Raw genomic sequence first — 144,179 nt, forward strand, 5'->3', positions numbered from 1 at the left:
GATATTCAAAAGCATTTTTCACCATCAAAGCAAATAAGAAACATGAATATTTGCCATCCAAGGTTGAGGTAATCGTTCTGTATTTGCTAACCTTAGGAGGAGGAACGGGTAGAACTTAAACAAAAAGCACTGCATAAATGTGAGTAGTTAGCCAGGCAGCCAGAAAGACAGACAGACACTCACCAGGCCGTTGTACTCTCTCAGGTGGGTGGTCTTCCAGGAGTCCCACTGTGCGTCCAGTGACATCTCATTCAGAGGATGGGCTAGGACTGAGCCCAAGAGCAACAGCACACAACCACACAGCAGCATTCTGGGAAAAGACATAAGGGCTGCTTTCGTCATTGATGTATAATACATATGACATTGATAAAGAAAATTAGATAATTGCATTATATTTCTACATTTACATATTGCGGCAGCACCTAATTGTCTAGACCAGGGGTTCTTAAACTTTTTCAGCCTGGGACCCAAATGAGAAATTCTGTGTTTTCCTGGGACCCAAGCTTAGGAAAATATGCAACTATACATAAATATTGGTACATTTCATTGAAATTATGCCTAAAACAAATGCAATATAGACAAAAACAAATATCAATGGAATTAAATATCAATATATATTCATGTTTATTTTCCTCCATTAAAAACACTCTTACATATCTGTCTAGGTTGGAACTGTTGCTGCTAAAATACAATAAGTAATTTGAATTCTAACTGGAATAAACTGATTGATCACATCACACAGATGAATAATAGAACACACACACACACACACAGGCTCAGTTTTTGATAGTGCAACCCTAAGTAACAGTACAGATGAAAAATAATCTGGCCTACTGTACATTTTACTGTAGAAATCGTACAATACATATTTTTATTCTCAACTGGAATAAACCGATTGATCACATCACACAGATATAGACCGGAAAACACACACACACAGTCCTAATGAGAGCATGTCTTGACAGTGTAACACTGAGGTCATGCTCAGCCTTGAAACTGTTTCTGTACTTGTTTTTGAAGTATGTCACAGTTGAGAACCCTGACTGACATAGGTATGTGGTGCCAAACTGGACCAGAACATCTACTGCTTTCTCAGTCAGGCAGGAGACCGCTTCCTGTTGTAGATGAACAACGCATAACTGTGAGTGTGTTTGCCTCAAAAAGCATCTAGTTTCAATCAGTTTGTTCCAGTTAAGAATACAAATTATTATTGTATTTTAACAGCAACAGTTCCAACCTAGACTAGTTTTCAACAATCATTTCTACAGTAAGATGTACATTAGGCCTGATCATTTTTCATCTTCATCTGCACTGCTACTAGGGTTGCACTATCAGTAGCTAGCTTGCTTTGGCTAATGTTAGCTATTAGCTGTGTACAAGTCCAGGGGATTGTTTGAAAGAGAAACTCACATCTACTACTATGATATACCTGTTATAAAATGACAACAATGCCTTGCTAGCTGACTTACTTTTCCACTGTCGAATCACTGTTTCCTGAATCATTCTGTCCTGTTCTGAAAGAACTCCCTGGGTTTACCATCATGCTGTGGATGTTTGGTCAGGACGTGTCGTTTTATTAATTTGTTCGTTATGAGAGACTCATTACTAAGCGCTTCCACACACAAAACACATTGTGGGCGTTCCTCGTTATAAATTTGTATGAAAGAGAGAGAAACTCATCGCTGTATATGCGTTTCATGACAATTGAGCTCGGTCAGAACTTGTGGCTGGCATGACTCCATTTGATGATAGCGGTGAATGATGGCGAGTGGGAATGACAAATCAGTGGCTGACAGCGCATCATCTGCTGCTGAACGACAGCGCTGCATCGTGTGTGTCGCGAAGTGATCTTCAAGAAAACTGCAGAAAAAAATACCCAGTAATCCACGAAGCACACGCAGATGCACTTGGCCAAATCAATTCCAGTAATTAATGAAATAATTATAAATATACTCTGACACGTCGCGACCCACTATTAACAGGTCCGCGACCCACTTCGGGTCACGACCCATACTTTAAGAAAGGCTGGTCTAGGAAATCCCAAAGATGGACACTAATTACAGTACAAATACAGAAATGGATGTTGACTTTAATACTGACAACATAACATCCATAAGAGAGCTGAAGTACATTGAGTTTCAGTTCATATTTTTCTGGCTCCGCCTCATTATTAAGTGGTTAAGTAATTAAGTAACATAACAAAAGACAGTACCTCTATGTTTTATGGAAATTCCTCAGATCATTCATAGGGAACTTCATGTTACTGTATAAACCTTTGCCGCACAGTAATAATGCTAGCAATTTATGGTTTACTCAATGTCTAATATTCCAATTGTTTCATGGTGCTATAAATTATTGTAGGCTATACAGGCTATAAAGGTTTCATAATTAACTTGAGAACAGTTTCATTTCTATGATAACTGTTTGGCTACACCATGACCAAAGTGCATTCTTTGTTGCAAACAGCATATATTAAGTACACTTATAATCACATCACAGCTCTATAAAAAACGAATCCTACTATTTGTCAAAACGCAGTGTTTATCAAAGTTATTTGGAATTAACTCCTTCGATTTGGTAAATTGTTTTATGGAAACATAAAATCCCAAGTGAAACTGAAAGTTCTAATGAACACAGTTCAACAAAATGACAGTGTAAAAAATCATGTAGGTATAAAGACAACATCAAAAGTTTGCCGATTTAAGAAATAAAAAAAAAAATGTGAAGTTGGCAAATTCTACCTTGGTTGTAGACTTGGAGAGAAGGTGTCGGATGAATTCCTTTGACCAGTTGTTTCCCTGCGATGAAGTAGGTCGCCGTGTGAGTAGTTATATAGTCTGGAGTTTGAGGAAGTGCGACGGGAGTTTAGGAGGGGGAAAAGTTTCAGTAAAGGGGAATTACATCTGGAATCGCTCATCTAAAGGGGCCAGCCAGATGATGTCAGGTGTCAAATTACAGGAGCGTCTCTAACTTCAAAGTCAATATTTAACATTGCAATAGGCCTTTATTCATTGTGCACATTCATCTCAGTCGCATTTGTTTATAACAAGCGTATGACGATTATTTGAATTAAAAGATGTAGGCAAGCAGTATCCTCTTACTGTTTATTTAGAAGATTCAGAAAATAAAGAAAAGGAATGATTGTATATCAAACAACTAAATATTTGTATAATATTTCTTATTTCAGAATGAGCCTACGTTGTAAATTACTCAATGGAGTAATGCAAAATAATTCTAGGCATGCTGTAAATCAGAGGTAAAATTGAATGTGGTGAGTGGGGTGGTGTTGTCTGGTGGTGGTGGGGGGGGGAGAGATATGCCATTTGGATAACTTTGGACCTTCACTTTGGATAGCTGAAACAAAGTAGAATTTTTCCATGTGACTCAAGTCAGGGTTACTTATAATACATACAAAAGTTTCACAGTGGCCTCTCTATATAGAATATTAAATACTGTCTGTGGCAAATCCCAACAATTCTATGCTATGGTCCCCCCTTCTGCATATAATCACGATTCCTCTGTTTTTGGAGTGGGTACTTCCCTGTGTTAGTCAACCCCCTATGGTCCTGAGCCAATGTGTCAGGACTGTGTATATATGAAGACTGTCTCATGATGTTTAGGTACATGGAGTCAGACATGACTCTACATGCTTAAATCACCCCTTAAAAAAGAATGCATCTCGTGACATACACTCAACAATGATAACAACCCACTAAGCTGCATGTTGATTACTCACACTTTTTTCATGTAAAATGGGGCCCTATTCAACCCAAACTATTCTTCCTGTGCTGAATTCATGTTTGAGTGGATTTTCTGTCACGACTTCCGCCGAAGTTGGTCCCTCTCCTTGTTCGGGCGGCGTTCAAAGTCACCGACCTTCTAGCCATCGCTGATCCACTTTTCATTTTCCATTGGTTTTGTCTTGTCTTCCATCACACCTGGTTCCAATTCCATCAATTACATGTTGTGTATTTAACCCTCTGTCCCCCCCCCCCCCCCATGTCCTTGTCCATAATTGTTTCTTGTAGTGCTTGTGTATGGTATGCTGGTATTACCGGGTTTTGTTTGACCCATTTATTGTAGTGTTCTGTTGACGGTGGTTTATGGATATTAAACGACACCGTTGTAAATCAGTTTTCGCTCGCTCTCCTGCGTCTGACTTCTCTGCCGCCAGTACGCACCTCACTACATTTCCTAATGTTTTTGCATCTCAAGAACATGCTTCTTGGTCTTATCCACCAAATCTATTTACCATTTTTGATAAGACATTATCATTATTTCAACATAAAACACTAGATAACAGAATAAAGATGTTTAGTTCTCTCTGTTTCAAAAGTAGAAGTGTAATGTTTAAGGTCAAACCATGTGGAGTCTCGAGTATGAGAGTCATTCATGTGCAAGGGAGCTAGTCTGGCACTCATCAATGACCATTTGTAATCTGTCTGATCTCTGGCATAGACTGGGGCACCTGGAGCATATGCACATGGCCCTCCAGAGCTCACTGGCCAGCAGAATGAGACTTAAGCTCCTTTAAGACTCTTTCAGGTACTGTTTGATTGGGCCAGCCACTCTAGATAATGAGACCAAGACTGTCTCCATTGATCAACCAGCAGTTCCCCTCAGACCGAGAACATGTCATGGCGATGTGGGGATGTGTATGTGCTTGCATGTGTGTGTGTGTGTGTGTGCGTGCGCGTGCGCATGTTGGTGTGTTTGTGGAGTGGGTGGCGTTGGTCTTTTACTCAGTATTTTCTGATTTACCATGTTAATGTGACAGCGTCAATACTTGAATTAACTGGAATTCCAATGGAGTGTTCATTTTGAACGAAGACCTGCCCAGTTTATATCGAAATTGCTAAGCAAACAAATTAGATGTGAGAAATATAGCATTCTTTCTAACAAAGATATCTACATACAGTGGGGCAAAAAAGTATTTAGTCAGTCACCAACAGTGCAAGTTCTCCCACTTAAAAAGATGAGAGGACTGTAGTTATCATAGGTACACTTCAACTATGACAGACAAATGAGAGAAGAAAAATCCAGAAAATCACATTGTAGGATTTTAAATTAATTTATTTGCAAATTATGGTGGAAAATAAGTATTTGGTCAATGACAAAAGTTTCTCAATACTATGTTATATACCCCTTGTTGGCAATAACAGAGGTCAAATGTTTTCTGTAAGTCTTCACAAGGTTTTCACACACTGTTGCTGGTATTTTGGTCCATTCCTGCATGCAGATCTCCTCTAGAGCAGTGATGTTGTCAACACCCTTTCAACTCCCTCCAAAGATTTTCTATGGGGTTGAGATCTGGAGACTGGCTAGGCCACTCCAGGACCTTGAAATGCTTCTTACGAAGCCACTCCTTCGTTGCCCGGGCGATGTGTTTGGGATCATTGTCATGCTGAAAGACCCAGCCAAGTTTCATCTTCAATGCCCTTGCTGATGGAAGGAGGTTTTCACTCAAAATCTCACGATACATGGCCCCATTCATTCTTTCCTTTACACGGATCAGTTGTCCTGGTCCCTTTGCAGAAAAACAGCCCCAAAGCATGATGTTTCCACCCCCATGATTCACAGTAGGTATGGTGTTCTTTGGATGCAACTCAGCATTCTTTATCCTCCAAACACGACTAGTTGTGTTTTTACCAAAAAGTTATATTTTGGTTTCATCTGACCATATGACATTCTCCCAATCTTCTTCTGGATCATCCAAATGCTCTCTAGCAAACTTCAGACGGGCCTGGATATGTACTGGCTTAAGCAGGGGGACACGTCTGGCACTGCAGGATTTGAGTCCCTGGCAGCGTAGTGTGTTACTGATGGTAGGCTTTGTTACTTTGGGCCCAGCTCTCTGCAGGTCATTCACTAGGTCCCCCCGTGTGGTCCTGGGATTTTTGCTCACTGTTCTTGTGATCATTTTGACCCCTCGGGGTGAGATCTTGCATGGAGCCCCAGATCGAGGGAGATTATCAGTGGTCTTGTATGTCTTCCATTTCCTAATAATTGCTCCCACAGTTGATTTCTTCAAACCAAGCTGCTTACCTATTGCAGATTCAGTCTTCCCAGCCTGGTGCAGGTCTACAATTTTGTTTCTGGTGTCCTTTGACAGCTCTTTGGTCTTGGCCATAGTGGAGTTTGGAGTGTGACTGTTTTAGGTTGTGGACAGGTGTCTTTATACTGATAACAAGTTCAAAGAGGTGCCATTAATACAGGTAACGAGTGGAGGACAGAGGAGCCTCGAAGAAGTTACAAGTCTGTGAGAGCCAGAAATCTTGCTTGTTTGTAGGTGACCAAATATTTATTGTCCACCATAATTTGCAAATAAATTAATTAAAAATCCTACAATGTGATTTTCTGGATTTTTTTTCTCATTTTGTCTGTACCTATGATGAAAATTACAGGCCTCTCTTATCTTTTTAAGTGGGAGAACTTGCACTGTTGGTGGCTGACTAAATACTTTTTTGTTCCACTGTATATACACATATACAGTACCAGTCACACCTACTCAGTTTGAACACACCTACTCTATTCTCTTTCTTTTTACTATTTTCTACATTGTAGAATAGTGAATACATCAAAATTATGAACTAACACATATGGAATCATGTAGTAACCAAAAAAGTGGTGTTGAACAAATCAATATATTTTATATTTGAGATTCTTCAAAGTAGCCACCCTTTGTCTTGATGACAGCTTTGCACACTCGTGGCAGCCTCTCCAACATTATCCAGGTAGACTCAGGAATTCCTCAGGGCAGCTGTCTAGGCCACTTACTTTTTTCAACCTTTACTAACAACATGCTACTGGCTTTGAGTAAAGCCAGTGTGTCTATGTATGCAGATTACTCAACACTATACACGTCAGCTACTACAGCGACTGAAATGACGGCATTACTTAACAAAGAGCTGCAGTTAGTTTCAGAAAGGGAGGCAAGGAATAAGTTAGTCCTAAATATTTCTAAAACTAAAAGCATTGTATTTTGGGACAAATCATTCACTAAACCCTAAACCTCAAACTAAATCTTGCAATGAATAATGTGGAAATTAAGCAAGTTGAGATGACTAAACTGTGTGGAGTAACCATAGATTGTAAACTCATATTGATACAATAGTAGCTAAGATGGGGAGAAGCCTGTCCATAATAAAGTGCAGCTCTGCCTTAAAATGTCTTTGGGACAGGGGGGCAGTATTGAGTAGCTTGGATAAAAAGGTGCCCAGAATAAACTGCCTGCTACTCAGTTCTAAAAGTTAGAATATGCATATAATTAGTAGATTTGGATAGAAAACACTCTGAAGTTTCAAAAACTGATTGAATGATGTCTGTGAGTATAACAGAACTCATATGGCAGGCAAAAACCTGAGAAAAAATCCAACCAGGAAGTGGGAAATCTGAGGTTTGTAGGTTCTCACTCTTTGCCCATCCAAGAAAGTGGAAATGGGGTCAAGTTGCACTTCCTACGGCTTCCACTAGATGTCAGTCTTTAGAACTTAGTTTGATGCTTATACTGTGAAGTGGGGCCGAATGAGAGGGGAATGAGTCAGAGGTCTGGCAGAGAGACAAACTGATGATGCGCGGTCATGAGAGAGTTAACTCCGGTTCCATTGCTTTTCTACAGACAAAGCAATTCTCTGGTTGGAACATTATTGAAGATATATGTTTAAAACATCCTAAAGATTGATTCTATACTTCATTTGACTTGTTTATACAAACTGTAATGGAAGTTTTTGGACTTTTCGTCCAACCTTTCGGCTGGACACGCGCATTTGGATTTGTTTACCAAACGCCATATCAAAAGAAGGTATTTGGACATAAATGATGGATTTTATGGAACAAATCAAAGATTTATTGTGGAACGGGGATTCCTTGGAGTGCATTCTGTTGAAGATCCTCAAAGGTAAGTGAATATTTATAATGCTATTTCTGACTTAGTTGACTCCACAACATGGCGGGTATCTGTTTGGCTTGCTTGGGCTCTGAGCGCTGTACTCTGATTATTGCATGGAGTGCTTTTTTGGTAAATCTTTTTTGAAATCTGACACAGCGGTTGCATTAAGGAGAAGTTTATCTAAAGTTCCATGCATAACACTTGTATTTTCATCAATATTTATGATGAGTGTTTCTGTAAATTGATGTGGCTCTCAGCAAACTCACCGGATGTTTTGGAAGCTAAACATTACTGAACGTAACACAATGTAAACTGAGATTTTTGGATATAAATATGAACTTTATCGAACAAAACATACATGTATTGTGTAATATTAAGTCCTATGAGTGTCATCTGATGAAGATCAAAGGTTAGTGATTAATTTAATCTCTATTTATGCTTTTGTGACTCCTCTCTTTAGCTGGACAAATGGCTGTGCTTTTCTGTGACCATATATTGACCTAACAATCGTTTGGTGTGCTTTCGTCGTAAAGCCTTTTTGAAATCTGGTGTATTGCATCTGTGATTTAATGAAAGTTTACATTTTATTGTAATTTATTTGAATTTGGCGCTCTGCATTTTCACTGGATGTTGGCCATGCGGGACGCTAGCGTCCCACATATCCCAGAGAGGTTAATTAACAACACTTTCAACAAGGTCCTACAGGTCCTAGTTTGTCGCACCTGGACTACTGTTCAGTTGTGTGTTCAGGTGCCACAAAGATAAAATTGCAATCGGCTCAGAACAGGGCAGCAAGGCTGGCCCTTAGATGTACACAGACAGCTAACATTAATAATTTGGATGTCAATCTCCCCTGGCTCAAAGTGGAGGAGAGATTGACTTCATCACTACTTGCATTTGTGAGAGGTATTGACATGTTGAATGCACCGAGTTGTCGGTTTGAACTACTGGCACACAGCTCGGACACCCATGCATACCCCACAAAACATGCCACCAGAGGTCTCTTCACAGTCCCCAAGTCCAGAACAGACTATGGGAGGCGCACAGTATCACAGAGCCATGTTACATGGAATTCTATTCCACAACAAGTAATTGATGCAAGCAATATAATCAGATTTACAAAACAGATAAAAAAATACACCTTATGGAACAGCGGGGACTGTGGAGACACAAACACAGGCACAGACACATGCATACACACACACAATAACATACGCACTGTACACACACGTACATATGGATTTTGTGTTGTAGATATGTGGTAATAGAGTAGTGGCCCGAGGGCACACACTTAATGTGTTGTGAAATCTGTTGTGAATGTATTGTAATGTTTAAAAATGGTATGTAACAGCCTAAAATTTGCTGGACCCCAGGAAGAGTACCTGCTGCCTTGGCAGCAGGTAATGGGGATCCATAATAAATACAAATACAAACTCAGCTGAGGAAGGAATTTTTCATAATTTTAACTTGACTAATCACACAAATGCGAGGTGTCTTCAAAAGGGGGCAGGAAATGTCTGGGACCAGGGATGTTGTTTCAATGTGGAAATTTGTAGGCAAGTTCCATTTTGACTATGTTAGCCCACACAGCTGAGTATGAGCTTTCATGCCATGTTTAGGACCTCATATTGTAGCTTACCCCAACTGATGTATAAAACTGTCTTAAAACAATCTACTTTGGTTTAGATACAAGCATCATGAAACCTATAACACAATACATCTATTTGACTTTGTGTGTCACGGTCGTCCTCCTCTTCATCTGAAAAGGAGAGGCGAGATGGATCGGAGGACCAAAATGCGGCATGGTATGTGTTCATCATTTATTTTAATACAGAAAACACTGAAACCCTATACAAAAACAATAAACGAACTAACAACCGTGAAGCTAATGCAAACTGCGCTAAAACAAGCAATCAACATAGACAATCACCCACAAACAAACAGTGCAACCCAGGCTACCTAAGTATGATTCTCAATCAGAGACAACTAATGACACCTGCCTCTGATTGAGAACCATACTAGGCCGAAACATAGAATTCCCCAAAGCATAGAAAAACAAACATAGACTGCCCACTCCAACTCACGCCCTGACCATACTAAATAATGACAAAACAAAGGAAATAAAGGTCAGAACGTGACATTGTGAAAATCATTTTTTTGGACCTACCAATTTTTCCATGTTGTCTCTTCCTTCACAGATTCCATGAAAAGATGACATATTCCCAAATATTTGCTTACATGATTCACTTTGTGTATGGTATCCTAGCAACAAGGTGTGGCTCAACTAACCCTTTGGCATGACTTACTCCACTCTCACCTACAGTTCCTTAAATGGTATGGTCATTGTGTTACTAGAGAGCTTTCTGTTCTGTCCAAAATCCTGGTACCGTTACATTAAACAGATTTCATGTTCTATTTACTTGAATTTACGTGCAATATTCAGTGAGACCTGAGAGAGCTGTTGGAGAGGAGGCCACATCTGTTTCCTGTTTCTGTGCATACCATTGAGCCCACCACAAAACTGGAAACAGATCACCTCCCAGGATCCTCTGCTCTGATCATATGACCAATCCCGTGACTGAGTCATGGGATGGGATCTCCAGCTTGACTAAGCTGGTCTGGTACTATAATAATAAGTAATCTGACATCATTGTGTTGTTCTATAAAATCAACAAAGTGATCATAAACAACCATATATAGAGCAAGTTTATATATACACTCATCATAAGACCCCTCCTATACCATATTTTGTAACAGAATTTACAGCAATTCCACAGTAGAAGCTTTGGAATTTACAACCAACCCATATATTTTGTTAGGAGAATTATACATATTTGTTGTTTATTCCCTGTCCAGTATCAGTATGTGGAGTAACATTCATTCAGATTTTTTCCAATCTACTGAAATATGTGTATGCGTGGGTTTGAATTCAGATGTGAAATGTGTGCACTTGTCACTGACCAATTCAGACAAATGCATTTAAACTGGAGGGTTTCAAAATATGTTTGACAGATTCAAGTATAGTCTATATTTCATTCAATTCTAGTACATTTCTTTTTAAATTGAATGTTTATAATATTCTGTATTGTCTCTTAATGTAATGAATCCATGAGAAACCAGGAGGGTAGGCAGGATTGCTTGATTTGAATGTCCCGCAACTCTGGAACATCCAGATGTGTTGAAAATAACCACTTGTACCATTATAGCTGGGCATTCTTTCACCATTTGAAAGGGTTAGAGAATCAGACTAGATAATGAATAACTGCAGTTTTGTAGATTGTTCATTCAGGTGGAGCATGGGGTTGCAGGTTCCCACATGGGTTACATGTACCAATAGGCCTACTGTATGTGTTGACTTGAAGTCACTCTAGATAATAGCATCTGGTGAATGCCTGAGCCTGTCCTGAATAAGTCAATCAGTGTTCAGAGAATTAGAAACACATTGTACTACAACAAAGATTTGAGGCTCTGGATGAGAAATCTATCATTGCTTAGAATGCATCAAACCACATTTTGATCTTAGTGCTGGTAGACCTTAGTACAGTGCCTTGCGAAAGTATTCGGCCCCCTTGAACTTTGCGACCTTTTGCCACATGTCAGGCTTCAAACAAAGATATAAAACTGTATTTTTTTTGTGAAGAATCAACAACAAGTGGGACACAATCATGAAGTGGAACGACATTTATTGGATATTTCAAACTTTAACAAATCAAAAACTGAAAAATTGGGCGTGCAAAATTATTCAGCCCCTTTACTTTCAGTGCAGCAAACTCTCCAGAAGTTCAGTGAGGATCTCTGAATGATCCAATGTTGACCTAAATGACTAATGATGATAAATACAATCCACCTGTGTGTAATCAAGTCTCCGTATAAATGCACCTGCACTGTGATAGTCTCAGAGGTCCGTCAAAAGCGCAGAGAGCATCATGAACAACAAGGAACACACCAGGCAGGTCCGAGATACTGTTGTGAAGAAGTTTAAAGCCGGATTTGGATACAAAAATATTTCCCAAGCTTTAAACATCCCAAGGAGCACTGTGCAAGCGATAATATTGAAATGGAAGGAGTATCAGACCACTGCAAATCTACCAAGACCTGGCCGTCCCTCTAAACTTTCAGCTCATACAAGGAGAAGACTGATCAGAGATGCAGCCAAGAGGCCCATGATCACTCTGGATGAACTGCAGAGATCTACAGCTGAGGTGGGAGACTCTGTCCATAGGACAATTTTTTTTTGCACAAATCTGGCCTTTATGGAAGAGTGGCAAGAAGAAAGCCATTTCTTAAAGATATCCATAAAAAGTGTCGTTTAAAGTTTGCCACAAGCCACCTGGGAGACACACCAAACATGTGGAAGAAGGTGCTCTGGTCAGATGAAACCAAAATTGAACTTTTTGGCAACAATGCAAAACGTTATGTTTGGCGTAAAAGCAACACAGCTGAACACATCGTCCCCACTGTCAAACATGGTGGTGGCAGCATCATGGTTTGGGCCTGCTTTTCTTCAGCAGGGACAGGGAAAATGGTTAAAATTAATGGGAAGATGGATGGAGCCAAATACAGGACCATTCTGGAAGAAAACCTGATGGAGTCTGCAAAAGACCTGAGACTGGGACGGAGATTTGTCTTCCAACAAGACAATGATCCAAAACAAAGCAAAATCTACAATGGAATGGTTCAAAAATAAACATATCCAGGTGTTAGAATGGCCAAGTCAAAGTCCAGACCTGAATCCAATCGAGAATCTGTGGAAAGAACTGAAAACTGCTGTTCACAAATGCTCTCCATCCAACCTCACTGAGCTCGAGCTGTTTTGTAAGGAGGAATGGGAAAAATGTCAGTCTCTCGATGTGCAAAACGGATAGAGACATACCCCAAGCGACTTACAGCTGTAATCGCAGCAAAAGATTGCGCTACAAAGTATTAACTTAAGGGGGCTGAATAATTTTGCACGCCCAATTTTTCAGTTTTTGATTTGTTAAAAAAGTTTGAAATATCCAATAAATGTCGTTCCACTTCTTGATTGTGTCCCACTTGTTGTTGATTCTTCAAAAAAATACAGTTTTATATCTTTATGTTTGAAGCCTGAAATGTGGCAAAAGGTCACAAAGTTCAAGGGGGCCGAATACTTTCGCAAGGCACTGTATGTACTGAAATACCATCAGTGACATTGGCACAAAATCCACGTGACAGTTGTTAGTTTTGGGGTAACTAGTTCAACCGTAAGGCTTGGAATGTAATGTCACTTAGGGGCTTCCTCCTTTGGCTTTCCACATGAGGAGGAATGTCGCTGCAATGTATAATTTCGTGCGTTCTTTTGCGCTGATCTTAATTATATTTATTTTTTACATATTGTTTGAAATATAATTTCCTATGACCGGAAAGAGCTTCTTGGACATCAGAACAGCGATAACTAACCTTGATTTGGAGGTGGATTTCTACTCCAATGAGTCGGAGGCGCTGGACACACTGCTCAGCCTGGACCAGGCCCTAATCCTCGACACTCTGAAAAGAAAGAGACTTGATAAAGAGGCCGACGTGCAGGCACCCTGATGAAACTATGGCGGCAAGTAAATAAACCGCTTCTACCCTCTGTTCTAGTGGCGAATGCACAATCACGGGAGAACAAACTGGACGAGCGCTGTTCGAGACTATCTTATCAATGGGACCTGAAGAACTGTAATATTCTATGCTTCTCGGAGTTGTGACTGAAGTACATGAATAATATACATCTAGCTGTTTTTCTATGCATCAGAAGGACACAATTTCAGTGTCGGGTAAGCTCAAAGGGTGTGTGTCTCTTTGTTAACAACAGCTGGTCCGCGATCTCTAATATTAAGAAAGTCTTAAAGTTCGGCTCGCCTGAGTTAGAATACTTCACGATAAGCTCTCAACCATACTATTTACCAAAATAGTTTTTATCTATATTATTTGTGGCTATGCTAGCACTAAGACCACACTCAACGAACTGTATAGGGCCATAAGCAAACAAGAAAATGCTCATCCAGAGGCGTCGCTCCTAGTGGCAAGTGATTTTAATGCAGGAAAACTGAAATCTGTTTTACCTCATTTCTACCAGCATGTCACCTGTGCAACTAGAGGTGAAAAAACTCTGGATCACCTTTACTCCACACACAGAGACGCCCTCCATTTGGCAAATCTGACCATAACTCTATCCTCCTGATTCCCGCTTATTACAAGCAAAAACTCTAACAGGAAGTACCAGTGATGTGCTCAATATGGAAGTGGTCCAATGAAGCGGATGTTAAGCTACAGGACTGTGTCGCTAGCACAGACTGGAATATGTTCTGGGATTCAACCGAGGGCATTGAGGATTTTACCACATCAGTCACCGGCTTCATTAATAAGTTTGTTGACGAAGTTGTCCCACAAGTGACCGTACAATGGATTACAGACAACATCCACACTGAGCTAAAGGCTAGAGCTGCTGCTGGACGCATGTAAGAAATCCTGAAGAACCATCAAACAGGCAAAGCATCAATACAGGACTCGAATCCTACTACACCGGCTCTGATGCTCGGCGGATGTGGCAGGGTTTGCAAACTATCATGGATTACAAAGGGAAAACCAGCCGCGAGATGCCCAGTGAGATGTACCTATCAGACAAGCTAAATGCATTCGAGGCTAGCAACACTGAACCATGCGTGAGAGCTCCAGCTGTTCTGGACGACTGTGTGATCACGCTCTCCATAGCCAATGTGAGTAAGACCTTTAAACAAGTTAACATTCAGGCCGCAGGAACAGATGGATTACCAGGACACGTACTCAGAGCATGCGCTGACCAGCTGGCAAGTGTCTTCACTGACATTTTTAACCTCTCCCTGACCCACTGTAATACCTACAGTTGAAGTCGGAAGTTACATACAGTTAGGTTGGAGTCATTAAAACTCATTTTACAACCACTCCACAAATCTCTTATTATCAAATTATAGGTTTGCCAAGTCGGTTAGGACATCTACTTTGTGCATGACACAAGTCATTTTTCCAACAATTGTTTACAGACAGATTATTTCACTTATAATTCACTGTATCACAATTCCAGCGGGTCAGAAGTTTACATACACTAAGTTGACTGTGACTTTAAACAGCTTGGAAAATTCCAGAAAATTATGTCATGCTTTAGAAGCTTCTGATAGGCTAATTGACATCATTTGAGTCAATTGGAGATGTACCTGTGGATGTATTTCAAGGCCTACCTTCAAACTCAGTGCGTCTTTGCTTGACATCATGGGAAAATCAAAAGAAATCAGCCAAGACCTCAGAAAAAGAATTGTAGACCTCCACAAGTCTGGTTCATCCTTGGGAGAAATTTCCAAACGCCTGAAGGTACCGTGTTCATCTGTACAAACAATAGTACGCAAGCTTAAACACAATGTGTAACGGCTTTCTACGGCTGAAGGAGAGTCGGACCAAAATGCGGTATGTAGATTGCGATCCATGTTTATTAAACTGAAGCAACACGAATCTCAATACAAACACTCCAAAACAATAAACGTAACGAAAACCGAAACAGCCTAATACTCGTGCACATAAACACGGACATCAGGACACTAAGGACAATCACCCACAAAACACTCAAAGAATATGGCTGCCTAAATATGGTTCCCAATCAGAGACAACGATAAACACCTGCCTCTGATTGAGAACCACTTCAGACAGCCATAGACTTAACTAGAACACCCCACTAAGCTACAATCCCAATACCAACACACCACATACAAAAACCCATGCCACACCCTGGCCTGACCAAATAAATGAAGATAAACACAAAATACTTCGACCAGGGGTGTGACACAATGGGACCATGCAGCCGTCATACCGCTCAGGAAGGAGATGTGTTCTGTCTCCTAGAGACGAGTGTACTTTGGTGCGAAAAGTGAAAATCAATTCCAGAACAACAGCAAAGGACCTTGTGAAGATGCTGGAGGAAACATGTACAAAAGTATCTATATCCACAGTAAAATGTGTCCTATATCAACATAACGTGAAAGGCCGCTTAGCAAGGATGAAGCCACCGCTCCAAAACTGCCATAAAAAAGCCATACTATGGTTTGCAACTGCACATGGGGACAAAGATCATACTTTTTGGAGAAATTTCATCTGGTCTGATGAAACAAAAATATAACTGTTTGGCCACAATGACCATTGTTATGTTTGGAGGAAAAAGGGGGAGACTTGTAAGCTGAAGAACACTTTGCTTTGCTGCAGGAGGGACTGATGCACTTCACAAAATAGATAGCATCATGAGGGAGGAAAATTACGTGGATATATTGAAGCAACATCTCAAGACATCAGTCAGGAAGTTAAAGCTTGGTCGTAAATGGGTCTTCTAAATGGACAATGACCCCAAGCATACTTCCAAAGTTGTGGCAAAATGGCTTAAGGACAACAAAGTCAAGGTATTGGAGTGACCATCACAAAGCCCTGACCTCAATCCTATAGAACATTTGTGGGCGTAACTGAATAACTGTGTGCGAGCAAGGAGGCCTACAAACCTGACTCAGTTACACCAGCTCTGCCAGGAGGAATGGGCCAAAATTCACTCAGGACAACAACCTCTACCTCAACGTCAGCAAGACATTGGAGATAATCGTGGACTAGAGGAAACGGAGGGCTGAGCACGCCCCCAATCATATCGACGGGGCTGGGTGGAGCCGGTTGAGAACTTCATGTTTCTCGGTGTCCACATCACTAAGGATCTATCATGGTCCAAACACACCATCACAGTTGGGAAGAGGGCATGACAATGCTTCTTCCCCCTCAGGAGGCTGAAAAGATTTGGCATGGGCTCTCAGATCCTCAAAAAGTTATATAGCTGCACCATTGAGAGCATCTTGACTGGATGCAAGGTATGGAAAATGCTTGGCTTCCAACTGCAAGGCGCTATAGAGGGTAGTGTTCTGGGGCCGAGCTCCCTGCCATCCAGGACCTCTATACCAGGCGATGTCAGATGAAGGCCCTAAAAATTGTCAAAGACTCCAGCCACCCAAGTCATAGATTGTTCTCTTTGCTACCACACAGCAAGCAGTACTGTTGCACCAAGTCTGGAGCCAACAGGACTCTGAACCGCTTCTACCCCTAAGCCATAAGGCTGCTAAATATTTAGTTAAATAGTTAACCAAATAGCAATCCTGACTTTGTTCATTCACCCCTTTTTGTACTCATTACATACGCTGCTGCTACTGTTTACTATCTGTCACTTTATTCCTAGTTATATGTACATATTTACCTCAATTACCTGGTACCCCTGCACATTGACTCGGTACTGGTACCCCTTGCATATAGCAAAGTTATTGCTACTCATTGTGTATACAGTTTATTATTATGTGTTTTACTACTCTATTATTTCTCTATTTTCTTTCTCTCTGCATTGTTGAAAAGGGCCCGTCAGTAAACATTTCACTGTTAGTTCACACCTGTTGTTTACAAAGCATGAGACAAATACAATTTGATTTGATTTGACATGTGCAGATGTGGAAATTATCACAGGGTACTATCATATCTGGCAATGAAACAAAGCCATTCATGATTCCTAATAACTAATGATATTAACTGGGATCATTGTGCAGGCGTCTGTTATTTTTGTTGACGTGCACATGTTCCCTTTACTGTTTATGGGATTAAAGTTCATGCAGAGCAGAAATGGCTAACCTCCACATCACACAGACAGAATGAAAAGCCAATTACAATGCCACAGACTGCAAGCTCATTCACTATTTTATTTAAAAATTGGTAGATCTCATCTGCCCCGTGCTGCTCCATCTCCAAGTTTGCTCTTTAGGGATTAGTAGTCCGAGACAAAATGTAGTTAAAGTGGTTACGTGCCTCATGCTTCGGCCTCCAAAGCATATTTTTAGACCAGGGTCAAACACTCACTGTGCAGAAGAGAAAATGAAATGAGCTGGGAGACTGTAGCTAAGTGATGTTCACTTTATAGCGGTGCCAATATTTTAAAGAATACTTGAGCACTCTGCATTATGGGCCTGTTCATTAGTGGAGCCAAGCAGAGCCACAAGAGACAGCAGCTGAGGCCTCACTGTGGGATTAAAAGCTGATAGGTCTATTTGGAGTTCCATGCTTTGATCCACAGAATAGTATTAGGATGACCTTTGACATCATATGAAATTCCATGCACCACAGTTACTAATGTGTGTGTGTGTGTGTGTGTGTGTATGTGTGTGTTTGTTTACTTGGTTAGTTGGTTGGTTTGGTCTATTATAGACTTTAAACTCAAATCTCAAATTTAAATGGTGGTCAAACTGTCATAACAGAGAAAAGCAATTTTCACAAATTCCCAGTATCCCAGAATCTATTATCCGCATCAACCAAGCAGCATTACCAACACATGATTCTGTTTTGCAAAAACATTTAACGAAGTCATCACAACAATGTTTTACTAATTACATGTTTGTCTGAGATTAGCATTTACATGTAATTAATTTATTGAGTCTTGCTTTGGAGCAGGGAGTGTGCTTTGTTTTTGTTTTCCCCTTGTTTTCATTATATAAAAACATTTAAGGATGGATCAGAGCCACCCAAAACAAATAATCCCAATGTAATCTTCTTGGTTACAAAACGAAGTGCTGGCCGCTAACCAAGCAGAGCCTGTTAGCAGGTCTTTGACCAGCTGTCTGTGGCAGCCGCTACAAAAAGTAAAAACCCTCAAGAAAGAGCTCATCCTTAATTTCAGGCTCCTTCCTACGCAGAGAAAAACACAACGATTATTCATATTGTACAGATTATGATCCTTTATGGTATCATTCTGATGAAACACAACATTATCTTTCTGTTATTCTGTACATGTTTTGTTTTTTGGCTCGAAATATTTATCTACATTAATCAACAATGTTGATCTAAATATTTTGACAATGATGCAAATCATTCCTCATCATGTTTTCTCAGATTTCGTTCAGGTCTGATATATGTGAAATGGAGTATGTGACACTAATGTAGTCCACTAGATTGTTTTGTTGTACTACTGTAATTCAGATTAAAGTAAGTGAACTCCATTCGGTGGTAAAGGTGAACCTGGTTAATTATAGAGAACCGGCTCCATCTCCCTTTGTTCATTTTAGACATTCTCCCCCCAGTGGCCAAACGTAATTAAGGTCCTTTGGGCTTTGCCAAGAGTGCCACTGTCCTCCCAAATCACTAATGGATGGCGCACCAGTTTCAGATACAGAGAAATAAAAGGCTACTCACGATCATTACAGCAAATGTAACATACTGGTCATTAAAATGAATTAAATGACTATCAGCTACATTATGTTGGCAAAGCAACCAATGCCAACTAATGCACCTCAGTGAACAACACTGTCACAGAATGTCATGTGGAGAGTGTGGGACTCCTGTGCAATCAATACATAATGTATCTCTAATGCATTTTTTTTTACATCAATCCAGGCAGGCAGGTCACCCATGATACAAGTCAGTATTCTAGTATTCTGCTGTCCATCCATGTCCGAGGATGTCAGGAGATGACCTGGAAACCAGCCACTAGGGGCAACAGTGAGCAATGTCACCTTCAAGCATCTGCCTCTAATTCCAAAAGTTGAATGTTTGAATCCAGTGATAGAAAGTAGTTTTCTATATATATTTTTTAAGCCTATCCCAAACCTTAACCCTTACCTTAACAATTGAGAGTTAATGCCTAACCTTAAACATTACCTTAAAAATTTGGAGTTGATGCATAAACTTAACCTTAAACACTTTGACATTTTCCCTTGTGAGGCAGTCTCTCCAAATGAACATGGCCATGAGTGTTGTTAAACGCAATAACCTTCTGCACCTGCCTCAGTTTCAGGGGCACTTTTCCTCTAGCTCCTCATCAGGAACATACCGTCTGGCAGATGCTCCATGTTATGCTCCATAGAGAGGAATCGCAAGTCTGCCCTGCTCCAATCAGAGAACACCAGGTAAACTGATGAGGATTAATTAAAATGGAACTGAGGTTGAGCCCAAATCTACCATTTACTAGTGGGAGCCAAGGCCCAACATCTACCCCATCTGGCTTCTTTCTGCGAAGCAGTCACAGTGTTAGATTAAAACAAAACCCAGAGTAGTTTGCCCGAATCCCATTGATGGGGAGTTGGATTGACTTGTAAAGCTCACAGGGCATTGTCAGGTTGGCCACACTTGAATATGGTGGCGAAATCCCTGTGCTAGACAGAATTCTTCTTGAACATAAATCTCTTGTATAACCTAAAAGGAATGCTCAATTTCAGTTTAGAATCAAACATACCAATATGTTTGTGTGCCAATTAAAATATCAAATAATGTTTTGTGAGGATTAGTGTGGCAAATCCACGAATGATTGCATGCATGTGTATGCACACTTTGAGGCATGGGCTCTCCAACTGAACCCTGAAGGGGATGAATTTAGTCTGTGATTGCCCTATAGTTTTTTATTTCTATATATGTATTTATTTTCTATACAGCTGGTGTCTTGCCTATGGTAGCCTACAATGAACTCGTTCTTACACACTTGGTCGTTGCACTATGTCCTCATGGACAAGGGTTCCATTCATGTAGTTGACTGGTTCGTTGATGTACATCAATAGGCTACTTTCCTCCAGTTCGCTTGAGGTAATTCTGATATTTTTCTGTGGGATGCAATTGCGACTCGAGCAAGAGCGTCACTACCACGCAGAAGAGCACAAGCAGGGCAAGAAGGCGGGCTTTCGATAGCGTCAGAAGAGAATAAAGTAGTCGACCTAAATTATTTTCCGTAGCGTAATTATCCTACCCCAGAGGGTGGTGCAGTAGTCAGAATAAATTAATGAAGGAGGACAAATTAAATTGTGTAAGGTCTCAAGGCATATGTTTTAAATTCTTGTAAAACATGATAAATCAACCAGCAACCGACACGAAAAGCTTAGGCGAGAAGGAACCCGAACGTTTGGAGTTGTGCGTAAAATATGGACATGTTTTACTATCAACGTTTTATTGAAGTCATTAGCTGGTGAGTTTTCGATCATTGTATACAAATTTCAGTGTACATTTTAAATTGTGTAACCCCAATTGATTTTGCAATTGTGTTTTTATATCAGACATTTCATAGGCTACTGATTTACCAATCTGCATTGTTGGCTACTTGTCAATAATATGAACCAAGCACCTGTGGGCAGCAATATTTTGTACAGGAGCGGACTTGTGTTGTCGCCCTTTGGCGTCTATTGATTTATGGGTCAGCCTAATTCAGACCCCATGTAATAGTTTTTATGGTCAACGTGGGCTTCTGGACAGAGATCAGCTCAAACGAGTTCTTGACATGGCTTTCGACTTTAATCCCACAATAAGTGCCAAAATGGTGACTGTGATTTCCATTTTATTCCTTTGACTCAACATTTGAACAGGTCCACAACCTAATATGGAAGTAACAAAAACACAAACGTAATATTAATAAATATACAAAAATACAGTACCTGGGTTGGCTAGGCTATATTGTCAAAGAAGCAAAGTCTAGACACCTGGATTTATCTTCCAATGTAAGTATGCAGAATGCAAAGTTTTTCCGGTCGTGACAATATATTGGTATATATATTTAAAGCAATCCTGATTGAGCCTGGTAAATGTTCTTATCATTTAGAATACGTTGGATGAGCCAATTATATAAATATCCATTAAAACGTATAATTAGATAATTAGACGTTTATGATAGATTTTCACCTTCATAATTGATTTTTATCTGCAGCCTGATAAATTAAAATTAAAATTTCAATTATAATTCATCAAGGGAGAGAGAAAGATACAATAATGTTATCCAGTTTGTAGATTTTTTTTGTACGTTTTTTTTCCCCAGCCAGAGAGAAGGCGCTTATCACAGAAGAAGGAGAATATCACAACAATGAAGTGCGACTGGCAAAGCAGAGTGCCAAAGAGTACCTTTTGGTGACTGGCCAAATAGGCACTTTAATCAGGAGGTGCTTTATGCACAGGAAGTATTTCAGTATCCTTGTTAGGGAAATGATTTATCCTGACTTTTAATTATCAACCTGACCTGATCTGGGTCAAGCAAGAAAATATTTTTCATCAGTGCCTTCTTTGTTTTGCTTGGTCGTCATTACTGAAATGTAAATGGACTTGTTCTTAATTTCAAAGTTATGTGAGGTAGGGCTGTTTATACAGTCCCAACAGTCCAGGGATGAGAATATATTTCGACAGGTTGCTCAGCTGCAGCTTTTAGCTTCATCTGCAGTCCTTAATAGCAGGCTTAGTTAAAAGCATTGGGGCAAGGTCACGCGGTAACGGAGTCACACTCCCACTATAAAAACGGCCATATCTTTTTAATATGTGTCATGGAGCCATATGGGAGTCTTTAAATGCATACAATTAAGATGTATTATTTCGTTTCTGGGCAGGTGTGACTCCATCAAGCACTAATCTATTTTTTTGCATTAAATATATATTTGAACAATTACTTGTTAGTATTGCACTAACTAGTATGGCACTAAAAAAATGATATATACACACACACACACACAATTGTTAAAGATACAATATGTAACATTTTGGGTGACCTGACCAAATTCACATAGAAGTGCAGGTTATAGATCTATCATTCACAATGAAAGCAAGTCTAAGAAGCGGTAGATCTGTTCTATATGTGTTTCCCATTCATTAAATTTAGTTTTTGTGTCTTTTACTTTCGGTTTTGTATACCAGCTTCAAACAGCTGAAAATACAATATTTTTGGTTACTGAAAAGATATCTCACAGAGGTTTAGATGGTACAGTAATTCTCTATATATTACTTGCTTTCTCACATAAACTAAAATAAGGCAAACTATTAAAATTTTAGCAACCAGGAAATGGCAGAACGATTTCTGCATATTGCACCTTTAAGATCTGGCCCCAATTATTTAAAAAAAAATATGCCCATTTTTGTAGTGGGAGTGTGACCCCTCTACCGCATGACCTTGCCCTTTGAACCTGGAAGAATGCGCCACAGATCCTTGCACACTTTCATCCATTCTGCTCCAATTTGACTCTTACAGTCCAGGGGATTAACATCAAGGCAATTCCACTGTAAAATAATGTTGGTGAGATGATATTTCACTTTAATAGTATGCCAAACATAAAACATTGATTTCAAGGTTAAACAAACCACACTACTCGATGCACAAAGACTACTTTCATCAATTTCCACAGAACATTTTACAAAAATACTTTTACTCGAAGAACAGTACAGATGTAAAGTTTGGTAACAAAATGACAGTGAAATCTCCATCAGTGTTTTATGTGACCACGTTGTCCAAAAACGACTCTGAATTAAGATTCAAAGATGTCTGCAGAAATAATGGGTGTCAGCTATGATATACTATATCTACAAAAGTATCTAGACACCCCTTAAAATTTGTGGATTCGGCTATTTCAGCCATACCCGTTGCTGACAGGTGTATATAATAGAGCACACAGCCATTCAATCTCCATATACAAACATTGGCAGTAGAATGGCCTTACTGAGGCGCTCAGTGACTTTCAACGTGGCACCGTCATAGGATGCCACCTTCGAAACAAGTCAGTTTGTTTCTGACCTGCTAGAGCTACCTCAGTCTACTGTAAGTGCTTGTTTTGGGAAGTGGAAACGTCTAGGAGCAACAACGGCTCAGCCGCAAAGTGGTAGGCCACACAAGCTCTAGGAACGGGACCACCGAGTGCTGAAGTGCGTAGCGTGTAAAAATTGCCTGTCCTCGGTTGCAAAACCCACAACCGATTTCCAAACTGCCTCTGGAAGCAAAGTTAGCACAATAACTGTTTGTCAGGAGCTTCATGAAATGTGTTTCTATGGGCGAGCAGCCACACACAAGCCTAAGATCACCATGCGCAATGCCAAGCGTTGCCTGGAGTGGTGTAAAGCTTACCGCCATTGGAATCTGGAGCAGTGGAAACGCGTTCTCTGGAGTGATGAATCACGCTTCACCATCTGTCAGTCCGACAGATGAATCTGGGTTTGGCGGATGCCAGGAGTACTCTACCTGTCCCAATGCATAATTCTAACGGGTGGAGTTGGAATAATGGTCTGGGGCTATTTTTAGTGTTTCAGGCTAGGCCCCGTAGTTCTAGTGAAGATAAATCTTAACGCTGCAGCATACAATGACATTCTAGATGATTCTGTGCTTCCAACTTTGTGGCAACAGTTTGGGGAAGGCCCTCTCCTGTTTCAGCATCACAATGCCACTGTGCACAAAGCGCGGTCCGTACAGAAATGGTTTGTCGAGATCGGTGTGGAAGAACTTGACTGGCCTGCACAGAGCCCTGACCTCAACCCCACCGAACACCATTGGCATGAATTGGAACACAGACTGCGAGCCAGGCCTAATCGGCCAACATCAGTGCCCAAACTCATTAATGCTCTTGTGGCAGAATGGAAGCAAGTCCCTGAAGCAGTGTTCCAACATCTAGTGGAAAGCCTTCCCAGAAGAGTGGAGGCTGTTATAGCAGCAAAGGTGGGACCAACTCCATATTAATGCCCATGATTTTGAAATGAGATGTTTGACGAGCAGGTGTCCACATACTTTTGGTCATGTAGTGTATGACACCTTGAGTTTGAAAAAAATATATACATATTTTGGTTATTGAATTACAGTGAAGTGGATTAACACACGGTAACAGAATGATGGTAACAGAATGACATCGTGTGTCCTTGATCTGTACTGTAGACAGGTTAACTGACATCACAAAAACAATGCAAACGCTTTACTGGGGCAGAAGGCGGTGTGTTGTTGTGATTCTGGATGACCAGATAGCTAGCAGCAATGATAAGAAGCTGCCATGTGGGGAGTCGTTTCAGCTACTTTTATGTTGTTCTTGATACCATGTCTTGTTTTAAGGTGTTTTGACTAATTTCCTGTCAATGCTAATATGGCAAATATGTGCTAGCTAGCTAATCAACAACTGTAACGATGTATTTGAAGGACAAGTTCTCATTCTGCAAATGTATTTCTTTTCAATAAACATTGGAGATGAAATATATACTAAACAAAAATATAAACACAACATGCAACAATTTCAAAGAATTTAAGGATATCAGTAAATTGAAATAAATATATTAAGCCCTAATCTAACATGACTGGGAATACAGATATGCATCTGTTGGTCACAGATACCTTAAAAAAAAGATAGGGGTGTGGATCAGAAAACCAGTCCGTATCTGGTGTGACCCCCATTTGCCTCATGCAGAGCGACATCTCCGTCACATAGAGTTGATCAGGCTGTTGATTGTGGCCTGTTGTTCCACTCCTCTTCAATGGCTGTGCGAAGTTGCTGGCTATTGGTGGAAACTAGAACACGCTGTTGTACATGTCAATCCAGAGCATCCCACACATGCTTAATGGGTGACATGTCTGCTGAGTATGCAGGCCATGGAATAACTGGGACATTTTCAGCTTCCAGGAATTGTGTAGAGATCCTTGCGACAGTACATTATCATGCTGAAACATTAGGTGATGTCTGCGGATGAATGGCATGACAATTGGCCTCAGGGTTGAAATTGCCACTGATAAAATGCAATCGTTTTTGTTGTCCATAGCTTATGCCTGCCCATACCATAACCCCACTCCCACCATGGGGTACTCTGTTCACAATGTTGACATCAGAAAACTGCTCGCCCACACGACGCCATACACGTTGTCTGCGCTTGTGAGGCTGGTTGGACGTACTGCCAAATTCTCAAAAATTATGTTGGAGGCGGCTTTTGGTAGAGAAATTAACATTAAATTATCTTGCAACAGCTCTGGTGAATATTCCTGCAGTCAGCATGCCATTTGCAAAACCTGAGACATCTGTGACATCGTGTTGTTACAAAACTGCACATTTTAAAGTGGCCTTTTATTGTCCCGAGCACAAGGTGCACCTGTGCTGTAGACAATGCTGTTTAATTAGCTTCTTGATTTGCCACACCTGTCAGGTGAATGGATTATCATGGCAAAGGAGAAATGCTCACTAACAGGGATGTAAACAAATTTGTGCACAACATTTCAGAGAAATAAGCTTTTTGTACATATGAAACATTTCTGGGATCTTATATTTCAAATCAAATTTGACTTGTCACATGCGCCCCGAATACAACCGGTGTAGACCTTACTGTGAAATGCTTACTTACAAGCCCTTAACCGACAATGCCGTTCAAGAATTACAGTTAAAAAAAATTTTACCAAAAAATCTAAAATCTAATCAATCAAAAAGTAACATAAGAAATGTACATAACAATAACGAGGCTATATACAGGGGGTACAAAGTCAATGTGTGTGGGGTACAAGGTTAGTCCAGGTAATTTGTAAAGTGACTATGCATAGATAATAAACAATGAGTAGCAGCAGTGTATAAACAATGTCAACTTGTGAAACACGTTGCATTGATATTTTGGTTCAGTGTAGTTTACATGCTGTCAACAATCTAAGCCAACCCCCGTCTGTTTTGCCCCATAGTTGTGCACGTGCCAGTTTTGATTCTAAACAACCAACCATTCTATACAGAATTGCATAATTATGGATGATGTTTACTGAATAGGTACGCAAATTTAGAACATTTTTGTTATTCTACACTGGCTATTATTACCCCCAGTTGGTAAGGGTAGTCAACAACACGTCTGCCACGCTGATCCTCAACACTGGGGCCCCCCATGGGTGTGTACTTAGACCCCTCCTGTACTCCCTGTTCACCCACAACTGTATGGCCAAACACGACTCCAACACCATCATTAAGTTTGCTGATGACACAACAGTAGTAGGCCTGATCACCGACAACAATGAGACAGCCTATAGGGAGGTCAGAGAACTGGCAGTGTGGTGCCAGGACAACAACCTCTCCCTCAATGTGAGAAAGACAAAGGAGCTAATCGTGGACTACAGGAAAAGGCGGGCCGAACAGGCCCCCATTAACATCGATGGGGCTGTAGTGGAGAAGGTTGAGAGGTTCAAGTTCCTTGGTGTCCACATCACCAACGAACCATCATAGTCCAAACACACCAAGACAGTCGTGAAGAGGGCACGACAACACATTTTCCCCCTCAGGAGACTGAAAAGATTTGGCATGGGTCCCCAGATCCTCAAAAAGTTCTACAGCTGCACCATCGAGAGCATCCTGACCGGTTGCATCACTGCCTGGTATGGCAACTGCTCGGCATCTGACCGTAAGGCGCTACAGAGGGTAGTGCATACGGTCCAGGACATCACTGGGGCCAAGCTTCCTGCCATCCAGGACCTATATAATAGGCGGTGTCAGAGGAAAGCCCAAACAATTGTCAGAGACTCCAGTCACCCAAGTCATAGACTATTTTCTCTGCTACGGTAAGCGGTACCGAGTGCCAAGTCTAGGACCAAAAGGCTCCTTAACAGCTTCTACCCCCAAGCCACAAGACAGCTGGACAATTAATCAAATGGCCACCGGACTATTTACATTGACACCCCCCCCTCCATTTGTTTTGTACACAGCTGCTACTCGTTGTTTATTATCTATGCATAGTCACTTCACCCCTACCTACATGTACAAATTACCTCGACCAACCTGTACCCCCACACATTGACTCAGTACCGGTACCCCCTGTATGTGGCCTCGTTATTGTTATTTTTTTGTTACTTAATTATTATTTTTTTTACTTAAGTTTATTTTGTAAATATTTTCTTAACTCTTCTTGAACTGCGCTGTTATTTAAAACTTCTATGACAACAGCCAGTGAAAGTGCAGGGCACCAAATTCAAAACAACAAATCTCATAATGAAAATTCCTCAAACATACATGCGTCTTATACCGTTTTTAAAGGTAATCTTGTTGTTAATCCCACCACAGTGTCCAATTTCAAATAGGCTTTACAGCGAAAGCACCACAAATGATTCTGTTAGGTCACCACCAAGCCAAAGAAAAACTCTGCCATTTTTCCAGACAAAGAGAGGAGTCACAAAAAGCACAAATAGAGAGAAAATTAATCACTAACCTTTGATGATCTTCATCAGATGACACTCATAGGACTTCATGTTACACAATACGTGTATGTTTTGTTTGATAACATTTATATTTATATAAACAAAATCTGAGTTTACATTGGTGCGATACGTTCACTCGTTCCAAAAACATCTGGTGATTTTGCAGAGATCATTTGACAGAAATACTCATTACACATGTCGATGAAAATTCAAGTGTTAGACATGGATATACACCTCTCCTTAATACAACCGCTGTGTCAGATTTAAAAAAAACTTTACGGAAAAAGCAAACCATACAATAATTTGAGACAGTGCTCAGAAAACAAATAAAAATTTCCCCCCATGTTGGAGTCAACAGAAATCAGAAATTACATTATAAATATTCCCTTACTTTTGATGATCTTCATCAGGATGCACTCCCATGAATTGCAGTTCCAGAATAAATGCTTGATTTGTTCGATAATGTCCATTATTTATGTCCAAGTAGCTACTTTTGTTAGGGCGTTAGGTACACATATCCAAACGCTCGTGCAGGTCAGGCATAACATCGGACAAAAACTTCAAAAAGTTATATTACAGGTCGTTGAAACATTTCAAATTAAGTATAGAATCAATCTTTAGGATTTTTTTTACCATAAATCTTCACTAATGTTCCAACCGGAGAATTGCTTTGTGTGTAGAGAATCCATGGAACGCAGGTCGCTATCATGTGAAATGCGCGCGACCAGGAAATGGCTCTCTGCCAGTAACCTAACTCATTCAGCTCTTATTCAGCCCCACATCACAGTAGAAGCCTCATTCAAGTTTCTAAAGACGGTTGACATCTAGTGGAAGCCCTAGGAAGTGCAACTTCATCCATATCCCACTGTGAATTCAATAGGGGATGGGTTGAAAATCGACCAATCTAAGATTTCTCACTTCCTGTTTGGAGTTCTGTTATACTCACAGACATCATTCAAACAGTTTTAGAAACTTCAGAGTGTTTTCTATCCAATACTAATAATAATATGCATATATTAGTAACTGGGACTGAGGAGCAGGCCGTTTACTCTGGGCACCTTTCATCCAAGCTACTCAATACTGCCCCTGCCGCCATAAGAAGTTTTAAGGGCTTATAAGTAAGCATTTCACAGTAAGGTCTTGTTGTATTCGGCGCATGTGACAAATAAAATTTGATTTGATTAAAAATTTGTGTGTGTGTGTGTGTGTGTGTGCTATTGATAAACAACTCTTGCATTCTCGCCAGTCAATGCATCCATATGACCCATCAAATATTTGGCCTTCCCAGCTAGCACATTTGGTTCCTTGGAAGTTGTGGGAACTACTGTTTTTGGTTTCACATTGGTTGTTGGAATGAAGCCATGTGTTTCCTGACTGGTAAAACATAACTTAAAAAAAAACAACATTTTAATGTTCTGCTAACAGAAGTTAACATTTCGGCTGTTCTAAGAACACTTATTTTACAGTAGGTTACAGGTAGATTCTGAGATTCTGATGTTTTACTCTGGTACCTTGAAAGCTTTCCTGGGTGGTTTTACTGAAGCTCTGTGAACGGCGATTATAGTTCATTTGGAGGTACTTGAATAACTTCTTTAAAACTTTCACAGAATTTTTCAATAAGACTTTTAATAAACTGCTATCTTATTTTAGGTTAGGTTTTTGAACTCCAAGCACAGATTGAACACATTGAACCTATAATCTTCTGTTGTTTTCCATGGAATTAGTCCACTGCGCCACCAGGATGGAGGTAGCATGACATGTTTGTTTATGCAAACAAAACTGTTCATTTTAGTCTATTCAAACAGACCCCATTTCAAAGGAAACAAGCACTTCTTAAGGTGCGCTCATTAAGATCTGGCCACTAAGTTGGCACAGCCAATGCACCTGAACACACTTAAAGAGAGAGGATATAGATCATTTTGTTGATGCTGAGAACGGAATGTAAATGTTTTTAAATTAAATTCTTAGAACATTCTCTAACGTTACTAATGTTTTCTTGTGGTTTTTATGGAAATAACAATTTGAAAACATTCACAATGGACAACCACACTCTCATCAAACTCTAAGAAACATATGGTTCTCAGAACATTATGTGCTAGCTGGGTTTGTACCCACAATGCATCACTATTGACCAGACCAAATCTGTACCAATCATAGACATTTATGTTTCAAGTTTGGACATCACAGTACAGCACAGTGCAGCACATATTAGAATAAAGTACAGTATAGTACAGTACAATAGAGTAAATTATACTGTACTCTACTCTAGTGTGCTCTACTGTACTAAACTATACTGCATTTTACTGACTTCTGTACTGTGCTGCACTGTGCTGTCCAAACTTGTGAAACAGACATATATGATTGGTTCAGATTTGGGCTGACTAAATTTCAACTGCTTTTCAACATCCATGGACGTCCGGTGTCGCTCAGTGCTCAGTGGGTGGGGGTGGGTGGGGGTGGGGGGGGGGGGGGGGGGGTTACACTAAATGGAAAGAGAGGTGGCACATGGGTAGATGTCAGTAAGAGGTGGTTTAACTAGATTGTTTTCAAACTCTTGCTTTGACCACCACTTGACAGAAAGAAAACAGTTGTGAGCTGAACATAACAGTATGCCAGTGGAAGGGAGGACAGTAGCAGGTGACCCAACTGTGGTTTCTGACTACTATGAATTCCCATTGTAGCCATTCAGTTGCAGTCAGTCTGTTACAGATTTTTTGGTTATTCTTTTAACGGTTTGTTAACAGAATAATGAGTTTTAATCACTTAATAAATTATGAACGAAATTGTTATTAGTAAAAACACAAAACTAATTGGTTGGTCTACCGTTACTTGTTATGTGAACTTTCATAATCCTCCCTCATGAGGGAGAGAAATTAGGAAATATCTTTAAAGATATGTGGGTTTTTGGTAACTGAATGATACTAGGCAATATTTCTTAAACTTAGAGAAGGCAAATTGTTAATAAAAAAAAAAAATTCTAATACCTTTTAAGACTTTTTCTGCTAGATGTTTTCTAAGACCCCTTTTCCATCTGTTTGACCAGAAATCAAAGCCTTTGTTTATTCCTAATTTATACCATGGACAATGGTGGACAATTTATTTCCCCCCAGAAATATTGACTCTCGTAGGTTTCATTTCACACCAAATTTGATGTGCTCCTATTAACTTCACATGTGAATGCTCATAGGGCTTTTTACATGGAACTGCCCATCACTAGTATTGGAGAGTTGGTTTAAAAACCTGTTTATGGAGGATAATGCATTCTGTTCACACCAACTCTGTGCTGGGTTGACAATTTCAAAGGATTGTTTCTGTCATTCTCTTTTTTTTATGCCATTTCAGTAGCCTCAAACAAGACCCATTTGGAAGGATTGTGCATAAACATTATGCATACATAATAAAAGTCACAATATGAAGATTTAAATGGCAATACCCTTGGGCTCATGTGAAACCAACAAATTACTTATTTTCGCAATTGCAGTGGTTATGAGAGACTGTGCTAAAGGACTAGGACTAATGTTTATGCATGTTTTCATTCTACCTTTTAATTTGATTAAGTTGCTGTAGTGTTTCTGCATATCAGAGGACTTATTAAACGAATCAATGATGTAAACACAACATCACAGCACTATAATAAAACCTCATTGTTAATTTCCCAACCAATCTATTTGAGCAAAATGAAGCATGGTTGAAAAACCTGCATACTTACTCTGAGGTCACAAGGAAATGGACACGGTGTCTCTTTGCCTTTCTTTGATGATGTATTCTTTCAGACTCAACCGCGGTTATCACATTTATTGGATGAGATAACAGCCCCAGTATGTGCCGTACCCAGAGAGGACAGTATGTGCATTCCATTAGCGTTCCACATGATTGGACCAACGCTATAGCTTTAGCACCACCATAGCTGTTTACCTTTATTGGAATCAAGTTAGGATTGTGGCTGGCTCTGATCAGATTAGCAAGCAGCCCGGTAAGTGTGCCAAAAGGGAAAAGCTCCACCTGTCCAGTGGTGTGTGGAGGATTATGTAGTGTAGTTGCTTTTCTGTAAAAAAAAAAAAAAAACGCAACCCGTAACAAACTGTTGTGGCTCTCTTTCAAGAGGTTGATCTCTTTGTCCTCTCAAAGCTGTTTTGGAATAGTGAAAGCACAGAGGGTATGCTGAAAATGGAAGGCCATTCTAATGAAAGTGTAGCCTAAAGGAGACCTTGTAACAGGCCCAATGTAACCCAAGAATGGTACAATTGGCCGCTGTTATATATTCTTGGTATACTCCCCATAGGCGGAAAGTTTCCTGACTGCTGAAGTCCACCTTCAGAAGAATCAAGTACCTTTTTTTAAAGCGTGCTTGCTGGAATCCTTGTTTACCATCCATCTACTCCTGTCAGACATGGTTCTTTCTCTCATTGTACCTCGTTGGATTCAATCTGTCAATACTATTAACTAAAACGACCTCATTCGGCATGTCACATCAGTGCTGCACTGAAACCAATTATCTTTTCTCATTTATTTGTGCTATTATTAATTTTGCAGACAGTGCACTTTGTGCGAGCAGTGACTTAACTGACTGCCTTGATAAAGAATTATAATATAGTGCACCCTGCAATACGACGGAACACTGTCTCTGGTACCAGATTGATTTGAGTGGGCTGTCATAGTGACCCACTTCTGCCTCTGCCTGTGAGAAAGAGTGAGCGTGTAAATACAAACATATTCAGAGCGCACACACGCGTACACACACACATAATGCATAACGCCTAACCCTAAGCATCCCGACGCAGACACACATTCCACCATACAAAGACCAGAAACTCTCCAAAACCCACAGATATTTAAGTTGCAAATACACACAAAAGGCATTTGTATAAAACACATTAAATCCAGATGAAACAAATGCAATTGCAAATGTGGGCACAGTGTCACACAGTTAATATAATCATATTTGTCACAGTTGCAAGCTTACAGCCAGACAAACATACTCTTCTTTATGGCTTCCCTATATGCTTAGTGTAATGCAATTACACAATCTATCTAACGTAGGTCTACACACACACACACACACACACTGCAATATTATTGAGGTATACGTTGTCTTTACAAAATGTTTTAAAGTGATTGAATCAGAAATGGCTTGCTTGACTTGAGGTTGTTTACGAGCCCTTTCTCCTTTCCCTGGCAGACCCAATGGCAAAAAAAAATCTGGCATTCTGAAGAGCACTGCTATTCTCTCCCCCTCAGCCTAGCAGCTGTTCTGCTCACAAACCTTTTAATACACGCTTGTAGAACTCTGGTGCATATCACAGAGGCTGGTACACAGGGGCAGGTGCCAGGAGCAATAAACAATGTCTTTCTAGCACATAAAAACATACAGATATACACACTGAGACACTTTCAACAGAGTGGATGCACACACCCGGGCCCCCTGGTCCGTGCTGTTGTTTAATTTCAGCCATCTTAATTGGTCTAAGAATAGCACTTAGACAAGTGTCAAAGTGCAGCCTGGCTTACACTGTGCATTCTATTTCTAACCCCATGGTGATTTAGAGAGTGACCAATGTGGGGAGGGGAGGAAAAGTCTGCCAGGGTGTCTGTTTTGAGGACTGACTTCAATACAATGAATGAACACAAGACAAGACTGTTCTCGTACCACTTCAAAACAATGAATCACATTAAAAAACAGATCAAACTTAGTTTGGGGTTGTTGTTTTGCTCTGTTTCTGCTGTGGGTCATGTCAAAATGAGAAGGAGGCTCATGAGCCACAGTTTTGGTTACCTAAAGTCATTCCATGGAGTCAGTAATGGGGATTCTGTAGCTAGGCAAGGTCACTGTTTTGACACTCAGAATGTTCTGACATCTGTCCACAGTTTGATGTAACACGATGACAGCTGAGCGGACTTGATGAGTTTTATGTGATGGTGGGGGAGAGCTGAGTGGCAAAGTCCAAATGTTTGAAAGAATTAAGCAACAGTGGGATCCAACCCAAACACCAAACATGGTTTGTGGATCTGCCATGGGATTGTCTGAGTGGATGTTACATCAGGTTGGCTATGAGATTGTTTGCATTTGGCGTTGTGGTTGTCTGTTAGATAAGAGCTGGCCACTGCACAGGTTTGGACGGTGGGTTTTGGTGTTATGCAAAAGTTTTACATATCGGCCAGTCAGGCATTTTGCCATCAACTGTCCAGTTAAAAACAATAGCAAACCGAATACCCACCCAGGACAGACTTCATTCAACACCTTCCTCAACAACTATTTCAATTGGAACAATACTTGAAATAGTATTCTATTTTTACCCGTAAGAATGTACTTAGCATAAATGCAAAGGAAAATGATACCGTGTGACTGTGGAATCCAAAGTGGGTGAAGTCTAGGTTCCTGACCCAGGGTCTGGTCACTTTGTGACCACTAGGTCAGGACCATTGGCTGCAATCTAGCTTCATGGTGTATGCATGGACATACAGTACCAGTCAAAAGTTCGGACACACCTACTCATTCAAGGGTTTTTCTTTATTTTTTAAAACTATTTTCTGCATTGTAGAAAAATAGTGAAGACATCAAAACTATGAAATAACACACATAGAATCATGTAGTAACCAAAAAAAGTGTTAAACAAATCAATATTTTTTTAATATATTTGAGATTCTTGATGACATCTTTGCACACTCTTGGCATTCTCTCAACCAGCTTCACCTGGAATGCTTTTCCAACAGACTTGAAGGAGTTCCCAGATATGCTGAGCACTTGTAGGCTGCTTTTCCTTCACTCTGCGGTTTTTGCGACTGCACTTGAAGAAACTTTAAAAGTTCTTGAAATTTTCCCGGATTGACTGACCTTCATGTCTTAAAGTAATGATGGACTGTCATTTCTCTTTACTTATTTGAGCCGTTCTTGCCATAATATGGACTTGGTCTTTTACCAAATAGGACTATCTTCTGTATAGCACCCCTACCTTGTCACAACACAACTGATTGGCTCAAACGCATTAAAAAGGAAAACAATTCCACAAATTAATTTTGTGCCACCTGTTAAATGAAATGCATTCCAGGTGACTACCTCATGAAGCTGGTTAAAATAATGCCAAGAATGTGCAAAGTTGTTATCAAGGCAAAATCAAGGCAAAGAGTGGCTACTTTGAAGAATCTCAAATAGAAAATATATTTACATTTTTTTGGTTACTGCATGAATCCATATGTGTTATTTAATAGTTTGATGTCTTCACTATTATTCTACAATGTAGAAAATAGTAAAAATAAACTAACTCTTGAAGGAGTAAGTGTCCAAACTTTTGATTGGTACTGTAGAGCAGGAGGAATTCTATAACACTGTGGCTGGAGGCTCAACCTCTGACAGCCCTGCCTCATTCGGACCACCTAGCTTCTTGCCGTGATGTCATGCACCTGCCAGTCTCTGTCTCTCACAAGTCCACACTGAGGGATCAACACGGTTCATTTATGTTAGCTTGCACTATGGTGTTAGAATGGCTCAAGCAGTTCCAAGCGTCTGAGCTCAAGTGGATGGGTTGAGTCAGCCCTTCTAGTCGCTATAAGACCATTTTCGGGAATAGCAGGGATGAGACAAGCCACTCTGGGACTGATTTCAAGTTGGCCGGTCAGTAATAAGGCTGTGTCGAGAAAAGACAGAGTGAGAAAGTGTCTCTATGATGTTGGACTGAGAGACCGCAGCTCCCGCAGGTTTGACTGAGCTCAGCACTGTATATTTATAATATTGATGTATTAGACATCATATGCATATTCATTTGATATATTGGATTGTAGATTTTCAGCATTTTTAGAGTAGTATATGATATATTTTAGAAAGGGCATGAACAAAGAAATATGGTAACGGTAAATAATTGCAAGCTATATTGTACCCATATTTACTTGTATTTTGGTTTTAAGCAGTAGTTAAATCACAGCAATGGATCGGTCCATAGTCCTCCTTCATAAGTCTTGATGTGCCTGACAACACTTTGTCAGCTAGTGAATGTTTTCTTCAGTTGGATCTTGGGGCCAATTTTTCAAATGCAATGCCACAATTAGTAAGCTGATTGGATTCATTTACAAGATATCAGCAAAAACATGATTATGTCATCACATTGTGCCAGTTGGGGGAAATATATGTAGGCTATCACTTTTTACTTTTGTTTATTCAGGTTTTAACTTTTGATTAGTGGTGTAAAAAGTAAAGATACCTTAATAGAAAATGACTCAAGTAAAAGTAAAAGGCACACAGTAAATTTCTACTTGGGTAAAAGTCTAAAAGTATTTGGTTGAAAATATACTTAAGTATCAAAAGTAAAAGTATAAATTCCTTATATTAAGCAAACCAAATTGCACACTTTTCTTGTTTTTAAAATTTACGGATAGCCAGGGGCACACTCCAATATTCAGACGTCATTTACAAATGAAGCATGTGTCTTCAATGAGTCTGCCAGATCAAAGGCAGGGATGACCAGGGATGTTCTGTGCATGAATTGGACAATTTTCCTGTCCTGCTAAGCATTCAAAATGTAACAAGTACTTTTGGGTGTCAAGGAAAATGTATGGAGTAAAAAGTACTATATTTTGATGTATAAGTAGTCGAAAATATAAATAGTAAAGTACGGATACCCCCAAAAATGACTTACAGTGCCTTGCGAAAGTATTCGGCCCCCTTGAACTTTGCGACCTTTTGCCACATTTCAGGCTTCAAACATAAAGATATAAAACTGTATTTTTTTTGTGAAGAATCAACAACAAGTGGGACACAATCATGAAGTGGAACGACATTTATTGGATATTTCAAACTTTTTTAACAAATCAAAAACTGAAAAATTGGGCGTGCAAAATTATTCAGCCCCTTTACTTTCAGTGCAGCAAACTCTCTCCAGAAGTTCAGTGAGGATCTCTGAATGATCCAATGTTGACCTAAATGACTAATGATGATAAATACAATCCACCTGTGTGTAATCAAGTCTCCGTATAAATGCACCTGCACTGTGATAGTCTCAGAGGTCCGTCAAAAGCGCAGAGAGCATCATGAAGAACAAGGAACACACCAGGCAGGTCCGAGATACTGTTGTGAAGAAGTTTAATGCCGGATTTGGATACAAAAAGATTTCCCAAGCTTTAAACATCCCAAGGAGCACTGTGCAAGTGATAATATTGAAATGGAAGGAGTATCAGACCACTGCAAATCTACCAAGACCTGGCCGTCCCTCTAAACTTTCAGCTCATACAAGGAGAAGACTGATCAGAGATGCAGCCAAGAGGCCCATGATCACTCTGGATGAACTGCAGAGATCTACAGCTGAGGTGGGAGACTCTGTCCATAGGACAACAATCAGTCGTATATTGCACAAATCTGGCCTTTATGGAAGAGTGGCAAGAAGAAAGCCATTTCTTAAAGATATCCATAAAAAGTGTCGTTTAAAGTTTGCCACAAGCCACCTGGGAGACACACCAAACATGTGGAAGAAGGTGCTCTGGTCAGATGAAACCAAAATTGAACTTTTTGGCAACAATGCAAAACGTTATGTTTGGCGTAAAAGCAACACAGCTGAACACACCATCCCCACTGTCAAACATGGTGGTGGCAGCATCATGGTTTGGGCCTGCTTTTCTTCAGCAGGGACAGGGAAGATGGTTAAAATTGATGGGAAGATTGATGGAGCCAAATACAGGACCATTCTGGAAGAAAACCTGATGGAGTCTGCAAAAGACCTGAGACTGGGACAGAGATTTGTTTTCCAACAAGACAATGATCCAAAACATAAAGCAAAATCTACAATGGAATGATTCAAAAATAAACATATCCAGGTGTTAGAATGGCCAAGTCAAAGTCCAGACCTGAATCCAATCGAGAATCTGTGGAAAGAACTGAAAACTGCTGTTCACAGATACTCTCCATCCAACCTCACTGAGCTCGAGCTGTTTTGCAAGGAGGAATGGGAAAAAATGTCAGTCTCTCGATGTGCAAAACTGATAGAGACATACCCCAAGCGACTTACAGCTGTAATCACAGCAAAAGGTGGCGCTACAAAGTATTAACTTAAGGGGGCTGAATAATATTGCACGCCCAATTTTTCAGTTTTTGATTTGTTAAAAAAGTTTGAAATATCCAATAAATGTCGTTCCACTTCATGATTGTGTCCCACTTGTTGTTGATTCTTCACAAAAAAATACAGTTTTATATCTTTATGTTTGAAGCCTGAAATGTGGCAAAAGGTCGCAAAGTTCAAGGGGGCCGAATACTTTCGCAAGGCACTGTAAGTAGCACCTTAAAGTATTTTTACATAAGTACTTTACACCACTGCTTTGGATGTTGTCAATTTAGATTTAGCCTTTTGGTGTTTGAGGGCTAGATCTAAATGCAGTTGCAGTTACAACTAATGTTTTTGGCATTTGTGTCGGTATAAGAGTTAGTGCTTTAGTCAGTGCTTTAGTCGTCATCATCAGGATTAAAACTTTTAAAAGCATTCCCAAAATCTGATTTGCACCATAGTTGAATCACAAATGTTGCTGAAATGTATGTCATATTATATTTTATATATTTGTACTTAAAAGGACAGTTTGAGATTTTGGCAATTAAGCCTTTTTGTTCTACTTACCCAGAGTCAAATGAAAAAATGTATGTGTCTGTGTGCAGTTTAAAGGAAGTCAAAGGTAGTTTCTGGAGCTATTGCTTACTAGCGTTAGTGCAATGACTGGAAGTCTACAGTAGCTGCTAGCATTGTATCCATGAGTTCAACTGACTCTGGGTAAGTAGAAGAAAGGGCTTAAATGCCAAAGTGTTGAACTATCCCTTTTAATACAGTGTAGTTGAAAATGTTCCCTAATTTCTTGTCCTGCTTAATGAATTGAAAAGGAGCCTGCACAGTACGACAAAACCATTTTGTTTCTTGGGGTATGTACGATGTGCTCCTATGGGAATGTTAGACTATTCCCTACTCGACCTTCTCAACTTGGTCCTGTATAGCCTACGTGCGCACATCTGCCTTCGCATGTCACGTGTCACTGGCCCTGACCACAGATAGCCTGCCTAATACAGATGTCTGGCCAGGGGGCACAGCTCCCATCTGAACTGGCCTTCATCAGTGTTTTTAGAATCAGTGAGCATAGGTCTGGATGCACTAATGAGGATTTTGTTTTGTGCAGATCAAGATGGGGCACGGTCATGGGCGTGTGTTTCATTACCGTATCACTACCTTTTAGCCTGCAGCTTAGACTGAGGATATAAATTGCAGAGTAAAAGTGGTAAACAATGTATTATTTGGTAATCAATTAGTAGAGATGTTCTCTGTGTTAAACAGAGATGTAGGTCGATAGTAATTAGGACATCTGCTCTGAATAGTACCTTAATTATGCTCTGACGTTGATAATGTGGATTTTAAAAAAAAAACATGTTGTCTTGATTCCACTCTCAAATTCACCACTTTTGTTTTAGGTTTATCTCAAAATGTTAAACTCATGCTTTGTCCATAAATATAGCATTTGCAATCCATGATTTACAAATGCTACAAAGGATCCTTGCTTTTGTTTTTTGGGTGGGAGATTAATTCCTGTCTCTTTTGTCTCTCTAGGCCACTTGCAAGGACATGTTTTTCACAGAACATCATCTCTTATAGAAGACTTAACTCAAGTCTGATCCCAACTTGACCACCACTGGTTATGAAAACCTGCATCCTCACAGTAAATCGGTAAGTTCCTTAACAAATACTAAAATATATTCAGACCTTTGTTTTCATCTGTTATGGCATTGTGAGTTAGCATGACTGCTCATAACCTTTTTGTTTCCATTTTTAGGCAGGAGGCAAGATGTTTGTGGAGTCTGTTGTCAGATGGGGGGCATGGAGCATCTTGCTCCAGTGTGGATTATTGGGCGTGTCAGCAGGGGACTTCCCCTGGCCTTGCCCTGCCAGGTGTGTTTGTCGGCTTGAGACTTTAGAAGTTAACTGCTCTGACAAACAGCTGACTTCTGTGTCTGAGGGCTTCGCTAGTGGCACCCAGCGCATCAATTTATCTCGTAACAAGCTGAAGATGCTGGGTCGTCGCCAGTTCTTTGGCATGACCCAGCTAGAGGATCTGGACATTAGTGACAATGTCATTGCCATGATTGAAGTGGAGGCTTTCCAGGGCCTGCAGAACCTCAAGACCCTGTGTATTAGGAGCAATCGCCTCAAGATCATCTCTGTGGGGGTCTTCTCCGGACTGCCCAGCCTGCGCTTCCTGGACCTGAGTGAGAACGAGATCCTGGTCTTTCTGGACTTTACTTTCCGTGAGTTGGTGAGCCTTCACCAGCTGGAGGCTGGGGAGAATGACCTGGTGTTCATCTCCCAGCGGGCCTTTACCGGCCTGCAGAACCTGCAGGAGCTCAATCTGGACCGCAGCAACCTGACCTCCATCCCCACCGAGGCACTATCCCAGCTCCAGAGCCTGACTCGGCTGCGCATGATCCGCCTCACCATCTCGGCGCTGCCCAACAATGCCTTCCGCCGCCTGCATCGGCTGCGTAGCCTCGTCATCTCCCACTGGCCCTTGCTGGACAAGCTGGCCAGCAACAGCCTGATTGGCCTCAACCTCACCTCGCTGGTCATCAGCAGCTGCAATCTCAGTGCTGTCCCATACCAGGCACTGCGCCACCTGGTCTACCTGGGCTACCTGGACCTGTCCTACAACCCCATCACAGCCATCCAGGGTAACCTGCTGGGGGACCTGTTGCGGCTGCAGGAACTGCACCTGGCTGGGGGCAACCTGCTCCGCATCGAGCCAGGGGCCTTCAGGGGGCTGGCATACTTCCGTCTGCTCAACGTGACATCCAACCAGCTCAGCACACTGGAGGACAGTGCCTTCCACTCGGTGGGGAATCTGCAGGTCCTGCGGCTGGATGGAAACCCCCTGGCCTGCGACTGCCGACTACTCTGGGTGGTCCGCCGGCGACAGCGCCTGAACTTTGACGGTCGCCAACCCACCTGCTCCACACCGGACATGGTGCGAGAACGGGAATTCCGGGACTTCTCAGAGAAAGAGCTCCCGAGATTGTTCACCTGCCGGCAGGCCCGCATTGTAGACCGCAGATCCCAGGAGGTCAGGGTGGAGGAGGGCACTACGGTGCTCTTCTCCTGCAAGGCAGATGGTGACCCAATGCCCTCCTTTACCTGGTTGTCAGCCCAGCGGATTCCTCTCTCCACTACGGGGCGCATCAGGGTGTTGTCCAATGGGACTCTAGAGGTACGCTATGCCCAGGTTCAGGACAGCGGCACATACCAGTGCACGGCGGGCAACGCAGCTGGCAACGACAGCCTGTACGTCAGCCTCTATGTGAAGGGTTTCCCACGTAACCGCACCATGCCCTTTTTCACCGACGAAGGCTGGATAGAGTCCTCACACGCCCCTACTGCCAACTCCTCTGCCCAGGTGGCCAACCAGTACCCATTTGATGCCAAGACACTGATCATCGCCACCACCATGGGCTTCCTGTCCTTCCTCAGCTCAGTGGCTATCTGCTTCGTCTTCATGTTCTTCTGGAGCCAGAGCAAGGGGCAAATCAAACACACAGCCACCATCGACTATGTGCCCCGTACCTCAATGGGGGTAGGAGGAGGGGGAGGGGGAGGGGGTGGAGGGGATGCTGGCAAGTTCACCATGAAGCTTATCTAAGGTTATGTGGGAGAGAACTTGGGACACATTGACTGTGTCACCCCATGAGGGTGAAGGCTCTACAAGGACACAGGGCCACGGTCTGCCTTCAGAAAGCTAGATCCTCAGTGCACCCTTAACATACAGAAATTATACAGTGCCTTGCGAAAGTATTCGGCCCCCTTGAACTTTGCGACCTTTTGCCACATTTCAGGCTTCAAACATAAAGATATAAAACTGTATTTTTTTGTGAAGAATCAACAACAAGTGGGACACAATCATGAAGTGGAACAACATTTATTGGATATTTCAAACTTTTTTAACAAATCAAAAACTGAAAAATTGGGCGTGCAAAATTATTCAGCCCCTTTACTTTCAGTGCAGCAAACTCTCTCCAGAAGTTCAGTGAGGATCTCTGAATGATCCAATGTTGACCTAAATGACTAATGATGATAAATACAATCCACCTGTGTGTAATCAAATCTCCGTATAAATGCACCTGCACTGTGATAGTCTCAGAGGTCCGTCAAAAGCGCAGAGAGCATCATGAAGAACAAGGAACACACCAGGCAGGTCCGAGATACTGTTGTGAAGAAGTTTAAAGCCGGATTTGGATACAAAAAGATTTCCCAAGCTTTAAACATCCCAAGGAGCACTGTGCAAGCGATAATATTGAAATGGAAGGAGTATCAGACCACTGCAAGTCTACCAAGACCTGGCCGTCCCTCTAAACTTTCAGCTCATACAAGGAGAAGACTGATCAGAGATGCAGCCAAGAGGCCCATGATCACTCTGGATGAACTGCAGAGATCTACAGCTGAGGTGGGAGACTCTGTCCATAGGACAACAATCAGTCGTATATTGCACAAATCTGGCCTTTATGGAAGAGTGGCAAGAAGAAAGCCATTTCTTAAAGATATCCATAAAAAGTGCCGTTTATAGTTTGCCACAAGCCACCTGGGAGAGACACCAAACATGTGGAAGAAGGTGCTCTGGTCAGATGAAACCAAAATGTAACTTTTTGGCAACAATGCAAAACGTTATGTTTGGCGTAAAAGCAACACAGCTGAACACACCATCCCCACTGTCAAACATGGTGGTGGCAGCATCATGGTTTGGGCCTGCTTTTCTTCAGCAGGGACAGGGAAGATGGTTAAAATTGATGGGAAGATGGATGGAGCCAAATACAGGACCATTCTGGAAGAAAACCTGATGGAGTCTGCAAAAGACCTGAGACTGGGACGGAGATTTGTCTTCCAACAAGACAATGATCCAAAACATAAAGCAAAATCTACAATGGAATGGTTCAATAATAAACATATCCAGGTGTTAGAATGGCCAAGTCAAAGTCCAGACCTGAATCCAATCGAGAATCTGTGGAAAGAACTGAAAACTGCTGTTCACAAATGCTCTCCATCCAACCTCACTGAGCTCGAGCTGTTTTGCAAGGAGGAATGGGAAAAAATGTCAGTCTCTCGATGTGCAAAACTGATAGAGACATACCCCAAGCGACTTACAGCTGTAATCGCAGCAAAAGGTGGCGCTACAAAGTATTAACTTAAGGGGGCTGAATAATTTTGCACGCCCAATTTTTCCGTTTTTGATTTGTTAAAAAAGTTTGAAATATCCAATAAATGTCGTTCCACTTCATGATTGTGTCCCACTTGTTGTTGATTCTTCACAAAAAAATACAGTTTTATATCTTTATGTTTGAAGCCTGAAATGTGGCAAAAGGTTGCAAAGTTCAAGGGGGCCGAATACTTTCGCAAGGAACTGTGTATATATATATCTGATGACTTATCATCCTAAATATCTTGGAGAAGAAAATAATGAACAGTGGTTGTCTAGAAGCCAGTTTATTTAAACTATGTTGTCATTTAAAAAAAAATGGTGTCATTTTCTTTATTCAAGTATTTATTAAACATTACAATAACAGTGCTACAAAACGAATTTGCCGTTACTACATGATGATATGAAATATTATACATGTTCATGTGTATAAGGAATGCTCTTAAAGGGTCAAGGTTCGTTTCACTCATATCAGGTGTGCTTGGTGGATCTGATATACAGATATATAGTAAGTGTGGATATCATGTGTCAACTTGCCAATACAGGTCAACCAGGTCAACCAAGCATTGCCCTCTGACCTGAGGATAACTATTTAAGCTTATCCACAGAGGATCCATTCAGAGACTGCATACTCACCATTTGCTTAAGGCTCTATGAAACTATAATAATATGCAAACACATGATTGTAGTTACATAATAGATGTATAGAATATTGTACTAGGCTATATTCAAATACTGTAGTTAAATCAGTTTCACTGTACAGTAACATTTCATGGCTCACTTTTTGACTAGCCTCTAGTTTACGAAAATTCATGTTGTTTTGGGGACAGGAGTATTATTTAGCTATCAGAATATGACAGTGTCCAGCGGGTGATGAAATTATAATCTGTACATAAGAATGTATCCAATTCCATGTCATATTATAAGCAATCTTTTAAGCTTTAAATCCTATTTCCATTTGATTTTTTATAACAAAGTAAGATAGTTCGCACACATCAAATACAGAGAATTCAAGATCATTTTTGCAAGTCGTTTTCTTTTTATATCTGCGGAATTTCATACTGTATAATTTGGTAAGATGTTGCAGTCAGCAACAATGCTTCAATGATAATATAACTGCATAACATTCATGTAACCTCACACAGTTTATTTTTCCTGAATGTTTATCGATCACAGGGTATTGAAAATATGTGCCTGAGTAATCTTACTCGCCATTAAAGAAACAATGATAAACTTTAATGGCGAACAGTACCTTGTGAAATTCAATGTCAAATGTAGGTCGTGGACATTTCCATGCTCTAGGTTACTTTATGGCTGTATCTAGTCCTGTGGATTAGTGTCACTCAAATATGCCACTCTTCTTTCATGTACACTTGTTGTGTAGGTACACACAAACCAAAATTCCAAAACAATGTAAATTATGTACACATCTATAGTTAAGTCTGTTTTGCTATCTTATTTGTAAAATATAATATTTTTGCATTTTGAAATGATTAAAAACCTCCTTTAACCTGCCTCATTGCCTTGGATTGATTCAGCAATATCCCATAGCCTTTTATGAAATGACAAAAAAACTATTCAGTCTGCCACAACATACAAATCTCAGTGGATCTGAGTTGTGCTCTATTTTAAATGACTATACAGTTCATTGTTAAAGAATTGCTATGAGAGAGACATCCTTCACTGCATAAGACACAGTACGTTGATAATCTCAATGTTTTGGCTCAGTTGTCAGACCCATTTCAATCGATTAGAGCAGAGAAAAACAGATTTGTTTCATTGCCTCAGCACAAACGCAGATGGTTATTTGATAGAGCTATGTTTGTTTGTTACACTTCCTTGTTGGTCTTAATTTTCTGACGGAAAGGAGGAAATAGTAAATTAGGGTTTTGCTGTATATTGTCTCATTAGTTCAGTTGAAGGTGACCGCATGAAGGTCAACCTCAGGAGATCCACAATCCACTGACAATTTCCCGTCCAGACGGATTTGAAGCCCACCAGCTCTAAGTGGATTCAGTGGAGAGCAAATCATTTTCTCTCTCTTGCCCTTGCCCAGAATAATCCAGAAAAAAATGATAATCACGTGCATGAGCAGAGATTTAAACCCTTTTGGATTACCTCTGCATGTCTCAATCTGTTATATAGGTCTGTCTGGTGGCTGCTAACCCGAGGCCTGGCCTGTCATATTATCTGTTTTAATGCAACTATTTCCTCTCATGGAATGGAATCCAAAGGTTTTACTGTAGCGTCATAAGCCAATGCTCCCTATGGGAAGCAAATCCAAGGGCATTATTTACTTACTTGTGCTGTCAGGTGCAATGTTCACTGATATTAAAGACTGCGAGGACAGAAAATCAATGTTTTTGTAGGTATACATCTATTTAGGTTTACAACAGCCTGCCAGAGAAATATATACTCTCAAGTAGGTCTCATGGTTTACAGTACAGGTCTACAGTATTACTGCACCTCTAGACAGATATGTCCACAAGAGAAAGAACTTGTTAGGTGTGTCTGTTTTAACATGGTTAACACATTTAACGAACCCACAGTGCAGTTTTTCTTTACCTATAATTGATTGAATTGGGGCCCTTGTGTCTGAATTCCAGGTGCTTAAATAACCATGATGCTTTGTGTTCCCCTTATCTGGCCTGATGCTGGCCACTGAGTGGTGCTAAAACCCCATGATTAAAGATTCTCAAGTCTCATCCATTACTTACCAAACATATTTTAATTTGTATTAATTATACAAAGGTGCTGGGTCAACGTTTCTAGGGAAATCTTTTTTGTGGAACTCCTACTGATTGGATTTTATAAGAAGGGAAATACATGTAGTTATAGGTGACAATGACTAATTCATCTAGGCGATGTGTAGAAGTATGGCATATGCTGCAGATACAGTAGCCTATATCTAAATAGATTCCAAATTATCTCTGTATTATGTAACTATCGTATTTTACTACAAGTGTCTAAATATCTATTACTCCGGAGTTGCTGTGAGCGCTCTTCGTTAGTGTCTCAGATGGTAGCCACCGTGAAAGACACTGACACTACCATTAAGATGAAACCATCCATTAAGCCATTTTTTCCTGCCATGGGCATTGATGCATCTTCTGACATTCAAGTCAATTAACCCTCCTTGGATGCGCACACAGCAGAACTGCTTTGCTGATTCATCGCTTTCTGGGCGTACAAGTGACTATTGACAGGTATTGATTGGGCAACATTACAATAACCCATCTCTACCATTATTGGCTTCTTGATGTGGACCTAAAACGTGTTTAACACTACTGCCCGATTAAAACAAAATGGCTGTGTTTAGCAAAAAAAATACATATTCAGGCTGGAACATGTTTTCCAGTTGCTCACGTTAGGTCTAAGAACATACAAAAACATAGCCTGCACATTACAGGGGTATATTGTACATGTACGTGATTGAATAGGATTAGTCCTTCAACACACTGCTGCGAGCATAAAGAGCAACAGGTATCAAATTACGCGTTTATGGTGGACTTACTCTGAAAGTGCGCTTCCATACCCTTACATACATCACGAAAGCCCACATTTCTTTTTCGCGCCCCATTCCTCACACCCACCGTTCTTTTTGTTTTTGAGGTGGAGCCTGATACCCCGATTCTTCAGTGGACTGTCGGCAAGACGGGTTGCATGATTGAGGCCAATAGTCAGTCGCATAGATCAATACATTATACCAATACGAAAGCTGATTGCCTATTGTGGAAATAATAAAGTGAGAACTCATTCTATTATTCAATCCTTGGAAATCGGGCACATTGAGGACGTGGAATGATGAATTATATCATATTGGCGACCGTTTTTTCCATGGTTTTCGCCGAAAAGTCACCTCGGCTGAAATTCATTGTAAAAGGTATGTGTTAATTTAGCTATTTGCGTTTAGGGTGGTCAGATACGCATTGTCTGTGTATTAGGCTATATGCGAGGATCTTGTTTTTTCCTCCATGGAAATAGTTAGATTAACAATGAACACTAGACTGTAGTCTACTTGAAAATAATAGTAGTGGATCACTTTCCTCATCGCGCGTTTATACATGCATGACGTCATGCATGATTCAAGGTAGACAATAATGTAAAATGTTCCTCAAAACAAGCTATACCTACAAAAATAGAAATGTAGCCTTATAATGATACTAGGCTATATTAAATTGACAGAATGTTTGGCATTGTGCCAATGAGAATGGATCTCAGAGAAACGCAAAAAATGTGATGAGACAGAAAACACTTTGGACTTGGTATAATGGTATAATTTAAATAGCCGATTTGTCACATTATTTATGTGTCCCAGTTCTCAACTAAATTAAATGAAATAAGCAATTTGTATTCGATTACATGGAAGAAAGTAAACACTGTGTATTAGATTAAATGGAAGAAATGAAGCACTGTGTATTAGATTATATTAAGCTTCATGTGGGCTAATTTAGGCCCATTGGCCTATTCCATTGTAATGAAATGGAAGGGACAGAAGTGTTGTTTGGAACAGGTTTATGGCAGCGGGAACGGTAGAATTATTCAGAACCAATTGTGTTTTACAGGAAACTATCTTAATTAAGATAGCCTATTCTTACTATTTAGGTGTTGATTATTCGGGTAGCCATTTCCTATACAATAGTGACCCACTCCTACGAAGACATCTAATCTTGAATTCAGAGCGCACCTCAGCATGCCAATGCAGAGGCTGTGTGTTAAAGGCCCAGTGCAGTCAAACGTGTTTTTCCTGTGTTTTACATATATTTCCACAATATGATGTTGGAATAATACTGTGAAATTGTAAAAAGGTTTATAATGCGCCTTTAGTGTAAGACCTGTTTAAAAAAGGCCGCCTTAAATTTCTGCCTGTTTTGGTGGGATGGAATTTTAGCCTGCCTGGCTAATTCGGCTGCATTGGACCTTTAAGTGTTTTGAAGGTTTTGTACGTTTTTTGCGTTTCGGTCACTGATAACTCATGTGTGAGGTTCAACCTAGGGCAGTGGGTAGACGTTTGTCAGTTGTCATGGAAACGCAGTCCTGGTGCTGTTTACCAATCAGACAGCTGTTATTTGTGATACAATGTCCGGATATTTCTTCTGCTCTGCACCTCATTCCCTCTTCAAGACAGAATATAAGGCTAAATGATACGTGCTAATTGAAAATAGTGCTCAGGAGCTCTGGGTGTAATATCATTAAGTTTACTCAAAGACACAATGTCAGTGAACGTATTACAAAAACACTACATTACAGTTTAAACCCATCCTTATGGTGAATACTTTGGTCGCGCTGCAGAACTGCAATGCAGGTGCACGAGCTGACGCGTTGATGGTACTGCAGTAGCTGAGGCTTGTTGAGGATAGAGCAGCAGCATTAGCTCCAGGACCTCATTAACACACGCGAACACAAGCGCGCGTAAACACGCACACACACACACACATCCACACACACACACACACACACACACACACACACACACACACACACACACACACACACACACACATCCACTCACACACACATCCACACAGCCCAATTAACATTTATGGGAATTCCGCGCAGCAAACTAACAATTATATTTTCAAACTCACGCCCTCACACCTTGCACAGTGGTATAATATATTCACAATCAATCGAAACAGGGCTATCAAGTTAAGATGCACCGACGCTGTAGTCATTACAGGTGTAAAGGACTGTATTCTTCTTGGCAGATCAGCAGCCAAATACAGATACAGAAACAATGTGGCCTATTTGTTTGACATATCAATCAAACGAATGTTATACAATAGGCCTACCAACCCTATAAAGGGATGTCATATTAACGACATTCAGTCCTAGTGTACCCGATAGAGACAGAGACATGTCAAAACAGAAAGATAAAATCGATGAAGGCATTACGGTCTTCTCACCGTGGAGGTTTAAATGAGTGGTGACCGAAGCCTAGTTCAGCACCTTGGACAGCGCCATTTACCGCTCTTTTTTGTCGGCCAATTGTGAAACTAGTGGTCTACTTTCCTGAACCGTCGAGAACGTCAGTCTGCCACTGAATTGGTAGACACACTAGTGTCGTATTTGCATGTGCCTGTAGGAATAGGAGTCCCGAGGGTAAATTGTCCTTAACCATGGCAACCAATTCAATTTCAGTACAGACTCTTTCTCTCTCTCTGAACTGTACAGCTTCAGCCTCATCATGTAAAACTAAAATGACTTGGGTCAAAAGGTAGACTACTGGAATTTTTTTTTGACCATTACATGACCACACCACAGAGCTCAATTAATACATTCTGGTTAAATCAAATTAATGAACTGAAAATAATGGCCAATTACATGTTTAATTGACTCAACTTGAAACCCCCAAGACACTGATATACTAGTATATCATATAATGACATTGTAGCAACACCTTCTCATAATCTACTTTGATATGGCCCACAGAGCCGGCCAGGTATCACTTCTCCAAACCGGAGAACTACATGTCAGTGTACCACCAGGAGGGCACCAACGTGCTGTACGTGGGGGGCCAGACAGTGATCTATGTGCTGACGTTCACTGAAAGGGGGATCCGCAACCTGCAGGTGAGTTGCTGGTAACCAACGAGATGAACAGAGATACTCGGTGGTGGTGACACAGTAACCCAGTAAAGGCACAGGAGACTGGCTTAAAGAGGAGGCAGCAGCTGTCGACCTAGTTCAACAGCCTCCGTCGCACGAGATGGGTCATGCATACATTTATAGAGCAGATCTCATCTCTGTCCAATCGGAAGGAAGTGATTATATAGTGTGGACTTATGAGGTCAACATACAATAAAGATAATACACTGAGCTAATAATGTCAACGTTGACTCGACGAACATGAGCAGAAGGTAGCCTATCATTTGTCTTTTGTGACTATTCTGATTGTCTGTGCCCTATAGTTACGCATAGTTGATCAAATATTAGAGACAGTAAAATAATCCTCCCTTTGTTAGTTTATGGTACAGGACAAGACTTTTGTCATTTTCAATCAGCACTGAATTTGATTGCAGTTGTTTGCATATTTGAAAAGGCCTAATATTTGCATACGAGTTATGGATAAATTGTATGACATATTGGAATGTATCTTATATTATTACAGATCCCTGTGGTAACTGATGAAAACGCGAAGGCAGCTTGCATCGCCAAATCAGACCCACCAAAGGTAGGTGGTCACCGTCAACATCATCATCATCCTCATCATTATCCTCATAATTAATCATTGTCATCATTATCATCATCATTACAATGAGGTAAGTTTGTTGCTACTGTACGATTCTGAATAAAACAGACACATAACATCAACATGATATCATCCCCAGTAGAAACTGTCCCAAAGGTTAAAGGTTGGGACAGGGGAGCGGTACAATGCTGTATTTGGTATTCAGGCACAAACTCCATCTGGAAGTTTCTCTTGAGATAACAGTCCAGCTCCTGTACTTTCTGAATAAGTGATGCAATGCATATGAAGTTATGCAGACAATGCATTCCCTCAGTACTGCAGAGGTAATTCTTGCGCTATCTGCCAAATTAGGGAAAATGGATCAGTTCCAATATTCTCTCTCTCTCTCTCTCTCTCTCTCTCTCTCTCTCTCTCTCTCTCTCTCTCTCTCTCTCTCTCATCCCTCTCTCTCTCTGCTACAGTTGGAGTGCGACAATTTCATCACAGTCATCCAGAAAGTCAATGACACTTTTGTGGTATGCGGGACAAATGCAGGAACCCCCAAATGCTGGCTGCTGGTAAGATGACATGATGATGAATAGAATAGCTATTGTCTTCAACATGTGTTTAGTGTTCTCACAACGGTCACACTTTCATCAACTCCTGTATCACTTTTATAAAAGTTGTTAATAGTGTTCAATAAAAAACTTTAATTTGTATCTCTATTTGTACTGTATACAAGGTGGTAAGAGCATTCAGGATATGGCTTGTGAGGCTGTGATGTCATTTCCTCTCCATAGGTAAATGACACTGTGTTGACTGACGCCCCCACCAATGGACAGATGGCACCAGCCTCTGACATCTCCCCTCCCTACCCCTCCCAGAGGTCCGTCAGTCTGTCTGCAGGTACGATGCGAGGACAGACAGACACTCCATCCAAACATCCATAGAAACTCTGCTATTGGCACAATACTAAACCCATCCCTCACCCCTATTCCTACATCCTTGTTAACTCCTCTCTGTGGATCTGAAAGGATAGGATAAGTATCAGCATTTTGGTGGAGAGCTCCATCCAGCCATTATGTTCATAATTATAAAAACCAAACAAATCCTCAACATTGGCTTTGGTATGGGATAGGAGATCTGTTTAAAATGGTACCATAGTACTACAGATGGTTCACGACATGTAGCGAAGCTGTAACTCAAAGTATTATCGAAATCATGGCAAGGTTACTTTGTATAGCAGGTTCTGTGATATCGCAGACCAGGCTGGACTGGAGTGATGAACCAATGAGCCATTTGCTAGAGTGGTGCAGCATTCTGATAATGTTCGGTTCTCATTGAACCATTAATGTCATGATTCCAAATGACCTCCCTTATTGCTATGGAGACAGTGCCCTAAGTTGGGTAATTGTAATACGGTTATGGGAAGATGTTGGTTGATGCAGTCAGCTGTCTTCTGTTGATTTCTTTTGTATCTCTCCCTCTACCTTCTGTTTGTCTCTCTCTCCCTCTCTCCTCTTTATCTCTCTCTCTATCTTTACCCCTCCCCTCTCTTTCGCTCTCAGATGGGAATCTATACTCTGCTCTGTCAGCAGCGGGGCGTCACCCTGGCTCTATCCGCCGGACCTACGGCACTCAGAAGCTTCTGAAGACTGAGACCAAGTGGCTACAGAGTGAGTGGGATGAGAGCAACATGGGACTATATTGGTGTAGGAGAGCTGCATGAGGCACTGGAGTGGATGAGCATGGAAATAGCAAGTCTATATTATCTAGTATCTTGTAACTGTAACATGTTGCATGCAGAAATGTAATCACTATGAATTCTTCCATTTTAAAGATCATAAGTTAAATTCACAATTGTGATAAAACATTGTATGACTCCCTGTATGATGAACTGGAAGTCTTTATTAGTCTATGAAGCTTCCAAGCAAACCCTTTTATCACAATGTATTTTTTAAATACACCTTTATCTCTGTAGACACTAGATGGCCCTGCTAGAATGAAATGCATCAGGAGTTTGAAAAGGACCCAAATAGTTACAACCAGTGACTGAGTTGGCCTGGTGCTCACTGGCCTCAAATGTTTTATTGCCTGATTGAGTATTAGCGCTTATAGAATTGTGGCACCTATTTCAGTCCACTTCAAGCACTGGTGGAAGCCCTTTCTCTCTCCTGCTGCAGGTCCCCAGTTTGGTGGAGCAGCAGTAATACCAGCCTCTCAAAAACACAAGGAGGAGATCTACTTCTTCTTCAGTGAGATCAATAAGACGGCCATTGTGGATGAGGAGCCCTACAGGTCGCGCATCGGCCGAATCTGCATGGTAACCACAACAACATCACCGTATATCAGCTGTATTACTACGTTATTGCATATTAAAGCTGAGCTCCGCGAAAGTAGAAACAGTACCACTGGTCACCCCAGGCACATTAGTTATTGTTATTGTTTTTTATTTTTTTAAACAGAGGAGATGAGCATCCAGCCTCGTGGTAAAAAGGACACGTATTACATACTCCAATCTTCTATCGCATGTGCAATGATGTCAGAGGGGGAAAAAACTGGGTTTGTTGTTTGAAGTAACATCTGTGTTGTTGTAATATCGCGAACGAACCTGGCAGTTTCACCGCTAAGGATTCCAGCTTTAATGTTATGGTGTACTGTTGTATACTGTGTGTCCGTCTCCAGGTGGACGAGGGGGGTATAAAGAACCTGCTGGCGGACTCGTGGACTACCTTCCTGAAGGCCAGGGTGATGTGTGGTGCGGGTAGCACCCCCCAGCAGTACAACAACATCAGACAGGCGTTTGTGCTGTCTGAAATGGCCCAGGAGAAGAGGACCGGGGTCATGTACGGCCTGTTTGCCAACGCCTGGTGAGTAGACACCTTACACCTTCAACACCCTTCAACCCATATGGCTGCTTAAGACTGTGTCATGCTTAGAATGCAGGAGAGGAATGAGCTGCACAAACAACATAATCAGAGGAAAGGAGGATTATGCACAGTACATCCAAATGGGGCACAGGAGCTGGATAGACATGTACAGCAATGAAAACTTGGGAGCAGCAACAGGTTTCAGTGAGGAAAATACATGATTGTATTTGAAAGGGGTATGCCTAGTCAGTTGTACAACTGAATGCATTCAACTGAATTGTATCTTCCGCATTTAACCCAACCCCTCTGAATCAGAAGTAGGCTCTGCTCTGTGGAGGCAGTCAATTACTTTTGAGATTGAATGCTTTTGTTAGCATATTTGAGCAGCCTTAAATATTTTAAGTCCATTTAGGGAGTCATAGTAACATGATTCTACACCGCTATCAGTCAGTGATTGAGTTGCTAACGACATTCTGATTCACATTAAGTTTGAATGAAGTAAGAAGAAGGAAGGAAGGCTTTTAAGTGTTGCATTGTTTGGTTGACCAGGGACACAACAGTGATATGTGCTTACTCCATCGAGGACATTGACCAGGCCTTCGCCACGTCCAAACTGAAGGGCTACAGCAGTCCTCTGATTGGACATCGCCCTGGCACAGTAAGACAACCACTGAATCAGTTAAATTAACTTTATTTTAATTAATGTTTTGTAGTGCCAATCAAAGTCATTTTGCAAAGGCCAATTGCATAAGCTCATGCATGTGAGTCCTCAATTTTGGGGAAGTGGAAGACTTGTGTTTCTATTTTGGAACAGTTGCAGATGACTGACACTGGTTGTGAAATTATTGTGCAAGGCAAAGCCACAGCCAAAGTCTGTCTCCCTTCCTGATTACATCACTTTCATTACATCACTTCCTGTCCCAGTGTGCCTTCAAGAACTCCACGGCAGCCCACAACCCTAAGATCCTGGGGGTGATCAGGGACCACCCGGAGATCGAGGACGTGATTCGTCCGGTCGGGGGTGCTCCGCTGAACCTGCCCACCGATGATCACTTCACACACACTGTCGCTGCCATGGTGCTGGCAGTCAACGACGAGCACTATACTGTGCTGTACCTGGGAACAGGTGTGTGTGTGTGTTTTTGGCTGTCAAACTGTATCTCATGTACAGATGTTTGGTGTAACCTATTTAAAAGTGATCTTTTAGAAGATGTAGTCTCCTTGACAAAGTAAATAAAAAAAGTTGTTTGATCAACACAGGCATGAGTTGGGACTTATTATAAGAGTGCATATTTTTGGCATGAATCCCAGATAAATTAACTGAATTTAAAAAAAACAAAGTAGCTACAGCCTAATGGACTGATAAAGAAGTCAGTCGCTACCACAGGGAAAGTAGTGATAGAGCTGTGAACAGAGCCATGGGTCTCTGAGGTGGCCTAATAAGAAATTAGAGCAGTTAAGTCTTCTGTGGGAAGTAATAGCCTCTCAATGTGGGGAGGAGATAAGAGAGGACAAGCTGTAGGACAGGCCTGCATCCTCTCCGTAAGTCACCCACTGATGAATTGACCAGTAGAGGAAAAAGGCAGCATGTGCTATTATAAACCTGGGGCCATATACAATCAAAAATAGTCACTGGGTTTCCCGGGATACATAAAAAACAATAGGGCTCGACCATGGTGTCTCTCTCTCCTCTGATAATGTTCTCTCTCTCTTTCTGGTGATAGAACAGGGCTCGACCATGGTGTCTCTCTCTCCTCTGATAATGTTCTCTCTCTCTTTCTGGTGATAGAACAGGGGAAAGTGCTCAAGGTTCTGCACACTATCGAGGATGCCTTTATCATATCCCAGTACTCCCTCTTCCATAACGAGGGTCCTGTTCTAAGCATGGCCATCGACTCTAAGAAGGTACTGTGAGACCATCGCCGAACACTCCTTAGCAGCTAGCACTAATATCCGTAGATGAATTTGTTTACGATATAGCTGCAGTCCAATCCTTTAAACAATGCACTTCTAGTGATAGCCACTGTATGTCTCTTCCTGTCTCTCGTGTATTGCTCCCTGCCTTCTCCCCCAGGGCCACCTTTATGTGGGCACGGCAATGGAGGTCCAGCGCATACCATTGGCTGACTGCGGTCGCTATGGAGACAGTTGCCGGGAGTGCATTCTGTCTCGGGATCCCTATTGTGGTTGGGACGCAGCCAGGAGGAGGTGCACACCCATCCCAGCTGGATACAACATCAGCACTGGGTATGAGATGTGATGATGTCACTCCTGGAATACAGTTCAGATACCTATGGAAAACATGCAGTGTATCAAAAAATGACAGTCAATACCAGCCATAACTTATCATTTCTCACAGAGTGTCGAGGTTCCAACTACTATTCTAGGTTTTATGATAATTGTTTAATTTACATAAAATGGTTGATCGTTCAAAATGGTACATGCTAATTTGATGTTCCTTCAATAATTTGTTTCATACTGTAGGGCACTCACTCAGAGTCTGGACCACTCCAATGCCTCTATCTGTGGTGAAGCTGCTGGTGAGTGCCACTCCGCCTCCTCTCTGACTCTCTATCTTCATTAACTGAAATATGGAACTTTTTTCCAGAGTTTAACTCAGAAGATGATATCATATAATTGAGCGGAGGCTCAAACCCATTGGGTGGTTTAATATCAAAGTTTGCCCTCACTTCAAAGCCCAATAGCTTCAGCCATATTAACCTCTAATAATCCAAACAAATTCTCCCCGCTGATGGGATATGTACTGTCTTTGTTATCAAGCTCTTTTTTCCATTACTTCTCTTGGTCGCAGTCTCAGTGCAGCTGTCATGTATATCCGTTCACTATCCGTTCCGTTCCTTTCTTCCACTCCTGGAACACTGAGATTTAATCCTAGGGAGTAGAGGATGAAAGGTGATGCAATATCATATATAAATATATTCTATTTTAATCTGTTATTTTAGCTGATATTTTCCAGAGAAAGTAAGTTTCAGGCCACAGAATAAAATAGAACACTATTTAATGCATCTCTGTGTCAGTTTGTACACGTTAGTCTGGTTTTAGGTTTACTGGGCTTTGAGTCACAATTGTCCTAGTAACTGAGAGCAAAGTTATCATTTACAACAACCTGTATATTTTTTCACAAATAAACTCAGCAAAAAAATAAACGTCCTCTCACTGTCAACTGCGTTTATTTTCAGCAAACTTAAAGTGTAAATATTTGTATGAACATAAAAAGTTTCAACAACTGAGACATAAACTGAACAAGTTTCACAGACATGTGACTAACAGAAGTGGAATAATGTGTCCCTGAACAAAGGGGGGTCAAAATCTAAAGTAACAGTCAGTATCTGGTGTGGCTGCTGTGAGATGTTACCCCACTCTTCCACCAAGGCACCTGAAAGTTCCCTGACATTTCTAGGGGGAATGGCCCTAGCCCTCACCCTCCGATCCAACAGGTCCCAGACATGCTCAATGAGATTGAGATCCGGACTCTTCGCTGGCCATGGCAGGAACTGGCCATGGCAGGACACTGACATTCCTGTCTTGCAGGAAATCACGCACAGAACGAGCAGTATGGCTGGTGGCATTGTCATGCTGGAGGGTCATGTCAGGATGAGCCTGCAGGAAGGGTACCACATGTCTTCCCTGTGATGCACAGTGTTGAGGTTGCCTGCAATGACAACAAGCTCAGTCCAATGATGCTGTGACACACGGCCCCAGACCATGACGGACCCTCCACCTCCAAATCGATCCCGCTCCAGAGTACAGGCCTCGGTGTAACGCTCATTCCTTCGACGATAAACGCGAATCCGACTATCACCCCTGGTGAGACAAAACCACAACTTGTCAGTGAAGAGCACTTTTTGCCAGTCCTGTCTGGTCCAGCGACGGTGGGTTTGTGCCCATAGGCGACGTTGTTGCCGGTGATGTCAGGTGAGGACCTGCCTTACAACAGGCCCACAAGCCTCAATCCAGCCTCTTTCAACCTATTGCGGACAGTCTGAGCACTGATGGAGGGATTGTGCGTTCCTGGTGTAACTCGGGCAGTTGTTGTTACCATCCTGTACCTGTCCCGCAGGTGTGATGTTCGGATGTACCAATCCTGTGCAGGTGTTGTTACACGTGGTCTGCCACTGCGAGGACGATCAGCTGTCCGACCTGTCTCCCTGTAGCGCTTAAGAGTTTAAACCCTTTACAACAGGGACAACAGGGAAAAAGGGATGTTTCTTTTTTGCTGAGTTGATGAGTGTGGCCTCTCACCCACACATTTCTCACATAATGAAGTAGTCCTACCAATCGTGTCCTGCCATTCCCATTTTGAACTCACCTATGATTGTTACCGTAGATACGTAAACAATCCATAGGTATGAAACCATAGGCTACTCTCTAGTCTAGGCAGCCCATAAGTAAGTATTAATTTGGGTGAGATCAATGTTAACCAGGCTGTGCCCTCTGAACCCCCACAGCACTGAAGACCCATAGGACAAATCCCAAACAGGTGGTGATTGACTCGGACGGCCCCGTCAACCTCCCCTGCCCCGTGCACTCCTTTCACGCCACCTACCGCTGGGAGAAGGACAACTGTATCCAGCACTACCCCTGCTTCATCATTGGAGACTCCTGTGTGCTGGAACCCACCCCTGGCCTGCCCCTTAAGCAGGGGGTGTTCCGCTGCATGGCCACGGAGAACGGCTACAAGGTGGAGGTGGTCTCCTACAGGCTGGTGATCAACAGTGGGCCTCTGCCTGCCTCCTTGGCCTCCACCCTGGGGCCCTCCCTCCTTCTTGCTGCAGCCACCCTCTGGCTCCTGTAACCATTGCAAATGCTAAAGCTAACCCCTTAGCCTCTAAGGCCCTCTCTCTGACAGACAGGAGAGGAGGGGCCACCATACCCAGGTTAGGTTCGCAGAGCATTGATATTAATGGTCGGGTAATGCGATCAGTGTTGCCCGCAGAGACTGTTTTCAGAAAAAGTGTTTTTACATTTATTTTCCGTTGTTCAGAAAATGCCTGAAAATAAACCAAGCCATTTATTTTTAAATAATATATGGGCCTACCATACTAACTAATACTGTACTGTTTAAACAAAAAAATACCTAAAACAAACTCAAAATACATAACATTTAAACTTAATTAATACATTAACATCAATATGGGTTTTATGGAAAGACAAACTATATTACCATGTCTTATTCTGAATTTTAAATACAGATTCAAACCACAAGATATGCTTTGCGAACCTTGCCTGTCCACCCAAGAGATGACATCTCATGAGTTGTGTTAAATACAATACCAAGCCAATTTCTCTTTATGGTTTCTCAACTTATTTTGAAACTTGATTGTGCTACTTTGTGAATATTTGAAGCTTGAATACTGCTCTAACATCTAAACATCCTGTTGAATGTCATAAGTATAGGCTAGTAATTAGAAAATGTCTGGTATTGAGTAAAAACAAAAAAAGCCTTAACAATTCTGGGACATACCCCCTAAGCACAATTTGCTGTGAAAGCATAACTGCTCAATTGTGTTGACTTGGATCTGTGAATGAGGTGGCCAAGTCTTACTTTGATGCTGGGAGGAAGTGTCATCATTTTGACAAGAAGTCATCTTTTTGACAGGAAGTAGGTAGAAGAGCGTGAGCTCATCTTCGAACATCACTGTCTCGGCAAGTCCTCTGTAGTAAAAGGCAGTTTTTGCATAATTTTAATGGACAGTATCAGACATTCATATTATGCTACTTCATTTTCAATAAACGTAAGTTCAGTAAACATCATTCAGTGGCAGGTGAGGCCAAATTAGAATTGAGTAGATGACATGTAGAGTTAGTTGCATTTTGTAGTTTGCTAAATATGAGAAAAAGCTTGTGATTATATGAGTACCGTGTGTTAAGTATTTTATTGCTCCGCAAATGCTGATTTCCACCATTGCTGCCTATGAAAGTTATTCTTGACGGTTCAAGGTTTTATACTGTACGGAAGTCATGAGAGGACATATGAATAAAATAAAATCAATCCTTGTTATGTCGAGATAACAACTTATTTATCTCATGATCACGACATAACAAACATTTTGCCGAGGTCACAAGATTAACTCTATGAATAGGAGTATACGCATTGATGATAGATTGACAGCATGGCTGAGGCGGTAGAGCCCACAGTGGATCAGCGCATATGTTTTGATCGATTGCTACACTAAGGGATGGTACATTTCATGCTAACATATCAGTCATTATCAGTTTATAAATTAGAATGTTAGCCAGCTAAATGTCCCTTACCTTGAACAAAGAGCTCTTGGGGCATCTAAGCCGTCATGGGGCATTTGAGTCTTGAACGATGCCTGACAGGCTGGCCTGTCTCTGAGGCTGTATGCCACTCCCAAGACCACAGGCAATCGCATGCAAGCAACAATGCAGCTAACTTGGCTAGTCTTGTGAGTGCGCAAGCTATCTAGCTAGTTAGCTAGGTAGTCTTACTAGATAGCTAGCTCGCTTGTTATATATGCTGGTTGTTAGCTTGCATAACTGATATGTGTATAATTGTAAGGGGCACTTCATGTTTTATGGATAATATTACAATTTACAGAGTGGGTGAGCACAATTCCTGACAGGCTAATAAGATTACATTTTATCCTCAGACATTGATCAGATTCAATTGCAGTCTCAGAGGCTGATGAAATCAGGATTCCACCTTGTAGGTTGTTTCATAGGTAATGCTCCTTGCAGGCAGATTAGCAGTCAGTGCATTATGTATATGGTCAAGACTGGGTGCGCTCTATTCCTGGCAGGCTGATTCGATTCAGTAGCAGCCTCAGAGGCTGATAAATCAGGATTCTGACTAGTAGGCTGTCTGCAAGGAGCCTTACATATCAAACAGCCTACAAGGCAGCACCCTGATTTATGAGCCTCTACGGCTTCTATTGAATCTGATCAGTTTGCCAGAAATAGAGCTCACTCACTTTGGATTATAGGCATCAGCCTATACAACTCTGACAGCTAATCTGCCTGCAAAGAGATTTACCTATGAAATAACCTACAGGGCAGCATCCTGATTTATCAGCCTCTGAGCCTGAAATTTAATCTGATCAGCCTGTCAGAAATGCGGCTCACCCACTGCAAATGTAAATATTATTCACAATAAATGAAGTGTCCCTTATAATTTATACACATATCAGTTATGCAAGCTAACCACCAGCATAGATAACAAGCTAGCTTGCTAGCTAGAAAGCTCACAAGGAGAGCCAAGTTAGCTGTGTTGTTTCTTGCATATGATTTAATATGGTCTTGGGGGTGGCGGGCACCCTGGGAGACTGTGTCGCCTGTCAGGCATCGTTCCGTGCTTAAATGCCCCACACAGCCACAGGGCTCCTTGGTGAAGTGGTTATCGGGCATCTGAAGAAGAAATGAATGGGTGATAAGTTGTACTTTTGATTATCTTGTGATCTCGACAAAACAACTTTTGTTATGAGAAAAATATGTCTTGATCTCGACACAACGAGATAACTATTTTTTTAATTCATATGTCCTCTCTGGATTTCCATAATACTGTGGATGTACAATGATGTTACTCATTGACTGCTTTAACTAACCTATTCTCAATGGGAAAATCCAGTGCACAATACTCAAAGGGGTTATTTTCATACTTGTATCTGTATGCTGTAACAAAAGGCTTGACATAATTTGATAGGATCATTTTGTGAAGTAGAACACTTTGAGCAGCCACCATACTCTGGGGAGAAAGACTAAAATTGATTGACATTTCTGGAAGATATGGAACAAAATTCCTCTTTAAGCAATAGATGTTTTTTATTTTAGCACCTGACCTCACATAACAATAGTGTATGCTTTATTGGAGGCAGAGAATGTTTTCTGGGAGGGAGTGGTTTACTCAAAGCAAATGTTGAATGTAACATATTAATATGAACGTAGTTGCAACAAAGTGCAGGTCTATTGTCCCCATGTATTGATTGTTTTATCTCAGTGCTGAAGCACCACCTTATAACCACTACTGTGTTTTGAACTGTGCCACTGAGCTTTGTAGGCGAATTTTGAAATGGCAAAAAAAAACTGTCGCCTGAAAATATTGGTCGAAAACAGTCGACATAATGCTGTTCTTAGAACAGTTTTAGCCATAGTTCTGCAGGTTCTATCTTTCTCTCTGGGGGTGGCTGTAAGTTTGTTGTCTCGAGGTCTCGGAAGGATCTGCTTGCTGCATTGCACTGATGCGGGTTATTGACTGTGCCAAACATAAGCTGTGTTGAGCCGCCTCATCCGCCGCCTGCCGCTTCTCACTCACTTAGCACTTTGAGTAATTGGTTTCCCAAATCTCTTTCTCAAACTCACACACATTCTTATATATGTCACAAATACACACAGGCATGTAGGTGCGCGCACACACACACACACACACACACACACACACACACACACACACACACACACACACACACACCTCTTGTTTACCAATCACCCACTTCAATCTCATTCTCTTTACTCCAGTATTTACTGTTGCTTATCTGTTTCATTGTATTTTGAGCATGAAGCTGGTGTGTCTCTGAAAACAGTGAACAGGAGCCACTCACTCATACGCTAGCCAACACTAATTAGGCAACTGAACCTGTATCGCTCACTGCAGAGACATACAAGCTCTTTTACCAAGACAGATGGCCTAGTGTCAGTGGGTATTGTTAAAAACGGTCAATGAATCGTGGCTGTGCAGAGTTGATTGTATTTGGCCTTTCATGGATTTCCAAGGGGCAGCAGTGATATGGGAGTTTGTTTTCTCTGGAGCACTTTATTTAATGACCACCTTCATAGCCGGGAGTCCCCGCTTTGACGTGGACATAAACAGTGGATATATCGCATGCGAGTGATTATCATTATCCTCGAAAGATTTAAACTGGTTTGTTGTGTTCAATTACCCGTTAGATAAACAATGCCAGCAGAGAAATAGAGTGAAGTGAATTGTATTGTCTTTAAATCCTTTCTCTGGTGCTTTGGACAGTGTTGATTGCATTCTGTGTCTTAGTACATTTGTATTGGGAATCAGCTTACCAAACTCGATTGAAGAGGAGATTGTATTGGTATCATGCTCGTTAATGCCTCACCATAACCATTTTTTTTAAGGACAGATGTCTGTCTATATGAAGTGTTAATACATGTCCATGTAACAGATCTGTAACTCCATATGTTTCCCTTTACTGAACATGTACAGTGAAAATCAATAAAGTAATCAACTACAGTATTTGATTTTTTATTAACTTTTATTTTTTCCAGGGTACGACATTTTATTTTTCACACACTGGAAGAAAATGGTCTATCATTGGTCTTTCTTTCATTTGCTTGTGTGTCTGAAGAGAGAGCGAGAAGAGGGGCCGAAGGAGGGATGTGGACAAGCATATCAAAAGAGGAGAGAGGGAGAGAGAGCGATACATACGTAACTGTATAATACATGGGCAAAGAGCATGGCACCGTTTGCGGCACAGTGGAAAGTTGGGTTACTTTAAATTGTAGCAGATTGTGTTAGATTCATGCTGGAGAACCACAAAATGGTTGAATTCTACATTGAGTAAATTATGTTAAATGTTGCACCATCTACTGGTGTAGAATTATATGACAGTTCAGTGTCAATGCAGCACACGTGATCTTCATAAGAGTCAAATAAAATAAAAACATCACTTAAACCATGAAACAGACAGGTGAACCCTATTTATACTGGTGAATGCCTATTCAAGGACATACTCCATTGTCAGAGAAGTGATGTTGCTTAACACAAAAGGGACTATTTATTTTTGCCAACTCACTGCCAGCTTATTTTCTGCCTATCACTTCCTGATTTTTCCCCCAAAGGAAACTTGGCGTGACAGGGTGATGAATCACTTATGATTAATAACAAGATCTAACAAGACAGCTTGCATTTGTCATGGGTTGTCATTCACTTTTGAACAACCACCAACAAACTGAGGCAACCATAATGAAGAACATATTTATTTCCCCCTCTCTCTTTTCTATTAAAGTTTCTACCCATTTGCCATGAAGTTAGTTTCCTATTTGTAATGAAGAGAAACAACTAATCTTATTCAATAACAGACAGACTTACTGATCGACTGCCAGAGATAGCCACACAAAGCAAAATCAAAACCCCTGCTACATACAAACATACAGCATATTAATCATCCATTTTATTAGGTTCTAGCTTTCCTCTGTGCAAAGACAACCACAATACAATTATATCTAATGACACGACTCACTAAATCAATTTAATTGCCAGAGAGGTTTTAACTATAAATGTTGAAGGTTCTGACCTAGCATTTTGTCTTTATGTGTTAGAATACCCAGGGTGGAATAACAACAGAGACAAAGCTCTTTCAATGTACTATTGCACAAGATGGCCCCACATCTTATTTTCCCCACAGTCACCTCAAAAGACATTGTGTGACATTAAAGGTTACAAACCCCGGCAGCAGCGCTTGACTTGGACAGAAGTAGGTGGCGGTACTCATTTTGGGTGCAGGCACCTTTTATATTTAGGTGCAGGAGCGCTACAATACTTTGGAGCTAATATTCTATAAGAGGCGCAGGAGCTCAAGCAGTAGAACATTTGAGGTACCGGTACTCAGCTCCTGCCCAAGTCAAGCACTGCCCTGCAGAAAAGGGAATGTCTTCATCCACCACATTCCACATTCCTGAGCGCGTAACAGAGCAATGAAGGAAATACGACTTAAAGGGCTGGACTTCTTCCTTCATTTCTCATAAGCGTGATCAGTCACTGACAACATATGCTAAAGTGTTGAAGGGCTGAATTGGTTCACTAATCTTTCCTCTTCAGGTGAGTGCTGAGAGTTTGTCTGACTACTTTGTACAAAATGTTGATCATTTTAACAGTATAAAGATATTCGGGGTAGGGAGAAGGGGGCTGGCGTCATTTACACTCATTTAAATATTTGAGTGTAAAATTACAAAAAAAAATGCTTGTAGTAACTATTATTAGGCTACAGGATGAGTTTACAAATACCAAACAGTATCAAGGAAAGACTTTTTAAAAATCTAGATATGCAAATGTGAACTTTTCAAGTGACTGAGAAATCAAATTAGTTTTTTTTAAAGTAAGCAGGCCTAGACAGGCTGTATGAGATAAATATAGAACCACACTGTGATTATAGGAGTCACCATCATGAGCTTTACTCTGTTAAAACATTTCCCTCAAGTCCAGCAACACAGTGATCTGCCAGGTGGATGAGGGTGCGTTTGACTCCATTAATATTGTACTAACTGAAGGAGGGCCATGGTTTTGTGCAGTCTGTGCAATTGAGCCATTGCATCACATATGGCTTTAATGTTAATGTGTTAGGGTACAACTTATATAATATTGAAGACCTTCGACCAGTTCTCTTGAAAAACAGATTCTGTCAGTGAGACCAAGCTGTATAAAAAAAAAGTTAAATGTATCTATATAAAAATAAAACTATAGCTCAAGTCAAACTCACAACATTACAGTATGCATGCCAAGCAAACACACAATGGACAGTACCATGACAGACTAGGTTGGGGTAAGTCATTACCTGGGAGCAGTTTTAAAGCTAATTTCCTGCAGTTCTACACATTGTATTGCTCATCTCATGCCATTTGTCACATTTTGCCACGAGGCTGAGAGAAAACGTTGCAGTTTTAAACTGTCCAGTGAAAATCACTTTTAAAAGTGAATATTGTTAACTCATACTCAAATGTTGTTGCCTCATTCTATGCATAGTATTTGTGGCCGAAGTATAAATAAAAATCAACACAAACTTGCAACTCAAACAAAAAATAATGCTTACTATGATATCACCCTCCTGAGGAGAATGAGCTGGCTAATCACCGTTCTAATCGTATTCATATTTTTAATGACCGCCATACGCCCACACCATTCCTACACAGAAAATGTGCTTTAACATACTTAATTAACATTTTTTTAGAAGGAAAACCATTTCATTCATTGTAATTAATGAGTAATATTTCGTAGAAATCTGGAAACACTGGACAGTTATTTTAAAAGGTCACCTTTGGGCAACAACAGCAGCTTTGAACTGTATAACTGATCAATGCACCATCACCATCATACATTTCACCCTTAAAATGGCTACATTAGTGCTATTTCTTACCGATGTAAAAACTGATCAGAGTTGGGGTTGTAAAAGGACTGCATCTTGCTGTAACTGTTGGTTTGAGTTAGGGCTATCATGGTGGTGTCTCCGTTAAAACACTGGGATGGTGGTTTGAGTTAGGGCTATCATGGTGGTGTCTCCATTAAAACACTGAGATGGTGGTTTGAGTTAGGGCTATCATGGTGGTGTCTCCATTAAAACACTGAGATGGTGGTTTGAGTTAGGGCTACCATGGTGGTGTCTCCATTAAAACACTGAGATGGTGGTTTGAGTTAGGGCTATCATGGTGGTGTCTCCGTTAAAACACTGAGATGGTGGTTTGAGTTAGGGCTATCATGGTGGTGTCTCCATTAAAACACTGAGATGGTGGTTTGAGTTAGGGCTATCATGGTGGTGTCTCCGTTAGAACACTGGGATGGTGGTTTGAGTTAGGGCTATCATGGTGTCTCCATTAAAACACTGAGATGGTGGTTTGAGTTAGGACTATCATGGTGGTGTCTCCATTAAAACACTGAGATGGTGGTTTGAGTTAGGGCGATCATGGTGGTGTCTCCATTAAAACACTGAGATGGTTTGAGTTAGGGCTATCATGGTGGTTTGAGTTAGGGCTATCATGGTGGTGTCTCCATTAAAACACTGGGATGGTGGTTTGAGTTAGGGCTATCATGGTGGTGTCTCCATTAAAACACTGAGATGGTGGTTTGAGTTAGGGCTACCATGGTGGTTTGAGTTAGGGCTATCATGGTGGTGTCTCCATTAAAACACTGAGATGGTGGTTTGAGTTAGGGCTATCATGGTGGTGTCTCCATTAAAACACTGAGATGGTGGTTTGAGTTAGGGCTATCATGGTGGTGTCTCCATTAAAACACTGAGATGGTGGTTTGAGTTAGGGCTATCATGGTGGTGTCTCCATTAAAACACTGAGATGGTGGTTTGAGTTAGGGCTATCATGGTGTCTCCATTAAAACACTGAGATGGTGGTTTGAGTTAGGGCTATCATGGTGGTGTCTCCATTAAAACACTGAGATGGTGGTTTGAGTTAGGACTATCATGGTGGTGTCTCCATTAAAACACTGAGATGGTGGTTTGAGTTAGGGCTATCATGGTGGTGTCTCCATTAAAACACTGAGATGGTGGTTTGAGTTAGGGCTATCATGGTGGTGTCTCCATTAAAACACTGAGATGGTGGTTTGAGTTAGGGCTACCATGGTGGTTTGAGTTAGGGCTATCATGGTGGTGTCTCCATTAAAACACTGAGAGATGGTGGTTTGAGTTAGGGCTATCATGGTGGTGTCTCCATTAAAACACTGAGATGGTGGTTTGAGTTAGGGCTATCGTGGTGGTGTCTCCGTTAAAACACTGAGATGGTGGTTTGAGTTAGGGCTATCATGGTGGTGTCTCCATTAAAACACTGAGATGGTGGTTTGAGTTAGGGCTATCATGGTGGTGTCTCCATTAAAACACTGAGATGGTGGTTTGAGTTAGGGCTATCATGGTGGTGTCTCCATTAAAACACTGAGATGGTGGTTTGAGTTAGGGCTATCATGGTGGTGTCTCCATTAAAACACTGAGATGGTGGTTTGAGTTAGGGCTATCATGGTGGTGTCTCCGTTAAAACACTGAGATGGTGGTTTGAGTTAGGGCTATCATGGTGGTGTCTCCGTTAAAACACTGAGATGGTGGTTGGAGTTAGGGCTATCATGGTGGTGTCTCCGTTAAAACACTGAGATGGTGGTTTGAGTTAGGGCTATCATGGTGGTGTCTCCGTTAAAACACTGAGATGGTGGTTTGAGTTAGGGCTATCATGGTGGTGTCTCCATTAAAACACTGAGATGGTGATTTGAGTTAGGGCTATCTTGGTGGTGTCTCCATTAAAACACAGATGGTGGTTTGAGTTAGGGCTATCATGGTGGTTTGAGTTAGGGCTATCATGGTGGTTTGAGTTAGGGCTATCATGGTGGTTTGAGTTAGGGCTACCATGGTGGTTTGAGTTAGGGCTATCATGGTGGTGTCTCCATTAAAACACTGAGATGGTGGTTTGAGTTAGGGCTACCATGGTGGTTTGAGTTAGGGCTATCATGGTGTCTCCATTAAAACACTGAGATGGTGGTTTGAGTTAGGGCTATCATGGTGTCTCCATTAAAACACTGAGATGGTGGTTTGAGTTAGGGCTATCATGGTGTCTCCATTAAAACACTGAGATGGTGGTTTGAGTTAAGGCTATCATGGTGGTGTCTCCGTTAAAACACTGAGATGGTGGTTTGAGTTAGGGCTATCATGGTAGTGTCTCCATTAAAACACTGAGATGGTGGTTTGAGTTAGGGCTATCATGGTGTCTCCATTAAAACACTGAGATGGTGGTTTGAGTTAGGGCTATCATGGTGGTGTCTCCATTAAAACACTGAGATGGTGGTTTGAGTTAGGGCTATCATGGTGGTTTGAGTTAGGGCTATCATGGTGGTGTCTCCATTAAAACACTGGGATGGTGGTTTGAGTTAGGGCTATCATGGTGGTTTGAGTTAGGGCTATCATGGTGGTGTCTCCATTAAAACACTGAGATGGTGGTTTGAGTTAGGGCTATCATGGTGGTTTGAGTTAGGGCTATCATGGTGGTGTCTCCATTAAAACACTAGGATGGTGGTTTGAGTTAGGGCTATCATGGTGGTTTGAGTTAGGGCTATCATGGTGGTGTCTCCATTAAAACACTGAGATGGTGGTTTGAGTTAGGGCTATCATGGTGGTGTCTCCGTTAAAACACTGAGATGGTGGTTTGAGTTAGGGCTATCATGGTGGTGTCTCCGTTAAAACACTGAGATGGTGGTTTGAGTTAGGGCTATCATGGTGGTTTGAGTTAGGGCTATCATGGTGGTGTCTCCATTAAAACACTGAGATGGTGGTTTGAGTTAGGGCTACCATGGTGGTTTGAGTTAGGGCTATCATGGTGGTGTCTCCATTAAAACACTGAGATGGTGGTTTGAGTTAGGGCTATCATGGTGGTTTGAGTTAGGGCTATCATGGTGGTGTCTCCATTAAAACACTGAGATGGTGGTTTGAGTTAGGGCTACCATGGTGGTTTGAGTTAGGGCTATCATGGTGGTGTCTCCATTAAAACACTGAGATGGTGGTTTGAGTTAGGGCTATCATGGTGGTGTCTCCATTAAAACACTGAGATGGTGGTTTGAGTTAGGGCTATCATGGTGGTGTCTCCATTAAAACACTGAGATGGTGGTTTGAGTTTGGGCTATCATGGTGGTGTCTCCATTAAAACACTGGGATGGTGGTTTGAGTTAGGGCTATCATGGTGGTGTCTCCATTAAAACACTGGGATGGTGGTTTGAGTTAGGGCTATCATGGTGGTGTCTCCATTAAAACACTGGGATGGTGGTTTGAGTTAGGGCTATCATGGTGGTGTCTCCGTTAAACCACTGAGATGGTGGAATACTGTTCAAAGGGCTGTTGCCCGGTTAATTATTTCAGTGGAATTGAAGATAATGACAAGGTTGAAGATGTAGTGGTCTGGAAGGGAGATACTAATATTTCCCTTTTGTAACAAAACATAAAAAGGTGTAGACATGACAAAGTAGTGCCAGGTGACTATTACAGGGAACTGGGTAATATAACTACAACTAAGGAGGCAGTCACGACTACAACCTAAAAGGGGCATTATCAAACTGAGGACATTGATATACAAAGATAAATAACATGGGACAAAGTTATGGCTGCATATAATATTGACTTATCGCCAACATAATAAATAGGCACTTAATTTGTCATATCACACACAAGGAAACGAATGGGGGCCACCCCATGGCATCACCAAGCATAAACTATGCTAGTGCTCAGGGAGAAGCATGCTGCTTATATGGGGAAACAGAAGAGCGAAAAAGGGAGGAGAGGTGATTATAGAAGTGGGAACTGGTGTGTATTTGACCTGTTGGGGAAGCCAAAGTAGTGATAGGATAAGGTGGTTAGTGATATGATTAGGGGGAATGTCAGTCAGGTTAGGGACAATTCGACAACACTGATCTTTACAGCAGGGCTGTCAAACTCATTCCATGGAGGGCCTAGTGTCTGCTGTTTTTTTCCAAAGATCTAGGCAATCAGGTGAGGGGAGTTCCTTCATGTGTGACCTTAATTCATCAATCAAGTACAAAGGAATAGAAAAATCCCACTGACACTCGGCCCTCTGTGGAATGAGTTTGACACGTGCTTTACAGATTCCGTCCAAAAACCAATCCTGTGAAATGACGTCAACACATACTGGAGGAGTTCATGAGTAGCTACAAGTGGCTAGCTAACGAACTAGCTACTTTGGTCGCTGCGCGCATGACCAGAATGACACATTGATAAACCACCGAAGGCACACCCCATTTCTGTTAGAACATGTTGGAGGTGGAGGAGTTTGACCGTTTTTCATGTCCAAAGTCGACCGTTAAAGAAAATGTCCTGCAATTCTACACATGTTGCCATTGATTATGACATGTTCGTATGCATGAACTTCAGGCTAAGGGCAACATCAATTGAGCAAGGTTATATACCAGCAAAAATATTGTAATCAGATTACAGATAGTTTTGAAAAATGAGATGATTACATCGAGGATTACTTTTAAATTCAGAAAGGATGTTTGCGGGAAAAAAATCTTTGACACTTATGTTTTCTAAATGACACTCAAATCAGCATTGAAAAATGGAGCAAATTTAAGTTTGTTCCACCTGAGCGAGTCTGACCACAAGTCAGAGACCACTGTAACGGCAGATTTCCTCCTCTTCGTCTGAAGAGGAGGTGTAGCAGGGATTGGACCAAAACGCAGTGTGGTAAGTGTCCATTTCGTTTATTATAAAAACATAAACTGAACACTAAGAACAAAACAATAAATGTGAACACGACCGAAAACCAAACCAGTCCCGTGTGGTGACAAACACAGAAACAAACACCCACAAACCAACAGTGAAACCCAGGCTACCTAAGTATGATTCTCAATCAGAGACAACTAACGACACCTGCCTCTGATTGAGAACCATACTAGGCCAAAACAGAAACCCAAACATAGAAACACAAAACATAGACTGCCCACCCCAACTCACACCCTGACCATACTAAATAAAGACAAAACAAAGGAAAAAAGGTCAGAACGTGACAGTACCCCCCCCCCCCCCCCCCCAAAAGGTGCGGACTGGGTCTGGGTGGGCGTTTGTCCGCGGTGGCGGTTCTGGCGTGGGACGTGGACCCCACTTCACCAAAGTTCTAGCGCGCCTCTTCGCCCGCCTCCGTTAGCCTCTTTAAAGCGGCGACGCTCACTACCGACCTTGGACTGGGAACCCTAGACATGGGTCCCGAATGGACGGGGGATTCCGGCAGCGCCGGACAGGCGGGAGACTCCGGCAGCTCCGGAGTGAAGGGCGATTCCAGCATCGCCTGGCTGACTGACGGCTCTGGCAGATCCTGGCAGCTCCTGGCTGGCTGGCAGCTCTGGACAGACGGGAGACTCTGGCAGCTCTGGACAGACGGGAGACTCTGGCAGCTCTGGACAGACGGGAGACTCTGGCAGCTCTGGACAGACGGGAGGCTCTGGCAGCTCTGGACAGGCGGGAGGCTCTGGCAGCTCTGGACAGGCGGGAGGCTCTGGCAGCTCTGGACAGGCGGGAGACTCTGGCAGCTCTGGACAGGCGGGAGACTCTGGCAGCTCTGGACAGGCGGGAGACTCTGGCAGCTCTGGACAGGCGGGAGACTCTGGCAGCTCTGGACAGGCGGGAGACTCTGGCAGCTCTGGACAGACGGGAGACCCTGTAGGCAGAAGACGGAGAGACAGCCTGGTGCGGGGGGCTGCCACTGGAGGGCTGGTGCGTGGAGGTGGCACTGGATAGACCGGACCGTGCAGGCGCACTGGAGCTCTTGAGCACCGAGCATGCCCAACCATACCTGGTTGAATGCTCCCCGTAGCCCGGGCTGTGCTGGCGAACCGGGGACACCATGCGTATGGCTGGTGCCATGTACACCGGCCCAAGGAGACGCACTGGAGACCAAATGCATAGAGCCGGCTTCATGGCACCTGGCTCGATGCACACTCTAGCCCGGCCGATACGAGGAGCTGGAATGTACTGCACCGGGCTATGCACCCGCACCGGGGACACCGTGCGCTCCACAGCATAACACGGTGCCTGCCCGGTCTCTCTCGCTCTCCAGTAAGCACAGGAAGTTGGCGCAGGTCTCCTACCTGGCTTCGCCACACTCCCTGTGTGCCCCCAAGAAATCTTTGGGGCTGCCTCTCGGGCTTCCTATCGCACCCCCGTGCTGACTCCATTCGCCGGTATCCCTCCCCACACTGCTCCAGAGAATCCCAGGCGGGCTCCGGCACTCTCCCTGGGTCAACCGCCCACCTGTCTATCTCCTCCCAAGTAGTGACACAGTCCAGATCTCGCTCCCATGTCCAGAAATCCTGACATCGCTGCTGCTGCTGCTGCCCATTACCACACCGCTTGGTCCTTTTGTGGTGGGTGTTTCTGTAACTGCAGATTTCCTCCTCTTCGTCTGAGGAGGTGTAGCAGGGATTGGACCAAAACGCAGCGTGGAAAGTGTCCATATCATTTATTATAAAACATAAACTGAACACTAAGAACAACAAAACAATAAATGTGAACATGACCGAATACCAAACCAAAACAGTCCCGTGTGGTGACAGACACAGAAACAAACACCCACAAACCAACAGTGAAACCCAGGCTACCTAAGTATGATTCTCAATCCGAGACAACTAACGACACCTGCCTCTGATTGAGAACCATACTAGGTCGAAACAGAAACCCCAAACATAGAAACACAAAACATAGACTGTCCACCCCAACTCACAGCCCTGACCATACTAAATAAAGACAAAACAAAGGAAAATAAAGGTCAGAACGTGACAACCACTATGATGACACACAAAAATGTATTAGATGGATCGCGGGAAAAGAGCAGGAATAGGCTTTTGTAGGCTACATTCCAAACTATGTCTTCCAATGGTGCGACTGCTGTCGGCATTCAAAGATGATCCATTTTGAATCAACGCTTGGAGGTAACGATGTGCAGTGGTGTGTAGTCTACGGCGACACGGATATCACTTATTATTGATATCTACATAGCGCGTTGATGTGAATCACACTGCTGCTCTCTCATTTAGAAAATTGTGCCTTACGGATTGTGGTTGTTGTGGATGGCTGTTTACAAATCTAAATGTGTATTTGAACCCAATAATGGTTGAATTCAAGAAGTTTAAGCTGCCTATCAATCATTGTTTTTGAAACCAGTGGGCAGCCAGTGAAAAATGCGCTCTTGCAACAGCTCCATAGTGCGGATCCAAACCTATGGAATAAAAGTGGGGCTTTTATTGCTCAATTTAATCCATGTTGATAAAAAAACAAAAATCCATAGGCCTAATGGACACATGCTCAAATTTTCACACTTTTGATAGACTTAAAGGGGCAATCTGTAGTTGCTACATCAATTTTTGTACTTATACATTATAATATATATATATATCCATTGATTCTTGAATAATATAATTTACAAATGCCTCATGAGCTTAGTTCAACTGTCAAACTCCATGAGAACCCAAAATATATGCTTGTTTTACTCCAATGTTTGTAAACATTGTAAATGTAAACAAACGCTGTATAGCCACATAACATGATTAAAATAATTATTTTTATATCATGGATGGTCAGTCCTTGCATCCATAATCTGAGAGCGGTTACATTTCTCAAGGCCCATCCATCAGCTTTTTACCAAAACAGGCAGGGTGAACCATTTTGTTATTGTTTCATCTGTGGATTTGCCCTTTAAACAGCTGTATATGATCAAGATATCAAAGTGTCACCAACAAAAAGGTAAACAATAGTTCTATAGCAAATGCAGCAGGCATTCATTTTTCACATGTAAATAGCACTTTTCAGTAGTCCTCAAAGCATGCCATTCCATGAGCGCAGCATTTATTTTTTTTAACTCAAATCACTGAGCCCAATCAGTCCTACATGACAACACAATCATAAACAACAGAGTAGGGCTGGCCAGTAAGTCCTTAGTCTTGGTGTCATGTTGAGGTAAAACTACTCGGCTAATCTATACTTCCATATTTCCAAGTCCTATTCTTGAAGATCAAAGGTTATAACATTAATTGGAATGACTGGAATTCTGATAGATTTTGGTTTTAATGCAAAGCTATAATTTAATGGTATTATATGTAGTAGAAAGCGATGGGTTAGAAGAAGTCTACATAACCAACCCATAAAGTAAAATCCATATATGGCCAGCTATGTAGACTTTAACTTTGATTTATCCTGCAATATATGTGGTTCAATTGGTAACATACATTTTTGCCTTCTTTTATGCCTCTTAAGGGGAAAGTAATCTAAAAGTAACGAATGTAATCAGATTACATTACTGAGTTTGGGTAATCCAAAAGTTACGTTGCTGATTACAATTTTGGACAGGTAACTAGTAACTGTAACGGATTATATTTAGAAAGTAACATACCCAACCCTGGTTATATATAAGAAGTGGAAAACTCGTTTTCACATGCAGTCTTTTGAACATTGAGACTCATTGTGCCCATACAGTAATTGTATTACGAGAAATGCCTTACATTGTGATTCTGTGCCAAGGCATGGCCACTCCTGAACATTGTTACTGAAAAGTAAAGCAATAGCATTACTACAGAGATGGACTGATGCTTATCAGTGTAATTCCCATACAAAGACGCTTTGACGATACGTAGGGTTCAGTAGGCCTATGTCACTAGGAGGATGTCATTATGCCAAGACAGGAGGGTCAACTTCAAGGAATCATTGACAAAATGGAACCAGTCAGACATCAATTCACTGCATTGTCTCCACTGTCATTCTATTGACGGTATGTCCCACTGTCATTCATTCCACTTACTGTAGATCCCTGAGATGATATACAGTAGATATGATATAGAAAGCTATCTTTAGCAGATACCGGTAACAGATATTATTTATCTTTTGGTGTTGAACTTGGGGGTTTCTTTGAAGACAATATAGCTAATTGGCAATAAAGCAAGTATGTGGAAATGTTTACTGAGAAAATATTATCAGTTGAATATATGATGCTATGTCTATCAGAAGTTGTTTTGTCTCAGTTTTATTTGGATGTGTCTCAAATGTGTCTGGATATGGATGTGTCTCAAATGTGTCTGGATGTGGATGTGTCTCAAATGTGTCTGGATGTGGATGTGTCTCAAATGTGTCTGGATGTGGATGTGTCTCAAATGTGTCTGGATGTGGATGTGTCTCAAATGTGTCTGGATGTGGATGTGTCTCAAATGTGTCTGGATGTGGATGTGTCTCAAATGTGTCTGGATGTGGATGTGTCTCAAATGTGTCTGGATGTGGATGTGTCTCAAATGTGTCTGGATGTGGATGTGTCTCAAATGTGTCTGGATGTGGATGTGTCTTTTAAAATATTTGTTTTACTTGCTATATTGTATTTACTTCGCCACCATGGCCTTTTTTGCCTTTACCTCCCTTATCTCACCTCATTTGCTCACATCGTGTATAGACTTATTTTTCTACTGTATTATTGACTGTATGTTTGTTTTACTCCATGTGTGACTCTGTGTTGTTGTATGTGTCGAACTCCTTTGCTTTATCTTGGCCAGGTCGCAATTGTAAATGAGAACTTGTTCTCAACTTGCCTACCTGGTTAAATAAAGGTTAAATAAAAAAAATAAAAAAATAAAAAGTGGGTGAGTACTAGGTTCAAAATAAGTTTATAGGTTTTATAAGTTGTTTGGACATGCTTTCTGGGCACCAAACTAAGCCTTACATTTGTCCTGGCTTGTCTAAATAAACTGCTTAGCTGCGGATATTAATTTCCCTGAAGCTAAAGTATATACTACTTATTTGAGTGACCAATCTTGATTGGCAAGTCGTCTGATTCCAGTATTAGACATTCAGAAGCACACAACCAGTGAGTTAATGGCTAACCAGGCTAACTAACAGAGTTCATGTAGCCTGTTAATACTCTATACATGTAGGTTAGAGGCACACAGCTCAGGGTTGACTGCTCTGTCCTGGTGGTAAGTAGTAACACTAAGTAAATATAGACCGGCTTTAGAAGGAAGCTCCTACTTTCCTGTTAAAAATCCTTCTCATCAGCCACTCATTGTGTCATATTTACGAGTTACCATCCGGTCTGACATTTGTCCGTGGGACATTAATCAATCACTCAGTTATAGTTGGCTGATAATGATTGAATCCCTCTGCAAGGTCTAATGTTAATCTAAGCAGTTTTTAATGGAGGAAGACCATATTGTCCTGGGTTCCTGATACAATAACAATAAGATTGATAAATACTAATATTGAACCATTTCATGATTGGCCTATGCTTTATGGTGGTCATTATGCTGGGTTATTGTTTTGTCATGGGGTCATATGCATGTGAGGCATTTTACTGAATCAATATTATTGAAATGTTTGTTATCTTTTCTTCATTTGTAGGAATAGCTATCAGTGGTGGCTAGATAACCGATAAGCTTCTCTAAACTACGGGTACAGTAGGTATCATTGTGCAATAAAGCTATGCAGGTTTTTTTTTTTTTTTTTTACATGCAGATGCTACGTAGCATAGCAACAAGGAAGGGCATGCTGCCTCTATGTTAAATTACAACAACCCCACACAGTAAGTAAATATTTATGAGTCAAGGAACCCTGCCAGATATGAATGTCAGTGGAGGCGGTGCACATCAGATAAGGAGATCAAGATCAAGACAGCAGTCTAACAGACTGTCCAATGAATTATAAACATCATAAATTGACCCTTCCAATAGAAAGAAGGAATTCATTATCTAAATACTAAGCTCTATATCAAGAGCAGAACTCTGACCTGAAGTTTGAAAGGGTCAGTCTTAATTGCTGGTCTCCAGGAAATAGCCATTGCCTATGTATATGCTACCCAATGTATACAGTACAGTAAACAAAGTGGAGGCTCTGAATACCTTAGACATTTTGGTATCAGAAAAAACGATATGCCAAAGATTTAAAAAAAATCTATAATCCAGAATCTTTATTGAGAAAAGCAAGGGCTTCTGAAAATAAAATGTTTTCATAAAAATGTTCATCCCTTGGTATTACGTACTCAAAATATCATAAAACATTGCTAGAATACCAAACTTACTGTAGGCTATAGCAGGGGTTACCAAACTTTTTCACTCGGGGCCCCCCTTCCAACATTGGGGAACATTCCACGCCTCAAGCACTACACTAGCTGTTCACAGCTCTCTTGATGGTGGAGAGAATTTTGCAAGTTTAAGGCTTATTTCCTGCAATTCTACTAATTTTGTCATGGTGTGCAAAGAACATTTTGCAGTTTTAAAATAAATGTTCTGTAATTCTATACATTCTGCCATGTCTAATGTGTATCCATCTGATATTTGAGTGACCAAAAAATTACTACAATGGGCATTTTTTTATATTGCTAAAAAACCTTAATACAAAAACATTAGCTGACATGTGCTAGTTGATCTGGACATTTCTGGCAAGTTATAAATAGCTCTCTAAGGTATGCAATGACTAACATTAAAAGAGGAACTGGTGATGCACTACCCAATTTTGCAATTGCATCGTGTACTATTACAACTTTCAAGAGTAAGTTTAAAGCCGGACTGAGTTCAGCCTAGGGGCCGCGCCCCACAGTTTGGGAACCACTGGGCTATAGGACAACAATCAAAGGGTTCACTGACATATTTGATGAGATGTTAGAATATGTCATCTATGACAATCAGTTATTTTCTCAAATATTGGTGAAGAAAGTGTGCTGTAGGTGATAAGTCAGGTGTAAATGTAAGGAAGCAGTACATTTGCAGCCAGTCCATATTTGTTCATGACATTAATGTTTACTCCTTTCTTGCCACTCACTGGATACAATTTTATTAAAACTGTTTGTTCTACATGGTAATAACATTTATTGCCGACGTGAAGGTAATGCCAAAACAGTGAGTTACCCTTGGTTTGTAGTATAAATAAAGGAAAGGATTATGAGAACTTGGGGGATTGTACCTAACAGCCATGAGCAGAGTACTGTGTCTTATGAGGGTTAGTAGAAACATTCAGCCATGAGAATTAGTCTACAAGAGGAATTTTAATTTCAGTAAAGGGGGATGAAGCAGTTCAGTCCCTTGTGTAAGGCATATCAACATATCGGCTGGTCTTGAACAGATAACAGCATCACCTCCACTAACAGGTACAGTTACACGCTTTTAAAAGATGCATCTTTACATTTACTAGTCACAGGAATACTTTAAAGGTTCTCCATTGAGCATGCATTTTAGCCCAGAAATAGGTTTAATCTGGATCCAGGTAACAGCCCACTTAGAATGGCATATATCCTTTATTAGTTTTGCTATGGAAATTTGAGCATTTCACTTCCCAACACCACAACAGTAGTCGGAATTAAGTCAATAGATCAGGTGGTGTGAATGCCAGAACTGACCATACGGTCCGTGTTGAGAAATCTCACGTTCAGTTGCCATTTTCTCATTTTATTGCCCACAAAGCGAGAACTATACATTATAGGTAGGACATTATTGGTTGTTGGTATTCTTGATCTGGTTGCTTTTTTGACTATTTTATCAATACTTTGCTGACTTCTACACTAAAGCCTAACTTGAAAGATGCACACTGTTGGACCATTCTTCAGTGCAAGCATGTTAATATTCAACCTGTAATAATCATGACAGTGATGGTAAACATGGATGTAAACATGTATCCATAGATAAGAGTGTCATGACGATATTTCACAAATCTCTTCTCTTGGCTTTGAAACAGAAATGTGTGGGTAATGTTGGGCACAGACATAAATACTGGTAACATCAGAGTGAAATCCATTTTATTCCTCCCTATTTCCTCTAGTTGCAATAGAGGATTGAAGGACGTAAAGAGGAGACTATAGTCAAACTTCAATGATAAAGACCTAGAGAATGTAATAGATGTTTGTTAACAATCTTGTCAATCTTGTAATATGTTAAACTTGACAGATTTTTACATTCCTTTACAGATCGAAAATGTGCATGCACACAATGATTCTACTGGGTTTTGTGTGGTTTAGTCTGCCACTTCTTGTGGCCCTTGCCTCACCAACCCCTGCTACGAATGATGAGAGAGGCCCCTGTCAAATCTACAACTCTGGTCGCTCCGCAAACTGCCTTGGTCAGCAACTGGATCATGTTCCATGGAAGCACCTCCCTTCCACGCTTGAAAGGATAGATCTCTCCTACAATGAAATTCATGCCATTCGTGTTAATTACTTTTCTCGCCTACCTCATCTTCGTGTCCTCGAGCTGCAGTTCAACAACATCTCTGTGATTGAGGACCGTGCCTTCCACAACAACCCCCTCCTGGAGCATCTTAACATCTTTAACAACTCCCTAGAGGAAATCCCTGCCAACGCTTTGCAGGACCTCTTCAATCTAAGGGAACTCCTTATGTCGAATAACCTTTACACCGAGGCCACATTGTCAGTTGACGTTTTCTCCAGATTGACCCACCTCAAGGCCCTGTCCATGGGCGGCCCCTTGGTCAAGGGTCTAAGGAAAGGGGACTTCCAGGCATTGAGGAACATTCAGTTGCAGGACTTTGCCATTAAAACTTCATCAAATATAAGTTACTATGAGCCGGGTAGTCTGAAGGTAATTCAGACAGGTAGAATGGGTTTTGACATGGCCATAGATCAGAAGCCGAATTTCCTACCTTTGATTCTACGAGACTTGGCCAACAAGACTTTCAGTCTCATCCAATTCAGGAACCTCTTTGAGTTCATGTATTACATGGAAGATGAGGATATTTTCAGAGGCTTGCAAGACATCAAAGTAGATTCGCTCATCTTTCACCGTGGAAAATTCAATGAGAACCTTCTGAGGATGGCCCTGTTTAATCTACAGGTCACCCCCCTTAAACGTCTGACACTTCAATACATTGACTTTGCTCGCTCGCCCAACTTTCTGGATAATGGCTTGGGATCCAGTATCAAAGACCTTGTACTGAGTAGACTACATTTGTGGTAAGCATATCTTATTCTACTCTGTTAAATTACAAAAGCACTATGCAGACATTTCTACCCAGAAGATGCAAAAACAAATACAGGTTCCTAGTCACAAGTGTATTTTTTTCATCAATTGAAATCTTTTGTCATATCTATGTATTGGGAAAGTACCAATTATGTTATCATCTTGACCACATCATCTTGACCATGTTTTTTTCATGCTTACATTTTTTTCTTGCTTACTCCTCAGGCACATCAGTAATCCAGACATTTTGCGATTTGACTGGCGCTTCACATGGTTCAACAAAGTCCGACTGCTGTCAATTCAGAATGTCAACTTCAACTCTGTGCCTTGCGATGCCTGGGTTAATATGGAAGACATGGAGGTTTTGGACATCTCAAACAACCGCCTGCAGGACAACATCCTCTTCAACCAGAGATGCGACTACAGGGGCACCATGCCGGCTCTTCGTTCCTTCAATGTCAGCACCAACCAACTGACCAGCCTTCAGGACTTAGCCTCCCTGACCAGGGAGTTCAAACAGTTGAAGGTCCTGGATGTTAGCCACAACATGCTGGGCTCTGATGAGAAGAGTCGCAACTGTAACTGGATGCAGAACATCACCCAGGTGATCGCTCACCACAACCGATTCGAAAGTGGTGTCCTCCAGTGTCTGCCCACCACAGTACAATTCCTGGACCTCTCGTACTGTGACCTGGACCAGCTGGACATGGCCTACTTCCAACAAACCATCAGCCTCAAGGAGCTCCTGCTCAATGGGAACAAGATCAAGTTCATCCCCTCTGGGTGGAGAAGTCACTCCTTGCAGTCACTGGCTTTGGATGGGAACTCCTTTGGGCTCATCAGCATGGGCTCCTTCCAGGACATGCCCCAGCTGTCTCGACTGACGGCGGGGAACAACCCATTCCACTGCACCTGCGACCTCCATGCCTTCATCCAGGACACAATTTCCAAGGGGAAGGTCAACATCACTGACTGGCCAGAGAACTACAAGTGTTACCATCCAGAGGCCCTGCTCAATAACGCTGTGGCAAATTTCTTCCCGGGTCACGTGGCCTGCGATATCAGACTGGTCATCATCATCTGTGTGGCTACTACTGCTGCTGTGGTTTTAGTGTTGATGCTTATATGCTACATATTCAATGTTCCCTGGTACATCAAAGCCACATATCAGATCCTCAGAGCCAAATACAGGGCTCATCAGGAAGGAGCATCTGGAAAATCACAGATCTATGTTTACCATGCCTTTATCTCCTACAGCCACCCAGATGCAGACTGGGTCAGGGACCAGTTGTTGCCCTGCTTGGAGAACAGCAAGCCGCCCTACCGACTCTGTATCCATGAGAGAGACTTCATGCCAGGAAAGTGGATCATCGACAACATCATTGAAAATATTGAGAGCAGCGAAAAGGTAAGGGTGAGGACCCACCAAGACAAGTTAGAGGTGTTTTAACAAGTAAATAGTACTAGACTTTTAAATATAAAAGGTCAATTGAACAACCCAAAATGTAAGATGTATGTTTTGTTTAGGTTTGTATCCTGATTCCTGCACTGTGAATTTGCCTAAATGAATACACACTATCCTCTGAATTTTTTGTTTCCTAATCCAGGTCATATTTGTGTTGTCACACCACTTTGTGAACAGCGATTGGTGCAACTACGAGCTCTACTTTGCCCAGCAAAGAGCCATCGGCAAGACCTTCAGCGATGTTATTCTGGTGGTGAAAGAGCCCATCGACCCTGAATCTCTGCCCAGCAAGTATTGTAAGCTCAAGAAGATGCTGTACACCAAAACGTACCTAGAGTGGCCCCAGCAAGCCAAGCAGCAGACCTTCTTCTGGGCTCAACTTAGGAGCTGCCTGGGCAAGCCCACAGTGACTAAAGAGCAGGCTCTTAGTGGTAGGAGCAGCAGTGTATCCTCAGTGGGTGCTGTGCCTGTGATAGAGCTCCCTCTAGAGGATGGGAAACCAGCAATAGCTATGCCAAATTTAGACAGAGAAGCAGAGCTCCACAAAGTAGTTCCTCAGGAGATCAAAAATCTTTCAGTGAGAAGTGCAGAGTTTTATGGGCAAAGACCAATCCCTGTAGCCGTGGCATCAGACAAAATAAGCCAAGCATGTAGCTTGTAATGTGTATAGTGTCCCAAGACCAATCTCTCTCTGAAGTGCTGAGCTTGAGTGACTTCTTGGCCATGCTGTGGCAGATAATGTGTTTGCTAAGCTGCTGGTAGCATTAGCAAGTGTTTCATAATGATGACAGTGAATTACATGATCCGTCTGCCACCCACCCTTCTGACATGTACAGTGCTTACTCCCCCTTGAACTCTTTACATTTTGTTGTGTTACAAAGTGAGATTGAAATAGATTGCATTTTTGTGTCATTGATCGACACAAAATACTCCATAATGTCAAAGAGAGAAAAAAAATAATAGTAAAAATAAAAATAAAAATAAAAATAATAAAAATATAAGTATTAATTTATAAGCGCAAGTATTCAGAAGTAAAAATTGGCTTAACAAATCACATAATTTATTAAACCTTTATTTAACTAGGCAAGTCAGTTAAGAACAAATTCTTATTTTCAATGATGGCCTAGGAACAGTGGGTTAACTGCCTTGTTCAGGGGCAGAACGACAGATTTTTACCTTGTCAGCTCGGGGATTCGATCTTGCAACCTTTTGGTTACCAGTCCAACACTCTAACCACTAGGCTACCTGCCACCCCATGGACTCCCTCTGTGTGAAATAATAGGGGTTGATGGGATTTCTGAAGTATTGAATTTCAAGCACAGATTGAACTACGAGAAGGGCAGTGATTGGTAGATGATAAAAATAACAAATCAGACATTGAATATATCTTTAAGCATGGTCAAGTTAATAAGTATGCTGTGGAGGATGTGTCAAACAACCCAGACACATCAAAGAAACAGTCGTCCTTCTGAACTGAGCTGCAGGATAGGAAGGAAACTGTTTAGGGATGTCAACATGCGGCCATTGCGTCCAACACAACAAATCACTGAGTAACTGTCTCCATATTTGCAAGCAAGGTGGTGGCTGCATCATGGTATGCATGGGTATGCTTGACATCGGCAAAGACTGGTGAATTGTTCAGGATGAAAAGAAACAGGATGCAGCTAAGCACAGGCAAAATCGTAGTGGACAACCTGCTTTAATCTGCTTTACACCAGACACTGGGAGAGGAATTCACCTTGAAGCAGGACAATAACCTACAACACAAGACTAAATCTACACTGGAGTTGTTTACCAAGAAGACAGTGAATGTTCCTGAGTGGCCAGGACAATAATAGCCAGTTGACTTAAATATGCTTGAAAATCTAGACTTGAAAATGACTTTCTAGCCATGATCCCCAACACCTTGCCAGAGCATGAAGAATTTTGAAAAGAATAATGGGGAAATATTGCACAATACAGGTATACAAAGCTCTTACGAGACTTACCCAAGAAAACTCACCTCTGTAATCGCTGCCAAAGGTGTTTCTACCATGTATTGACTTGGGGGTGAATACTTATTTAATCAAGGTATATGAATGTTCTATTTTTCAATTATGTTTTTTTTTTTAAATACAATTTTATTTCCACTTTCACATAGTATTTTGTGTAGATCGTTGACAAAATAATGCAATTAAATACATTTTAATCCCACATTGTAACACAATCAAATGTGAAGAAACCCAAGTGGGGTGTTGACTTTCTGTAGGCACTGTACGCCTTGGTGCAGAGGAGGTGCTTTCTGACCCATGTGCTCCCGAAGTGACCCAGGCCGAGGGCCCTGCTGACAGGTGTTGAAAGACCACAAACTCAACAGCTCAAATGGGATTTCCCGTGTCACACTTGAGATAACAAGCGAGGTGCCAGGGAGATGTGGTGACAGGTATCATGCAGCGTGGTTACACTCCCAACACCACTCGGCCACTGACCACAATTACTGCAACACATAATGTATGCCATTTAGCAGACACTTTTATCCAAAGCGAATTACATTTTGTGTGCCCGTGTACATACACATGCCATGTAGAATCGTCTCTGCCATGTCAAAAGGCACGCAAGCCACAAATCTCATACGAAAACGGAACCAGTGGGGACTGCATGTTAAATGACAGTTGTTTAGAATGAAAAATGTAGCTTATGCAATGTATTCATGTCCAGTAATATTGAGAAAAATGTGATGGTCCAAATATTGAAAACAATATAAATACAATAATGAAATATAGTTTCCTAAAAATGTTTTACTTTTCTATACTCTATACATGCTTAATGTACATGTGAATGTTATTGTTAATGTGAATGGTATTTACTAATTAAGTAAATAACAAATTAGTTAATTGCTTATCATAACATTGCTTGCCTAATGCAAATTAATTTATGCCAATAACTCTAATAAAACAGTGTTGTTTTGACTGTTGAGTGGGTATTTAGAAATAGGGATGTGTTAAAATGCAGTGTAATTCTGTTTTACAATATCAGTGTGAAGGGCTGCTTTGTGAAACCTGGCAATATATACAACTGACCAATAGATGACACCCTTTTACATTTTCTGGAAGTCATTTTAAGTTTGTGTGTGTGTGTGTGTGTGTGTGTGTGTCTTGAGGAAGAGATCAGACTTATAACATACTTTTATTGTATCAAGTGTTTGTTCTATGCAACAGAATATAATATTCTTAACTATTGTGTGTGTGTTCTACTGAGGATGATCCTCTGGGAGATAACACTGACAGGAGATTTACAATGTATTTTGGGTGATAAAACCTAAAGACCATTCCAGAGCATGAGTTAATGTTTCTGTTCTATATGGTACCAGGGAGAGATGGCTCCAGTTCGGAGTCGGAGGGACAGACACTGGTCTCTATACAATGAAAACTGTTGCACAGCAGATACTGTCTGCTATGTATTATAGGTATCTTTCATACAGATCTTAACCTTGTGACCCATTCTATATTTCTGTTGTTCGTCATGTAGGTTGAAAGGGGTGTATCTTGGCTATAAAATACCTTTGTACTTTTGTCTCGGGGCTCTCAACGAATCATTTGATCGTGAATCGTCGACCAGCCATCATTATCGTAGAGCACTCAATTGATTCACTTTATATGTGTGCGTTGTATTGACCTGCTCCCTTATTAATAACTGATTAAATATTTAGTGTAAGTATAACTCTGACTTGTGTGATAAGTTTGTCTCTCCTCATTTGATAGTAAAAAAAAATGAACCACCACAGTTCCTATTCTAGTATGTCTCCTTTTGTGTTTTTCCAATTGTTAAATGAGAAAATGGCTACCCAGACTAAATCAAAATGTATTATGTGCTGGCTATTTACAGAAATTGCCATCTGAGCACAGAACATAAGAAGAAAACATGTTATCACTCTACTCATTTTAAATCCCATGTGCATTATCATTGCTACCTGTATTTTCAGTATTCTGGAATAATAGGTGTGAACTGTACAAGATAATTGAAGGTACAATTAAGTTCAAGATTGCACAGGCTGTAAGAGATTCTAACAGTTGGTTCTGCTTCTCTGCACGGTAATGAGAGATGGTGGCTTTAGTTTCCCACACAAAAGGGAAAGGTGAGTGCTCTTTTCTCTGGGTCACTCAAGTTGACATCTACTTAAGTGAGATCACCTTGGAAACGCACTCCGCAGAGACGGCTTTTGTGGCCTTGACATGGCCAAGCCTCGATGAATGACTTCCACCAGACTTACAGTATTTGTCCTGGAGCTGTCTAATCTTGGAAGGTTAAAGTAAAGTATAGCCTACAAAGTAATACGCAAAGTATATGACATGCAAATACTTATGACAGAGGTCTGTATTCTGACCACATAGACAGTTACCATATCAGGCCTAACACCTTTGCCAAGATATCCTAGAAACTACGGCTTCTCAGGCATTATCACTTAATTGATCCCTTGGTTTTGTATTCTGCAAATATACATTTAAATTAGTGTTTGTTTTATTGAGTGTTTATCTAATCTACCGTAGTCATAGCATAAGAGCATGTAATCTTGAAAAGGGATAGAAGGACAGGCGTTGTACGTCAACGTGGACATTAGCATATGATTTGAATTTGGTAGTTAGAGTCTATTATGAGCGCATAAGCATACAGAGGGAGATTATTTCCACGTGATGTCATTTGAGGTGATAAATGCTGGCAAACCATTTCGGGTGTCCAGCAAGGGACAATGGTGAGAGAGAGAGAGTGAATGTATGGAACATACTGTAGTAGGCCTATACATATCTGACCTGCTGCTGTCATATCCCATTGCTAATGTACTGTCATATCCCATGGCTAATGTACTGTCATATCCCATGGCTAATGTACTGTCATATCCCATGGCTAATGTACTGTCATATCCCATGGCTAATGTACCGTCATATCCCATGGCTAATGTACTGTCATATCCCATGGCTAATGTACTGTAATATCCCATGGCTAATGTACTGTCATATCCCATGGCTAATGTACTGTCATATCCCATGGCTAATGTACCGTCATATCCCATGGCTAATGTACTGTCATATCCCATGGCTAATGTACTGTAATATCCCATGGCTAATGTACTGTCATATCCCATGGCTAATGTACTGTCATATCCCATGGCTAATGTACTGTAATATCCCATGGCTAATGTACCGTCATATCCCATGGCTAATGTACTGTCATATCCCATGGCTAATGTACTGTCATATCCCATGGCTAATGTACTGTCATATCCCATGGCTAATGTACTGTAATATCCCATGGCTAATGTACCGTCATATCCCATGGCTAATGTACTGTCATATCCCATGGCTAATGTACTGTCATATCCCATGGCTAATGTACCGTCATATCCCATGGCTAATGTACTGTCATATCCCATGGCTAATGTACTGTCATGTACTGCCAGAAATTGTGTACACATCATTGCGACATGGGGCCGTGCATTATCATGCTGAAACATGAGGTGATGGCGGCGGATAAATGGCACGACAATGGGCCTCAGGATCTCGTCAAGATATCTCTGTATATTCAAATTGCCATTGATAAACTGCAATTGTGTTTGTTGTCCAAAGTTTATGCCAGCTCATACCATAACCCAACCTCCACCATGGGGCACTGTTCACAACAAACCGCTCGCCCACACAACGCCATACACGCCACCTGCTCGGTACAGTTGAAACCCAGATTCTTCCGCGAAGAACACACTTCTCCAGTATGCTAGTGGCCATCGAAGGTGAGCATTTGCACACTGAAGTTGGTTACGACTCCAAACTGCAGTCAGGTCAATACTCTGGTGAGGATGACGAGCACGCGGATGAGCTTCCCTGAGATTGTTTCTGACGATTTGTGCAGAAATTTTTTGTGGACAGATTTTGGGCGGAGTAAAACCTCTTGCTTCACCTCTTCCTCTCTCCTTACAGCTGGTCCCTGTCTTGGGTTCTCAGCAGATGTGTATGGAAGACAGCTGGCTCCATGTGAACTACTCCCGACGCTCTGTTTTAACATTTAGAAATGTTAATAATTATACCTTGCGATATGGTTTTGGAAACATAAAGCCTTCCACTTTCACATCAAAATAATTTCACAAATTCTAAATAAACACTTAATATACAATGTTTTAACCGGTTTTAACACAGTTGCAGGCGGCAGTATTTTTCAGTTACAACACTATTACACACAATTGTTAGGAGACGCTTCGATAGCTAATTAGTTAAATAAAGGTAAAAAAAATAAATAAATTAGTTAGAACAGGTCATCATCTTCAAATTTCAGTCAGTTGTCTTCTTCAAATTTGTATTGGAGGACCGCAACAAACTGAAAGGTGCATACACCGCCACCTACTGTATTGGAGTGTGAGGACGGTCACGGACTCCCTATTCATCTATTTCTCTTATCTAGCCCTGTGTTTCCACCTACTGTTCTGGTGTGTGAATTACACTTTGACACAAAAAGGGAAGGGGACAGGGAAAAGGGACCAACTAACCTTACATCCATTAAAAACCTCACAACTTTTCCACTACTTGGCTCCATCTGAATCCTACACCAGGCTGACATCCTGGGAGGATGAGACACTATCATTCATCACACATTGTAACTCAACTGCAGTAAAATCTCATACACCCAAGTACCTGTCTGCAGCTGCCACCACAACATCTATTTTGTGTGATTTATGTTCCATTCCTGAGGTACAGTTGATAACCATGGCTACGCCTCACTCTCTATTGGCCACAGCCTGCTCACATGGATCATCTTAGGATCTCTAGCCCTGTACCCATCTTCCTCTCCTACTCTCTTCACTGTCTCGGCATACCAAACTTTCTGTACTACTCTGATCCAAGCAACTTCAGCCTGCCTTTCTCTCACTGGAAACTTCTGAACCTCAGCACCATGGGTACCCCCACAGTTAACACACAACTGTTTTCACCGATACTGCATATTCCTTTGTCTCATGCCCCCCTGCACACTTCTCACGGCCGCCTCTGTCTTCCGTAGGCCTAAATAAGCGCTATAACATGGAAATATGGCAGCCTTGCATGGACCTCTAATCCTAAAAATGTGTGGAGTCATTTAGCCTTTTGTTTTTTCATAAATACCATCTCACTGATGTGAAAGTTATTCCAAATATTTCCAAAACAGTATCTCTTCGTGCGAGGTATAGGCCTATTTGCGTTTAGACAGAGCATTTGGGAATTGTCACGGCATTTCCCTCAGAAGGCTAAAGGGTACGTCCAATGGCTCATGTAATGCACTAGAATAAATGTTACATTCATTCATTACGCCAATTTTGTTGCAAAACGTTTTGCAACAGAAACCATTTAGCCTACGCCAAACGGTAAACGTTTTGCAAGAGTTTCTATTGGACAAATTCAGGTAGGTCCCGTCACCGTTTCATCTGAGTGCATCAGTGTGGTTCTTAAACCGTACACGGTTTCCGTTGCAACTAAACTCGGAATGGAAGTCGGTCTTTTTAGTTGCTTTAAACCAATAGGTCCAATAGGTCCCATCATTTCAATACGTCGTTGTTAAATACAGCCTATACGACTGTATACTGATACTGTCTTGTTTATGCGATAGGCTAATACATTCTGTATAATACTTATAATTAGTAGTTGCACCGCGAAATGTAACCTTACATGGTTAAATTAATTAGGCCTACCTGTCCCATTTGCATCCGTGACGTTGTAGGTTTCACCGGTGGGAGGCGCCTGATTTGAATTTTGTCTCAGGTGAGATGCATAAAACAGGTAAGATGAGAGTCGACGCCACTTCTGCTTCGTTTGTCATCAGCTTTGAGGTGAGTAGCGAACCTGTTTGTGGTAATATATATATAAATAACAACCTGTATGCCTAGTTCTTGTTGAGCCATGCAGCCTATTTTGAATGCCTTAATTTAACTAGGCAAGTCAGTTAAGAACAAATTCTTATTTTCAATGAAAGCCTAGGAACAGAGAAATCAAATGTCCTTTTTGGGGGGACTCTGTAGCATTGGGTTTCTATTTTATAGTGGTTCTCTTTTGGTAATTGCACAATTTTCCATCTGTTTTATAATTGGCTTAAACTAGGCATACAAGTTTCAGCAAATGTGCTTTGGGCCTATACTGACTGGAATAACAACTATACACTGTACAAAATATTAGGTAGACCTTCCCCTTTTGTCCTAAGAATATCCTCAATTCTTCGGGGGCGACGAACTCTACAAGGTAAAAAAGCGTTCCGCAGGGACGCTTCCCACAGTTCTGTAAAGTTGGCTGGATGTCCTTTTGGGTGATGAACCATTCTTAATACAAACGGGGAAACTATTGCGCAGCGTTGCATTTCTTGACATACTCCAACTGGTGCGCCTGGCACCTGTTCAAATGAACTTAAGTCTTTTGTCGTGCCCTTTCACCCTCAATAGCACACATTCTCAAGACTTAAAATCCTTATTTTAACTTGTTTCTATCCCTTCAACTACACTGAAGTGGATTTAACAAGTGACATCATTAAGGGATAATGGCCTTCACCTGGTCAGCGTCATTGAAAGAGCAGGTGTTCCTTATGTTTTGTTCGCTCGGTGTACTTTCAGTCCAATTGCCTCAACAGTCCGTGGTGTTTTAATGAGGGTGTTTTCACAGAGCCGATCACATTTGTAAGGAACAGAACCACACAATCTAAATGTATCTAACGCTTGATTCAGGGGTGTTGTGTGCTTCAGATGCATCAAACATTAGGCCTACCCCCTTCAGAGCTTGAATTACTAGGATAGCTGCACACATCACGAAAGAATGGGCTACATTTGTGTCTCTGGGGATGACAATTTTATAGCTTGTGAAACCATCTATAACCTTACTGAGACAACCAATCCTTTTTGAAGGTTTATCATGGACCCCCTGAGAACAGCAAGTTATAACTGTTTCCTCTGTAGGCCCACCAGGGCTGTATTGTTGAAGTGTGCTCACCAGGACAACCAATAGCAATGTCTCATTCTCTGGATCGATATTATTCCTAGTTGCTGCTGGAGTTGCTGTCTTATTTAAAGGTCTTAATTCATGGGTTGCTAGTTATCGGGTGCCTGTCTAGATCATAATTGAGAATTGGCTGTTTTTCAAAGACTACATTTGAAAGGGGGATAGAATTTAACCCACATGATCATTTTGAACTGGATTAAATGCTAAAGAAATACTGGCCCCAGTGGCTGTTGCATACAGTTTACAGTATTCTACACACTGACAAATGTTTCATATAAAAATAAACAGGAACCAGTAAGGAGTTCACTTCATGCAAATTGACTTCTACTGTAAAATCTAATTGTCCATACAGTGTATACACTGTCATGGATTGACCTGTCCCTCACACTACTTTTAGGTATTCACAGCAGTGTAAAATGGGTTCCAAACTCGAGAGTGCAATGGAGGGGCTAATTCAAGTGTTCCACTCATACTCCTCAAAAGAAGGGGACAAGTACAAGCTGAGCAAAGTTGAGCTGAAGAATCTATTACAGGGTGAACTGAGTGAATTCCTGGCGGTGAGTTTGATTCCTAATGCTGTCCAGGGGTGGGATATGTGGTTTCAATATGACATTCTGTTCAATTACATCTTAAGTAGACATAAACAAAATGTAAAACTGCCCCAAAGCAAGTCATGCATGCAAGAATTGGAGTAGTCTTGATTTATTGAACAGTTGAGGGACCATCACCTTTGCAACATATTGTATTAGAATAATTTAAATAATACTATGGCCTTGCCTAGAAATGACACATCACCTAGACATTTCATAGATATGAAATGATTTGATGGGTATAACAATGGCATGAGATTGATCTTTCCATCTGATTGGCTTTGTGCAATTTCCTGTGCATTGCTTATTCCAATTCTTATCTACAACTGTTCCAAGAGTCATGTGGCTGCTTCTGTTCTTGGCCTACCTTTCAATGCATTAACTGTTTCTACTTCTCTCTCAGGCATGCAAGGACCCTATGGTAGTAGAGAAGATCATGAGTGATCTGGATGACAACAAAGATGGCGAAGTGGACTTTCAGGAGTTTGTCGTCTTGGTTGTTGCGCTGACGGTGGCCTGTAACGAGTTCTTTGTAGAGGGCCTGAATGAATGAGTTGGGGGAAACAGACCTACACTTTCTACTCATTATTCTGTTAATAAAACAAACGTATGCTTTCATTTGATTGAAATGACTATCTTTTTGACAAAAAGGCAAATGTTTCAATATTCTTGTCACAATGGTAACTTCTATCAAAGGCTCTTTTCACTGTTGTAAAATGATTGCTCCTGGAGAGAATCCTGCAATGGACTGGGCAGTTTCAGTGTACTATTGCACTAGTTAACATTCTGCTCAGATCAATGAAGGTGATCATTGCTGTCTTTCTAAATGTTAAACTCTGCTCATTGACTTGAATGCGTGTTACTGGTACATGTCTTTTGCATGAACTCTGGGCTGTCTGAATCAATCGTCTCGGAGTAGGAGTGCTGATTTAGGATCAGTTTTGCTTTTTTTATCTGTGAATAAGATTACATGGTAGGGACTTGGTCATAAAAAAGCACTTGTACTGGGATTCTTCATATGGCCCCTGGTCTGCCACCTATGCTTAAACATGGCAAACTGCACCCAACATTTTAGGGAAGGCTTTGTACTGAAATGCACAACACCTCGTTTGCACTTTTAGCCAAACATGGTTCTAAACTAACTTCCAAAGTGACTTCCTCTCAGGTGTGCACTATGCAAAGCTCCAGAGATGAAGGGGGAAAAAAAACAAGTTCCCACACAGCAGACTGGCTGCATCCTAAGTTTCCCCAATCTTAATGAAATACAAAGCTTGATTTAAATCCATGTAAAAAAAGTGCTTTAGAGCCAGTGTGTTGGTGGCAACAGAACACTGCAGTCTCTGACAACTTAATACTGGAGTCTGGCTGTTTCAGCCATTTGTGTTGAACACCTGTAACTTAAAATATGAGTGTGCACCGAGCAACATGTCAGGGTTTCATGTATGACTGCTGCTGTGAAATTTGCCACGTTAAACTATTTCATGCAGCCTTCAAAACTACTGTACAGGTCGAAATGAGTGTCAATCCCTGAGACCACTGGAAACAGGCTTTGGAAAATTAACTAAGGATTCATCAGGTGAAATCTAAATACTAGTCTTCATTCATTTACACAATTTGCCAGAAAAGGGGTACATTCTCTCAAAAGCAATTTTGTCCAGACAATATGGAAAAGCAATTGCATTACATGTATAGTTGCGTGCCCTCCACATTCTGTGAAATATTAGTCATTTGGCTCTGGCCATGTCCAAATACCCATACTTGCGTTCTAAATAGTAGGCCATTTTGAAAATCAAGTATACTGTAAATGCCCAGATGTCATACTTATTTCAGCTTTGACAACCAGATATGGGGATGTGTTATCAAAATTAACCAATAAAACACAATGCAATTGTGCATGATGCATTCTCAGTATAGAAAAACATTTTTATAGGGAATTTTCAAAAATCAGGTATGGCTTAAATGTTACTAATTTCGGCTCATCTAGTAGAATTTGATGCAAATTTTTCCACAGTGCATTGGAAGAGGTGGGCTGCGAGTCATTGGCTACTTGGAGAACTAGGACCTAACTAAATTAGGCAACTTAATTGGGAAGATGCCAAATAGCGACGCTTCTGCGGTGTTCAAATGTACTGTAGGCCAAGTAGTTTTTGTTCATCTTTAAAATGATGCGTGTTGCATCAGGCTACATCTTCTGAAAACATTTACCCAAAGTGGATTTCTGTTCTCATTAAAGTATTGTTCATCAGAGCTTTTAAACTAAACCATCTTTAGATGTTTTTAATGCATCAGCAGCGGGGACTCGGGCTGTGGCTGCGTTATTGATATGTTAATCAGGCCTTTTGATTTGAACACATGGATTGTTTTAGGTTTGAAGGCCTTAGCAGTCATTCTGATCTCGTTCCCAATTATCAGTGCTTTAGTTTTGTTGCTGTCCAACAGTTTTGAATCTGCGATGCACCGCACCTGTCTACGTTTTTTGATTTTAACAGTTTTGGTGTGTGTACTAGGGTATTTGATTTAATGTATATATGCACTTGGGTTTCACTAAATATGTTAACGAAACCAAAACCAGATTTAAAGTGCCTTTGAACGGAGTATGGTAGTAGGTGCCAGTCATACCGGTTTGTGTCAAGAACTGCAACACTGCTGAGTTTTTCACACAGCAGTTTCCCATGTGTATCAAGAATGGTTCACCACCCAAAGGACATCAAGACAACTATAACGTCATGACTATTCAGAGTTTAGAGAAATTAACTGAATTGGAAATGAGCTGTTATCGGGCTGGTTAATTAATGCATGTCTTTTGACCCGTACTCTGCACCGCCCCACCTACTCAGCCAAAATAGTTTGCGACAATGAGTACATAGTATGCAGTTTAAGTAATGTAGTACGCTAGTACGGATATTCCGACACAGATACTCACTTCTAAACTTCCACTCCAAAGTCTTTGAGCACCAATGAGTAAGGGAGTAAACTCTGAACACAACACACGGTTTTAGAGATGTCCTTGGTTATGGAAAAGTACACTCGTCCTCTTTGTCCCTTGTCAGCTGCTTCAGTACCAGGTTTCAGGGAGAGAAAGCAGGGTCAAAGAGTGGCACCAGCTGACTCTTTATACCTACACCAACAATCAAGCAATAACAAATAACACCTTTACTGTTAGCACTGGGCCCACAAAAAAAAAGATGTATGGAATCCAGATTCAAGATCTGATAACACAGTCTCTGTACATTTCCTCACATTTCTCCTGAAGGTATAGCATCCTGTCCAGCAGCACCAGAGTCTACACCACCGGTGCCAGTAGCAGAGCCAGGCTGAAGTATACCACCACACAACCCTCCTGCCTCAGCATAGCCCCCACTCTGCAGGTGTCCAGGGGCAGGCCAACGCGGGGCAGACCCAGGCGGGCATACCTGTGGGTACATGGTGAGAGGGGGTCAGGGGTACATATAAGATAGATGATCATGTTTGACCTAAAGGCTATATAGAGAAAACGCAGATATTGAATTCCTAAATGTGATCATCAAAATGATTATCATTATACACAAGGATAATACCAAATAGTAAAGGTTTTTCTGAGACAAATGCAAGGATGAATTTCTTAGGTTTTCATCCTAACATACAGTGAAAGCTGCTGCCTAATGATAGACTGAAGAGGTATGGATACAAACTTGTGTAAACACTCACCCTGTAAAGGGTAGTAGATGTGCTTTCTTTATCGCCTGGACTCCCGGCCCGCGCAGTCCCGGCTTCACCTCCCTGATAACTGTCTTCAGGGTTGCCCGATAACAGTGCATCCTTAGCAACCCCCTCTCCTCCCACAGCCTGTGCACGTAGTCCTCTATGGTGTGACACGCCCCCTCCCGCGCTTTATAGGACAGCTGGTGTCCTGGCAACCCCTGCACCGAGGAGCTCATAGGGTAGCCAAACTCTGAGTGATATATGTCTCATTGGTGGACAAAGGGGAAAGTGGACGGGCTATGAGGCCAGGGGGGTTTGGGTTCTAGCTGGTGGTGATCTTCATGTAGCAGCACGCCACTGAGGTGATGCCATGAACGTGAGGGCAGCTGGCAAAGTGGCGAAGAAGGGTGGTGCTGAGGTCCCCGCAGGCATGGAGGCCTGTTAGGACAAAATCTGTACATCCCTGCCCCTCTTCCACAGGGCAGACAACAACTTAAGTGTATGAACACTCTTGGAGTAGGTGGACATATGGGCCTTGTCCGGCTTTAGTCTTGCAGAGACGTTTTGAAAACGAGAGTGAGCTAGACCGGGGTTCATGTTATACACTAGGAAAATAGTTTGTACATGCATTGTCATTATTCTTGAGCGGGGATGCAGTCTGGCCATTGTCTCAACAACCCAGGAATTCTGATTCTGCAGTCAACACAGGCTGGTCTCCGTGCCCATGTTGCTGATCAGCTTCTGACATGGACCCCCCGCTGTCTCTTCTTACTGGGTCCAGCCAGAGTGGTCTGATCCTCACAGACACATTTACCATTTCCTACCTGCTTGATGCTTTGGGGTTGACCCAGCCAGCCACATGGTAGGGTGAGGGGCCAGATCTAGAGAGGGGAGGTCCATTCTGAAAGAGTATGAGCAGTATAAATATTTAATTCTTCATTATATTGCATATTAGCAATATTCACCAAATTGCTTCACCTCTTTCTTCCAAAAAAATCCTAGTCAACTGGGCCTTTCTTGCACTTTACTACTGAACGTTCTGGTGCATTACCTTCCTCTGCCGCTCCTTCTCCAGCGTCCACAGAAGCTGTCCATCATATTTGGATGCCATGGAAACTAGAGTGGGATCAGCCTCAATTCCAGTCACAGACAGACCGAGCCCAAACGACAAGAAACAAGTCTAATGGCCCTAGGGAGACCAGTAGGGATATACAACATCGTGACAAATCATATACCGTGACAAATCTCATTGTTAGGCAGATTACAAAAAGTAATATTGTGTGACTCCTAGGTCTGATAACAAGACTGAATATTAGGTTACCTGTCCAGAGCCCACATCCACCACACTATTGCAGTCTGTCAGGTCACAAAGCTGCTTCACCAACTGTGGAGAGAGATGAACAGATCAGTATCCACAACTGAAATGCTTATTTGAATCAGCAGTATATATATAAAAGTAGTATGCACATCCATATATGTAAAGTAGTATGCACATCCATATATGTAAAGTAGTATGCACATCCATATATGTAAAGGAGTATGCACACCTTTACCTTGCCCAGACTCCAAATCTCATGCTGCTTTTTGGGTTTCACATGTTTCCAAGCAGTGAGCTCTGACTCTTGTTCTCCAAGAACTCCTCTGGCTTCAGCATGCCCACTTCATGTCCCTGCTTGCCCTGGGGTGTCCTGGGGAGCGTCAGGGCATGCGCAGTGGCCCGGAAAGCCAATAGTGAAAGAGGCAATAGTAGCTGGGGAAAAAAAATAAAATTGTATAAGTTATTTCTAACTGTTTTATGATATAGAATCCAATTCAAATTGAACGAATACACTGGTATGACTGAATACCTTTTTTATTTATTTTATTTCACCTTTATTTAACCAGGTAGGCAAGTTGAGAACAAGTTCTCATTTACAACTGCGACCTGGCCAAGATAAAGCATAGCAGTGTGAACAGACAACAACACAGAGTTAGTTACACATGGAGTAAACAAACATACAGTTAATAATACAGTAGAAAAACAAGTCTATATACAATTTGTGCAAATGAGGTGAGATAAGGAAGGTAAGACAATAAATAGGCCAAGGTGGCGAAGTAAATACAATATAGCAATTAAACACTGGAATGGTAGATGTTCAGTAGATGAAAAAAAAACAACTTCAATTCACATTCAATCTGTCCAATAGGAGGTCAGCTAATTGTGGGGGTGACAGGTCACAGAGGATCTATTGCCATCTGGTAGGCAATGTAGCCCATAGATCCTCACTGAAGAATTCCTATGGCAGGAGAAAACATGATCAATAACACATTAATTGATGAGTAGCTAGAGAAATCTATCCAGGGGCCCTTTTGAGGCAGGGATCAAGCTTCATGGGAAACTTTGAGCCAGGGATCAAGCGTGTAGGGTGAAGTTGCCTCTAGACGCTGACCTTTGGTCAGTTTTGCATTTTTCCTAATAATGGTTTAGGTCTGGATTGAGGGAGGGGAAGTTGATCCTAGATCTGTAGGGGAAACTTCAACCTGGAGCGGAGGACTCGATAGCAGTATATCACGTGATCATCTTATAATCAAATAACACCAGTAGCTTAATTTAAAAAAAAACCATGTAAATAGAATGCTTTGCTTGCTACGTACAATTATGAAGGAATCGGAGATGTGTTTGTATGTCGACAGAAAATATGTAAGATTTCTTGCCAACTCTCTTTGCTGCTCTGCTGAAAGTGTCCGTGAGCACATCATTCGACTGTCGCATCGGCAACTGACTGGCTACAACAACTGGTTACGAATTGTGAACATTAAACATTTCAACACTAGGCTATTTCAAGTCCGAGTGAAATAGTTTTATATAACGACGATGAGAAGTGTTTGTAGCTCTTCCTCACAACGTACGCCCATTATGTATATCACAACACGAAATCTGAACCGGAAGTAGTCGACTGTTTGGCTGTTAAGGAAGTCGGAGCATGGTGCTATGTTTATAGGTCGGTGTATATATGTAATTTGTTGTATAACGCTGATTTGTGCACCACCATATTATCAGGATACAATTTGAGTGAAGACATACAGTTAAATTAGTCTGTCTGGAGAATAGAGTTTCATTCCTAGCTAGCTAATGTTCGAGTCGAAGCTTAGCATTATAGCTAGCTAGCCAATGACCCAGTTCTAGCTCGCCTAAACCGTATTTTCGACTGTAATATCATCCTGACAGCTAACGTTTACACTACACATACTTTTCGAAAATACCTAACGTTAATTGTGGCTAGCTAGCTAAGTGGGCTCAATGTGTTTCATACTAAGCTAGTACCAAACTAGCTAGATTATATAAACAGCTAACTAGCTGGCTTCTTTGTTTGTCATTCATGACTATAATCTTTTCCTACAATTTCAGACATACCAGCTGATTTGTTAACAGAAACCTATTTTGTTTTTGTCCAGGTATCACAATACTGCTTCCATTGATGTCATGATAATTGGGTCAGAATGACATTTGATTAAAGCAAATATTTGAACCTAAATTTGCACAGCAGTGAATGCCTTTATGTCCTGTTGAAGGGAGAGGGACGTAAACAGTTTTAGTCCAAGAACAAACCCAGCCCCAGTTGAGGAAGATTCCCCTCCAAGATGTCTGACATTATGTTAAACCTGGACTGTTCAGGCAGCAGTGGACCCTGTAAGGACACATCGGGAAGCAACAAACACAAGGCATTCATCAACAGGCGGCGACTCTTGGAGAAAAAGGGTTACCTCAACAAAAAGCAGAACCAGCACAATCACAGACAGGGGAATAAACATCAGGGCCCACCTCACTGGCACAATGGGGCCAATCGGCCGTCTCAACCCAATGCTGCACACAACAAAAGCATTGCTCACACGCAGAATACTCACAGTAAAAGTTCATATCACATACCCAGGTCAGATCATGCTAGAAGCGTTGCTTCCAAGCCTGCATCATCCACAAGCAGCTCAACATCCTTGACCATAACTGTGGAGAATTCCACCAATCCTGAGCAATCCACTTCGACTATCACCCCGGGGCACCAACCCCCACCCACCAGGACTGTTGCCCGCTATGCCTCTGTCCCAAGTGGGTCGGCCCCCCTTTGTAACCCACTGAAGTACCTTGCCTTGGACTGTGAGATGGTCGGCACGGGCCCCAAGGGTCGCAACAGTGAGCTGGCACGATGCAGTATTGTTTCCTATGACGGAGACGTGGTGTATGACAGGTACATCAAGCCCACCAACGCAGTCACTGACTACCGGACTCGTTGGAGTGGCATCTCCTGGCATCAATTGGTCAAAGCCATGCCATTTCAACATGCCAGGAAGGAGGTAAGAAGGCTCCCGGAAGAGAATGTTCAAAGGAGGATGAAAAATATGTTTTCCGTTTAACCTTTTTCCACCGTAAAGGACCTATGAGCATATCAAATTGGGTGTCAAATGAAAGCTAAGAGTATATTTTGGGGAAATGAAGGCATAGATACATTTTTCAACTATTATCCATCTTGAAAATATTATATTAGCAAAGGCTTTGATTTCTGGATAAACAGGTGGAAAAGGGGTCTTAGAAAACATATACCAGAAAAAGTCTTAAAAGGTATCAGAAATACATCAAAACACAGTAATGTTGAAGTAAAGACCCCTGCCAACTAATATCAACACTTGTCATTCATTTTGAACTGGACTGTTTTTACAGCATTGAGCGGTCGGTCATGAGTCGATGCGCTTGTTTTGAGATCAAAGTGAGAGCTACGTGTAGTGACTTGTGCATATTTGTTCATATCCTTTGCTAGTTAGTGAGTTATTAGCCCAATTACAGATCATTTGTAGTCGGCAATGGAGGATTGATTGCTTCCTACAAGAGTACAAAACGTGAGCATTTTCTTTGAAAAGCGAGTCAGGTAAATAGCTTTGTAGTGTTGTATTTTGAGACCGGCTTGAATAAGCTAAGTAACCAATAGGCAGATCGTAGCATAATTGGTCTGATTCACTGTAGCAATGGTATGGGAATAATTATGCATTTTATTTTGTAAAGTGGTTTCTTGCATCAAACAACATTTGTTGTCGTCTTGTCTAAAGGTCAAGTGGATTAACAGGTTAATGTCAAGCCCTGCATGTTGTTATTTTTTTTCAAAAGTCTCATGTAATGTAAGCCATCATTGAACCCCACACATTGGCTGCTACTGTTGATTTTTCTACTCACAGTAGCCTACTTGACCACTGTTAAAACTAACCTAAAGCGGGAACAGCATCAGTGTTCACAGTAAACCGCACAGGAAGTTGCACTTTCAAGTTTGCACTCAGCAGACCTGAAATTTGCTCAGTGATAATTTTTTTAGAGGGAACATTGGTTGTATGGTTTGTTAAACTTTGAAATCAATGATTTTTGTTTGGCATACATTTTCAAGTGAAAAAACTGAGTCAAAGCGTAAATCTGTTACAGTGGAATTGCCCCTTAATCTATTCTATTTGGACCTTTACTTTGCTAAACATGACCATGATATCATTTGATCTCTTCTGTATTCCCCCCTCCTATAGATACTGAAGATCCTTGCAGGCAAGGTGGTGATAGGGCATGCTGTCCACAATGACTTCAAGTCCCTGAGTTACAGTCACCCTGCTGTCTTAACGCGGGACACATCCCGCATTCCTCTCCTCAACCAGAAGGCTGGCTTTCCAGAGAAAGATGTTGCCTCACTGAAAAGACTCACCAAGGCCCTGTTCAACCGCAACATCCAGGTGAGAAGAGACTTCTGATTGAAATGGGATTGATTTTAATATAATCTATAGTGATTCAGTCTAGGTTGTTGTTTCTAGTCTCAACAAAAGTAATAAGCTACTAAACCTCTTATTGTGTGGCTTATGTTATTTTGTAGTAACAAGGAATTCCCCTTGTGTTCTCAGACTGGGAATAAGGGGCACTCGTCCGTGGAGGACGCCAAAGCCACCATGGAACTGTACAAAGTTGTGGAGGTGGAGTGGGAGAGGACCTTAGCCTCCAAATAGAAAAAAAGTCAGTGAAAGACAGTATGGACTGAACTGGTGATGGGGTTGAGTGATGGTATGGACGTATCATGTTTAACATAATTTTAACATTCAGAAATCACTATCAGGTCTTCCACTTCTCACCTCAGCCACTTCTGTCTCTTTTTCTACTTCTGTAAAAAAACAGTTGCCTTCAGGGTTGCAGTTGTTTATTTTATGGTGGATGACCTGTGGCACAAGATGGCAGTCCTCTGCCACAAGGTTGCAGTCTATTTTCTTGGTTTTTATTAATTAATTCCTAATACAGTACTGTGATGTTTTTTTGCTTTGAATTGTCTAGAGTTATTTGTTCAGACATTTCTATTTTATATATTCAATTGTTAACATACAGTAAGTATCTCAGTACCTCATGTACATGTTCATTTTGCCGGGTGAAAGTAAAATTGATTTTAATACAACTGCAGTATAATGAAGAAATTGGTTTTAAACAATTATTGTAATGGCAAACATGGCAAAAAAAGAAATAAATGACAATTTCAAACTTTTAAGCCTACATTACTTATTGATATAATGAATGGCGCCCAAGAACATGGCTGACGTTTTACATTTTTTTACTTATTGTGTGCATAATGTTGCTGCTACCGTCTCTTATGACCGAAAATAACTTCTGGACATCAGAAAAGCGATTACTCACAGCGGGCTGGAAGAAACGTTTTCCTTTAACGAGTGACAAGAAGGATATCCTGCTTTCACCGGAACAGGCCCAGATCCACGCCTTTTGCGTGAAGAAAAGATGCCGGAAAAGGAGCCACAGATCAGGCATCCTTCTGAGAATCCGGAGACGAGCGAGTTAACTCCCACGGCCTTCCATTCTTCTTGCTAACTTGCAATCATTGGAAAATAAAATTGATGACCTACGATTAAGACTATCCTACCATAGTGCCCACAAAGCTCATCACTAAGCTAAAGACTCTGGGACTAAACACATCCCTCTGCAACTGGATCCTGGACTTCCTGATGGGCTGCCCCCAAGTGGTAAGAGTAGGCAACAGCACGTCTGCCACGCTGATCCTTAACACTGGGGCCCCTCAGGGGTGTGTACTTAGTCCCCTCCTGTATTCCCTGTTCACCCACAACTGTGGCCAAACACTACCCCAACACCATCATTAAGTTTGCTGACGACACAGCAGTGGTGGGCCTGATCACCGACAATGATGAGACAGACTATAGGGTGGAGGTCAGAGAACTGGCAGTGTGGTGCCAGGACAACAACCTCTCCCTCAATGTGAGCAAGACTAAGGAGCTGATCGTGGACTACAAGAGAAGGCAGGCCGAACAGGCCCCCATTAACATCGACGGGGCTGTAGTGGAGCAGGTTGAGAGTTTCAAGTTTCTTGGTGTCCACATCACTAACAAACTATCATGGTCCAAACACACCAATACAATTGTGAAGAGTGCACGACAAAACCTATTGCTTCTCAAGAAACTGAAAAGATTTGTCATGGGTTCCCAGATCCTCAAAAGGTTCTACAGCTGCACCATCGAGAGCATCCTGACCAGTTGCATCACCGCCTGGTATGGCAACTGCTCTGCATCTGACCATAAGGCGTTATAGAGGGTCGTGCGAACGGCCCAGTACATCACTGGGGCCAAGCTTCCTGCCATCCAGGACCTACAGTTGAAGTTGAAAGTTTACATGCACTTAGGTTGGAGTCATTAAAACTCGTTTTTCAACCATTCCACACATTTCTTGTTAACAAACTATAGTTTTGCCAAGTCAGTTAAGACATCTACTTTGTGAATGACACAAGTCATTTTTCCAACAATTGTTTACAAACACTGAGTTATAAGTGAAATAATCTATCACAATTCCAGTGGGTCAGAAGTTTACATACACTAAGTTGACTGTGCCTTTGAACAGCTTGGAAAATTCAGGAAAATTGTCATGGCTTTAGAAGCTTCTGATAGGCTAATTGACATCATTTGAGTCAATTGGAGGTGTACCTGTGGATGTATTTTAAGGCCTACCTTCAAACTCAGTGCCTATTTGCTTGACATCATGGAAAAATCAAAAGATATCAGCCAAGACCTCCGGAAAAAAATTGTAGACATTGACAAGTCTGGTTCATCATTGGGAGCGATTTCCAAACACCCGAAGGTACCACGTGCGTCTGTACAAACTAGTATGCAGGTATAAACACCATGGGACCACGCAGCCATCATACCGCTCAGGAAGGAGATGCATTCTGTCTCCTAGAGATGAACGTACTTTGGTGAGAAAAGTGCAAATCAATCCCAGAACAACAGCAAAGGACATTGTGAAGATGCTGGAGGAAACAGGTCTATATCCACAGTAAAATGAGTCCTATATCGACATAACCTGAAAGGCCGTTCAGCAAGGAAGAAGCCTTTGCTTCTTAACCACCATAAAAAAAAGCCAGACTACGGTTTGCAACTGCACATGGGGACAAAGATTGTACTTTTTGGGGAAATGTCCTCTGGTCTGATGAAACAAAAATAGGTATGTTTGGCCATAATGACCATTGTTATGTTTGGAGGGAAAAGCCAAAGAACACCATCCCAACCGTGAAGCACGGGGGTGGCAGCATCATGTTGTGGGGGTGATTTCCTGCCAGAGGGACTAGTGCACTTCACAAAATAGATGGCTTCATGATGATGGAAAGTTACGTGGATATATTGAAGCAACATCTCAAGTCATCAGTCAGGAAGTTAAAGCTTGGTCGAAAATGGGTCTTCCAAATGGACAATGACCCCAAGCATACTTCCAAAGTTGTGGCAAAATGGCTTAAGGACAACAAAGTCATGGTGTTGGAGTGGCCATCACAAAGCCCTGACCTCAATCCTATAGAACATTTACTGCATCTTGCCATCGTTATGTAATACATGTATCACTAGCCACTTTAAACTATGCCACTTTATGTTTATATACCCTACATTACTCATCTCATATGTATATACTGTACTCTATACCATCTACTGCATCTTGCCTATGCCGTTCTGTACCATCACTCATTCATATATCTTTATGTACATATTCTTTATCCCTTTACACATGTGTGTATAAGGAATGGGCCAAAATTCCCCCAACTTATTGTGGGAAGGTTGTGGAAGGCTACCTGAAAAGTTTCACCTAAGTTAAACATTTTAAAGTCAACTTCTGACCCACCGGTAATGTGATGAAAGAATAAAAGCTGAAATAAATAATTCTCTACTATTATTCTGACATTTCACATTCTTAAAATAAAGTGGTGATCCTAACTGACCAAAGACAGGGAATTTTTACTTGGATTAAATGCCAGGAATTGTGAAAACTGAGTTTAAATGTATTTGGCTAAGGTGTATGTAAACATCTGACTTCAACGGTATATAATTGGCGGTGTCAGAAGAAAGCCCATAAAATTGTCAGAGACTCCAGTCACCCAAGTTATAGACTGTTTTCTCTGCTACCGCACGGCAAGCGGTACCGGAACGCCAAGTCTAGGACCAAAAGGCTCCTCAACAGCTTCTACCCCCAAGCCATAAGACTGCTGAGCAATTCATAAAATCTCCACCGGACAATTTACATTGACCCCCCCCCCCCCCCCCCCTTTGTACACTGCTGTTTGTTTGTTACCTATGCATAGTCACTTGGCCACCCACCTACATGTACAGATTACCTCAACTAGCCTGTACCCCTGCACACTGACTCGGTACCGGTGCCCCATGTATATAGCCTCGTTATTCTTATTGTGTTACTTTTTATTTTAGTCTGCTTGGTAAAACATTTCTTCTTGAACTGCACTGTTGGTTAAGGGCTTGTAAGTAAGCATTTCACGGTAAAGTCTACACTTGTTGTATTCGGCGCATGTGACAAAGTTTGATTTGATAATAACCATGACACAAAGGCAATTGCATGTCTGTCCAGGGACTTGAGATTGAACAGGGGTTTCCAGAATGGGTCTTTGGAAAGTAGACTGTGGTCCTATTGACTCACAACTGTTACCAAGACACCGTTCAACACAACAGTGTGCCAGACCAGTGTGATTAGACTACAGCCCCAGTAGTCAACCTCATGCATTGTCGTCCAGTTGTTTCTTTTCAGTGGATAATGTAGCGACGCATTAGCTCAATGGCAATACTTAATTAAAAGCATTTGTGTCAAATCTAAAAACGATTTCAAATAGAAATCAAATGTATTCATGTTACTGTTGTTGACTTATACTTCAGTGCTGTGGGACCCATAAAGAGAGGCCCCTGTTGTACCTTCTCCTGCCCGGGTCAGGGTGTGAAACGTGTGCTACTGCCTTTGGCTGTTTTGTTTCCCCCCCTCCCTCATTGAAGACCTATACTAGGTATTCAAAGAGAACCGTTCTGTTCTTCTCATGTCAGCCTTGGCCTACCTCTATTGACCGAGCAGGCAACTGAAAACCACGGTATCGCCACCGCTTGTGTCAGAGCTCCTGATGGCTAAATCCAGGACATTACACCTTCTCGCCAGAATGTACCAGTGATTCTGAGAGGGCACGCCACTCTATGCCAGTCTTCCCGGCTGCCACCCATTCACTGGTTACGTGGATCCTTGTTTTTACATTGACGGACATCTTGACTCTTCACAATAACTATCCACTGAGGTTAAAAGACAATTCATTTCACAAAGAATCTTTGACCTGTTGGAGCTTTCCATCGTTTCCTCTTGTCAGATGGTTTTTACCATTTCATGTCAAGGAATACATTGTCTCTCATGCATATTCACTTGTAACTCTACTCCCACTTGTGTAGGCACCGCAGAGTGGACCTTTACAAATGGCAGAGAAGCCTGAGCTCTAAATTCTGCCACAAAATGCCTGTAGGTACTATGCAGAGAAGTCATTGCGTAAGGTTGAGAAATGACCTATCAACGCATTCATCAGTGACACAGCTGAAGAAGTATGTAGTCTGTGAGATAAGCCAAACAGGTTCTCATTAATATTGATTTAAAAAGGTAGTAAAGTATTACAGCAGTGGAACAATCAGGCCAGTGATCAGATTTAATCGCAGGTGGAATGCATGTCTTTGTACCATGAAGGGATATAGCTGGATGGATTGGGAAACGTTGCCTGGAATGAAAGTATTCCCAGAGGAAGTTATTAAAGTTGTAACATACATGTATTTTCTACAATTATGTTTTGGCCCTCACATCATTATCAATTATAACATTGACATGGATGGTCGCAATAACCAAGAATGAACTAGACATTGGGTGGGAAGTGCATGGCGAAAATATCGGGCGACTCTCTCTGAGCCAGCCTACCATCATATCCATGCCTCTGGGTCTGCAGTCCAACAGCGGCGTCCGTCCCACTGGCTTCCCAGCACCCATGTTGACCGTCCCGCACCATGCCTATATGTTAGATTCCTCCACAGCCCGCCACACGGCCGCGACTGTCAGCTGAGCAAGGCTATGAACAAAGCCGTATTCACCCTCCCCTCTTACCAAGACCTCTTGCTCAGCACTACTACCATGCTATACCCACAGTTCTAACTTCTGTCTGTTCATACCGTTGGACCATTAAAACCTCTGTGGGTGGCCAGCATCCACCCTCTGTCCACAAGTGGTGAGCATAGCAGACATGAATCACCACTCTGACTCTGCAGCCTGTCTGCGAGAAAGCAAGGTCCTGCTTTGTGTCTAGTTGGAAATCTGTACATAATCGTTTCCCACATCATTTCAACCTGTATCATGTGTTTGACTTTTATAGGAAACTGGGTTAACTCTGATGGCTGTGAAAGGACAAATAGTTCCTCCACATACTCATATTGTTGTGCAAGTAATCCAATACAGGTCTTGATGAATCCCACAGAGATTTTGTTAAATTGGGAACTGAAATTGCATAAGCATCCAAATGGAACTCAAAGCAATGTGATTGTGACATTTGACCTTTGTTTGGCCTTTCATGTTGTCTACAGGTTGAGCAAAAATATCTGCTATCATCCACATGTTAATCAAGATTATCCGAGATTAATAACCCTTAATTAATCCCTTTGTGCAGGGGCACATAATGAGGATAATTTTAGATTGTCCACCATTAGCTGTTAACCCTCAGTTTTGGATGAATTGCTATTTTCTTGAGAGCCTTGCAATATTTCAGGGGAGCTTATTTTCTTCTTTTAATGAAGATTTCCTCTCCTTTTTATGAGTGATCAGCGATGGTCGTAACTGGTCATATTCTTCATGACAGGCAATAAATAGGCCTAATCAAATCACCATGATATGTGCTCTTCTCACTGAATTTGGAGCGTGGAAACAAATTCTTAAAGTGGTTTACAAGTTTGGTTGGTCAATTTTAACATTTACACGATTGCTCTAAATAAAAAAAATGAAAAACCAGCAGACTGACATGCTGTTTTCTTTTAATTGTGGTATAGGTAACTGGAGTATGTGAATGGGTGCTGCTGGTAGTTTATAGGCCTCTATTGTAGTCCCACTGCAGCATCCTCAGTGGTACCCTCTGCTGCGAGATGGTGTGGGATCGCAACTTTGAATTCAGGGTATTGACTTCTGATATTAATATCCCCAAAAGTGATTCCTTCAACCTGCATGCTTGTGTGCGATTGATGGTGTGGGATCGCAACTTTGAATTCAGGCTATTGACTTCTGATATTAATATCCCCTAAAGTGATTCCTTCAACCTGCATGCTTGTGGGCGATTGATGGTGTGGGATCGCAACTTTGAATTCAGGCTATTGACTTCTGATATTAATATCCCCTAAAGTGATTCCTTCAACCTGCATGCTTGTGGGCGATTAATGGTGTGGGATCGCAACTTTGAATTCAGGCTCTTGACTTGTGATATTAATATCCCCTAAAGTGATTCCTTCAACCTGCATGCTTGTGGGCGATTAATGGTGTGGGATCGCAACTTTGAATTCAGGCTCTTGACTTGTGATATTAATATCCCCTAAAGTGATTCCTTCAACCTGCATGCTTGTGGGCGATTGATGGTGTGGGATCGCAACTTTGAATTCAGGCTATTGACTTCTGATATTAATATCCCCTACAGTGATTCTTGGTCTTGCCCCCCCCCCCCATCATCATCGCGCAAATGGGAAAGTGTTCTTGGTCGTAGGAAGAAAGTGGGCTGTTCAAGATTTTGGTGTGCATAATTCTCTGCCCCCCAATCCCTCTTTACTTTGCTTCCTTCGCTGGCGGACGGAGCTCAAGTCGTTCTTTAGCTTTTTCAATTCAACTTAGGGAATCCTCGTACCTGACAACCCATTGTCTAATTTCATTCAAATTTGGTGGAAAAATTATTATTAGAAGTTGCACTTGTCGAGTCTGCTTCAAAATACAGAGGTCCGCAGAAAGGATACTTTGAGAGGGTCGTTTAAATGAGGTAGGTGATGGATTTGTAAATCATATATCTTTGGCATGTCCTTGATAAATATAAGCATACATTTCTGTCGCAAAATAACACGTTTTGTTCATGAATTAGCCAACAAATGTTTTTTCGTTGTGTAAATCAAACATAACATGCTCAATACATTTTGCCATAATTCTAGCTATTTAGAGACATTTTCGAAAAACGTTTTAAACAATATAGCCTATATTTTTCGTCAAAAATATATAATTAAGTATTTTCTATCACCTCTTTTAGCCTACTGTTATTGCTATTCTGTAGGTCAAAATGACAATTTTATGGACGTTTATTTTGATATAAAGTTATTTTGACTTACCACGAACCCACAATCTCAAGTATTCAATGTAAAATAATATTTTCCTGATGCATTATTTGCTGAGCACAGTTAAGCAGGATCCAGACAGATTGTACCTGCTACAGTGCTGTGTAAGGATTCACTCCAAACTGATTTTATTAAGTAAATCGCATGGGGCAATGCACACTGTTGTTCTAGGCCTACTTGTACCTATAGAAATACAAGTTGTACTGTACTCCAAACTGGCTACATATGGACATTCTGTGACAGGGAATACAGCATATTTTGCAGGGAGCTGCCTTAATCGACATCCAGCCCGGGGAACAACTGCCCCTCAAAGGCTTGGACCTTTTGATGCCAGTTGATATTTGAGTGGGCTAACACAGATGTTTTGTGGAATGGCAAGTGATAGTTACGTTGGAACAGGTAGCTAATTGCTCTACACCTCTCACAGTCAGCATACCTATTTGGCTAGTTTTCTTCATAGTAAGGGGCACTTACAATGTATAGGCTATTTCATGACATCTCAGTGTTGATTTAGCAACACCTCTGTTTCTAAGTTGATGTTGTATCATTTTAAAAGAGCTAACATCGACCCATACAGTACGTTGACCTAGTTTAGTACTATGCCCCAAGCAGGACCTTTCTGATACAGTGTGTATGAACACGCCTTGTACTTTTACATGGAAAAGTGGAACTGTAAACGTTTACGTGTGAGAGAGCCCCCCCAATGCCCAGCCCCTGGATGTGCTCATCACTCAAGCCCCAGGTAGGGACAGCCATGAGGAGCTCCCTGAAATATGAAGAGGGGTGTGAGGTGAGCAGAGGGAGTGACACGCATGCCCTACCCAAGTGGACTCTACTGCATGGAGTGGAGGGAGAGAGAGAGGGCAGGGTGAGTGCATGACCACTCTGCTGTCCAAGAAACAGAATAATTAACTTCTATTTGTGAGCTTGAAACTATTATAGTTTTTATATTTAAATATTCAGCCAACCAGTCACCGGAAAAACGAAAAGGAGGTCTGTGTCATAGTATATGCCATTTAGCAGACACTTTTATCCAAAGCGACTTAGAGTCATATACTGTATTTTCGTGTGTGGCCCCTATGGGAATCAAACCCACAAACCTTGGCTTAGCAAGCACCATGCTCTGCCAACTGAGCCTCACAGGACCATTATTATTATCTCTTCCATGAAGAAAGTAGAGGCAAATAAAAATAAAAGGTGCACTTTGACGACACTTAGCTGAGTTTTAACAGGGATGGATAATGCCCTAGTTGTCAGCCTAACGTTACCGGTCTCTTAATCATGTTCCTATGTACGATCAAGTAGCTATATCCTCCTTGCAGCCTGACTGTCAAGACAGACACTTTGATGCTATGGTATCTGGGTTATCCTTCTCAGTTTGACTAACCTTGCAAATATGACTGTCTATTGCAAATATGAGATCACTGGTTTCTAAATAGGTCATTGCACCATCTTCGTGCTGTTGACTGACGAGAGTGGACTGATTTGGTGTACTGCTGTGAGTGTTGCCACAGTTTGCCTTGACAGTCTCCCATAAGCCCTTTAAGCGCTCAGAAGCCCTACATTTCTGCCTAATCAGCCCGTGGCACAGGCTACAAATTGGCCAAGGCCCCCCCCCCCCCCCCCACCCACCTCCATGAGTCAGTCCCTTTGGCTGGAGTGGCTAACGGCTAAAGCTAATAGCAATATGGCTAATGTCACTCCTCAGCTGGGCCTTCTGTTGTGTCCTGCCCTGCCGGAGGGGCACTGCTCAATCACACCAAAGCTTCCTTCCTGTTGACTTTCTCTCTCTCTCTCTCTATCTCTCTCTCTCTCTCTCTTTCCCCTCTTAGTGCACTCTCTCATAGCCCCTTTCTTTCTCATTCCCCCCCCCCCCCCCTTTTTTTTGCTTCCTACCAGCCTGGGCCTGTGAGGGGGTATGGGTTGCCCCTAGAGATGGGCAGATGGAGTCATTCGAGGTAGCACGAGGCAGGATTGGAGTATGGGCGTGGTGGTGGGGTGGAATGAGGCCGGGTAATGGAGGGTGGCAGACTGGCAACGGTGGTGGTCGGTGCCATTTCCATGAAAGGAGGGGGAGTCACTCAGATTTGGGAACTATACGAAAGTAATGACTAGGACAGCTGGTGTTCGATAAGCTACAGAGGAGAGAGGCTGTGTGGGCCAGGTGTCTGTGTTCGTGTTTACGGTATCTCATTCTATTTGACCATAGAGAGTGATGTATCAAACCATTACTTAAGCCAAAAGAGAAATAATCTGTTACTAACCCTCATTGAATCAGTCCAAGAAAGTATAAGTCCACTTACAGAGGTACTTACACACCCACACACTTCCCCCTTCCCACCACCATCATCCCCATCACCAACACTGTATACTGCAGTCCTTCAGCCTGAAATGACCTTTCTTGGTCAGACCAAGGTGAAGTCATTGGTTATTCCAGCCACTTGTGATGCACATCTAAGCACTTCTGAGGTTGCCTGGGATGCGTCTCCCCCCCCCCCCCCTCTCTTTCCCCCCAGAGGAAGCCCTCTCCCTCTCTCCTTGGAGTATGGAAATGTGTCATGGCTAAGGGCCATGTGCCCAACACAGCAGGGAAGAAAACTACTGTGTGTGTGTGTGTGTGTGTGTGTGTGTGTGTGTGTTTGGCGATATGAACAAAAATCCATATCATGATACATTTACTGAATTATCATGATAATAATAAGTTGAACGATAAGTTTACAAGTTACTTTTTTATATTACACTTAAAACTACTTATACCTTTTTGAATGTTGTGGCTACCATTGTCCCGTTTCATTTCAAACTTCACATTCCTCTAGTAAAGGCTACTCATTATTATCGATATCAGTAAAATGCCCTTGATAAATGGTTGGTTCGGTCTGTATCGATCATTTTGGGGTTTATTGTCCCAGCGCTAGTGTGTGTGTGGATATTGGGGGGTGGGGATGGTTTGGGTGTTGGGGGAAATTAATACATATCAGTGCTGTCTGCTTATATACCTAATTAACAGTCATAGGATTGAGGAAGATTGAATGGAGGGTAATTGAGGAACCGGACAAAAAATACTTAATTTTCCTGGAAACTGGAGCTGAGACAAGTAGGAGAGGGAAGGCTGCCAGTGTGACAGTTCATTTGCTTGTCCACATTCTCTCCATCTACTGTTATGGATACTGCCACAGATCTATCAGCTCCCCAATTTCATTTCAACTGACAGTTATGATGTGGATGATTTACCCAATGATTTTCTTCACAGGTTCGAGACAGTTTTGTTCATGTGCAATTTACCAACTTCTATCTTCACCACTAATCTCCACTGTATTATCAGAGTGTCACGACTTCCGCCGAAGTCGGTCCCTCTTCTTGTTCGGGCGGTGTTCGGCGGTCGACGTCACCGGCCTTCTAGCCATCGCCGATCCCATTTTTCATTTTCCATTTGTTTTGTCTTTGTTTTACACATCGGGTTTCAATTCCCCAATTACATGTTCATTATTTAACCCTCTGTTTTCCCCATGGTTTTTGTGCGTGATTGTTTTATTTACAACAATCCAGACAGGCAATGTAGTGTATAGGTTGAGATTCTCTTCCTCTAACCTCGTCACTGGTTGCTTGTAAAATAGCTTGTAAAAATGATTAAAGGGTCTGGATGTGACTTTTACAGTTAGTCGGCTTAATCTACCGTGGGCTGTCAGTAGACATTTCCTCCTGCTTCTCCATATAGCAGAATCATCACTTCCTCCTAAGTCAAACTTTAGGACATCAAGACATTTGAATTATAGGGATATATCTGCAGATAGAATAATTCTAAAGATAATTGGCCTGATGATACATGAATGCCACCTACAGTACTAGATAGTTTAGGTTGAATAAAGAATTCACACTGATTATATGGCCGAAGTTAGACTTGCATTTGAATAAAGGCAATGTACTGTAGTGTACAAAACATTAAGAACGCCTGTTCTGGCCATGACATAGACTGACCAGGCGAATCCAGGTGAAAGCTATGATCCCACATTGATGTGTAGACAATCAGTGTAGATGAAGAGGAGGAGACAAGTTAATTAAAGGAGGCTTTTTAAGCCGTGAGAAAATGAAGACATGGATTGTGTATATGTGCCATACAAAGGGTGAATGGGCAAGACAAAAGATTTAAGTGCCTTTGAACGGGGTATGGTAGTAGGTGCCAGGCTCACCGGTTTGTGTCAAGAACGGCAACGCTGCTGGGTTATTCATGCTCAACAGTTTCCCATGTGTATGAAGAATGGTCCACCACCCAAAGGACATCCAGCCAACTTGGAACGCTTTTGACACCTTGTAGAGTCCATGACCTGGCGAATTGAGGCTGCTCGGAGGGCAAAAGGGGTCTGATCAATAATAGGAAGGTGTTCTTAATGTTTTGTCCACCCAGTGTAGATTCTCTAACTGTTAGAAAGTGATCACTAAAGCACCCAGTGTAGATTCTCTAACTGTTAGAAAGTGATCACTAAAGCACCCAGTGTAGATTCTCTAACTGTTAGAAAGTGATCACTAAAGCACCCAGTGCACTGGGTTTGCAGCAGGACTGCGTAGTTCATTCACCAACACATCCTGTGGGGGGGGGGGGGGGGGACGACGACTCTATTCATTTATACATTTTTGCACCCTCTAAGAAACACACTGCTTATTTGAATACACCGGCCTGCTCAGAATGGGTAATGTGGCGGTCCTATCGAGTCAGTGGGGAAAATGTGTAGCTATGTCTGTGTGTCTTTGGTGTGTAGGTAATGTTGATGGGGTGGGGGTGGTTGGGGTTTAACATTTAGGTTGCTAAAAGGGATATAATGATGATAAAGCTGTGGAGTTGGAGAAAGGGCTTTGTGCCATGCCATCCTGGGGGGATTTGGGGGACATCAGAATTCTGCTCACACTCGAGAGCTCCCAAAGGCTGACTCATGCCAGCTGGATAACACCAAGGCCACACAGACAGTTACTCTCTAACACACTCTAGTTGACTGATGCAGAAAGGCACATACTTTATCGACAGACACACACACACACACACACACACACACACACACACACACACACACACACACACACACACACACACACACACACACACACACACACACACACACACACACACACACACACACACACACACACACACACACACTATCTGACTAATGACACACTTGACTTAAAGAAATGTATATACACATGTAAAAACACAATACCCCACAAACACATATCCATAATCTCATCAATTAACTTATTGGAAGCTCAACAAAATTCTGCAGAACTAAAGAACAATCCCTCACACTTGTCATACAAATCAATTTGTCAAAATGAAGAATGAATATTTGTTATTTCAAAGGGACTTCAGCTTGATCAGTGATCCATGTGATGGATTAACACACCATCCTATCCGTTCTCAAAGTCTCTGCTAAATGACAGCGCTGATGTCTTAGCCACGGCTTTTACTTTACGGTCGTAGAGGCTGAGGTGGTTGGTGAAAGCTGGCCACTTGCCACTGTCTAGTAATATACTCTGAGGTTGATGAATGACTGTAAGCATGAATCAATATTTGTATATATATATTTTTTAATCTTGTCTCTAGGTATCCAAAGAGGCCGCAGGACCCTCTGAGAGTTATTGAGGGAGTCATCCCTACCTCTTTGCCTCTTCTCACTTTCTCTACAGCACTTCTCCATTTGTCTATTAAGCTGTCACTATAATGATAATGTCTTTCTCTCTTTGTCTCTCTCCCCCGCCACCTCTCTTTTTCTCTCTATTGCAGATTGGAGATGCTCCTGTCTTTGCTGCTGTGTGCCATCTGTCCGCTCGCCCTACCGTCCTCCTCTACCCCCAGCCAAGCCTCAGGTGCGTGACTACCCCGTCAGCCCCGGCTATACTGACATCCATTCAATTATCTATGAGCTTTGACTTCTAAGGGTATAGGGGCATTTTTTAGTGACTCCCCGATCATTCATAGTTTTTGCTGACACACACACTCTGGAAACAATTTTAGAAGGTGTGACTTTAGAAGCAGAAATCAAGGTTAACTGATGTGCCCAGGTGTGTCTCATCCGGTATTTGTGTCAACAACACCATGATGGCAAGTGGCAACTGGCAATACTTTTGAATGGGTTCCAGACTTTAACAAATAACATTAACTGCAACCTGAGATGCCCCCCCCCCCTCCCCCCAAACTGTGAACTTTTTGACTGTATAAAGTCAGCAATTGAACCCCTTCATTCTGCACTCTCCAGATGACTCCAGACTCCTACAGGTGACCATCCCTACGACCCCTGTCTTATCTGCCGTCTTGGGGGGCTCTCTTACCCTACCTTGCCTGGTGTCTCTGTCTTACCCGCCCCCCAACACGAATGGCCGCCACGCCGTACTCTCCCTACCCAGGGTCAAGTGGAGTGTGCTGTCCCAGGGACACGAGACTGAGATCCTGGTGGCCCGAGGGGACAGGGTGAAGGTCAGCGAGGACTACAAGGACCGAGCCTCCCTGCTCCATTACGTCTCCTCCCCAGCCGACCTCACCCTGAGGCTGGAGGGCCTGCAGTACAACGACTCTGGCTTCTACCGCTGTGAGGTGCAGCAGGGCCTGGAGGATGCCGACGATGTGGCTCAGGTCAAGGTCAAAGGTGAGGCCAGGGTTTGATGTCGTAGATGTAGGGGATAAGCCAGAGTTCCTGACCCGTGACAGTAACAACTCAGGAGTGCGTGTGTCAAGGCTTGTGGCTTGTGAATTTAATAATGAATTCACTTGTTAAATCAACTTCAATTAGTGTAGATGAAGGGGTTATAGGAGGACTTTTAAGCCTTGATACAATTGAGACATGGATTGTTTATCTGTGCCATTCAGAGGGTGAATGGGCAAGACAAAAGACTTAAGTGGCTTTGAACGGGGTATGGTAGTAGGTGCCAGGTGCACCGGTTTGTGTCAAGAACAGCAACGCTGCTGGGTTTTTCACGCTCAACAGTTTCCCGTGTGTACTTGGGCCTGAACCCCTGTGGAATGCTTTCGACACCTTGTAGAGTCCATGGCCCGACGAAATTAGGCTGTTCTGGTGCAACCCGATATTAGGAATGTGTTCTTTAGGCTGTTCTGTACACTTATTGTACATTTCTGTACCTTTATAATGTCATACAAATTCTGCTGAGATGAATTGGTTGTCCCACCCTATGCACCCAGCAAGTAATAGATTATGGATTGCCTGACCAGAGCAGTTTGTAACATAATAAATCAGATATAGCCTTCCCTTGTGAATGTAGCTGTAGTTCACACAAAATACTGAATCTGAAATAACGCCAAGACTGTGGACCTTCAACAGGGGTGGTGTTCCACTACCGGGATGCTTCCAGTCGCTATGCATTTACCTTTGCGCAGGCCCAGGACGCCTGTGAAGAGATCGGGGCTCACATCGCCACCCCAGAGCAGCTCTTGGCAGCCTACCACAGTGGCTATGAGCAGTGTGATGCGGGCTGGCTCTCAGACCACTCAGTGAGGTAAGGGCCAGGCAGATAAAAGACTACTGTAAATGTTCTCTCATATCAAGTGGACACAGATAGAGAGATGCTTTCATCCACTTCAATAGGCTTCCCCCCTTGTTATAACAGTTGTTTAACACTATGTGGTATCAACACTCTTCTTCACAGATATCCCATCCAGATGCCACGAGAGGGATGTTTTGGAGACATGGACGGGCATCCTGGAGTGAGGAACTATGGGCTGCTGGAACATGATGAGCTGTACGATGTATACTGTTATGTGGAGAACATAGAGGGTAAGAAAATCTGTTATTTATTGGAGTGTTTCATGAATTTGATCAAGTGCAGATCATCACAATCTGATTTCTCCCTCCATGTCTACAGGGGAAGTGTTCCATGGCTCTTCCCCTCGAAGTTTCACCCTGTGGGAAGCTAAGGCCTATTGTCTGGCTCAGGGAGCGGAGCTGGCTACCACAGGTCAGCTGTATGCAGCCTGGAATGACGGACTGAACGCCTGCAGCCCGGGGTGGTTGGCTGATGGGAGTGTACGCTACCCCATTGTCACTCCCAGGGAGCGTTGTGGTGGAGGGGAGCCTGGGGTCAGGACTGTCTATCGCCATTTGAACCAGACAGGCTTTCCAGAGGCACACACTCGCCACGACACTTACTGCTTCCGAGGTAAGAGCTTTCGAAAGCATAGGTATTGATGTTATACTGGGCTTCAGTAGTGGCATCCAAACTCAGTTCCTACTGTATTCTAAGTCATCCTCTGGCCTAACTTTTATGCATTGCCCTTGCATCTGACAGGCAACAGCAACACTCACACCGAATCTCCCCATGATTACCTGGCTACAGAGCCAGAGGACATCGGCCAGGACATTGTGACGCTGTCTGAGCCTCTGGAGGAATTCAGCCTGGGTCAGGTGACAGAGCAGGTGGTGAGCAAAGAAGCTCAGGGCTCCCTGTCTGCCATCCTTGTTCCAAAGGAGCAGCACGCATCAGTGCATATAGAGGAGCAAGGGGCTGTCCCTGGGGAGCAGTACCCAGAGCAGAGGGCTGTCCCTGGAGAGCAGTACCCAGAGCAGAGGGCTGTCCCTGGGGAGCAGTACCCAGAGCAGAGGGCTGTCCCTGGAGAGCAGTACCCAGAGCAGAGGGCTGTCCCTGGGGAGCAGTACCCAGAGCAGAGGGCTGTCCCTGGGGAGCAGTACCCAGAGCACAGGGCTGTCACTGGAGAGCAGTACCCAGAGCAGGGGGCTGTCCCTGGGGAGCAGTACCCAGAGCAGGTGGCTGTCCCTAGGGAGCAGTACCCAGAGCAGGTGGCTGTCCCTGGGGAGCACGGAGAAGAACAGGGGTTTGTTCCTGGAGAACACGGAGCGGAGCAGGGGGCTGTTACTGAGGAGGCATACACCAAGGAGGATGGAGAGGAGCAAGGGGCTGTGCCTGGGCAGCACGGAGAGGAACTGGGGGTTGTTCCTGGGGAGCAGTACCCAGACCAGCCTGGAGAGGAGCAGGGGGCCGTCGATGGCCAGGACCCTACTGTAGTCTATCACAAGGAGCTACCCTTTCCGGTTGAACCCCAAGACCCATTCACCCCCACATCCTTCCCCCAAGACCTGGAGCCCACAGAGGACACCTGGCAGCCGGTGAAAGATGTCAGCAACCCAGAAACATATCAGCCTGCCCCTGAGGGGGCAAATGTAGACTTAAACTACCCAGTCACACCCTATGATGAGCTGAACGCAAACCCAACACTGTATCCACCTTCTCGCGAGACAAATTATGACTCAGGTGATCTTACAACTGCTCATAAAGACAACATTAGTAGCCCCGATCCCTACCAGCCCTTGTCAGAGTCAAACGTGGAATCAGGAGAGCTCTCAATAGAGGGTGTTCCAGGGACTGCTCTGGAGGCCCCCGTGCCCACCACAGGGTATGAGGAGGTGGACAGGTCCAGTGATCCACAGCCCATGCCTGGCACAACCCCTGAGAGTGGTGAGTCTCAGTATGGTATTTCAGAGGACAGCCATCTGCAAACAGGGATCACCCAGGAGACCGAACACTACACTTTTACCTCTGAGACCGCAGGCTACAATGTATCAGGAGTTGAAGCCACTACTAGTCATGACAGCTCTCCAGAGGAGCAACTGGAAAGTGGGCTGCCCACACCTCCTGAGGACGACCACTCCGGAGATGAGCATGTCATCCAGGAGCATGTCACAGACACAGACTCGGTCTACCCAAGCACCTCTTACGACCTCTCAGGAGGGTCCATCAGGCCTGAGGGAGCCATCGCTGCGGGTGTTGAGGAGACATCTGTATCTTCCACTTCACCTCACGAGGAAACGGAGCTCTTCCCTGACCAGTCCACCACTCAGCCTCCATACTGGGAGAACACACCTGAATACCGGCGTACCAACTCTGTGGACCACAGTGCCAGTGTCCTTCTCCCTGAGGAGCATACCACATCACTGGACTCATTGGTCCTCCAGACAGGGGAGAACAGTGGCTCTGCTACTGCTGAGTCAGGAGACCTGGCTACCCTAAGCCCAGTGGAGATGGACCCCTATGAACTGACCTCTGAATATGGTGAGTCCATAGAGAAGCCTTTCTGTGCAAAAGGGCTATTTTTTTTAAACACTTTTAATTATGTAATGTACTGAAGATTTAGTGCAGTAAATATTCAGATGTGTATTTAATGGTATTGAATGACATAAAAAGCATGAGCTGGTGCACCCCTAAAAAAGGTGATAGAGGTGCTGACTAATGGCGTGTAAATTGTATTCATACATTTATCTAACCTTTATTTTACCAGGTAAGTTGACTGAGAACACATTCTCATTTACAACAACGACCTGGGGTATAGTTACACGGGAGAGGAGGGGGATGAATTAGCCAATTGGAAGCTGGGGATGATATGGTGACCATGATGGTATGAGGGCCAGATTGGGAATTTAACCACTGGGGTTAACACCCCTACTCTTACGATAAGTGCCATGGGATCTTTAGTGACCACAGGTAGTCAAGACAACCATTTAATGTCCCATCCGAAAGACAGCACCCTACACAGGGCAATGTCCCCAATCACTGCCCTGGGGCATTGGGATATTTTTTAGACCAGAGGAAAGCGTGCCTCCTACTGGCCCTCCAACACCACTTCCAGCAGCATCTGTTCTCCCATCCAGGGACCGACCAGGACCAACCCTGCTTAGCTTCAGAGCCAAGCCAGCAGTCAGATGTTATTCTATAAAAAGCTATAAAATTGTAGGCTATTAAAAATTAAATAAAAAGAGAGTCACACACTCTATATACAAGCTCCCAGTAATTTATTTGATAAACCACCAACATTTCAGCATCACTGTGCCTTCTTCAGGGTAATGTCATGAATGCTCGAATGTGAATGTCTACATAACCTGGTTCAAGCATTCATGACATTACCTTGAAGAAGGCACAGTGATGCCCGAGAAGAAGGCACAGTGATGCCCGAACATTGGTGGTTTACCCAATAAATTACTCGAAGCTTGTACAGTATTTATTTGATATTTTACGTTGATTTAACTAGGCAAGTCAGTTAAGAACAAATTATTGTTTTCAATGACGGCCTAGGAACAGTGGGTTAACTCCCTTGTTCAGGGGCAGAATTACAGATGTTTACGTTGTCAGTTCGGGGAATCGATTTTGCAACCTTTCGGTTACTAGTCCAACGCTCTAACCGCTAAGCTACCTGACGCCCCGTATATAGACTGCAACTCTCTTTATTAAATTACATGAAAACATCTGTGCATATGTAATGTGTGGTAACATTTTTTATTATTAAGAGCTGAACACTCAAGTGTGGACAGGGTTACACTAACTGTAGGCTTGAATAATGTTTGTGATCTGTTTCCTGGCAGCTTTTGACCCCACTCAGGAGCAGTCTGGTGTCACGTCACCCGACTCCTCTACCCTAGATGAGCATGTGGAGCAGGAGGCAGGAGGCACAGTGGACTCATTACCAGAGGTTTCCATGGGCTCCACTGACCTGGGTTCAGTTCCAACTGACAAAGTCCTCACAGTTACTTATGACACTGGCTCTAGTGAAGCCTCTGGGGTCCACGAGGGAATGCTTGACGTTACCCTCTTGACATCCCCCAAACCTATTACCTATTCCCCCCTGACCCAGCAATCCGTGGAAGCAGAGGCTAGCTCCCCAGGTGACTTCATAACCTTCATCCCAGAATCCAGCGTTCCATCTGGGTTTAATCCCCTGGAGGAAGGGCTGGAGAAGGTGGAGCAAGAGGGGTTGGGTGAAATCCCAGAAGTAGTCGAAACTACTACCCCAGAGACAGCTTTTGGTGAGGAGGGGAGTGGAGATGAGCAGAATGGTCAGGAGGTGAGTGGAGAAGAGGAGAGTGGTCAGGAGGTGAGTGGAGACGAGAAGAGTGGTCAGGAGGTGAGTGGAGACAAGGAGAGTGGTCAGGAGGTGAGTGGAGATGAGGAGAGTGGTCAGGAGGTGAGTGGAGACGAGAAGAGTGGTCAGGAGGTGAGTGGAGATGAGGAGAATGGTCAGGAGGTGAGTGGAGATGAGAAGAATGGTCAGGAGGTGAGTGGAGACGAGAAGAGTGGTCAGGAGGCGAGTGGAGACGAGCAGAGTGGTCAGGAGGTGAGTGGAGATGAGGAGAGTGGTCAGGAGGTGAGTGGAGACGAGAAGAGTGGTCAGGAGGGGAGTGGAGACGAGAAGAGTGGTCAGGAGGCGAGTGGAGACGAGGAGAGTGGTCAGGAGGTGAGTGGAGATGAGGAGAGTGGTCAGGAGGTGAGTGGAGACGAGAAGAGTGGTCAGGAGGTGAGTGGAGACGAGAAGAGTGGTCAGGAGGCGAGTGGAGATGAGGAGAGTGGTCAGGAGGTGAGTGGAGATGAGGAGAATGGTCAGGAGGTGAGTGGAGACGAGAAGAGTGGTCAGGAGGTGAGTGGAGACGAGAAGAGTGGTCAGGAGGCGAGTGGAGATGAGGAGAGTGGTCAGGAGGCGAGTGGAGATGAGGAGAGTGGTCAGGAGGCGAGTGGAGACGAGAAGAGTGGTCAGGAGGCGAGTGGAGACGAGAAGAGTGGTCAGGAGGCGAGTGGAGACGAGAAGAGTGGTCAGGAGGCGAGTGGAGACGAGAAGAGTGGTCAGGAGGCGAGTGGAGACGAGGAGAGTGGTCAGGAGGCGAGTGGAGATGAGGAGAGTGGTCAGGAGGTGAGTGGAGATGAGGACAGTGACCAGGAGGTGAGTGGCCAAGAGGGAGTAGAGTCCGGCTCTACTGGCGAGGAGCACTCTGCATCTGCTGAATCTGGAGAAAGCTCACGGATCCTTGAACCAGAGGTCCCATACATGAATGAAACTGTCACTCCCATCAATGGCACAACTGTCAATAGCACAGATGAAAGCGAGCCTGAGTCGAGCACAGATGCGCCCTCTACTGACATGGAGATCACGCTGCTCCCTGATTTGTACCAGACCCCCGTGCCCTCCCCCACCGTACCCCAGGAGTCCCGGGCCGATGCAGATCTGGAGTACAGTGGGGAGACCTCAGTCACGGAGGACCCTGACTCCATCACTCCACCCACTGAGGAGCCTGAAGAGACCCCCAGCCCGACGCCCACCACAGAGGACTACGATGACCAGACTACGACGGCAGCACCCCTATATCCAGAGGACGTTGATGAGGAGAAACTGATTACCACTTCTACTACTCCAAGATTTGGGAACATTTCAGGTAACGTTCAATGCAACTCAAACCATGACAGTTATTTGAATGCATGTGTTAATGCAAATCATAATTGCATACTTTCTACATTATACCTCACCTTAAATTACTCACTTGACTCTTGTATTTATTTTATGGTCTCATGCCTCCCCCACTCTGCTTAGTCATTAGAAAGTTAAAAAAAAGAAAATTGCTATCACATGGCAGTCAGAGTAAACAACTGACTCGGCAAAAGAAGGGGATTATCATCGTTTCGGTTGGAGGTAAACACACAGCAGGGAGAGCTGTCTCTGTTTATAGCAGCAAAGGATTGGGAACATAATATGCAGTGGCCTCCAAAGGTATTCATTCGTACAGTGACAATTTTTGTTTTTCTTTTGGCTCTACTCCAGCACTTTGGATTTGAAATGATACAATGACTATGACATCCTAAACACTTCTACATTCATGTGGATGCTGCCATGATTACGGATAACCATGAATGAATCGTGAATGATGATGACTGAGGAAGTTACGGAGGCATAGATAACATCCCCCTCCAAAAGTGTTTTGAAACATATTCTATTCTTATTTCCAACACAAGTGACTCCAAAATGACACATTACATTATTCACCATTCATTTGTATTGGGCACAAAATAATCTGAAACACAACCAAAACAAATGCATCCAACAGGTTTGTAGTCACAAGCTTCATGCACTGTATTTAGTCATCGTGTGCTAGGAATATTGGACCAAAATACTAATCTTTCAACTACTTGAATACACATACGTGAATTTGTCCAAATACATTTGGTTGCCTAAAATGGGGGGGGGGACTATCTACAAAAAGTGCTGTAAATTCACCCGATATGTATGAAAATACCCTGACATAAAAGCTGAAAGTCTGCACGCTCATAGTCATTGTATCATTTCAAAGCGCTGGAGTACAGAGCCAAAACAAAAATAAATAAAGGGGCAGTGCAGTCAAAAAATGATTTTCTGTTTTTATGTAATGATATTTCCACACTATGAGGTCGAAATAACACTCTGAAATTGTAAAAATGATGATAATTCCCTTTTAGTACAAGAGCTTTTTTTTTTAAGAAAGAAAAAAAATACCTGGAATTTCAGCCTGTTCAGGTGGGAGGGAGTTTTTGGCCCACAGCATGACATCACAATCCAATCTGATTATTCTGACCAATGACCAGTCCTCTTTTATTTGCATATGTATCCTCTTACTTTGAAGGGGCTCTAGAGTCTAGACAATCCTATCTGCCAAGCAGGGCTGTGTTTGTAAATATATTTCAATTTGTATCAACAAGCTCACACATAAATGTCTGTATTTTTTTTATTTTTTTATTAACCTCATTGGTATTTTTTCAATGGCAAAATGAGACTCAGGAAGTTATTTTCAAGTAGTTATTTTCATTTATTAGACATATACAGTGATGATCTAAAAATAAAATGTAAAAGACTGCATGGGGGGCATTAACAAAATGGCATGGTAAAAAAGAGCATGGAAGCATATGTGCTCCACTTCATATATGCATGTGAAAAGGTCACCTATGTCTGAAATTTCCTCAGCACAGGGGCTTGAAAAGGTCAACTTCTATTTTCTATAAGCTGAACATTCGGGCCACTGTAGGCCTATAGTCAGTCAGTGATGATGAGTACTGTTGGTATAATGGCTCCCTCCAGTGGCAGTTAAAGAAATTCCCATGTCAATCAACAATAAAGTGATCCTGTCATATCTGTCCTTTACATTGACACTATATAGAGGAGATTCAAAAATATTTTTACTGCATTTACATTGGTGCCAATTCTTGTCCTCTCCTACGTTTGTGTCTCAGATGCCTGCCTAGATAATCCTTGTTCCAACGGGGGAACATGTGTGGACAGTGGGTCTTCAACCAAGTGCCTTTGCTTGCCCACCTATGGAGGAGACATGTGCCAGACAGGTACAGTAACAGATTGCATGTTTTGTGTTCTCAAATATAATGTTGAAATAATTAACATATCGCTCCCCCTTATGTATATTCTTGTCTCCTCTGTGTGCATCTAACCTCTTCTTCTTCATGTTGGTCAGACCTGGAGGTGTGTGAGCCGGGTTGGGAAAAGTTCATGGGCTTCTGTTACCAACATTTCACCAAGCGCCAGGGCTGGGAGGTGGCAGAGCAGCACTGTCGTTTGTGTGGCGGTCACCTGATCTCGGTCATGACCCCTGAGGAACAGGACTACATTAATGGTACAGCGGGCCTGAAAACATGTCATTTGATCTTGTAACAGACAGCTCCGAGTGCTCTGCATAACTTGACCTGTGTAACCCTCATCCGTGGATTGTTAAAAAGGTGTAATTCAATTCACTTAAATGGGAGAATGTGTTCATTTAACTATTTATCATTGCTTCATTCAGTGTGAACAGAACTTACAGTCCTAAAATGCATAAACTGAATGCGTAATGACCCCTCTGTAAGCCCAGTACCATCTGTGAGGAATATTTTGTAAACTAATTAATTAATTTGTTTAAAGGTTGTATGGTCCAGGGAAGACGCAACATTGTCTTCTTTCATGTCTTACCTGCCGTTCACTCATTTTACCCTGAAACATGGGAGGGCTTTGATGCCGGTGTTGATATTGTGTCTGGAAATATGGAGGAGATGATTATCTAGCATTCCTTAGTTGTTTCCCATGGCCTGTAGTCGTAAAAAGCGGCCCCTACTTGCTAGTGAGCGAGTGTTTGCAGGCCCAAAGTTACAGTGAGCTCTCTCTTTCCCTTTAGATAAGTACAGAGAGTACCAGTGGACGGGACTGAATGACAGGACCATAGAGGGAGACTTCCGCTGGTCTGACGGGAATCCTCTGGTGAGTCTCACATAGTCTGTGTTCCCATAAAATATGTCTAGATTCTCCATAAACATAATGTTATTTGCATGAACGTGCCTCTGGGATTGTATCCCATTGGTATACAGAAGATCCTCCCTTATGTTTTGTAAGACCTGATGCAAAAATAACCTCCTCCTGGTATGTGATCTGCTTCTCATGCTACTGTATATGTGAACTAACAGTATTAAAACTCCTCTACTTCTTCATCATCCTTCCCATCTTTCTCTGCCAGTTGTATGAGAACTGGTACCGGGGCCAGCCGGACAGTTACTTCCTGTCTGGAGAGGACTGTGTGGTGATGGTATGGCATGACGGGGGGCGCTGGAGCGATGTGCCCTGTAACTACCACCTCTCCTACACCTGCAAGAAGGGCACCTGTGAGTACACAACCATAATCACCACGGTAGTGTAGCATAGAAGTCCTCAACCTCTCAGTATGGTTTTAATGTATTTGCACCCCTAACAGCATTATTTCTGTTCAGCTTTCTGTGGCCATCCCCCCATCATTGCCAATGCCAAGGTGTTTGGTAAGTCGCATCTGCGCTACGAGACCAACTCCAAGGTGCGCTACTACTGTGAAGAAGGATTCCTCCAGACACAGAACCCCGTCATTAAGTGCCTATCCAACGGCCAATGGGAGGAGGCTTTGATCAACTGTCACCCTGGTGAGGACAGACATTCATTCCATTGACTGACATGAAACAAAATAAATGTATGATGTGTGTGATAGGTCTCTAATGTTATCATTGTATGACTCGCTTAAGTTATGTTGTGCTCTACTGTGATAATGACATGATGTACCTGCTATGTTTTTACAGCCCTGACCAACTTGGCAGAGCGAGAGCAGAAGGTCACAACGCCACCCTATCAGAACGAGGGGGTGGAGGTGGTGGACACAGCCACGGAGAAAGCCACTTCAGGGTTCTGGGACATCAAGTGGAACTAATAAGCTCATCAAACTCAATATGCCCCTTCCCCTTCCCTGGTATCCTATGTTCCACTCAAAGACTGTCCAACCTTGTCCCTCCAACAAGGTGGAGCCTTGTAAAATAAATGTTCTCCCTGAGAACGAGTCATCACATTCCTGTCACCAGCGCTTTCCAGAATAAACCCATTTAAAACATCAACAGACTTGATGTTACTCGGACCTAGTGCCGATCGATCACACTTACAATAAGAGTACATCCCAACATAAGGCCACGATTAGAGGGAATGGATCAAATTTGCACAGTACAGTTTGTCATTGGAATGAGCTTTAACGAAGATGTCCCATCCATCATTGGGCTTGTTTGTTGTATAAGGATGTGTGATTGTTGACTAGTGAAATTCTTTGATATCCATCTGTGCTACGACACTGTTGTATTACTGTATTTGACTGAGTAACATATATTATGACATGTTTATGAGGGTGTACAGTAAGATTTTGATGGAGAGTTTCAGTAAAGTGCAATCTAAATCTCAACCTCAGCTGGTCTGACATTAACCGAAGCCACTTTCCCACCCTCTGCCACAAAAACAGAATTAAGATGTCCACTTCCGTATGCTATTGTATAAGAAAATCCATATCTTCTCAATTCCTACAACACAAAGCATTTTCTCCACATGTCCTCTTATCTGGTGTTTTGTTTTATCAGGTGTCTTACGAACTTTGGACCCAATATTAGAAGCCAATTTCCACTTTTAAAGTACTTGGCTTGAAAATAGCCAGAATCCAAAGTTTGTTTTTTTATACTCTCGTAAAAACGTAATCACTAAGATACTAGGAAGAACATGTGAAAATGTCCACAATGGTATTTCCGTTTTCATGCACCAATGATGTCATTGTCTTAGTTCCAGTGGAAGTAATACTGTACGTTGGTAGTGTTTAACTTAACAGTAATCAAATAATGCTAATTATAAATCCCATTTGTGACTGCACAATTGCATATTGAACTTGTTATGAAAGAAAACATTTAATTGTACAACTAATTAAAAAGGAGATGGATTAAATGAAAATAAGAAAAATATAGTTTTTGGAGAGTAGAAAATAAATATCTAATAAAATGGAATTGATTACAATGTATTTATCCATGTGAATATGGTTGCATTTGAATGATATTTTCATGCCACATATCAAATACTCTGTCAAGATATTTTATTGTATTACAGTTATGCTCAGTGTATATACTTTCTCCCATTCTGCTATTTACACACTCTCTTACATCAGCTAAGAAGCTAACAGTAGCATTTTAGGAATTTGTGTAATAACTATCCTGTTACACTAGAATAATGCTTCTTGGATAACAAAGTTCATAAAACAAATGTTACACAAGCGCAGGAAAACATGTACAGCAGTTGTTACCTGTAGCAGTAAAGCTCATAAAAGTGGCAGGCTTTTGTTGATGTGTCCCATGGAAAAAGGCATTAAGCCTTTGAGGTTTCCTGTAATAACATATTGTAGTATTGCAGAAAAGCGCAGTGCTACTTGTATCTTTTTGCCGTTGTTGAGGAACCAGTTCCTAGCCTTTTGACTACCTGTATCTGCAAGCCCTACGTACTGAAACCTGTAGGGGTCACTGGTAGTCTTCACAATGGTTCTGCATCTTGGATCTATGAAGTCAGTGGAAGTAGGCTCCACACGCTATGGGTCTCATGAAAGCTACCTGTAGCAGTAGGCACCATAGAGACGCAGGGTCTTGTTGGGGTACCCAAAGGTGCGCACCCCAGCCTCGGGAATACCGCCACAGTGCTCTCTAGGGGTGGTGATAGGGAAACGCACACTGCCGTCCTTCAACCAACCTCCATCACAGCGGTCATAGCTCAGGAAACGCCAGGCCGAATAGAGCTGTCCAACAAGAGCTAACTCTGCTCCCTCACCCCTACATGCCTGCATTGCCTCCCCAAATGTGAGTGGCTGTCCAACGAAGAACACAAAGCCTGGAAGAGAGGAAGGAGAATGCAAGTTCTTTAACCTGCTAAAGCAGTGTTCCCCAACTGACGGTCCATGGTCCGAATTTGGCCTGAGGGTGATTTTCTTTGTCCCCCCAAGTTTTGAGCATTTTTTTTATTGTAGGACATAAAAGACTGTAAAAACACCAGCATATCAGCTCCAAGTGATTTTCATTTTGGAAATCTGTTCCAAAGTATATATGTGATCATGTACAAATGTAAGCAAGGTTTAAAATGATTATGTTTTAGTCAAACGTTATGTCTGTTTGGGCTTCTTTCTGTCATTTTTTGCAATCTACAAATTATTTGTAAATATGTCCCTGCCCCCCTGACCATCTGCTCAAGAAAAACATTTGTCCCTCTGCTGAATCTAGTTGATAATCCCTGTGCTAAAGCATAAGAAGTCATTTGTTGTATCAGTCATTCTGGATCTGAAGTGTTGACATGCACTCACAACAATATCATTACTGTTATTTAAGTTAAGTATGGTGCTGTATCCACCCTATATGGCAGCGATCATCAACTAGATTCAGCCACAGATTTTTTCATAATTATAATAATTACAAATAGTTTGTAGACTGCAAATTGACCGCAAGAAGCCCAAGCAGATATAACATTTGACTGAAACATAATCATTTCAAACCTTGCCCACATTTGTATACGATAACATACAGTTGAAGTCAGAAGTTTACATACACCTTAGCCAAATACATTTAAACTCAGTTTTTCACAATTCCTGATATTTAATCCTTGTAAAAATTCCCAATGAGGAACCAGACTTGTGGAGGTCTAAAAAAAAATTCTGAGGTCTTGGCTGATTTCTTTTGATTTTCCCATGATGTCAAGCAAAGATGCACTGGGTTTGAAGGTAGGCCTTGAAATACATCCACAGGTACACCTCCAATTGACTCAAATGTCAATTAGTGTATCAGAAGCTTCTAAAGCCATGACATCATTTTCAGGAATTTTCCAAGCTGTTTAAAGGCACAGTCAACTTAGTGTATGTAAACTTCTAACCCACTGGAATTGTGATACAGTGAATTATAAGTGAAATAATCTGTCTGTAAACAATTAAAATGACTTGTGTCATGCACACAGTAGACGTCCTAACCGACTTGCCAAAACTATAGTTTGTTAACAAGAAATTGGTGGAGTGGTTGAAAAATGAGTTTTAATGACTCCAACCTAAGTGTATGTAAACTTCCAACTTCAACTGTACCTCCATTATGGGTGGGAATACTTTCAAACATACTTCCTAAATTAAAATGTACAGTCTTTTATGTCCAACATGAACAAAATGTAAACTTATTGGGGAACCGTGCTATATGATAAAACCACCCACTGTCTTCATAATTCAACATTTCCACTGAGGTTTTTATTTTCAGATTACAGTTCTAATGTCCCTAAAGGGCAACTCGTTTCCCACAGATGGACTTGTTTACAAGTGGGCCTGAACAACAGCCTTTATTGTCCATCCCCATCCTCTCAGGACCATTAACGAGCCCACTCCCATGTATCGCCAAAGGTCACCCTGTTGCTATGGAAAGTTTACAGTCAGAATGACCTAAGACTGTTCTGAACACAGTCTTTTGCCAATACTATAGTATAATTGCATCCTTACTAATGTTTGTTTAAATGTTGGTTCCAGACTATTTTTAACTGTACCACATCGCCCAAATCCAATTGAATTCATTTTTATTCATTTTCAGTAAGCAGCATCCCAAATGAAAAAGGATGGAACTAATTTGGCACATGAAGACTATACTGACATTGCTATTTGACAGCTTCACAAAGCACCAAAACCCATTCAGTTGACCTGTGGTTCTAGAGGTGAAACAGAAGGCATCAAAGTGGTCCCGGATCCTGTCCCGGGGGCCATAGCTGCGAATGCCAGGTAGCAGCTCCCCCCCACATTCTGCTCGTGGGTGCAGGATGGGGTAGTGGACTGTCCCATCGATGAGCCATCCCGCGTTGCACCAATCCAGACCCTCTGTCCAGGCTACACAATAAGAATGTGTTACTGTTTACTTTGTGAAAGTTAGCGGTACATAAACCTCTATGGCATCAGTAACGGTACAGAGTAAACTGTCAATGTTTTGCTGATTGAATATTAAATACCTCTGTATAGCTGCTTGAATGTGGCCAATGTGCCATCCTGTTCAGCACAGGCCTCCTTAGCTTCCTTGTAGGTGAATTTGTAATGGCCATTTTTGCTCTGATATGGAAACACCATCCCTAAAAGGAATTAGAAGTTGTCTCTTTTTATGTTGATGTTAAGTCACACAACATGTTAAAAACTTTGTCTGATTTGCCTTTCTTTTTTTTCAAATATATTTTCATCTGAATAGCAAGCCATAAGGTTTCTTTACAACATTTGAAATGTTTAGAAAGGTTACATGAATCATCATAATTTACCTTCTATCCTCAATGTAATGATGACGCTCTCATCCTCAATACCGTTGATCAGCTCACAGCGATATCTACCATCGTCTTCTAGTTCCAAGTTGCTGAGTTGTAGTGAGGCATCCATGGCATGAGCCTTACGAAGCGAGGCCCGTGGCCCAAGCAGGCCATAGGGTTTGTGGGCTGAACCGTTTGTGATCATGACAATGTTCTCGCTTCCACGACGAAGTGGTTCCAGTTTTGTCCATTTCACCTTGTAATGGCTTGGTTTGAATCGCAGTACACATGGCAAAGTGGCATTTCCTCCCCGAGGGCTGGTTACTTCAGCATAAACAGGAGGCTCAAGCAGATACTTCAGTTTCTTTGTTTCTGAGGGAATTAAAACAGCTTCCTTGTAAGATTATTCCTCCATTATTCAACAATCAAAGTCTCATACATTACATTGGGTTAGAATTATTTTATGGCCATCATTAAGCAACGTCACTGACCAATAGCTAGTGCCCTTCATTAACTAAATTGACCAGATTCAATAGATGGATACAATTCTCCATACTCTCCTGTCATAAGCTAAAATAACTTTTATACTCAGAAAATGACAAAACATACCTTGTTTGTTTGGCAGATAAATAGTAGACGTCCAACTGAAACAACTTGCGGTTAGTATCAAAATAGCAGCACAGTTCATAATGAAGCAAGTCCCCCTCCCTGTCCCTGCAAAAGAATAACAGCATTATCTGATTTAGAATGGTTACATAATGTGGTAGAGCATTTTTGAAGAACAGTTTGATACATAGAACATTTGCCCCTAGGAGGACCACAGCAGATCAACAGACACCAAAAGAAAATCCCAAAGCTCTAACCTGCAGCAGTTGATGAGATGAGGATTGATTTTCTCTTCAAAACAACGGTGACTGATCACCTTTGAGGGTTGTTCAGTCAAACATGACCGTTTTCCGTTAGTGGGATAGTTCGGAAGCAAAAATATCTTCTTTATTTTTCTCTGAGCCCATTTCTGCCACTGTGATCTCTTCTCCCTTTGACCCCCAAGGTCTCTCTCTCTCTCTCTCTCTCTCTCCTTCCCTTGACTATATCTCTCTCTCCTTCTCTTGACTCTCTCTCTCTCTCTCTCTCTCAGACCAGTGCTCATATGTCTCAGGCCGTGATGGCCAGTGTAAACTGGGTTGTTCTCTGTTCTGCTCCAGATGTTAATGAGGATGTGATGTGACAGACTGCCATTGTGTCTCTCTCTGCCTCCATCCTCTACTTATCAATGAGGGACAAGTGAGAGGAAGTGAGGAAGAGTTGCCAAAGAGTTTGAACCTAGAACGTGTCTGTTTACTGTATTTATGTAATAGAGAGACAGTTCGAGAAAGGGATATCTTTACATATATAGTTTTGAATATGGTATTGTGTATGGGTAAAACAGCAGTATATCCCCATGGAAGTAACCATGTTGCTGGTCAATGCTGTAACTTTCAGTAGCAAGGTTGTAGCCTACTGCTGGCTCAACCACTGGGGTAATACAGTTTCTCTGGATCACAGAAAAATCTAATGCGTCAGCCGCTCACGAAGTTTAGACTACTTACTAATCACTGTCCATGGTTCTTTAATTGCGACGTCTACACGGCTGCCTATCAGATTATGTGGTGCTAATGCTTGTCGTAGCCTATAGCTTTGCTTTAATGGATTCATGTTTACTTTTATTTGGTCTGCATTTTCTCATGTTAAGCTTAACCTTTCTGTTTCACGGAGCTATAGGCCTACGGTGTCACAATACTGCTATTTAGAATGATGGCTGGCGGCAATATTGTATGTACTTGTACAGCAATTAAAGTTGGAAATTTAAACATTGCAGATTGTAAAATTAATTTTCCATGTAACAGCCCCGATGTAGATTGAACAACACAAACACTTTGCTTGCTACATGTGGACAATAAAAAGGAGGGTTATTGTCAAATATATTAAAAAAATATATAATACAATTTAGACATACTGTAGGTGTGAGATGATGGTCGCATTGGCACCCAGAGCACGTGGAACCCCCACCTTGCGGGGGCTACGGGGGTTTCTGCTACGCCAGTGAGCTCAATTTATCATCTCAAAACCTTATTGATGGCAAGCCTGCTTATACGCTGAAGCCCTTGCCATCTTGCAGGGAGAGAGGAAGCTGTGTGAGCCCTGGCTTATTCTGGCCCTGTGGCCCCAGACACAAGGGCTGCATTGTGAGAGCCACAGTCTCCTTTCCCCCCCCAAAGACAACAGGCGGCGGGCTGGCATACAAACACGAGGAGAAGGGAAAAATTAAATAATAGAATTCCTCTGCTTCCCCTGTCCCTTCTCCATTGTGCTCAGCCATCAATGGAACTCATTCTGGCTCTTTAGTTCACAGCAATTAGTATTCATCAGGACACTCTTAAGTGACAACTGTCCCGTCTCTGTCCCTCCAACTCTATCTCTTTCTCTCACTGTACTTCGACCCCAGCTCTACATGTATTTTCTATTGTACTGTATGTGTTGGTCTTATTGACATATTTGACTTCAGTTCAGATGTTAGATCAGGGGCGTCAAACTCTTTCCATGGAGGGCAGAGTTGCTGTTTTTTGTTATTTCCCTTCAGTAGCGGTGCGTGGGTAAAATCACTGAGGAAGCCAAGCCAGTGAAAAAAATCCATATACCAACCTATGTTGTGATAATTGCGTTGTTGGCTCTATAACCCAATTGTTCATACGCCACTGTGATATACAATAAAGTCGTGACAACAAAAACACAACAGTCACACAGTGGCGGAATAAATTCAACTACACATACATTTGTTTCGTCACAAAACCGGAGAGCAACATCTGTCCAGTGAAGTCCACAAAGAAAATATTGCATGCCACAAACCGTTATATCACCTGCAGAATGGTCAAGCAAGTTAATGTTTGACAGTTTACTAAACAACTAATGATTTAGAACCACGGAGTTACCGCAAGTTTGCACAAAGACAACAGGAGCACTGCCTCTGCTGTTTCAGCACTATTTCAACATAAACACTTAAACATTGTCAAATCAACGCTATACATGCTTAGTTTGATTAAGGTACCAAAAATGATTTAGTCCAATCAATGTTGTGTATGTAAGTGTGTGTGCGAGCAAGCTAAAACAATTTGGGACTCACCCTACTTGTAGACTAGAACGCCAATGCCATCCTCCTCTCTTTTATGTTGACAAAACGGTCCATGGCTCTGTCATATAGTAAGTACAATTTAAGTTTTTGTTGTCCTAGGCTACCTAGCTAAAATGCTTGCTAGCCTAACTTCCTTGCATGTGCAAAAATTAACCAACTAAGTTAGCTAGCTAGTTAACTTGAGCCTAAAAGGGCTAGGCTACATCTAGGCTAGATATTGAACCTCATTCGTCTCAGGCCAGTGGCACAGCATATTCGTTAATGGTTAGATCATAATCGCATCATAATCATTGGCCTGTACAGAGAATTAAGTCAAAACCACAAGTCCAAATCCCCACCCCCAAACCCCATCTCCATCCATGGATCAGGAAAGGGCCGATAGTGACTTCAGGACATCAACACAAGTAGACCAGAAACTAAAATGACATGTTGCTTAGGGTGAGATTTGATTGGGGTGAAGCTAAATCCAAACTGGCCTCCCTTGGTGAAGCACCAGGATAACCCACAGTTGAGCTCAGCTAATTGGCTAATTATCTTATAATTATTTTATTAAGAGAGGCCAAATGATTGCTGACATCAATCAATCAAATGCTACAGCCATAACATGTCATACTCTTTTAGTCCATGCAGCATCAGAGACATGGGCTACACACACTGACAGAGGGGCGCCATTTCCCACGCTTGGAGGATTTCTCCGGTGAGATTCAGTCACTTGCGAATTGACAGAAAATGATGAAAACACAGAGAGACGAAAGATAAATTATTTCAGAATTTATATTTTTTTATTGGTCAGATATTTGGCATAATACTCTGGCTTTCCTATCGATTTGTGAAAAAAAGGTGCTATCTAAAACCTAAAAAGGTTATTCGGCTGTCCACATAGGAAAACCCTTTGAAGAACCCCTTTTGGACCAAGGTAGAAGAACCCTTTTGGTTTGAGGTAGAACCATTTTTGGTTCCATGTAGAACCCTTTCCACATGGAACCCAAACGGGTTCTACCTGGAGCCAAATAGGGTTCTCATATGGGGACAGCCGAAGAACCCTTTTGGAACCCTTTTTTACAAGAGTGTACAACTAAGATCTAGACAACCAGGTGAGGGGTTTTTCTAACTAATCACTGACCTTAATTTACCAATCAGGTACAAGGGAGGAGCGAAAACCTCAGGCACTAGGCCCTCCATTGAATGAATTACAGGTGTTCAGGCGAAGTTTGTAGGTAGGAGAGTTGGACATGGTGGAGTTCTCCTCGCTCTTTCTTATTTCCCTGTCTTTCTCCATCTCTTTTTTGTCATTCTCAATCAATTACCTTTTGGTTGAGAAAGAGCTTTCTTTGTCCTGATCATATCTGTCTCTACCTCACTTTCTCAGTTGCTTTCCTCTGTCTCATCATCACCATAACCCAACTTTCTTTTAAATCATACTCCTCTCTGCTGAGTCAATGAAACGCTGCCCTCTGGTGCATATTTGTATAAGATACGCACAATCAATACTTACTCCTCAGTGCTGAGGGTAAATTAAACACTGCCCTCTGGTACATATTTGTAATGTAGTTACGAAAGTTCAGGTTACCCTATCAGTTTAGCCAGTATTTATAGGGAAATGTTTATAATGTTACCTCATTGGCATAGGGCACCCTGTCATCAGCATCTGGCTCTGAGGAGCGTTCCTTGGAGACTCGAAGCCTACCCCAAACTATTCAATAAAATTCCATATTGTTTTCTCTGTCATTAATGTTAAGCCTGTACACGATTGAATTAAAGATGCACTTCAATACCTTCAGAAACTCCTTTAATCACATCAGTTGATGTCGTAGGTCAGGCCTGGTGACAGAGGTGAGGTTAACGTGTTCTTCTCTAAAGCCTGGTGGACACTACACGATTTTGGCCCCGGTTCAGCTGTCCCAGGCAAGTTTTTGAGATCGGAGACAAAATTCCCATGTCTTGTCTACCTGGGGGGCGCACGGCCGTCATGGACTCTCGTTTAATGTGAGCGGGTCAGAGGCACAATCTGAGGGCTACTGATCTTGTCTTTGAGCAGTACCAGAAGTCCTGATATTTATCGGCACAAAATTCTGCAATGCGTTTGTAGTGTGAGATGTGCAATGACAAGTTTTGAGAACGGTGATCAGCAACAGCCAATGAGAGCTCGCCAGAGAAGAAGCCAGTGAGATGATAACGTTGTTTCGCATCACCCTGAAAGTTGTGTAGTGTACACCCGGCTTAACCTGTCTCTCACACAGTTAAGACCCGTGTTGTGAAAATTGCGTTGTTTGCTCTATAACCAGTTAGTTCATATGCCTTGATACCGTGATATATAAGCCTAAGGCTGAGACAATAAGAAGACACAGTGGCAGAATAAATTCAAACAAACCTTTGTTTCATTACAAAACCTGAAGTCCACAAAACATATTGCATGTAACAAACAGTTGACTTACAGCATGGTCAAGCAAGTTTAACAACTATTGATTTAGAACCATTGAGAGCAGAGGAGGCTGGTGGGAGGAGTGATAGGAGGACAGGCTCATTGTAATGGCTGGAATGGAATCAGTGGAACGGTATCACACACATGGAAGCTCTGTTCCATTTATTCCATTCCAGCCATTATAATGAGCCCATTCTCTTATAGCTCCTCCTACCAGCCTCCATTGAAAGAGAGTTAAGAGTTTCTGTGTACGTGTGTGTGTTTTTTTGCGTTTGTGCATGCCAGTAGAAAAAACCTGTTGACTCACCCTACTTGTAGGGAAACGCCATTGCCTTCCTCCTCTTTAATGTTGCAGAAACGATCTATGACTCTGTCATACAGTACACGGTTTTAGTTTTTGTTGTCCTATGCTACCTGGCTAAAATGCTTCATCACTTGCCTAACTTCCTTTCATGGGAAACGATGCGCCAGGCCAGTTAGTTAATAACATTAGCCTACTACATCTACCTACATGTTGAACTTCCATCCTCTCAATGTATGAATTAATGGTTGAATCAGAATCACCGTTATAATCAGTGGCCAGTTTGGAGAATTAAGTAAAACCACAAGTCTAAATCCCTATCTCCATCCATGGCTAATTTAGGAAAGGGCTGATTTTAGCTAGCTAGATGCAGATGCAAAAATTCAGGTTATTTCTGTCATTGACGTTTAGCTTCTGATGTGATTGGTTTGAAGCCAAATCCGAACCGGCTTCCCTTGATACTTTTTTTTGGCACGGCAGGACCATTCACAGCTGAACTCACTCAGTTTAGCTCAACGCTGATTGGATATTATTTTATACTTTTTTTTATTAAGGGAGGCCAAATGCTTTCTGGCTTCCCTTGCATTCAATGCTACAGGCGGAAACATCATACTCTTTCTGACCAAATAGCATCAGATAGATGGGCTACACATACTGAGACAGAGGGGCACTCTTTCATTCACTTGGATGATTTCTCCAGTGAGATACATTCAGCCTCTTGAAAATTTAAGGAAATGTATGAAGCACAGAGAGATGACTGTATTTTTTGTAAAAAAAAAATCTTGGTAAAGTTTTGGGGAAGCCTGGCTTCCCTTGGCATCCATGAATACGCGCAACTGTCCTTAGGGCCACGAGGTAGGGTAGAGAGACTAATGCAAGACTAACTGACAGGTTTTCTCTATGTGTTTTCTAAAAGTGTACTACTGTATGTACTCTGTGTTGGAAGTTATCACAAATGTATCGACCCCTCTCTGTATTGCTTCTCTCCGTTATCGCTCGATCCCATTCTCATTATAAACATTTTTACTCTCACCCGCAGGTAAACAGTACTAAATAACCGACTCAAGTAAAGACATGTTCGTATGTTTCATTTCAATTTGATTTATGGACTTTTTTGTGGCTTCTCTGAAATAATCTTTGTGGTAAACCGACAGGTTTTTCAAGAAGCTAGGGTCATGAGTATCATGGATATTACAGTGGAGCTGCAGTACTTATTTAGTGTACGCTAACTAACCATGAAGGAAATGGATGTACAGTAAAAAGGTAACTTGTTTTCTATACCTAACTAGATATTTTAGTGTAATTTAGCTCATCACTTCCAGAAGTGTGAAGAGGTACAGTATTACACTATAGATTTCAAATATAGTCTGTAAACCTATTGTCCACAACGTTAACATGACATTTCATATTTTTGGGGGTGTCAGTTGAGCTAGAGCTTTTGAATGACCTTTTCTTTGCCTATATCATAGATCAGAAAGAATGATAAAGAGCAGGTTTGGCCGACCAGCCCTGAAGCCCTTATGTAGTATCAGTTCACTGGGATCACCAGTGCATGACTGTGTTGACGAAAGCTTGGCACACACATCGGGGTCATGAAGGCTTTTCAAAGCCAAAGGCACACATTTCTGACAGGTCTTTATCAACTTGCAAGAGGCCCTTTCCCTCCAGTTAAATACATGCTCCGGAACTTTGGTGATTAGTAAGTAATTTTACAACCTCCCGCTTTGGGCTGGATGTGTCAATGTGTAGTTCATGAACTCAGCAAAAAAAGAAACGTCCTCTCACTGTCAACTGCGTTTATTTTCAGGAAACATAACGTGTAAATATTTGTATGAACATAACAAGATTCAACAACTGAGACATTAACTGAACAAGTTCCACAGATGTGACTAACAGAAATGGAATAATATGTCCCAGAACAAAGGGGGGGTCAAAATCAAAAGTAACAGTCAGTACCTGGTGTGGCCACCAGCTGAAACCTCTCTGGGAGAGGGGGGACGCAAATGTCTCACCTGGCACCACACAAAACACAGAAATAAAATATAAATCATGCCTTACCTTTGACAAGCTTCTTTTGTTAGCACTCCAATATGTCCCATAAACATCACAAATTGTCCTTTTGTTCGATTAATTCCGTCGATATATATCCAAAATGTCCATTTATTTAGCGTGTTTGATCCAGAAAAAAACTGCTTCCAATTTGCGCAACGTCACTACAAAATATCTCAAAAGTTACTTGTAAACTTTGCCAAAACATTTCAAACTACTTTTGTAATACAACTAGGTATTTTTAAAAGTGAATAATCGATCAAATTGAAGACGGGTCCATCTGTTTTCATTACGGGAGGATCACAAACTAATGCTACTTTTCAAGTCTAGCGCAACTCTCAAACAGTACACATAACGTTACCCTGTTCCAAGATGGCCGTACTTCTTCATTGCACAAAGGAATAACCTCAACCAAATTCCAAAGACCGGTGACATCCAGTGGAAGCGGTAGGAACTGCAAACAAGTGCCTAAGAAATATTGTTTCCCAATGAGAACTCATTGAACAGACAGTGACCTCAAAAACAAATAATTCTGAATGGTTAGTCCTCGGGGTATTGCCTGCTACATAAGTTCTGTTATACTCACAGACATGATTCAAACAGTTTTAGAAACGTCAGAGTGTTTTCTATCCAAATCTACTAATAATATGCATATGTTATATTCTTGGCATGAGTAGCAGGAAGTTGAAATTGGGCATGCTATTTATCCAAAAGTGAAAGTGTTGCCCCCTATCCCCAATTATTAAGTACTGTAGTGCATCTCCTCCTCATGGACTGCACCTGATTTGCCACTTGCTGTGAGATGTTACCCAACTCTTCCACCAAGGCACCTTGGTGAAGTTCCCTCACATTTCTGGGGGGAATGGCACTAGCCCTCACCCTCCGATCCAACAGGTCCCAGACGTGCTCAATGGGATTGAGATCCGGGCTCTTCGCTGACCATGGCAGAACACTGACATTGCTGTCTTGCAGGAAATCATGCACAGAACGAGCAGTATGGCTGGTGGTATTGTCATGCTGGAGGGTCATGTCAGGATGAGCTGGCAGGAAGGGTACCACATGAGGGAGGAGGATGTCTTCCCTGTAACACACAGCATTGAGATTGCCTACAATGACAACGAGCTCAGTCCGATGATGCTGTGACACACCGGCCCAGACCATGACGGACCCTCCACCCTCGATCCCGTTCCAGAGTACAGGCCTTGGTGTAACACTCATTCCTTCGACGATAAACGCGAATCCGACCATCACCCCTGGTGAGACAAAACCGCAACTCGTCAGTGAAGAGCACTTTTTGCCAGTCTTGTCTGGTCCAGCAATGATGGGTTTGTGCCCGTAGGCAACGTTGTTGCCGGTAATGTCAGGTGAGGACCTGCCTTACAACAAGCCCTCAATCCAGCCTATCTCAGCCTATTACGGACAGTCTGAGCACTGATTGAGGGATTGTGCATTCCTGGTGTGACTCAGGCAGTTGTTGTTGACATCCTGTACCTGTCCCGCAGGTGTGATGTTCGGATGTACCGATCCTGTGCAGGTGTTGTTACACGTGGTCTGCCACTGCGAGGACGATCAGCTGTCCGTCCTGTCTCTCTGTAGCACTGTCTTAGGCGTCTTATAGTATGGACCTTGCAATTTATTGCCCTGGCCGCATCTGCAACCCTCATGCCTCCTTGTAGCATGCCTAAGGCACGTTCACGCAGATGAGCAGGGACCATGGGCATCTTTTTTTTTTCGGAGTCAGTAGAAAGGCCTCTTTAGTGTCCTAAGTTTTCATAACTGTGACCTACTGTCTGTAAACTGTTGGTGTCTTAACGACCGTTCCACAGGTGCATGTTCATTAATTATTTATGGTTCATTGAACAAGCATGGCAAACAGTGTTTAAACCCTTTACAATGAAGATCTGTGAAATCACTTGGATTTTTACAAATTATCTTTGAAAGACAGGGTCCTGAAAAAGGGATGTTTCTTTTTTGGCTGAGTTTACATGCATAATCTATGAACAGAATTACAGTCTTACTTAAATTAGCCACGAAATCCCTAGTTTGAAAGCGACTGTTTATTGAAAGCTGTGTGGTGACATTTCCCCTAAATTTTCATCCACTTGGGACAGCCCCCTACCAATTCGAGATCAAGCCAATGAGCTTCAGCCAGTGGAGACTCCTCAGAGGAGGAAGGGGAGGACCATCATCACAGTGAATTTCATAAAAATAGTAAAACATTGAAATAGTTATCATTTTTAGATATAACTTTACTAAATATATTTATGTCACCAAATAATTGATTAAAACACTGTTTTGCAATGAAGCTCTACAGCTTCAATAGCACTCTGTAGGGTAGCACCATGGTGTAGCCGGAGGACTTCTAGTTTCTGTCCTCCTTTGGGTACGTCAATACAACACCTAGGAGGCTCATGGTTCTCACTCCCTTCCATTGTATTTTCACTTTCACTTAGCTAGCGAATGTACAGTAGCTAGCTAGTTTAGCCTACTCAAACACCCAGCTCATAAAGAGAGGAATGCTATGTTAGCTAGCTGGCTATGGCTATCATATTGGAACTGTCACACCCTGATCTGTTTCACCTGTCTTTGTGCTTGTCTCCATCCCCCACCAGGTGTCTCCCATCTCACCTTATTATCCCCTGTGCATTTATACCTGTGTTCTCCGTTTATCTGTTACCAATTAGTTTTGTTCGTCAAGCCTACCAGCGTTTTTCCCCTTGCTCCTGTCTTTTCTAAAGTTCCTGTTTTCTAGTTTTCCTGGTTTTGACCATTCCTGCTTGCCGTCCTGTACCTTGTCCCACCACACTGGATTATTGACCTCTGCCTGCCCTGACCCTGAGACTGCCTGCCATTCTGTACCTTTTGGACTCTGCTCTGGATTACTGACCTCTGCCTGCACTTGACCTGTCGTTTTGCATACCCCTGTTCCAGTAACACACTTTTGTTACTTCGACACTGTCTGCATCTAGGTCTTTCCTGAAATGTGATAGTACGAACTGGCCATGACCGACCCAGCAGACTCAGACCAGCTCCCCAATGCTGTCTCCCTGCAAGGAGCCACCATTGGACGACACAAGTAGTTACTGCAATGTCTTATGGAGAGACTCAATACCCTGGCAGAACGCCATGACCAGACGTTCAAGACTTTGTTGTAGCAATTCCGTGGATTCCCCACTGGGCAGCGGGTCACACCCGTAATCTCCCAGCCTACCCCAGTGTCCCAAGAACCCTACTTACCTCCTCTGGGGCGCTACGCTGGAGATTCCGGAACCTGCCGGGCTTATCTCTCCCAGTGCTCGCTCCTTTTCAAGCTGCAGCCTTCTTTGTTTCCCTCGAACCGCTCGAAGATAGTGTACATCATAACGTTGATGTCTGGGAGGGCACTCACCTGGGCTATGGCGGCATGGGAGCAACAGTCCAGAGGAGTTTGATGCGGAAGTTTGGAAGGTGTTTGATTCTCCGTTGTGAGGCTGCTCGTAAGCTGCTCCAGCTACGTCAAGACTCCCGTAGTGTGGCAGACTGCGCGGTGGATTTTCGCTTGTTGGCAGCTGATTGTGCCTGGAACCCGGAAGCATTGTTTGACATGTTCCTTCACGGATTATCGGAGGTGGTCAAAGATGAGCTTGCAGCCGGGAGCTACCCATGAACCTTTACTCCCTCATAGCCTTGACTTTGCCCAACCTGGATCGATGGGCGGCCTCGAGAACGTAGGAGGGAGGGGGAATCTGTACCCTGTCGCCCTCGTTCGCCCTCGATTCCCACCTCGAAGAATCCCGGAGACCCCCGAAGTCTACATGTCCGAGTGAACCCGATGTTCTGATGTTCTGAGTTCTCTCAGGAATCACGAGGGCTGCCGACTCGCCTCCTTCCGACTCGCACCTGGGCAGGGCTAGATTGACTCTGGCTGAGCGCTTACGCCGACACCAAGAGCTTTCTATATTGTGGACCTACGGGACATTTCGTGACTACTTGCCATTTAAAAATCCAGGCTCATCAATAAGGGGTGAATACTCTGGTGGGCTTTATGGAAAACTTTTCCTCTCCCCTTACTCGCACCCCTTTCCATGCCATCCTGCTGTGGGGGAACCAGTCTAAATCTCTCCGGGACTCTGGGGCCGATGAGAGTTTTTTTGGACGCTACACTGGCGTCCGAGCTGGGCATCCCCACTCAGCCCCTCTCCATCCCCACTCAGCCCCTGTTAGAGCGCTGGATGGGCACTCTAAAGGCCAGGTCACTCACAATACCACTCCCATCAACCTACGAGTGTCAGGGAACCACAGCGAGTCAATCCAATTTATGCTGATTAAGTCTCCTCAGGTTCTCGTGGTATTGGGATTCTCTTGGCTCCAGCGACACAATCCCATCATAGACTGGACTGCTGGTGCCATTATGGGCTGGAGCCCGCTCTGCCACGCCCATTGTCTGAAGTCAGCGCAGCCTGCCCGGGACATCTTCCTGTGGGCTTGGAAGTTGCCCTGGACCTCTCCGCCATTCCTGCGGAGTACCAGGACCTCCAGGAGGTGTTCAGTAAGGCCCGGGCCACTTTGCTTCCTCTGCACCGACCCTATGACTGTGGGACTGACCTTCTCCCAGGCATCACTCCGCCCCGGGGACGACTGTACTCTCTGTTGGGTCCGAAGACCAAGGCTATGGAGACAACTCCCTAGCTGCAGGGTTCATCTCACCTTCTGCCTCCCCCACCAGCGCAGGGTTCTTCTTTGTGGAGAAGAAGGACAAAACCCTGCGCCCGTGCCTTGACTACCGGGGTCTCAACGACATCACGGTGGAGAACAGCTACCCGCTACCCCTCATCTCCTCAGCCTTTGAGACACTCCAGGGGGCCACCATGTTCTCTTAGCTGGACCTACGGAATGCCTACCAGCTGGTGCGGATATAGGAAGAGGACAAGTGGAAGACTACCTTCAACATGGCCAGTAGTCACTACGACTATCTGGTCATTCCATTTGGCCTTACTAACACCCCTGCTGTGTTCCAGGCTCTTGTTAATGATGTTCTCCGTGACATGTTGAACCGGTTTGTCTTCGTTTACCTCGATGACATCCTCGTCTTCTCTCAAGAGGTTCTCCAACGCCTTTGTAAAAGCAGAGAAGTGCAAATTCAGATGGATCCCAGGAAAGGTGAGAGCGATGGTAAATTGGCCCAGCCTATGTCCAGGGTGCAGCTAAAATGTTTCCTGGGATCCACCAACTTTTATTGACGCTTTATCCGGGGTTACAGCACCTTGGCTTCCCCCCTGTCTCAAATCAAATCAAATTTTATTGGTTACATACACGTTACATAGCAGATGTTAATTCGAGTCTAGTGAAATGCTTGTGCTTCTAGTTCCGACCGTGCAGTAATATCTAACAAGTAATCTAACAATTACACAACAACTACCTTATACACACAAGTGTAAAGGAATAAATAAGAATATATACATATAAATATATGGATGAGCAATGGCCGCTCGGCATAGGCAAGATGCAGTAGATGGTAAAGGGTACAGTATATACAGTTGAAGGCGGAAGTTTACATATACTTAGGTTGGCGTAGTTAAAACTCATTTTTCAACCACTCCACAAATTTCTTGTTAACAAACTATAGTTTTGGAAAGTCGGTTAGGACATCTATTTTGTGCATGACACAAGTCATTTTCCCAACAATTGTTTACAGACAGATTATTTCACTTATAATCACTGTATCACAGAAAATGATGTCATGACTTTAAAAGGTTCCGATAGGCTAATTGACATAATTTGATTCAATTGGAGGTGTACCTGTGGATGTATTTCAAGGCCTACCTTCAAGCTCAGTGCCTCTTTGTTTGACATCATGGGAAAATCAAAATAAATCAGCCAAGACCTCAGAAAAATAATTGTTGACCTCCACAAGTTATTCATCCTTGGGAGCAATTTCCAAATGCCTGAAGGTACCCCGTTCATCTGTACAAACAATAGTACGCAAGTACTATGTTTTTCAGTCTCTCGGCCCCAGCTTTGATGCACCTGTACTGACCTGAGCTTGAAGTTGCACTATTGCGCCTTCTTCACCACTCTGTCTGTGTGGGTGGACCATTTCAGTTTGTCTGTGACGTGTACGCCGAGGTACTTTCCACCCTTCACTACTGTCCTGTCGATGTGGATAGGAGGGTGCTCCCTCTGCTGTTTTCTGAAGTCCACGATCATCTCCTTTTGTTTTGTTTACGTTGTGTCCTCACCTCCTCCCTGTAGGCCGTCTCGTCGTTGTTGGTAATCCAGCCTACCACTGTAGTGTCGTCTGCAAACTTGATGACTGAGTTGGAGGTGTGCATGTCCACGCAGTCATGGGCGAACAGGGATTACACAAGAGGGCTGAGAACGCACCCTTATGGGGCCCCAGTGTTGAGGATCAGCGGGGTGGAGATGTTGTTTCTTACCCTCACCATCTGGGGGCGGCACATCAGAAAGTCCAGGACCCAGTTGCACAGGGTAGGGTCTAGACCCAGGCTCTCGAGCTTAATGACAAGTTTGGAGGGTACTATGGTGTTAAATGCTGAGCTGTAATCGATGAACAGCATTCTTACATAGGTATTCCTCTTGTCCAGATGGGTTAGTGTGCAGTGTGATTGCGATTGCCACGTCTGTGGACCGGTTGGGGCGGTAAGCAAATTGGAGTGGATCTAGGGTGTCAAGTAGGGTGGAGGTGATATGATCCTTGACTAGTCTCTCAAGCACATCATGATGACGGAAGTGAGTGCTACGGGGCTTTCTTGGGAAAAGGGAACAATGGTGGCCCTCTTGTGGCCCTCTCGACAGGACTGGTTTTCTTTTTGTAATCCGTGATTATAGACTATAGACCCTGCCACATACGTCTCGTGTCTGAGCCGTTGAATTGCGACTCTACTTTGTCTCTATACTGACACTTAGCTTGTTTGATACCCCAGGGAACACTCAAAGGGAGATATACCTGTGGCATAGCAAGGACGGGTCTTGTGGGCGTATTCGACCCACACTAGTTGCTGGCTCCGGGTGGTGGGGTTGGCAGAGATCTGGCAGCGCATTGTGCTCTACCATGAGACGTGCTCATGAAGACGTACTGTACCATGAGCTAGGTCGTCTCTTTGGCAGAGGGTAGCTTGGAGAGAGGAATGAAGTGGGCGGCTTTGGAAAACCGATCCACTATGGTCACCATGGTGTCGT

The 144,179-nt window shown here is 42.4% G+C and overlaps 7 protein-coding genes and 2 pseudogenes across 12 annotated transcripts in view; 6 read left to right on the forward strand and 3 right to left on the reverse strand.

Moving 5' to 3' along the window:
• The window catches only part of LOC110514697 (cathepsin K), an 8,612-nt gene extending 5,666 nt beyond the window's left edge, over positions 1 to 2,946 (reverse strand). The window contains exons 1-2 of one of the 2 annotated variants that reach the window (XM_021593963.3): positions 2,742 to 2,946; positions 184 to 310 (exon numbers count right to left, since the gene is read on the reverse strand). In XM_021593963.3, the coding sequence (XP_021449638.2) occupies positions 184 to 310; positions 2,742 to 2,917 (303 nt within the window). In that variant the 5' untranslated portion in view covers positions 2,918 to 2,946. Of the gene's footprint in view, positions 1 to 183; positions 311 to 1,469; positions 1,559 to 2,741 lie in introns of those variants that run through there. The other variant, XM_036972601.2, reaches the window with a different exon arrangement.
• Positions 2,947 to 20,554: 17,608 nt separating this feature from the next.
• Positions 20,555 to 43,097, forward strand: LOC110514708 (leucine-rich repeat and immunoglobulin-like domain-containing nogo receptor-interacting protein 1 pseudogene; annotated as a pseudogene). Of its 2 annotated transcripts, none has more exons than XR_016494590.1 (3): positions 20,555 to 20,870; positions 39,392 to 39,508; positions 39,615 to 43,091. The product of XR_016494590.1 is annotated as a leucine-rich repeat and immunoglobulin-like domain-containing nogo receptor-interacting protein 1 pseudogene, transcript variant X1 (transcript). The 2 variants fall into 2 exon arrangements; XR_016494591.1 differs by lacking the exon at positions 20,555 to 20,870 and adding an exon at positions 35,191 to 35,522 and having other exon boundaries at positions 39,615 to 43,097.
• Positions 43,098 to 46,434: 3,337 nt separating this feature from the next.
• On the forward strand, positions 46,435 to 62,294 carry LOC110514755 (semaphorin-7A). Its single transcript, XM_021593980.3, has 14 exons — positions 46,435 to 46,899; positions 49,449 to 49,588; positions 50,127 to 50,189; positions 50,669 to 50,764; positions 50,987 to 51,092; positions 51,755 to 51,862; positions 52,370 to 52,509; positions 52,872 to 53,056; positions 53,606 to 53,714; positions 53,981 to 54,182; positions 54,846 to 54,961; positions 55,131 to 55,303; positions 55,541 to 55,596; positions 57,526 to 62,294. The coding sequence occupies exons 1-14, from the start codon at positions 46,818 to 46,820 to the stop codon at positions 57,870 to 57,872; spliced, it is 1,923 nt and encodes a 640-aa protein (XP_021449655.2). The 5' UTR covers positions 46,435 to 46,817; the 3' UTR covers positions 57,873 to 62,294.
• A 1,312-nt stretch (positions 62,295 to 63,606) lies between these two features.
• On the forward strand, positions 63,607 to 84,483 carry LOC110514733 (toll-like receptor 2 type-2). 2 transcript variants are annotated; one of them, XM_021593972.3, is made up of 4 exons: positions 63,607 to 63,881; positions 78,248 to 79,249; positions 79,482 to 80,664; positions 80,864 to 84,483. In XM_021593972.3, exons 2-4 carry the CDS (start codon positions 78,255 to 78,257, stop codon positions 81,380 to 81,382), a joined length of 2,697 nt encoding a protein of 898 aa, XP_021449647.3. In that variant the 5' UTR covers positions 63,607 to 63,881; positions 78,248 to 78,254; the 3' UTR covers positions 81,383 to 84,483. The 2 variants fall into 2 exon arrangements, with proteins under 2 accessions (XP_021449647.3, XP_021449649.3); XM_021593974.3 differs by lacking the exon at positions 63,607 to 63,881 and having other exon boundaries at positions 75,787 to 79,249.
• Positions 84,484 to 88,464: 3,981 nt separating this feature from the next.
• On the forward strand, positions 88,465 to 90,904 carry LOC110514794 (protein S100-A1). The gene is made up of 3 exons (XM_021594000.3): positions 88,465 to 88,543; positions 90,094 to 90,253; positions 90,690 to 90,904. Exons 2-3 carry the CDS (start codon positions 90,113 to 90,115, stop codon positions 90,837 to 90,839), a joined length of 291 nt encoding a protein of 96 aa, XP_021449675.1. The 5' UTR covers positions 88,465 to 88,543; positions 90,094 to 90,112; the 3' UTR covers positions 90,840 to 90,904.
• LOC149984516 (methyltransferase-like protein 25B) lies at positions 90,383 to 96,726 on the reverse strand (annotated as a pseudogene). The gene is made up of 7 exons (XR_016494592.1): positions 96,602 to 96,726; positions 95,521 to 95,717; positions 95,289 to 95,351; positions 95,019 to 95,156; positions 93,974 to 94,868; positions 93,527 to 93,699; positions 90,383 to 93,404 (listed from the first exon to the last, which is right to left on the reverse strand). The product of XR_016494592.1 is annotated as a methyltransferase-like protein 25B (transcript).
• On the forward strand, positions 96,465 to 100,497 carry LOC110514781 (interferon-stimulated 20 kDa exonuclease-like 2). The gene is made up of 4 exons (XM_021593992.3): positions 96,465 to 96,948; positions 97,403 to 98,296; positions 99,503 to 99,703; positions 99,869 to 100,497. Exons 2-4 carry the CDS (start codon positions 97,589 to 97,591, stop codon positions 99,968 to 99,970), a joined length of 1,011 nt encoding a protein of 336 aa, XP_021449667.3. The 5' UTR covers positions 96,465 to 96,948; positions 97,403 to 97,588; the 3' UTR covers positions 99,971 to 100,497.
• A 6,544-nt stretch (positions 100,498 to 107,041) lies between these two features.
• Positions 107,042 to 125,793, forward strand: LOC110503942 (uncharacterized). The gene is made up of 14 exons (XM_036972687.2): positions 107,042 to 107,322; positions 113,442 to 113,524; positions 113,914 to 114,300; positions 114,991 to 115,165; positions 115,316 to 115,443; positions 115,532 to 115,825; positions 115,955 to 117,733; positions 119,038 to 120,876; positions 122,699 to 122,806; positions 122,935 to 123,093; positions 123,628 to 123,710; positions 123,964 to 124,108; positions 124,214 to 124,396; positions 124,550 to 125,793. Exons 1-14 carry the CDS (start codon positions 107,318 to 107,320, stop codon positions 124,675 to 124,677), a joined length of 5,496 nt encoding a protein of 1,831 aa, XP_036828582.2. The 5' UTR covers positions 107,042 to 107,317; the 3' UTR covers positions 124,678 to 125,793.
• Positions 125,794 to 125,848: 55 nt separating this feature from the next.
• LOC110514815 (hyaluronan and proteoglycan link protein 2) lies at positions 125,849 to 130,334 on the reverse strand. Its single transcript, XM_021594003.3, has 6 exons — positions 129,923 to 130,334; positions 129,669 to 129,773; positions 129,075 to 129,431; positions 128,778 to 128,894; positions 128,476 to 128,658; positions 125,849 to 126,647 (listed from the first exon to the last, which is right to left on the reverse strand). Exons 2-6 carry the CDS (start codon positions 129,745 to 129,747, stop codon positions 126,370 to 126,372), a joined length of 1,014 nt encoding a protein of 337 aa, XP_021449678.2. The 5' UTR covers positions 129,748 to 129,773; positions 129,923 to 130,334; the 3' UTR covers positions 125,849 to 126,369.
• Between the last annotated feature and the right edge of the window lie 13,845 nt (positions 130,335 to 144,179).

This window comes from Oncorhynchus mykiss, chromosome 3 (genome assembly GCF_057628025.1).
Source record: "Oncorhynchus mykiss isolate SJ-2025 chromosome 3, ASM5762802v1, whole genome shotgun sequence".
Lineage (NCBI taxonomy): Eukaryota > Metazoa > Chordata > Actinopteri > Salmoniformes > Salmonidae > Oncorhynchus > Oncorhynchus mykiss.

Coding starts and splice junctions, on each gene's coding strand:
- LOC110514781 (XM_021593992.3), top strand. CDS start 97,589: ATGTCTGACATTATGTTAAACCTGGACTGTTCAGGCAGCAGTGGACCC. Junction 98,297..99,502: donor TTCAACATGCCAGGAAGGAG/GTAAGAAGGCTC, acceptor CCCCTCCTATAG/ATACTGAAGATCCTTGCAGG. Junction 99,704..99,868: donor TGTTCAACCGCAACATCCAG/GTGAGAAGAGAC, acceptor TTGTGTTCTCAG/ACTGGGAATAAGGGGCACTC.
- LOC110514755 (XM_021593980.3), top strand. CDS start 46,818: ATGATGAATTATATCATATTGGCGACCGTTTTTTCCATGGTTTTCGCC. Junction 49,589..50,126: donor GGGGGATCCGCAACCTGCAG/GTGAGTTGCTGG, acceptor ATATTATTACAG/ATCCCTGTGGTAACTGATGA. Junction 51,863..52,369: donor TGAGACCAAGTGGCTACAGA/GTGAGTGGGATG, acceptor CTCCTGCTGCAG/GTCCCCAGTTTGGTGGAGCA.
- LOC110514733 (XM_021593972.3), top strand. CDS start 78,255: ATGTGCATGCACACAATGATTCTACTGGGTTTTGTGTGGTTTAGTCTG. Junction 79,250..79,481: donor CTGAGTAGACTACATTTGTG/GTAAGCATATCT, acceptor CTTACTCCTCAG/GCACATCAGTAATCCAGACA. Junction 80,665..80,863: donor ATATTGAGAGCAGCGAAAAG/GTAAGGGTGAGG, acceptor TTCCTAATCCAG/GTCATATTTGTGTTGTCACA.
- LOC110514794 (XM_021594000.3), top strand. CDS start 90,113: ATGGGTTCCAAACTCGAGAGTGCAATGGAGGGGCTAATTCAAGTGTTC. Junction 90,254..90,689: donor AACTGAGTGAATTCCTGGCG/GTGAGTTTGATT, acceptor CTTCTCTCTCAG/GCATGCAAGGACCCTATGGT.
- LOC110514815 (XM_021594003.3), bottom strand. CDS start 129,747: ATGAACTGTGCTGCTATTTTGATACTAACCGCAAGTTGTTTCAGTTGG. Junction 128,659..128,777: donor ATTCAAGCAGCTATACAGAG/GTATTTAATATT, acceptor CTTATTGTGTAG/CCTGGACAGAGGGTCTGGAT. Junction 126,648..128,475: donor TTTCACCTCTAGAACCACAG/GTCAACTGAATG, acceptor CCTCTCTTCCAG/GCTTTGTGTTCTTCGTTGGA.
- LOC110503942 (XM_036972687.2), top strand. Junction 117,734..119,037: donor TGAACTGACCTCTGAATATG/GTGAGTCCATAG, acceptor GTTTCCTGGCAG/CTTTTGACCCCACTCAGGAG. Junction 124,397..124,549: donor TTTGATCAACTGTCACCCTG/GTGAGGACAGAC, acceptor ATGTTTTTACAG/CCCTGACCAACTTGGCAGAG.